This window comes from Natrix helvetica, assembly GCF_964273705.1.
Source record: "Natrix helvetica genome assembly, chromosome: 13".
Taxonomy (NCBI): domain Eukaryota; kingdom Metazoa; phylum Chordata; class Lepidosauria; order Squamata; family Natricidae; genus Natrix; species Natrix helvetica.
Window position 1 is genome coordinate 9,748,471 of NC_138557.1, and position 142,434 is coordinate 9,890,904.

General features: G+C 44.8%; 4 protein-coding genes across 8 annotated transcripts in view; 2 read left to right on the forward strand and 2 right to left on the reverse strand.

Moving 5' to 3' along the window:
• Positions 1–33,119: 33,119 nt before the first annotated feature.
• DNAAF8 (dynein axonemal assembly factor 8) lies at positions 33,120–48,843 on the reverse strand. Of its 3 annotated transcripts, none has more exons than XM_081966095.1 (9): positions 48,625–48,843; positions 47,603–47,758; positions 45,955–46,068; positions 45,116–45,535; positions 41,480–41,582; positions 40,015–40,156; positions 37,959–38,102; positions 34,920–35,021; positions 33,120–33,532 (listed from the first exon to the last, which is right to left on the reverse strand). In XM_081966095.1, the coding sequence occupies exons 2-9, from the start codon at positions 47,708–47,710 to the stop codon at positions 33,301–33,303; spliced, it is 1,365 nt and encodes a 454-aa protein (XP_081822221.1). In that variant the 5' UTR covers positions 47,711–47,758; positions 48,625–48,843; the 3' UTR covers positions 33,120–33,300. The 3 variants fall into 3 exon arrangements, with proteins under 3 accessions (XP_081822221.1, XP_081822223.1, XP_081822222.1); XM_081966097.1 differs by lacking the exon at positions 48,625–48,843 and adding an exon at positions 48,417–48,607; XM_081966096.1 differs by lacking the exon at positions 48,625–48,843 and adding an exon at positions 48,398–48,607.
• Positions 48,844–49,036: 193 nt separating this feature from the next.
• On the forward strand, positions 49,037–69,406 carry ANKS3 (ankyrin repeat and sterile alpha motif domain containing 3). Of its 2 annotated transcripts, XM_081965337.1 has the most exons (17): positions 49,037–49,103; positions 50,973–51,232; positions 51,846–52,044; positions 52,986–53,107; positions 54,680–54,761; positions 55,863–55,998; positions 56,790–56,948; positions 57,168–57,296; positions 58,158–58,270; positions 60,116–60,283; positions 60,851–60,975; positions 61,403–61,544; positions 62,345–62,517; positions 63,530–63,615; positions 65,452–65,535; positions 67,077–67,171; positions 68,445–69,406. In XM_081965337.1, the coding sequence occupies exons 2-16, from the start codon at positions 51,063–51,065 to the stop codon at positions 67,157–67,159; spliced, it is 1,971 nt and encodes a 656-aa protein (XP_081821463.1). In that variant the 5' UTR covers positions 49,037–49,103; positions 50,973–51,062; the 3' UTR covers positions 67,160–67,171; positions 68,445–69,406. The 2 variants fall into 2 exon arrangements, with proteins under 2 accessions (XP_081821463.1, XP_081821464.1); XM_081965338.1 differs by lacking the exons at positions 49,037–49,103; positions 50,973–51,232 and having other exon boundaries at positions 51,898–52,044; positions 52,990–53,107.
• A 6,898-nt stretch (positions 69,407–76,304) lies between these two features.
• Positions 76,305–90,430, reverse strand: LOC309398493 (glucagon receptor-like). Its single transcript, XM_081965437.1, has 12 exons — positions 90,300–90,430; positions 88,131–88,238; positions 86,567–86,688; positions 85,460–85,566; positions 82,886–83,042; positions 82,023–82,182; positions 80,578–80,638; positions 79,714–79,783; positions 78,879–78,967; positions 78,624–78,762; positions 77,685–77,726; positions 76,305–76,427 (listed from the first exon to the last, which is right to left on the reverse strand). The coding sequence occupies exons 1-12, from the start codon at positions 90,400–90,402 to the stop codon at positions 76,356–76,358; spliced, it is 1,230 nt and encodes a 409-aa protein (XP_081821563.1). The 5' UTR covers positions 90,403–90,430; the 3' UTR covers positions 76,305–76,355.
• A 30,410-nt stretch (positions 90,431–120,840) lies between these two features.
• Positions 120,841–142,434, forward strand: part of CLUAP1 (clusterin associated protein 1) — a 53,574-nt gene continuing 31,980 nt past the window's right edge. For both annotated transcript variants that reach the window (XM_081966104.1, XM_081966105.1), the window contains exons 1-6: positions 120,841–120,979; positions 125,007–125,118; positions 126,671–126,755; positions 132,707–132,886; positions 133,548–133,643; positions 142,266–142,349. In XM_081966104.1, the coding sequence (XP_081822230.1) occupies positions 120,958–120,979; positions 125,007–125,118; positions 126,671–126,755; positions 132,707–132,886; positions 133,548–133,643; positions 142,266–142,349 (579 nt within the window). In that variant the 5' untranslated portion in view covers positions 120,841–120,957. The remainder of the gene's footprint in view (positions 120,980–125,006; positions 125,119–126,670; positions 126,756–132,706; positions 132,887–133,547; positions 133,644–142,265; positions 142,350–142,434) is intronic.

Genomic DNA, 142,434 nt, shown 5'->3' on the forward strand with positions numbered 1-142,434 from the left:
TGCAGTCCACAGGTCGTAAAGTTGCTAAGTTTGAAAAGCCCTGTACTAGACCAAATGACATCCCGTAATTCCTCCCTCCCTCCTCTCCTCTTTTCCTTCCCTTCCCTTCCCTTTCCTCCCTCCTTCTTCTCTTTCTATCCCCTATTCCTTTCCTTCCTCTTCCTTCCTTCCTTTCCTCTCTCTCCCTTCCTTCTCTCCCCTTTTCCTTCCCTTTCTTTCTTTCTTTCTTTCTTTCTTTCTTTCTTTCTTTCTTTCTTTCTTTCTTCCTTCCTTCCTTCCATATCCCCCTCCCTCCTTCCTTCTGCTCTTATTTCTCTTCCCTCTCCTCTTCTTCCTTTCTCCCTCCTCTCCCTTCCCCTTAATAAACCCCAGATTTGGTCAGTAGGCGTTATCTTTAAAAAATACCTTAAGCCTTTTTTTTGTGAGGGTTTTTTTTTTTAACCTGCTTGCATGAAGACGAAGAGGGAGTAGGCATGATTTCTTTGAATATATGTCCACCTGTACAATGAAAGGCGGGTGGGATTTTAGCATTGTATGAAAGGTACAATCCGCAAAGAAATTAAGCAAACAAAGAAGAGCGAGTTAGGTACGTGGGATTGAATAAGCCTCATTGGCTTGGCAATGCCAAGCTATAAACCATGATTTACGAACTGCACCGGGTAGGTTGGCACAATAAAAATGCTGTGTCCTTATTACACACTTAATCAAATGTATTAGTAAAGACATGCCAAGCTTGGTTAGTTTTAAGCTTGGGTAGCTTTTTGTGTTTTAATCTGATGCACAAGCCAGTTTTCTCAGACCATGGCTTCACGCAGCCCACAAATGCAGAAAAATGGGTTAACTTAGTGGATACATTAATTCCCAGAATGAATGAACGAATGAAGGGGAAAGAGGACATGGCAAAATTGACTGTTTTAATTTAAGAGAAGAATTAATCTAGCTTTGTTTCCATTTGGAAACCCCTTCTGGATTTTGTACTCTAAACTGGGCGGGCGGGGGGGAGAAACTCTAATTTTAAGTTTCGAGGGTTAGAATGACTGTTGTTATAGAAATATCTCAAAACCTTTAGACATGAAGAGCAAAAGGTTGAGGCTGTAGCATTTATGTATTCTACTGCAATGGAAAAAGTTGGGTGTCACCATTTTTCCTTTTTCACTTCTTCCTGCCCTTCCCCAACTTTCTGAACTATCCTCCCCATTTCATCTCGTAATAATTTTTAAAAATTTTCAAAAAGAAGGAAAAGTACTGCAATCAGATTACGTTTCTTGTGTAAATAATGAAACCAAACTAACTGCTTAACGATATACAAAAATATCCAGCTCCAATTCAGATTCTTAAAGGTAACAGAATTACAGTGTTGGAAGGGACCTTGGAGGTCTTCTAGTCCAACCCCCCTGCTCAAGCAGGAGACCCTGTACCCGTGATGGCGAACCTAGGGCACGCAGAGCCCTCTCTGTGGCCACGCACGTGTTCGCCAGCTGCTCTTGTGGTTTTTGGCACACGCCAGCTGATCTTCAGGGCAACGATAAACACCTCAAAAATAGGCTGTTTTCCGGGCAATTTTCAGGTCGTTTTTTGGGTCAAAACCAGCAGGACAATGGCCTAGAAAATGGCCCAAAAACAGGCATGCACACACCAGCCAGCTGGTCTTCAGATTTTTGGTGCTCTGGTGCCAAAAAGGTTCACCATCAGTGCCCAATACCATTCCTGATCAGCGGCTCCTCCAGTCTCTTCTTGAAAGCCCCCAGCAATGGAGCACCCACAATTTCTGAAGGCAACTTCTGTTCCCCTATTCTCACTGTCAGGAAATTTCTCCTTAGTGCTTGGTTGGGTCTCTCCTTGATTCTGTTCCACAATGAAGGAAAGATCAACATGTTACCTGTTGGTGGGACATATTGTGTAGGAGGTGGCAAAGCAGGGCGGCGCTTGAAATCTGCAACAGAGTAATTGGATTTTTTTAAGGGCAAGAATGAGCGTTGTACTCTGACCGAGGCTTCCCCAGCAGCACGAAGCGAAGTCCTCGTCCCAATAAACCCCTTTTATTTAACTTACATTGAATTCCTCTCTAGCAAAGTCCTTTCTTCTCCCACAGTCTTTCAAGGTAGTTCACAATTACTGACCTTTATCAGGCTTGGAGAGTGGCCAGGCCGATATCTTTCAGATGCCTGCAATACTTGGCAAGAATGTAGGAATGAACTAATTATCTCCTGCAAACTCCACTCCCCTGGCGCTCCTCTTTTATTCCCTCTGGGAGGGGCCATTCTACCTCTGGCCTTACTCCCAAGTCGACCCTTGTACTTGACTCAAAGTCAGCCAGCAAAAGATTGCTGGCGCAATCAGGAGATTGTGCCAGCTAGGTTTACTGCTGGGGGACTTCAGAATCTCAGAAAGGCTGACAAAGGCTGACAAAGGCCATCGCAAAGCACAAATGAGGGCAGGGCGGGACGTCAGCGCCTTGACACTCTCTTGCCAGGATTTATCTCCCACTTCGAAAGGGGTGTGTTCCTTCGCCTGAAACCTTGTCAGGTGGGGCAACCACTTGAGGCTGAGGACCAAACACAAATTATGATCAGCTTATGATCACAGGGGAGTTCCAAAACTTCAATGGTGAAAAGAGTAAGATTTTACAATTAGGCAAGAAAAACAAAATGCCCTAGATATAGTATATTACATCTTGTAGAAAGTGTGTCAATTGGTTACAATTAGCTTTCGTGCATCTCTTCCACAGTCATTGCTTATATTCATATCAGATATCAAAAATTCTTTATGAATCTTACTGTCAACAATAGCATAATTCTCATTTGACTGAAGTTGTTTTAACCTCCTTTTGCCTAAAATAATCCATAGTTAAAAACACAACCACCTGATGGCATTTCATTAGTTATTACAAAAATCATCCAATAATCTTAAGCCTTTACAACATATTCTAAATAAAGATTAGTTGACAAAGTTTCTAAGCCTTTTTTTCCCAAGTCACTGTTTATAATTTGTGTCCAAGTTCCTTTTGTTATGGTAGTATATATATATAATTAACTATATCCCTTATCATTATCATTCCATTATTTATTGTTATAGTTAATGTTGGTTAACAGAAAATCCTTTACTGTTTATATCCAATTTCTTCCCATCAAGCCAACACATATGTGTACCTTATTACCATTATCAATTATTTATTTAACATAACAATCTAAAAGTTACTCAATTATTACTTAATAATTGTAAAACTTCGTTAATTTTTTGTTATCAACTTTCATACATCCAGTCTAGTCTCTTCTTGAAAGCCTCCTGTAATGAAGCCCCCACCACTTCTGAAGGTCTCAAAGAAATTTCTCCTCAAATTTCTTCACTGTGATATAATAACACCGTGAGATACTGTGATATAATAATCACAGGGAGGTTATAAAGACCTAGTCTTTTTAAAAAGAAGGTCAGAAATTTCTTTTTGGAGATGTGCAATAGGTTGTCCCATATTACTCAAGAGGAGAAAAAAATAAGTCTGATTCAAAGGAGTCTGATAAAACAGCCCTCTTGGGGCTTAGAAGATTTCTGCGGAGAGAGTACAATTGAAGTTAAGTGCTCTTACACTGAAGAGTACATAATTATGGGTTTTTAGGCCATCCCTGATAAAGCTTTCCTTGAAAGGAGATTAATTATAGATGGAGAGAAAATTTTACTCTCAACCTGACGCGCCTAGGAACTTACTCACGATTTCTGTTTGCAAACTGGGATCCTTTTGTGTTGTGCCAGAAATTGGAGGCACCCAATGTTGTTCTGCTGTGTGAGTTTGCACATTTGCACCTTGTACACGATGGAATGAAACCTAGCAACAGGCTTGTGTTCTGTGCGAGGCTTCCCGAGAGCATGAAGCAAATTCCTGGTCCCGACAAAAAACCCTTTTATTAATTGACGGTGAATTCTGCTCATTCACATCCAGCAAAATCTTTCAAGGGAGGATTTACGGTCACAGACCTTCTCGGGCTTGGAGATCTGACAGGCCGATCTCTGCAAATCTTGGCCAGGAGTCTGGGAGAGTCACGAGCCAATTAAGCGAACTAATTGTCTTCTGCAAACTCCACTCCCCTGTCGCTCCTCTTTTCTTTCCCCTGGGAGGAGCCATTCATCGTCCACCTGTGGCCTTACTCCCAAGTCGACCCCTGTTCTTTAGCTGTTCCCTTCATCTGGCCACTCTACGCATGCGCACACTGGGAACAGGCTCCAGCTGTTCCTCTGCCTCACTGATGTCTGACTCCGAAGGCAGCTGATAACTGTCGGACGGCTCTGGCCCCCTCTCTGCCTCCAACACAGAGCCCTCATCAGAGCCTTCCCCAGACTCCAGGACTGGCCCAGGTTCCTCCCCAACCTCCTCACTGTCCGAATCTGCTGCCAGCTCTGCTGGCCATTGGCGGGCCACAACACTTTGCTCATTATCTTGGAGTTAGTCAAGAACAAGGCACTGTTCCAACTTGGGAGTTGCTGTTCAACAATCAATTAAACTAAGAACTTTGAAGAAAGGATGCTGGCTGCGTTTGCACCCTGAATGAAACCATAATGCGTTTTGTTTGGCTTTTGGCTAACTGCGACGCAGGATCTGGCCAATGTGGTTTGTAAACACTGACTTACGGTTGGCCATGTTGTGTGTCTACAGACAATGGATGTGCATTAATAAATATGAACAAACCATGGCTTAGATTCCAGAATCTAGAGCTTTTGCAAAATCGGCAGATCAAATAAGTCAGGAAAAGGAAAGTTAAGATTGGGAAAAAAGGGAAAGCAGCTGCAGCATCTGTGGTGTTTTCTGATTGTGGTTGTTTTCTTGCAGACTTCCCAGAAATATAAGGCCTCTTCGTCGTGTCTTCTGACTTCTGGTTTGTGTTCAGAAGACTTGCAGAGTGCATCCATGAACACCAACTAACAATTGGAAGATGTGATGAAAACCATAGAATAGAATAGAATAGAATAGAATAGAATAGAATAGAATAGAATAGAATAGAATAACAGAGCAGAGAAGAGCAGAGAAGAGAAGAGAAGAGGAGAATAGATATAGATAGATAGATAGATAGATAGATAGATAGATAGATAGATAGATAGATAGATAGATAGATAGATAGATATAGAATAGAATAGAATAGAATAGAATGGATTAGAATAGAATAACAGAGCAGAGGAGAGGAGAGGAGAATAGAAATAGATATAGGTATAGATATAGATTTAGATTTAGATTTAGATATAGATATAGATATAGATATAGATATAGATATAAAATAGAATGGATTAAAATAGAATAACAGAGCAGAGCAGAGCAGAGGAGAAGGAGGAAAATAGAGAAGAGGAGAATAGAAATAGATATGATATAGAATAGAATAGAATAGAATAGAATAACAGAGCAGAGCAGAGAAGAGGAGAGGAGAGGAGAATAGAAATAGAAATAGAAATAGAAATAGATATAGAAATAGATATAGAATAGAATAGAATAGAATAGAATAGAATAACAGAGTCGGAAGGGACTTTGGAGGTCTTCTTAGGCAGGAATCGGGTAACTTCAAAATTGGGACTGTGAGGTGGCTCAGAATGAATCAGCTTAGAAGGAGAATTTTGCTTGCGTGCAACCCTTTTTTTTTTATTCCCAGGGATCCAGTCATTGACTGAAAATTCATATCTGGTTGGCAATTATGAATCGGGATTTATTTCAGCCTTTATGACTTATTGATGCTCTGCAGTGCGCTCCAGACATTGCTCTGAGCCGGGCATGACTTGTTGGCACAGGCCCAGAAATAATGACTTTTAACTATCGATTTTCATCTGAAATGTAAGTTGCAAAGACCAAAGCAGGAAACATTTCAAAAGAACGGTATGCCTCCAGAAGTTGTGAATGCTCCAACACTGGAAATTTTTAAGATGATGTTGGATATCCATTTGTCTGAAGCAGTGTAGGGTTTCCTGCCTAAACAGGGGGTTAGATTAGAAGACATCCAAGGTCCCTTCCAACTCGGTCTTTCTATTCTATTCTATTCTATTCTATTCTATTCTATTCTATTCTATTCTATTCTATTCTATAATATTCTATATTTTCTATTCTATTCTATTCTACATTTTCTTTTCTTTTCTATTCTATTCAATTCTACTCTATTCGATTCTTTCTATTCCATATTTTCTATTCTATTCTATTCTATTCTATTCTACTCTACTCTACTCTACTCTACTCTACTCTACTCTATTCATTAATCCCTTGCCACTGGCACAATTAAGCGGCTCACATATGCCCCATTCTAACAGCATAGAATGCAGGGTTTTGGGGGGTTTAAGGCTTGGGGCAAGGTGTGAACCCATTCAACTGTGTCAGGAAACCATGGTGAACAAAATCACAGCCAGTCTTAGTAGCAATCATTTAGGTATTGGATCCCATTGCTGATAATTTTAATACTTTAACTTTTAATGCTTAATGTTGTCATGCTTTTGACATTCTCATCATTTTATATTGCATGTTATGACACTGTAAGCCGCCCAGAGTCACTTGATAATGAGTTGAGCAGCATATTAACAGATTGACAGAGTTGGAAGGGACCTTGTAGGTTATCTAGTCCAACCCCTCCCAAGCGGGAGACTCTACACCATTTCTGACAGATGACAGTTCAATCTCTTCTTGAAAACTTCCAGGGATGAAGCTCCCACAACTTCTGAAGGCAACTTCAGTTCCATGGTTTGATTGCTCTCACTGTCAGAAAATTTATCCTTATTTCCAAGTTGAATCTCTCCTTGTTCAGTTTCCAACCATTGTTCCTTCTCTGGTCTTCAGGTGCTTTGGAAAATAGCTTGACCCCCTCCTCTCTGTGGCAGCCCCTCAAATATTGGAAGACTCCTCTCATGTCTCCCCTGGTCCTTCTCTTCACTAGACTAGCCATGCCCAGTTCCTGCAGCCGTTCTTCATATGTTTTAGCCTCCAGTCCCCTCATCATCCTAGTTGCTCTTCTCTGCACTCTTTCTAGAGTCTCAACATCCTTTTTTATAGTGTGGCGACCAAAACTGGATGCAGGATTCTAGGTGTGGTCTTACTAGGTCTTTATAGAGTGGTATTACTACCTCACATGATCTTGATTGTACATTTATAGTATATAGATTGTACGTAGATTTAATGAATAAGTAAAATGATTGCTCAATTTACAATTATTCATTGATTGGCCATTCAAAGTTACAAAAGCACTGAAAAAAGTGACTTAAGACCATTCTTCACACTTACAACCGTTGCAACATCCCCATGGTCCTGTGATCAAAATTCAGACACTTGGCAACTGACTCATACTTATGACAGTTGCACCATACCAGGGATATGCCATCCCAATTTGCGACCTTGTCAGCCAGCTTCCAACAAGCAACGTCAGTGGGAGAAACAGCATTCGCTTTTAATGATACGATTCGCTTAACAACGGTGGCCAAAACAATCTTGTAAAATGGAGCGCAGCTCACTTAACAAATTGCCTTGCTTAGCCATGGAAATGCTGGGCTCAACTGTGGTTGTAAGTCGAGGACCAACTGTAAAAAAAAATCACCCTCCAATGTTGAGTTTGTTGAGTACGTTTCCCGAGTAAGCGTCTAGCTGGCCATGAGTGATCGTTACGTGCTTTTTTGAAATAATAATTGTATTAAGTTTATGGAGATATAAATGTGTTAGTCGTTCATGACTCTAGGGGGCAGCGCTCATCTCCGTTTCAAAGCCAAAGAGCCAGCGCTGTCCGAAGATCTCTCCGTGGTCGGCATGATTAAATGCTGAAGGCGCACGGAACGCTGTTACCTTCCCACCAAAGGTGGTTCCTATTTTCCTACTTGCATTTTTTACGTGCTTTCGAACTGCTAGGTTGGCAGAAGCTGGGATGAGTCACGGGAGCTCACTCCGTTATGCGGCACTAGGGATTTGAACCTACAAACTGCCGACCTTTCTCATCGACAAGCTCAGCACCTTAGCCACTGAGCCCCCGCATCCCTAATCCTAACCCACTTTTCTGGATTAGGAACATGCTAAGCCACCACCTACCTACACCGGGACATAGTGCAATGTGTGAACTTGGCTATTCTTGAAGACTCTTCACCTTTTTGTAACGTTGGGGCATGATGGCTTGCATTTTCCTTCCTCAGTAGCAAAGCTGGACAGTGCAGGTAGGCTTGGGTGAGGAGATGGTCATTTGAACATCTGTTTTCTGAAGGCTTGCCAGGACAAAACACCCTTGTTTTTAAAGACACAAACCAGTGACTTCGCAACGCTTAATTCATTCAAGTTCATCTAAGTGAGCAAGAAGAAAGGGTTATGAAAAAGGGAGAAGGGATTGAATATTATACCAGATAATGGCTCCTTTGAATATATACATGGTCAGGCAATTGTCCAACGTGAGAGGGAAGGGGGGAGCGGGGTGGATAAGCAGAAATCCAGCCATCCAGCAAAAAGCTTAGAATTGGTCTCTAATGGCCTATTGGCTTCATAAAAGTTAAATGCACCATCAATCATTAAGTTGGATAGTCAGGGCTGTTACAGAAGCCAATGGCTGCAGAAAAGGGGGGATTTGCCTGCTTTAATAGCATAACAAGATGTCCTGCTGGTATTGCATAAATATTGATGGAAGCTGTTAATTATATGGGGGAGGGGGCAGGGAAAGGCTCCAGGACTGTACCATTTCATAATTCATGGAGCTAAAAGCACAACTGGATTTTTCCAGAAATTTCTCTATCAAGAAATTTGTTCTGGGAAGGAAGGAAGGAGGAGAGAGGGAGGTGGCAAAAGAAGGAAGGAAGGAAGGAAGGAAGGAAAGAAGGAGGTGGGGAGGGGAGGGAGGGAGGGAGGAAAGAGGTAAGAGGGAGATGGCAAAGGAAGGGAGGGAGGGGAGAGGGAGGTGGGGAAGGAACGAAGGAGGAGAGAGGGAGGTGGCAAAGGGAGGGAGGGAGGGGAGAGGGAGGTGGGGAAGGAAGGGAGGAACGGGGAGAGGGAGGTGGGGAAGGAAGGAAAGAAGGAAGGGATGAGGAGAGAGAGAGGTGGCAAACGAAGGAAGAAAGGAAAAAAGAAAAGAAGGATGGATGGATGGATGGAAGGAAGGAAGGAAGGAAGGAAGAAGGAAGGATCTTGTTCATCTGAACTATTTGGCCTTTGATGGTCCTCTAAAAAATAAAGGCAAGCAAATGTTTTTTTTAAAAAAAAGAGATGAAAAGAGAAAAATGCATCCAATGCGTTTTATACAATTGCATTCCCACGTCGTTGATAAATTTCCCTTCTTGCACCCATGAAAAAATATAATTTGGGGGCCGCATTGGGATTAGAGCAGGACACCGTCTCCGAGGTCCAGGTTTCTGAATGCCATTCCCAGAACCGGGGACCACCGACACCAAACCGTTGGGTTTTCAGAGATGTCCAGGCTCCATCCTTGCCCAAATGAATCCCAGCCTGGGATCAGCGAAGATTCAATCTTGAGATCAGCGCCTGAATTTGGCATCAAGGCAAGGCTGCATTTTTTCTGAAGGAGATTCCATCCTGTCGATTGGAAAGATTTTCGTGGGATGGAAAAGGCAAACATCGGAGGGTTGGGGGGTGGGGGGGGTCTTGCATCACCAAGTGGCAACTTCTTGACAAACCAACGTCAACACTGCCGTGACTCATGATGGTGAATCATTCGCCTTTAAGGAATTTTTTTTTCTGGAAACCTTTCCGGAATATAAAAACTAATGGGCTTATTATAGACTTCCCCAATCTGGCGCCCTCCAATTGTTTCTGATGACATATTTCGTCATCAACCCCAAACGATACGGCTCATTAGCCTGGAAGAGGCCGAGCAGAATTTCCAATGTACTGGAAAAAACCCTGGAGCCTGGAAAAGACAGAATGTGACACGTTTGGTCCACGTTTAATAGAGACAGTGGCCATCTCTGGTCCTCCAGATGTTGCCAAGTTACAATTCCCACCATTGACACTACTGACCTACTTCCAAGAGACACTAACAGTTGTGGTTCACCCCAGTGGTGAAATCTAATTTTTTTACTACTGCTTCTGTGGGCGTGGCTTGGTGGGCGTGGCTTGGTTACATGTAGTCATGTGACTGGGGGATCGAAAGACAGAAACTCACTTTCACAATGTCCTGCTGGAGTAGGGTTGGACTAGATGACCTCCAGGTCCCTTCCAGGCCTGGATTATCCTCTGAAGCTGCGTCTAGTGACAGGTTTGCAGTCCTTCCTTCCTTTCCTCCCTCCCTCCCTCCCTCCCTTTCTTTTTCTTTCTTTCTCCCTTCTTTCTTTCTCTCTCTGTCTCTCTGTTTGTCTGTCTCTCTCTCTCTTTCTTTCTTCCTCAGGACCCTGCACCCCCTGTTTTTGGCCCCACCCCACAGCTGTTTTTGGCCCCACCCCACCCCCCATTTTTGGCCCCACCCCACCCCCCGTTTTTGGCTGTGTGAGGTGCAATCATCGGAACAAAGTCCAACAAAACATTTGCCATGGTTTTTTTGTCCCCCGCTGAGAAAGAGAGAAAGCTTAGGAGATGATAGCTTTTGTTAGCCATCCCCCTGTGCAAACTTTTCAAAACAAATTCTTCCTCTGGTGTGGGACATCCCAATGAGACAGCCCATCAGAAACGAAGTCTCGAATTGGTGAATTAAAACTTCCTAACATCATTCAAGAGATGCGGTGGCTCAGTGGCTAAGACGCTGAGCTTGTCGATCAGAAAGGTCAGCAGTTCAGCAGTTCGAATACCTTGCGCCGCGTAACGGAGTGAGCTCCCGTGACTTGTCCCAGCTTCTGCCAACCTAGCAGTTCGAAAGTATGTAAAAAATGCAAGTAGAAAAATAGGAACCACCTTTGGTGGGAAGGTAACAGCGTTCCGCGCGCCTTCGGCATTTAGTCATGTTGGCCACATGACCACGGAAACGTGTTTGTACAGCGCTGGCTCTTTGGCTTTGAAACGGAGATGAGCACTGCCCCCTAGAGTCAGGAACGACTAGCACATGTGCGCGAGGGGAACCTTTACCTTTACTTTGATGTCATTCAGGGCATAATTTCTTAGAAGTACATGCCCGCATGATCGATCAGAGGCCGCCTCTAATAAAATAGTTTTAGGATCATTCTGTTGAGTGCTTAATTAATTATCGGTAATTTCAATTCCTTTTTTTCCCCATTGCCTTTTTTCATCTTGTTTTAGACTATTTTGATTCTGGTATATTGATGGCATGATAGAACAGGGGGAAAAACCCAGATCTTGATAGATTTTCTTTCTCCAAGAGTGACTGATTTTGTTTCTTGACTATTATCTCAGCCTTATGCTTCCTTCAGGTTCCCCGCAGGTCACCTGCGTTTCAACAAAATGCGGATTGATCTACATTTAATTGATTGATCCACCCAAAAAGCTTATGATTCAGCAATGAAATGAATTTGCAGGCATGCACACAGGGCTGCTGGGGATTCAATTCCACTCTCAGAAGTGAAAGAGGCTGTTGACCCCCCACTTCCCTATCAGGGCAGGAACCCAAATTAAAGGCTCCAGCCCCCAAGAAATAGCTTCAGTTTGAAGACTTCCACTGGAAGCTTCAATTCCAATGAAGACTTGGTATAGAGTCTCTTATAGTCACAAACAGAACTTTCCACTCTTGAAATGACCGAAGGAACGAATTGTTTCCTGCAAAAGCCCACTCCCCATTCACTCCTCTTTTGTTTCCTATGTGGGGGTGGGGGTGGGCAATCACCTCCAAGGTGTGGCTTTACTCCTAAGTCTACCCTGCTTTCTTAGTTGTTCTTGTCTTCTGGCAGCTCTGCGCATGCGCACACTGGGAACAGGCTGCAGCTGTTCCTCTGCCTCACTGCTGTCTGACTCTGAAGGTAGCTGATAACTGGCATACGGCTCTGGCCCCCTCTCTGCCTCCGACACAGAGCCCTCAACAGAGCCTTCCCCAGACTCCAGGACTGGCCCAGGTTCCTCCCCAACCTCCTCACTGTCCGAATCTGCTGGTCACTGGCTGGCCACAACAATGACCTCTGTAGCTGCCCTACGCTAAATAAAACAAATAAATTGGGTGGGCTAACAATTTTGACAGATTTCTACCAAAGCCCACTTAACCACTGTCTTTTTAGAGCCATCCATCCACTTAAGGAGCTGTTTCGTTTCCTCTTCTCCTTCCCACCCTCCAAACTCTTTGTGTCTCCTTCTTCCAAATGGACCCCAGAACAGGACTGATAAATTCAAATCTATTAGCGCCCATTACCGGGATAATGTGAAGATTTGCTGGTGGAGGGCGGGGGGGGGGGAAGCATGTGCCATCTCGTAATGGCATAATCACTTTGCATTGATTTTTAGCTGAGGTTTATTGGCTCCATTATCCTCCATAACGTCTATTGCTCTGCTGCAGCCAGAGAAATATGGACGTCAGTAAGGACTCTCTGTTCTTAGTTCCTGCTGCAAAATTAGCAGGGCAGTTTCTCTGGCATAACCGTCTGGATGCCAGAGGTGAAAGAAAGTGACAAGAAAGGTAAAAAAAAAATAAGTGGAAAAAAGGTCGACTAGGGGTGACATGATAGCAGGGTTACAATATTTGAGGGGCTGCCACAAAGGAGAGGGGATCAACCTGTTCTCCAAAGCACCTGAAGGCAGGACAAGAAGCAATGTAGATTTAAACCTGAGTTGTTTTTATTAGGTACTAGCCCATAACACAGCATTGCCCGGGTATTTATTTATAAGGGGGAGGAAATGTCCGGACCAAACGTAAATTGTAATGTTGGATTTTCCCCCTTACCAGAGGAAGCCCCCTTACCAGTGGAGTACTGTAAAGCTGCTACCCTACAACTCCACTGTGCTGTACAGTAGAAGCCATTTTATGGCAGTAGAGTAGAAGCCATTTCAAGGCACAACAGGCTGTATCTTAACAGAATACACACCCCGAGGGGGTGTTAGGGGTGTCTTACCCCCACAGTATTTGTTTCCAGAGAGTAAGTCATCTCTGTACCAAGTTTGGTTGAAATTGCTGGAGGCATTTCAGAGTTATGCTGGAACATACATACATACAAACAGCCATTTTTATATAGATAGATAGAAGAAAGAAGAATATAGGAGGAGGAGGAGGAGGAGGAGGAGGAGGAGGAGGAGGAGGAGGAGGAGGAGGAGGAGGAGGAGGAGGAGGAGGAGGAGGAGGAGGAGGAGGAGGAGGAGGAGGAGGAGGTGGTGGTGGTGGAGGAGGAGGAGGAGGAGGAGGAGGAGAAGAAGAAGAAGAAGAAGAAGAAGAAGAAGAAGAAGAAGAAGAAGAAGAAGAAGAAGAAGAAGAAGAAGAAGAAGAAAAAAAATAGATAGATAATATAAGAAAAACTTGATAAGAAAAGTATGCATTTAATATTACATGTCTTAACAGCAGGAAGGATTATTTTCGCACAACACTGGAAAAATGAAGACATACCACGAGATGAAGAAATAGCCAAGAAGGTGCTAGATTGTGCAGAAATGGATAGACTGACATTGAAAACTGAGCAGAAAGAGGATGTAGAATATTATCAAACATGGAATTTATTTTACCAGTGGTTACGAAAAAAAAGGACTGGAGATTAACATGTATTGTTTAGCAAATTTAATGCCCAGACAACACAAGTGCTTTCTTAAGCACTAAGAAATGTATTTAATAGAACATCCATAACATAAAATACAAAAAGAAGCAATGGGTGGAAACTAATCAAGGAGAGAAACAACCTGGAACTAAAGAGAAACTTCCTAACGGTGAGAACAACTAACCAGTGGAACAACTTGCCTCCAGAAGTTGTGAGTGCTTCATCGCTGGAGGCTTTCAAGAAGAGATTGGACAACCGCTCGTCAGAAATCATACATAAGGTTTGCTGCTTGACCAGGGGGTTGGACTAGAAGCCCTCCAAAGTTCCTTCCAGCTCTGACATTCTGTTATAAATCACCCTGGGTTCAAAGGCAGAAACCTGGCCAACATTTTGATCTTGGGTTTTGTGGATGGGCATATTGCTCAAAATTGGTGCATGTCTCCTCTGAGTCTGAATCTACTTCTTTGTGTGTGTGGGGGTTAATTTGTGAACGAAAATAAAAGGTATCACGCTTTTTCCCAAACTCCAGGTATCCTCGACTTACGTCCATTTGTTTAGTGGTGAAAAAAGTGACTTCTGACTGCTTTTCAGCATCCCCATGACCAACACACGACCAACATCCAGATGGCATGTATTTATGACGGTTGTCCTGTCACGGGGTCACGGGATCACCCTACGTAACCTTCCCAGCCGCCTTTCTGACAAGCCAAGTCGATTAGGGGGCAAGGAGAGAGAGAGTTTCATGTAACGGCCACGTAATTCATTTAACAATTGCAACTGCTTGACAGTTGTGCCCAAAAGGTCTCAAATGAAATGACTCCCAGTTCATTGTCTGGCTTAGCAAATTGAAATGGGGAGTTCAACTGTGGCCATAAGTCGAAGGCTAGAGTCATGCCCACTGAGACCTGGTGGCTCATTGGTTAAGACTCTGAGCTTGTCGATCAGAAAGGTCGGCAATTCGGCGGTTCGAATCCCTAGCGCCGCATAACGGAGTGAGCTCCCGTGACTTGTCCCAGCTTCTGCCAACCTAGCAGTTCGAAAGCATGTCAAAAAATGCAAGTAGAAAAATAGGAACCACCTTTGGTGGGAAGGTAACAGCGTTCCATGTACCTTTGGCATTGAGTCCTGCTGGCCACATGACCACGTAGACGTCTTTGGCTTTGAAACGGAGATGAGCACCACTTCCTAGAGTTGGGAATGACTAGCACATATGTGCGAGGGGAACCTTTACCTTTAGTCATGCCAAACAAAGGCAAATCCCACCACATCAGAAAGTTTCTACAATTATTTTCAGCAAATTCTTCTCCCAAAAGCTGAATGAGACCTGTCAGGGGGGAATGAACGGTCTTAAGCTGTGTGTGTGTGTGTGTGTGTGTGTGTGTGTGTGTGTTATTAGATGGATTATTGGGACCTGGTTTGTTAAGGTATGTTGCCTTAAAAGTTAGCCGTGTCCTATTTATGGAACAAAATCCTCCAAGACCCTTTGCACTTCCACTGAAATTTGAATTATTGGTACTCAATCCCCGTTGTTCTTTCAAGGTCTCCAGCCTGAAAGGATGAGAAGCTCCCCCCACCCACCCAGCTCCATTCCAAGCCTTAGTTGCTGCAACAAACTCGGGGGGGGGGGGAGAGAGAATGCTCTGGCCCTGCGTGTCTGCATAGTGCCAGCCGATCGGTCACTGACGCAGAGCAGCTCCAGCGTCATAAAGCAGAACGTAAGTTATGGCACTGCAGTGTTCTTTTATTCCGCTCTTGAGTAAGTTGGGGCATGACACTGAAGGAGCTGGATTAAAAGGCTTCTTAATTTGACTGGGTGGCTCTAAAAAAGAAGTGGTTAAGTGGACTTTGGAAGAAATCTGTCAAAATTACTAGCCCACCCAATTTATTAGTTTTGTTTCGTGTAGGGCAGCTACAGAGCTCATCCGATCACTGATATACAAACTGAGCCCAGCAAATGGACACGGAAAAGACCCATGACTTGGATTAGATTAGATTAACAGAATTGGAAGGGACCTTGTAGGTCATCTAGTCCAACCCCCCCCTCCTAAGCAGGAGACCCTACACCATTTCTGACCGATGGCAGTCCAGTCTCTTCTTGAAAGCTTCCAGTGATGAAGCTCCCACAACTTCCAAAGGCAGCTTCTGTTCCATGGATTGGTTGTTCTCCATGTCAGCAAATTTCTCCTTCTTTGCTGATTTGGGGAAATTTGCTGGTTTGGGAATGGGGGCAGCTATGAAATAAAATTGTGTTTAATTTTTATAGGTATAGGACTATCTTTAGAGGGGAAAAAGAATCTTTCCAGCACACCCTGCGCAAGAGAAAATCCCAAAGAGATGGATGGGCCTCTTAAGGTTGCAGTTCTCTACAGAGGAATTGTTGAGTCTCTCATCTGCACCTCCATAACTGTCTGGTTTGGCTCTGCAACCCAACAAGACAGACACGGACTTCGGAGGATAATCAGAACGGCAGAAAAAACAATGGCTACCAACCTGCCTTCCATGGAGGACCTGGACACTGCACGAGTCAAAAAGAGGGCTGTGAAAATATTTACTCACCCCTCGCATCCTGGACATAAATTGTTTCAACTCCTACCCTCAAAACCACACCATAGAGCACTCCACACCAAGACTAGACACAAGGACAGTTTTCCCCCAAATGCCATCACTCTGCTAAACAAATAATTCCCTCAGTACTGTCAAACTATTTACTAAGTCTGCATTACTGTTACTATTAATCTTCTCATCGTTCCTGTCACCCATCTCCTCCCACCTATGACTGCAAGACTGTAACTTCATTGTTTGTATCCTTATGATTTATATTGATATTGTTTCCTAGTATGATTTGATTGCTTATTTGTACCCTCTATCATTACGGGTTGTACCTTATGATTCGTGAAAAATGTATTTTGTCTTTTTATGTACACTGAGAGTATATGCAAAGACAAATTCCTTGTGTGTCCAATCACACTTGGCCAATAAAGAATTCTATTCTATTCTGTTCTGTTCTGTTCTGTTCTCATTCCATTATTCTATTCTATTCTATTCTCATTCAATTATTCTATTCTATTCTATTCTATTCAATCAAATTGTCAGGAAATAAATAGCGACTTTGAAGTAAACAGGAAGTTGTTCCATTGATGCATTTTACAGGTTTCGTGTATTCTGGATCGACTTGAAACGTAAATTAAATCCAATAAATTTGAGATTCAGTTCCCCTCCCATCTTTCACCATGGATTTATTTGCGTTCTAGGCTCTGTCACCCCTATCTTTTAAAGGGTGATGTGGAAGGGGTTTTGTTGTTGTTGTTGTTTAAAAAAAACTTCTTTTCCTAGATTTGAACTGCTGGATTGGATGATTTTAGTCGATAAGCAAACTGGAGGCCTGAGCGTTACCCAGCCACCTGGACAAGCTTCGTGAATTCTGCTTGGGTCATTCCCAACAGATCATAAATCAAAAGGTATTTATAGAAGGAAGGGCCATATTTAAAAGCCACCCATCAGGAAAGCCTTAAATTAGCAGGTGATTAAATTCTCCACGGAAGCTTCCTTTGGAGTTCTGATAAATCTTTCAGGCGTGCTTTAGTTTCAGGTCAGCAATTTCCAGGTTGGAGTTGCATTGTCTGAAATTTGCTGGATGCTGTCTTTGGAAAACCACCTGTGCACAGGTAGTACTTGACTTGGGACAACGGATCCAATCCAGCAAATAGAATGGAATGAGAATAGAATAGAATATGAATTAAGGATAGGATAGGATAGAATAGAAATAGAAATAGAAATAGAAATAGAAATAGAAACGGAAACGGAATGGAATGGAATGGAATAGAATAGAATAGAAAATGGAATGGGAAAGGATAGGATAGGATAGAATAGAATAGAATTGAATATGAATTAAGGATAGGATAGGATAGAAATGGAATGGAATGGAATGGAATGGAATGGAATAGAATAGAATAGAATAGAATAGAATAGAATAGAATAGAATAGAGAATGGAATGGAACAGAATGGAATAGAATGGAATGGAATAATGGAATGAGAACAGAACAGAGCAGCTGGAAGGAACTTTGGAGGTCTTCTAGTCCAGCCCCCTGCTCAAGCAGGAGAACCTATATTATTTCAGATAAGTGGCTGTCCAGTTTCTTTAAAACCTTGATTTCCAAAGGCAAGCTGTTCCACTGGTTAATTGTAATCACTGTTAAGAAGTTTCTTCTTGATTCTGGGTTGTTTCTCTATTTGGTTAGTTTCCATCGATTGCTTCTTGTCCTGTCCTTTTGGTGCTTTGGAAAATAATTTGGCCCCCTCTTCTTTGTGGCAGCCCCTCCAATGCTGGAATCCTGCTATCCTTTCACCCCTAGTCTTCCTTTTCGCCAGACTAGCCAAATCCCAAATCTTGCAGCCGGTCTTCATACGTTTTAGTCTCCAGGCCTTTGATCATCTTAGTTGCTCTTCTCTGAACTTTTTCCAAGGTCTCAACATCTTGTTTAGTAGTAGGGTGACCAAAATTGTTTGCAGTATTCCAGGTGTGGTTTTACTAGGGCTTTTAAAAAGTGGTACCTAGTACTTGACGTGATCTTGATTCTATGCCTCTGTTCATACATCCCAGGATTACATTAGGTTTTTTGGCCTTTATTTAAAGGCAAGGTAAATATTCCCCTCACACATATGTGCTAGTCGTTCCTGACTCTAGGGGGCGGTGCTCATCTCCGTTTCAAAGCCCAAGAGCCAGCGCTGTCCGAAGACGTCTCTGTGGTCATGTGGCCGGCATGACTAAATGCCAAAGGCGCACGAAATGCTGTTACCTTCCCACCAAAGGTGGTTCCTATTTTTCTACTTGCCCTTTTACATGCTTTCGAACTGCTAGGTTGGCAGAAGCTGGGACAAGTCACGGGAGCTCACTCTGTTACGTGGCGCTAGGGATTCGAACTGCTGAACTGCCGACCTTTCTGATCGACAAGCTCAGCGTCTTAGCCACTGAGCCACCCTGTCCCATGGCCTTTAGTTAGAAGAGAAGTAATAAGTGATGGGGAAAGGTCCTCTTCTCTTGGATAAGCTTTGTCCAATTCGGACCATGTTTAGCGGTGCAGACGGGACAGAATCTGACTTGATGTCACCTTCTGTTGTTAACCCATCTGATGCTCCAAATAGCAAAACGTTTGAGGCCAGCTTACGGCATCCTGAGGATGTATCCTAAGTGCGATGAATGTCAGCCTGCAGGCATATTCCTTTTGGATCTTTGGACTGCCACAGTTTCTATTATTTTACTATGCCTTTTCTGTTGTGGGAAAATGGGAGGGGGGATTGTACGGAGTTAGATGAGATGTAGCCAAAACAAAATTCCTTTTAGAAAACCAAGGTCATCCTTTGTCTTTGCACCTCTGCACCTGACCGAAACTGGATGAGTGGAACTGCCAGCATGGCAGTGGAGGATTGGACCATGGGATGGGACTTGTGGGTGTGGGGAGGGCAAGATCTTGAACTTTCAACTGGGTGTGGAAAACCGGGAAGCTTTCAGGTTCGGGTTTTCCCAGATGTGCCAACATGGCTCTCTTAATAAATGGGAACTTTGAGCAATACTTTGCCTTGGACTCTGATTTAATTTTGGATGCTATTTGGACCCCTGACATCGAGTTACAATGTCCTAAATTCATACCATATTTCCCCCACCATGCGTTTCTCAGCTAAAAAGGAACATCTTCATGAAATAATGTGCAATCCTTCTGCTGATCGTCTCGGGAGTCCCTCGACGTGCTTCCCACTCCTGCCGTCAAGGATGCCGAAGCCAGTCACACCCCAGGGTTCCACACAAAGCTATTATTATACAATCACCCGGCCTTGTTTACAGTGGGTTTCCCCCCTCCCCATTTGCAACCCTCCTGAGTTATCCCGCTGCTAATTCCACCTCTTTCTTTTCAACCAGCAGCTGCAGCCACCAAATCTCATTAAGCCTGCGAAAGCTGGAATATGGGGCTTTTTTTTTTATGGGTGGCGTGAGGCAGCTTCCTCTGGAAGTCCTGCGAAGGCTTTGAAGTCGACTAGCCTAATGTGGGGGCCTTGAAAACAAGCCAGAAGAGGTGTCCAAACATTATTTGATGCTTCGTCCGTCCGCGTCCTCAGCAAAGAAGATCCTACCATTGCCTTTGAGCGTTCTTCTTGGGTGGAGAATAAAATACTAGAGATTTGGGGCTAATTCTCGTTTGCTTGCAGGAAGGCAAACCAGATTCATTTCTTCCCTAATATCTGTGCGTTAGAGACTGAGGGGGAGAATAGGAAAGAGTATCCAGATCACATATATTTGGATAATCCTCCATCCATTGCTTCTCTTCCTTGTTTCCTTTTTTTCCTTCCTTCCCTCCCTCTCCTTCCTTCCCAACCTCCCTCTCTCCTCCCTCCCTTCTTTGCTCCCTCTCTCCCCTTCCTTCCTTCCTTCCTTCCTTCGCCACCTCTTTCTCTCCCTCCTTCCTTGCTTCCTTTTCTTCCTTCCTTCCTTCCCCATCTCCATCTCTCCCTCCTTCCTTCATTCCTCCCTCCCTTCCTTGCTTCTTTCCTTCCCTTCGTTCCCTCCCTTCCTTCGCCACCTCTCTCTCCCTCCTCCCTCCCTCCCCTTTTCCTTCCTTCCCCCTCCCTCCCTTTCCTTCCTTCCTTTGCCACCTCCCTCTCTACCTCCCTCTCTCCTCCCTCCCTTCTTTGCTCCCTCCCTCCCCTTCCTTCCTTCCTTCGCCATCTTTCTCTCCCTCCTTCCTTGCTTCCTTTTCTTCCTTCCTTCCTTCCCCATCTCCCTCTCTCCTTCCTTCCTCCCTTCCTCCCCACCCTTGCTTCCTTCTTTCCTCCCTCCCTTCCTTGCTTCTTTCCTTCCTTTCCTTCCCTCCCTTCCTTCGCTACCTCTCTCCCTCCTCCCTCCCTCCCCTTCCTTCCTTTCCTTCCTTCCTTCCCCCTCCCTCCCTTTCCTTCTTTCCTTTGCTACCTCCCTCTCTACCTCCCTCCCTCCTCCCTCCCTTCTCTTGCTTCCTTCCTCCCTTCCTTCACCACTTCCTCCCTCCTTTCTCCCTCCCTCCCTCTCCTAGGGGAGTTAGGAAAGTGAAGAAATCCACATAATATGAGTGCTTAAAACCGCAGCGATAATTTCCTCCTAAACAAGAGAGGCTCCCTTTCTTTATATTTGCTTTTGTGTCTTGTCCATTACATCCTACATTCTAAAAAGCAACATAACGAAGATGGAGCCTGTTTATTGCTAGGGATGAGTGCTTCTGCCAGAAATAGCTTTCACGTTGGGCAATTCAAAGATTAACCCTTGATGAGCTTTGCAAAGGGTGCCTAAATCAAACCTGCTGTTATGATAGCAGCCTCTCTTGATAATAATGTATTTTACAGAGGTATACAACCTGACACAATTTCCCTCTCCCAGCAAACCCCTTTCCATCACACTGAATTACCATCATCTGGTTTCTTCTCTTTGCTGTTTCTTTCCCTAATATGATTTGAAAACCAGGAACCCAATTTATTCCAGCACCACTTTAGAAGCAGCCACAGAAGAGAGAAAGACTTCATTTATTTAAATAAGCATCCAGGGCTAGGGCTAGGGCTAGCAAGGGGAAGGGGAGGAGGAGAAAGGAAGGAAGGATGGGAGGGAAGGAAAGGGAAGGAAAAGGGGAGAGGAGGGAGGGAGGGGAGAAGGGAAGGAAAAGTAGCTAGAAGGGAGGTAAGAAGGCAGCCAGGAGGGAAGGAAAGGGAAGGAAAAGGGGAGAGGAGGGAGGGAAGGGAGAAGGGAAGGAAAAGTAGCTAGAAGGGAGCTTTAAAAAACCGCATATTACAAAAGTTAAAAAGAAAATTAGATAAGAGTATCCAAAAAACAAACCCAATTAATATTAACAATAACATTTTAAAAATTAGATTAACATGATAACCAGACCTTCCAATTGAGAGGCCAAAAAGCACCGGGGATGGGGAAAAAAATTATTGGGGGGAAAAAACACCTTGTGAGATTTGGCCATTTCTGGAAACCCGCTCAGAGGCGAAGCTGGGGTCAATTCCTGCTGATGATTTTCATTGCTGCCTAAGTCAAGGCAATCAAGCACCATCGCGGCTGAGGGCCAAACCGGGGAGTGCCTGTCAAATGTTTCACTGCCTCGTGCAATGCAAGCTGACTTTTCTAGATCCTTCCACGGCCTCGGATCCGGCAGGCGGTCCGCTTGGCTTTGCGTCAAATTGGGCCCAACCTCCACACTGGCACTGCAGGCCAATGGGTCACAGACTGAGGGGAAGAGGGGTAGGTAGAAGGTAATGAAAACTTGCAGGGTTTTAAGCCAGTTGTGGATTATTTGGGGCCAATAATCCACATTTTTTAAAAAAATATCTTCTTCATTCCAATGGGGCGGCGGAGATGCATCTCCAACCTCTGACATATGCTGTATGCCCATCAACGTGGCACAATTGCATCATTCTCGCAGGATTGCATTTTTTACTACCGAAGAAAGTCATTTTAGAAATGTCAACCGTTTCTTTCTTTCCATTCTTCAGGAAAGGCTAAAATCATGACAGTGCCATCTGTTAGCAGATCTTGAGTTCCCCCTTAGGTTGTAAAATAAATCCCATTGTGACTGGGGGGGGGGGAACAAAAAAGAAGAGGGGGAGGGGGAGAAAGAGTTGGAGGTAAAGTGGAAGAAGAAGAGGAGGTGGGCAGAGGAGAAGGAGGGCAGGAGGGGGAGATGGAGGGAGGAGGAGGAAGTAGTAGAGGAGGAGGAGGAGAAGGAAGGGGGAGGACAGGAGGAGGGGGAGTTGGAGGAAGAGGAGGAGGAGGAAGAAGAGGAAGAAGAGGAGGAGAGCAGGAGGGGGAGATGGAGGGAGGAAGAGGAAGTAGAAAAAGAGGAGGAGGACAGGGAAGGGGGAGGACAGGAGGAGGGGGAGTTGGAGGAAGAGGAGGAGGAGGAAGAAGAGGAAGAAGAAGAGGAGAGCAGGAGGAGGAGATGGAGGGAGGAAGAAGAAGTAGAAGAAGAGGAGGAGGACAGGGGAGGGGGAGGAGGGGGAGGGGGAGTTGGAGGTAGAGGAGAAAAGAGGAAGAAGAGGAGGTGGGTGGAGGAGGAGAGGAGGGGAAGATGGAAGAAGGGAGAGGAGGAGGAGAACAGGAGGAGGGGGAGAAAGAATTGAAGATAGAGGAAAAAGAAGAAGAGGAGGAAGTGTGAGGAGTAGGAGGACAGGGGGAGAATGAGGAGAGGAGGAGGGGGAGAGGAAGAGGGGGGACAGGAGGATGGGAGAAGGAGTTGAAGGTAGAGGAGGAAGAGGAAGTAGAAGAAGAAGAGGAGGAAGTGGGAGGAGGGAGAGGACGAGGGGGAGGACAGGAAGAGGGAGAAGAGGAGTGTTCCTCATAAATCTACTTTCAATGGGCTCCCTTTATTAGAGAAAACATCTGCCTATAGAAGAGTGAGTAATGCTAACATTAATGGACTTTAATACTTTCAGTTAGCCCACTTTAAGTACTAAATTTGTATTTCATAAAATTAGCACTTTCCGGGGTATTAAGCATCCCAAAGTCACCCGTCTGGAAAATATGAATCTGTCAGGATGGCACCAACGCTTCTGGCCTTTGGCTGCTTCTGCAATATTTTTTGAAGTGCAAAGCACTCGCCGTGCCAGAAGTGACTGAAATATCTCGAAAAAGCCCAGGCACAAACATGCACCAGTTCAATAAGCCCCTGGATTGCTGTTGTGGTGGTTGTTTTTTGGCTGCCTTTTTTGTTTGGTCTCTATTTTGTTTGTTTGTTTTACATTTCAGCAGGGGTGTGTGTGTGTGTGTGTGTGTGTGTGTTAGGATGCCAGGGAACCACAAGGAAGTTCTGGATCAATGTGGATTTAAGATTCCTAGCTGCTGTGACCCACCAGTGGAGCTGGCAGAAGATTTGGAGAGTGAGGAGGTTGGGGAGGAACATGGATTCTGGGGAAGGCTCGGATGAAGGCTCTGTGTCGGAGGCAGAGAGGGGGCCAGAGCCGTATGCCAGTTATCAGCTGCCTTCATAGACAGACATCTGTGAGGCAGAACAGCTGGAGCCTGTTCCCAGTGTGCACACGCACAGAGTTGCCAGACGAAGGGAACATCTAAAGAACAGGGGTCGACTTGGGAGTAAGGCCACAGGTGGATAGTGAATGGCCCCTCCCAGAGGAAATAAAAGAGGAGCAACAGGGGAGTGGAGTTTGCAGGAGACCATTAGTTCATTCCTGCACTCTTGCCAAGTATTACAGCGTCTGAAAGATATCGGCCTGGCCGCTCTCCAAGCCTGATAAAGGTTGGTAATTGTGGACTATCTTGAAAGACTGTGGGAGAGGAAAGACTTTGCTGGAGAGGAATTCACTGTAAATTAAATTAAAAGGGGTTTATCGGGATGAGGACTCGGCTTCCTGCTGCTGTGGAAGCCTAAGTCAGAACAGTAGCAATGCATATGTTTCTAAAGCTTCTTGTCCCTTGTAATGATGATGCTACAGTTGAAAAATGATTAAATTGCAAGAGTCAGAGTGAACCTAAAATAATCCTTCCCTTGAGTCAGGTTCAACTCCAGGTGACCGCCTTCATACATAACCATTTAATTTACTTAATAACAATAGGGAAATTTTTTCCCAGCCCAGTTTACAACCTCGGACTCTCCTGGTAGTCTCCCATAAATATTAATCCAGTCTAATCCTTAGCCGCTTTCCGTATCAGCTAAGGTCAGCTAAGCATTGCTGTCTGCTGGGAGACAGTAAGAAAAGCAGAATAAATTATGCTAAAGAAAGAAGATCGCAGAACAAACGATGGGGAAGTGGGTGAACCAGCTGGACGGTGTTTGATGGGCATGATGGTACCAAGGGTGAAACAAAATGCCATTCTGGGCTCAGAATCTGTCTGGTCAGAATAGAAACCTTGTCTCTGCTTCCTTAAGCTTCTTACGAATATGAACAGCCATACAGAATATGCCAGGAAATAATCAGCATCCCTCAATTTGGAGGAATAGATCCTTCTACCTCTGTGAATCGACTCTTGTGGGTCAAAGTATTCGGTTCCAGAGGGGGGGCTGGCTGCAGATCCAGAGAGCTCCAAGCAGGGGTGAAATCCAGCAGGTTCTGGAGAACCGGTAGGGGATATTTTGAGTAGTTCAGAGAACCGGTAGGGGAAATTTTGAATAGTTCAGAGAACCGGTAGGGGAAATTTTGAGTAGTTCAGAGAAGCAGTAGGGGAAATTTTGAGTAGTCCAGAGAACCGGTAGGGGAAATTTTGAGTAGTTCAGAGAACCGGTAGGGGAAATTTTGAGTAGTCCAGAGAACCGGTAGGGGAAATTTTGAGTAGTTCAGAGAAGCAGTAGGGGAAATTTTGAGTAGTCCAGAGAACGGATAGGGGAAATTTTGAGTAGTCCAGAGAACCGATAGAGGATATTTTGAGTAGTCCAGAGAACCGGTAGGGGAAATTTTGAGTACTCCAGAGAACCGGTAGGGGAAATTTTGAATAGTTCAGAGAACTGGTAGGGGAAATTTTGAATAGTTCAGAGAACCGGTAGGGGAAATTTTGAGTAGTCCGGAGAACCGGTAGGGGAAATTTTGAATAGTTCAGAGAACCGGTAGGGGAAATTTTGAATAGTTCAGAGAACCGGTAGGGGAAATTTTGAATAGTTCAGAGAACCGGTAGGGGAAATTTTGAATAGTTCAGAGAACCGGTAGGGGAAATTTTGAGTAGTCCGGAGAACCGGTAGGGGAAATTTTGAATAGTTCAGAGAACCGGTAGGGGAAATTTTGAATAGTTCAGAGAACCGGTAGGGGAAATTTTGAGTAGTCCAGAGAACCGATAGAGGATATTTTGAGTAGTTCAGAGAACCGGTAGGGGAAATTTTGAATAGTTCAGAGAACCAGTAGGGGAAATTTTGAATAGTTCAGAGAACAGGTAGGATGAAATTTTGAGTAGTCCAGAGAACCGGTAGGATGAAATTTTGAGTAGTCCAGAGAACCGGTAGGATGAAATTTTGAGTAGTCCAGAGAACCGGTAGGATGAAATTTTGAGTAGTTCAGAGAACAGGTAGGGGAATTTTTGAGTAGTCCAGAGAACTGGCAAATGCCACCTCTGGCTGGCCGCAGAGTGGGGAGGGAATGGAGATTCTGCAGTATCCTTCCCCTGCCACGCCCACCAAGCCACGCCCACCATGCCACACCCACAGAACCGGAAGTTAAAAATTTTGAATTTCACCACTTGCACCAAGGATCCCTCCAATATCTCTCGGCAGCACACGCCAGCAAAGATAACAGCTCCTTCATTTCTCCCTTCCCAGCTGAAACGAAACCTGGCCGCGGAAAATAATAATAATAACTGCACGTCTTTTGCTTCCTCGGGATGTTAGGAGGGAGAGAGATCACAGAGCAGGAGGTCAGGCACAGTGGGCGTAGCCGGAGACGAGCGGAAGCTTTCAGCGGCTGATGAGCGGTTGCTAGATCCCACTTATAATAGGGAAGGGAGCCCCGTTGCAGCTCAGCCCAGCGTGAGCGTCTTCCAGTCCCTTTTCTCTAATTATAAAAACGTTAATGGTCTTGTAGAAATATGAAATAAATTAGTCTCCTGTAAACCTCGCGTTCTTTGGGGGTTTGGGCGAAATGCTTGACTAGACTGATTAAACGCACACTTTGAAAAGCCAGTTTTGGTGGGAATGAAACATGGATATACCACCTTGCCCGTACAGCTCCCCTTCTTGTCCAACCGCAGGATGGCCTAGTCCGTTTCTACATTTAGCTTCTAAGGTGAAAAGAATATGGGCTGGGCTAACATACAGTCTCTAAGTATGTTTCTTTTACTGCAGTAAAATAATATCCTTTTCAGGGAGCAATGCCAATCCAGGTCTGTGATTTACACATCTTGATTCAGAAATTGGTTCCGATGGTTTTAATGGAAGTGACCCCTCCCTCCAAGCAAGGGGACTTCGGGTAGCAGCGTCCCTGTCCGTATTTATTATGCTGGATTGCAAAAGTCTTATTGAATTCACAGTGTTATGATGGATCATTTACAGCTTGCTTCTGGAATTATGGGTGCTCCATCGCTGGAGGTCTTCAAAAAAAAGAATGGGCAGCCATTTGTCCAGTCTGGAATAAGGTCTCCTGCCTTGAGAAGTGGGGTTGGACTAGAAGACCTCTGAGGTCACTTCCAGCTCAAGGAGTCTATTCATTTTGTTGTTGTTGTTAGTTGCAAAATCGGGTCCGATCCATTGTGACCCCATGGACAACGTTCCTCCAGGCCTTCCTGTCCTTTACCATCCTCTGGAGTCCATTTAAGCTCACGCCTACTGCTTCTGTGACTCCATCCAGCCCCCTCATTCTCTGTGTCCCCTTCTTCTTTTGCCCTCCGTCTTTCCCAGCATGAGGCTCTTCTCCAGGGAGTCCTTCTTTCTCATCAGGTGGCCAAAGTCTTTGAGTTTCCTCTTCAGGATCTGGCCTTCTAAAGAGCAGTCAGGGTTGATCTCCTCTAGGACGGACCGGTTGGATCACCTTGCAGTCCAAGGGACTCGCAGGAGTCTTCTCCAGCACCAGAGTTCAAAGGCCTCCGTTCTTTGGCGCTCAGCCTTCCTTATGGTCCAACCTTCACAGCCACACATTGCAACTGGGAAAACCAAAGCCTTGATTACACACACTTTTGTTGGCAGGGTGATGTCTCTGCTTTTTAGTACGCTGTCTAGATTTGCCATAGCTTTCCTCCCCAGGAGCAAGCGTCTTTTAATTTCTTGCCCCCATCTGCAATGATCTTGGAGCCCAGTAAAATAAAATCTGTCCCTACCTCCATTTCTTCCCCATCTATTTGCCAGGAATTGAGGGGGCCGGATACCATGAACTTAGTTTTCTTAATGTTGAATTCCAAGCCAACTTTTGCACTCCCCTCCTTCACCCGCATCAAGAGGCTCTTTAGTTCCTCTTCACTTTCTGCCATTAGAGTGGCATCATCTGCATATCTGAGGTTGTTGATATTTCTCCCGGCAATCTTAATTCCAACTTTTGATTCGTTTAGCTCCGCCTTTCTCATGATGTGCTCTGCATTTAAGTCAAATAGGCAGGGCGACAGTATACAGTCTTGCCGGACTCCTTTCCCAATTTTGAACCCATCAGTGGTTCCGTATCCCATTCTCACTGTTGCTTCTTGACCCGCATATCGGTTTCTCAAAAGACGAATAAGATGGTGTGGTACTCCCATCTCTTTAAGAACTTGCCACAATTTGTTGTGATCCACACAATCAAAGGCTTTAGCATAGTGAGTGAAGCAGAAGTAGATGTTTTTCTGGAACTCCCTCGCTTTCTCCATCCTCCAGTCTATTCATTAGGTCTGCAATATTCCCTTTGTTAATAGGATTCTGGAGCCACCTGCTGGCTCGTTGAGGAACTGCTGGCTAGCAAGTTGCTACAAGACAGGGAAAAATGGACTTTCCAATAGGTCAGCGATGGCGAACCTTTTTTGGCTCGCGTGCCACAAGTGGGGGGAAGCGCAGGAGGGTCGTGTGCGGTGGTGCCGCAACCATAATGCAATGCGTGACCCCCCCCAGTGCGCATGCACACACAACAGGCACTACCCATTTTACATGCTTTTTTCGCCCTCCCCAGGTTCCAGAGGCTTTATAGGAGCCTGGGGAGGGCGAAAAGAGCCTCCCCCGCCCCCCCAGAGGCCCCCCAGAGGATTCAGGGATCATCCGGAGGCTTTCCTGAAGCCTTCGGAATGCTTAAAATGACCCTTTAAGCGTTCCGAAGGCTTCAGGGAAGCCTCCGGATGATCCCTGAAGCCTCTGGGGGGCCTCTGGGGGGGCGGGGGAGGCTCTTTTCGCCCTCCCCAGGCTCCTATAAAGCCTCTGGAACCTGGGGAGGGCGAAAAATGGCTTTTAAAAACGGTGAACTCAGCTGGCCAACGCACGCATGCAAAAGAATGGAGCAAATCCTTCATCAAGATTAAAACTAGCCAGGTTTAGGGTATTGTGTGAATGCAGGGGATCAGAGTTTGATCTGATTAATGTTGTGAAAATCCAGGTAGGTTGGTTAGCAATATTTATTTATTATGCATTTATTTTATTTGGGGGGGGGGGATTTTATGTTGCGACAATGATGACACTTGAAGTGGTGTTCCAACATCATCAGACAATATACATAATTTAGCAAAAAATCAATACAGGAACTTTGCAAAGAACATCAGATCATCAAATTACTAAAGCTTATCCTAAACATAGAAGGGACGTTTGCCTAATAAGCTTATTGTCAAGTTGTGAAGCGTACACCAGCGGTTCAATTCAGTCAACAAATAGCCCCCAACTTATGACCATCGTTGGGATCAGAATTTCTGTTGCTAAGCAAGTTAGGTTAGTCATGCCCGATTGTACGACTTTTTTTTTGCCACGGTTGTTGAGTGAATCACTACAGTTGCTCAGGGATAGTTGTGCGATTGTGGCGCGATTTGTTAACCATCACTTGCCCGGTGATTGTTAAGCGACGTGAAGTCAACAACATCTGAAAACGGCTAAGGTTGGAAAAATATTGGGATAAACTAAGGAGAGGATGTTATTTTGAGGTTACCCTTTTAACTTTAGATAAGGTAAAAACTATTAATATAATTAGAGTCCTCAACGTACGGCCACAACTGAGCCCAACATTTATGTGGCTAAGTGAGACACTTGTTCAGTGAGCTTTGTCCCATTTTACGACTTTTCTCGCCACGTTGGTTAAGTGAATCACTGCGGTTTCTTAAATTACCGACACGGTCATTAAGTGAATCTGGTTTTCCCGTGGACGCTGCTCGTCAGAAGGTTGCAGAAGGGGATCCCGTGACCCCGGGATGCTGCAACCGTCATGAGTCAGAGGTCAAGCAACCAAATGTAAATCCTGTGACTGTGGGAATGCTGCAATGTTTGTTAAGCGTGAAAAACGGTCCTTTGCAACTTCTTTCAGTGCCGTTTGAACAGTCACTAAATGAACCGCTATAAATCAAGGACAACCTGTGTTGTACAAGATGGATGGATGGATGGATGGAACAACATTGGAAAGACAAATTTACAGTCCAATTACTCAGTGGATTGACGAGCTGATGTCACCTGTAATTTAGGATTGAGTGGCCTACAAATGTAAATTACCATGAAAGATACTCATTGATTACTAATGTTGTATTTTTAATATACATATTGAAGAAGCTTTGGATATGTAACTGTTGTTGTTTTGCTACATTTCTTTCTTTCTTTCTTTCCTTTCTCTCTCTTCTTTCCTTCTTTTTTCCTGTCTTCCTTTCTTCCATCCAGCCTTCCATCCGAAACATTTTTAATTAAGACATGTGAACTTGGCAATTCCTGTCATTTTTCCTCTTCTCTCAACATTCTATCAGGTAAGATGCTTATAAAATACAAAATATATAGTGTGTTTCAGATTTAAGAAAACTTGGCATAGATGAAGCTTTGGGTCAACTTGTTATTATAATCTTCTCTCTCTCTCTTTCTAAAAAAAAGCCAAAATAAGATACATTAAGCCAATGCCCATTTTGACCACTGCATAGGAATTGATCCACTGCTCTTATATGAGATGGGGGGCACATAAATGGAAGAGATGGAGGGAGGAAGAAAGGAAGGATGTGAAGGAGGGAAGGAGTGGAGGAGGAGAGGGGGGAGGGAAACAGAAAAGGAAGCGAGGGAGGGAGGAAGAAAAGGAAGGATGGGAGGGAAGAAGGAAAGGAGGAAGGAAATAGGGAGGGAGGAAATAGAAATGGAAGGGAGAGAGGGAGGAAGGAAAGAAGGAAGGAAGGAAAGAAGGAAGGAAGGAAGGAAGGGAGAGAGGGCAGGAAGAAGGTAGGAAGGCTAGTAATTTAGCACATTAACAAGGGGGGAAGGAATGTCAAAGCATAACATTTATGAAATCCAAATGGAGGTTTTACAGATACATTTCTGTATTTCATGTATTCTGCGCATTTTATACGAGCACAGGATGGAATGGCAACTCACACGCAAGGACTTTATGCGTTTTCCGCAGATGCAAAATGGCAGGTGCGAATTTGCACACGCGCAAGAAGCATAAAGTATTCCAATTTCATCCAGGCATCTGTAATCTGCTAAACCAAGGTCCATTGAACTGACAATTTATAGCGCATTCTAAGCATCGGGGTAATTACTGTTCCACTCAGTTATTGAGATGCATTATGGGTGGCCTGAAAAATCGTCATGCTCGAAGTAGAGAACACACTAGTGTTTGTCACCATTAAAAAATGCTGCTTGTGCCATGGGAGCCAAGGGCATGAAGAATTCGAGTACAAAGACTACGTCTGGCCCATGGTGGAACCTGCCTGTGGCATCTCTGCACGATTTATCGCAGGTGGCGCTTTCTCAGTTGAGAATCCCACGGCCTGGCGTGAAATTGGTCCATCCAAACTGGTTCCTGGATCTTTCTGGATGGGAAGAAACATGAGGATGTAAGCTTGACTCTGCTGCCTTCCTTTATGTGGGAGCCCTAATGGCAGCACAGTGGTTAAACTGGAGTAAAGGTAAAGGTTCCCCTCGCACATATGCGCTAGTCAGTCCCGACACTAATGGGCGGTGCTCTTCTCCGTTTCAAAGCCCAAGAGCCAGCACTGTCTGAAGATGTCTCCCTGGTCATGTGGCTTCATGACTAAATGCCGAAGGCGCACGGAGCGCTGTTACCTTCCCACCAAAGGTGGTTCCTATTTTTCTACTTGCATTTTTTATGTGCTTTTGAGCTGCTAGGTTGGTAGAAGCTGGGACAAGTAACGGGAGCTCACTCCGTTATGTGGTGCTAGGGAGTCAAACCGCCAAACTGCCAATCTTACTGATTGACAAGCTCAGCATCTTAGCCACTGAGCCACCACGTCCCACAACCCAATAATCAGGTTATATCTGCCCAGAGTCTGGAGTTCGATCCTGATGGGGTTCTATTCCTTCCTTCCTTCCTTCCTTCCTACCTTCCTTCCCTCTGTTCCTCCCTCCTCCCCTCCCTTCTGCAGTGGTTAGAATGCAGCATTGTAGGCTGACTCTGCCCACATCCAGGAGTTTGATCCCGACCAGGCTCCAGGTTGACTCAGCCTTCCATCTTTCTGAGGTCGGTAAAAAGAGGACCCAGATTGTTGGGGACAAGAGGCTGATTCTGAAAAACCGCTTAGAGAGGGATGTAAAACATTGTAAAGTGGTATATAAGTCTAAGTGCTATTGTTGTTACTAACTTATCAAACCACAGGGATTGACTGTGGCAAGAAAGATCATAAGATGGGGCAAAATGCACATAACAAATGTCTCGCTTAACAACAGAAACGTTGGGCTCAACTGCGGTCGTAAGTCGAGGACTACTGGCATATTAGTCTATCATATTAGGCTTCCCAAGAGCATGAAGCAAACTCCTTGTCCCGACAAAAACCCCTTTAATTTGCTGTGAATTCTGCTCATTCACATCCAGCAAAGTCTTTCAAGGGAGGATTTACGGTTACAGACCTTCTCTGGCTTGGAGAGCTGCCAGGGCGATATCTGCAGAACTCGGCAAGGAGTCTCGGAGAGTCACGAACCAATTAAGTGAACTAATTGTCTCCTGCAAACTCCACTCCCCTTTTGCTCCTCTTTTATTTCCTCTGGGAGGGGCCATTCATCGTCCACCTGTGGCCTTACTCCCAAGTTGACCCCTGTTCTTTAGCTGTTCCCTTCGTCTGGCAACTCTGCGCATGCGCACACTGGGAACAGGCTCCAGCTGTTCTTCTGCCTCACTGATGTCTGACTCTGAAGGCAGCTGATAACTGCCGGACAGCCCTGACCCCCCTCTCTGCCTCCAACACGGAGCCCTCATCAGAGCCTTCCCCAGACTCCAGGACTGGCCCAGGTTCCTCCCCAACCTCCTCACTGTCCGAATCTGCTGCCAGTTCTGGCTGCTGGTGGGTCAGAACAACAGATGGAAACTAATCAAGGAGAGAAACACCCTAGAACTAAGGAGAAATTTCCTGACAGTGAGGGCAGTTAACCAGTGGAACTGGCTTGTCTTCAGAAATTGTGGGTGCTCCATCAGGCTTTTAAGAAGAGGCTGGACAACCACTTGTCTGAAATGGTGTAGTTTCCTTCTTGAGCTGGGAGCTGGACTAGAAGACCTCCAAGGTCCCTTCCAACTGCTATTCCATGACCCAAATTTTTTTTTCAAGATTTTTTTCTGGTTTTTCTTTGAAGACGTTTCACTTCTCATCCAAGAAGCTTCTTCAGCTCTGACTGGATGGTGGGGAATGGAAGGACATCAAGTGCAAGGCAGGGATTTTTCCAATCTGAGTTTTCTCAATGGTTTCCTTCAGGCAAGCGCTGGGCTGGTTTGTTCATTCAGCTTTGTTACATTTTACGAGCTGTTAAGTACTTTTGGCTGAATGCCCAGACATTTAGTTAAGATTTTCCCGGACTGCTGGAAAGAAAAAAAGTGGCAAAAAGTGTCATTTTATTATACTATTGTGTTTGCTTGCTTTTCTGGTGCTATGGGAATAAAAATGAATACCTGTTAGGCAGAATCCCCCCCCCCTATTTTCCTCCCCAAAAACTAAGGTGCGTCTTATACTCTGAAAAATACGGTATATGGCAAATAAATTGTATTTCAAGCTTTTTATTTTATTAATATTTCATGTTTCTAGATCGCCGGTCTCCCCCAAGGAATTTTTCATGCAATACCTTGACTCTTTGGCATCTTTCTTTGGAAAAGCATCCAGAGGCAGTTCTGAAAAGGTCTCTTCCTTGGTTTCTTTCTGGAATTCTCCAGAAGGTTTAGCTGCTCCCTTAGCGCAGTCACTGAGGAGGGGATCCCCCTCCGTCAGACTCCATTTTTTCTGTCGTCATGGAAGGTGGAGCTCTGTTTTTCAGACTCCGCCTTGTTGTTCTGACATTCAGCTGATTGGTTCTGTTGGGTTGCTGGAGATTTTGGCTTCTTTTGTTTGGTTCATTAGCCGGCGACTGAGACGTCTGTTTTCGAAACTTTCGGAGCTGTTGCAGGAGAGAACATTTCCCAGTGCAATTTTTGCTAGAAGAAGAAGAAGAAGAGAGAGAATGATTTGGTTCATATAGCCCACGGGTGTCAAACTCAAGGCCTGGGGGCCGGATCTGGCCCAAGGGGCTGCCCTGAAAATAGCAAAATGGCAACCAGGAAAAATGTAGCCACAGCTGCGGGGTATGTGTATGTGTCTGTAAAGTCAAAGGACGGGTAATCCTTGACATACAACCACAATTGAACCAAAGCTTCTGTTGCCAAGCAAGGCAGTTTTGTTAAGTGAGTTGTGCCCCGTTTTACAACTTTTTTGCCCTGGTTGTTAAGCGAATCACTGCCCTTATTAAGTACATAATGTGGCCATTGACTTTCCTTGTCAGAAGCCAGCTGGGAAGGTTACAGAACCATGGTGGCGCAGTGGTTAGAATGCAGCGTTGCAGGCTCATTCTGCCAACTGCCAAGAGTTCGATCCTGACCGCCTTCCGACCTTCTGAGGCAGTAAAATGAGGACCCAGATTGTGGGGGCAATATGATGGCTCTGTAAGCTGCTTAGAGAGGTCTGGAAAACACTGCGAAGCGGTATATAAGTCTTCAAATGGTTATCACATGACCTCAAGTCCGTGCAACGGTCATAAACACATACCTGTGGCCAAGCATCCCAATTTTGTTCATGTGGCGATGGGGATGCTGCAACGGATTGTAAGTATGAAAACCAGCCACTGGTAACTTTCTAGCGCCGTTGCGACTTCGAACAGTCACTAAACAAATGACTGTAAGTCGAGAACTATCTGTATCCGTTGGGTACAGAATCAACTACTGTGTTTTCCTGAAAATAAGACAGGGTCTTATGTTCTTTTGACCCCTGAAATAAGCGTTTGGCCTTATTTTCGGGGAGGTCTTATTATTTTTGAGGTGCAGCAGGCGGTGAGCATGGTCACCTCACGGCTGCTGCTGTGTTGCCATAGTTCCAGGGAGGGCTTATTTTCGGGGGAGGGATTATTTTAGCGCATGCGCTCAAAAGCCCGATTGGGCTTATTATCCGGGAATGTCCTATTTTCGGAGAAACAGGGTAGTTTCCCAAACAAATGCAGAATGGGATTTGTGACGTAGTGGTGGGTTGCAGGCGGTACGCCTCGATACGGGTGTACCGGAGCCTGCCCGGCGCATCGGATATTGTTCCGGTACGGTGCTCCGGAGAGCCCACCTGCCCGCCCAAGCTCCTTACCTGTCCTTTAAACCTTTGGCGCTCCCCCCAAACGCACATGCGCATACGGTGCCTGCGCGATGCTCCACCAAGCAGCTGCAGCGTTGTGGAGGCTTGTCGAGGAGTCGCAGGCATGTACTGGTTTGAACGGGATCCGGAACCCACCACTGCTGTGACGATAGCCTCATTTAGGTGTATGAAACAATGACCATCGCTCACCTATACCGTGATGGCAAAAACAACTCCTCCATCCTCCCTTCTTCTTCATTTTGGGTTGTCCCTTTTACATCTTCCTCGTCGTCAGAGGAGCTGTCGCTCAAGCTGAAAAAAATGAGGGGGAAACCTCACCGCTGTGTACCCCTACCGATGGCCACCCAGGAGAAGAACAGCTACGGACCTGGTAGGAGTAAGCTTTGAGAAAGCTATCTGTCAGGCCTGCAGCCATCTTTTCTTTTGGATCTTTGGCCTGCCACACTTTCCATTATTCTACTATGCAATTTCTATTGTGGGAAAATGAGAGGGGGGATTGTACAGAGTTAGATGCTATGTAGCCATAACAATATTCTTTCTAGAAAGCCAAGGTCATCCTTTGTCTCTGCACCTCTGCACCTGACCGGAACTGGATGGGTGGGACTGCCAGCATGGCAGTGGGAGATTGGACCATGTGATGGGACTTGTGGGTGTGGGGGCAAGATCTTGAACTTTCAATTGGGTGGGGAAAACCGGGAAGCTTTCAAATTCGAGTTTTCCCAGATGTGCCAACATGGCTCTCTTAATAAATTGAGACTTTGAGCAATACTTTGCCTTGGACTCTGATTTAATTTTGGATGCCATTTGGAACCCTGACATTCAGGGTTTGGCATTGAGGGAGTGTCTGCTCTCAAGTACAAAGTACAGAATCCATTTCTCAAGAGCTTTCATCAGAACGGAGCTCAGCAAAAAGCAGCTATTTTCAGAATTCAAAGGAGCTCCTTTTTAAGTCTTATCTCAAAGACTCTACCCTATCGTTCGGATTTATTTATTTTTGAGTGTTTCATCTGACAAGGAGCCTCGGCGAGATGGGCATAGTAGGCACGCCTGCTCTCACGTTGCGCTTTTAAGTTCCTCAAAAAGAAAAGAGGAAATTGTAGCCCATTATTGATCCATTTAAAAAAAATATATCAAAATTCACAGTTCGGACGGCACCTTTATTAGAATCAGCAAAACGGACTCAAAAATGTGCTAACGTTCAGGTTCTCCAGTACTTTGTATTAGAACGGATATTACAAAAAGGAGGGGTTGGGAAGAAAGGACATGATCTCCAAATTAGGCCAGATGTTACAGGCAATTCTTGTACTGCTCAGATTTAAACTGGTGCCTGAATACATGTTTCAGTAACAGGCACGATCAATTCTGGTTTTGCCCAACATTTAGGGATAAAAACAAAAGTTAGATTTGATACCCCGTTCCTTTCAATCACTGGGTGGTACTATATAATTTGGTCTCATTCTTTCTACTTGTACCTTGATTATGGGAGATTATGCAACCTAGCATGGACGCATTCTGTGTTATTGGAATACGAGACAATTTGGTCTGGTGGGGAAGGCAGCAGGCTAGAAACCAGGAGATTGGGAGTTCTAGTCCCGCCTTAGGTCTGAAAGCCAGCTGAGTGACTTTGGGCCAGTCACCAGGAGATTAGGAGTTCTAGTCCTGCCTTAGGTCTGAAAGCCAGCTGAGTGACTTTGGGCCAGTCACCAGGAGACTGGGAGTTCTAGTCCCGTCTTAGGTATAAAAGCCAGCTGAGTGATTTTTGGCCAGTCACCAGGAGATTGGGAGTTCTAGTCCCGCCTTAGGCATGAAAGCCAGCTGAGTGACTTTGGGCCAGTCACCAGGAGACTGGGAGTTCTAGTCCCGCCTTAGGCATGAAAGCCAGCTGGGTGACTTTGGGCTGATCACTCTCAGCCCCACCCGTCTCACAGGGTGGTTATTGTGGGCAAAATAGGAAGAGGATGCAAGGTTGGATATTTTTGCTGCCTTATTTGTAAAAAATATAAAGGTGGATACAAACAAATAAACAAAAGATGCACCTCATACTTTTAAATAATAAGTAATTGCGGTATCAATATAGTCTATAAATCTTCTGTCTTCTAATTTCAGGCTATGGTTTAGCCCTAGGATTTATGAAAAAAAAACCCAACATACACCTGGCAGGAGTTTAAATTAGATCATTTCAGAGATTTCCCCCCAAATCTTTGAATCAGTTATTTAAGGCTATGAACACAGCAGTGGCATTCCCACTTTTTAATGTTTCATGTTCATATCTTCGATATGGGTTTGTTCCCTGTGGCCCTCTGTTGCACCTGTTCTCCCTTCTAAATCTGAGCGGTATCTGCTACATCAAAGCCTACCGTATTTTTCAGAGTATAAGACGCACCTTAGTTTTTCGGGAGGAAAATAGGGGGAAAATTCTGCCTACCAAATATTCATCTGGCTAGTCCTTAGCCTGGTCAGCTTCAGCACATTAGTTCGCTCGCTGGTTTTGAGGTTGGGGATGATGGGGGCTGTGCTTCTAAAGCCCAGCTGATTGTCGGAGGGAGCAGCAATTAAAAAAAGCAGGCAAGATCCGTGTTTGGGCTGAAAAACAGCTTCAAAAGCACAGCTGATCCTCTGTGGGAGCTCCCGGGACTAAAGCAGGCAAAGCGGGGAAGGGGTAAGAGAAGGCAGCAGCTGTTCGGGGTAGCCATTTTGGAGAATGAAAACGCAGCACGCGGGGACGCAAAACACAAGCCACGGTCGGTGGCAATCTCTGCAGCCAGGAGACTGGGAGTTCGAGTCCCGTCTTAGGTATAAAAGCCAGCTGAGTGATTTTTGGCCAGTCACCAGGAGATTGGGAGTTCTAGTCCCGCCTAGATGCCGAAGGGGAGGGGCCCGCAAGTGGGCGGGGCTACATTTGGAGTATAAGACCCACCCAAATTTTCAGCCTCTTTTAGGAAGGAAAAAAAGTGTGTCTTATACTCTGAAAAATACAGTTGACTTCCTATATTTTTCTTTTTAATCAATTGAAAAGCAAAGGGATCAAAACTTAGGGTTTTATCCTGGCCAGCTTTGTTTTGAGGCAGAGGACCTGTCCTCCCCCTCCCCTCCCCACCCACCCACCCCCTCCCCGGCACCCACACTATGTCACTCGTGGCCAAATACTTTTCCTGCAGCTCGGATCTTAGAGGAAACAAACACATCTTCGGGTCCCAGAATTACAGGAAAACGACACACTGCTAATACCTTTCCGTTTCACCGGTCCAAGATTCAACCTTTTGAGATAGGGTGCCCCTTAAATCAATATATACAGTTGGAGGTTCTGGAACGGATAAAGCTGCTGGAATCCAACTCTGACCATTTTTTATGAGTGCCGGAAGAGAAAGGTCTCTGAAAGCAAAAAATAACAGTCCCTTTTGGCAGTATCTATTGTGCACTGCTTTTACAATCGTTATTTCAATGTTATTTCAATGACTGAGTGGCCCAGTGGTTAGAGTGCAGTACTGCAGGCTGCTTCTGCTGACTGCCGGCTGCCTGCAATTTGGTAGTTTGAATCTCACCAGGCTCAAGGTTGACTCAGCCTTCCATCCATCCGAGGTGGGTAAAAAGAGGACCCAGATTGTTGGGGACAAGAGGCTGACTCTGTAAACTGCTTAAAGAGGGCTGTGAAGCGGTATATGTCTAAGTGCTACTGCTATTGTTCTTCCTTTTTTCCTTCCTTCCTTCCTTCCTTCCTTCCTTCCTTCCTTCCTTCCTTCCTTCCTTCCTTCCCTCCCCGTGGTTAGAATGCAGTATTGCAGGCTAACTCTGCCAATTGCCAGCAGTTTGATCCTGACTGGCTCCAGGTTGACTCAGCCTTCCATCCTTCTGAAGTGGGTAAAACGAGGACCCAGATTGTTGGGGGCAAGAGGCTGACTCTGTAAACCGTTTAGAGGGCTGTAAAGCATTGTAAAGCGGTATATAAGTGCTATTGCTATTGGTGCTAATATCATTTAGCGCACAAGCCAAAATAGCCACTTTCTATACAATTTGTTCAGAATTGACTCAGCATAAGCTAGGTTGAAACCTGGATTGAGGTCCTCATTTCCAAATCTTTGGAGTGATGCTGCCAAACCATCACTTAAGGTATTGCTCATAACCTGGAAAAAAAACATATGCTCGCTTCTCACAGTATAGGTAGTCAACCGGTCAATCCTAGAGGAGATCAACCCTGACTGCTCTTTAGAAGGCCAGATCCTGAAGAGGAAACTCAAATACTTTGGCCACCTAAGGAGAAGGAAGGACTCCCTGGAGAAGAGTCTCATGTTGGGAGAGTTTGAGGGCAAAAGAAGAAGGGGACGACAGAGAATGAGGTGGCTGGATGGAGTCACCAAAGCAGTCGGCGTGAGCTTAAATGGACTCCAGAGGATGGTAGAGGACAGGAAGGCCTGGAGGAACGTCGTCCATGGGGTCTCAATGGGTCGGACACGATTTTGCAACTAACAACAACAACAAAATGAATAGACTCCTTGAGCTGGAAGGGACCTCAGAGGTCTTCTAGTCCAACCCCGCTGCTCAAGGCAGGAGACCTTATTCCAGACTGGACAAATGGCTGCCCACTCTTTTTTTGAAGGCCTCCAGAGATGGAACATCCACAACTGTACAGTCTTTGGCAGGTTTGATCCAGTTCTTATCAGACTCGGAATTCCTCACGGAGACTTCCTCACTTTGTTACTTCAAAGAAGAACCATTAGACCAGTGTTTCTCAACCTTGGCGACTTTAAGTCCCGTGGACTTCAACTCCCAGAATTCCCGTGGGCTGGGGGGATTCTGGGAGTTGAAGTCCACAGGACTTAAAGTCGACAAGGTTGAGAAACACTGCGTTAGGCCAACGGTGTCAAACGCAGTTTCAATGAGGGCCGCGTCAGGGTTGTGTTTGACTTGGGAGGGGTGTTAGGGTTAGGGGGCAGGGTGTGTGTGTGTGAGACCAACTCAATGTCACACGTGTTGGGGACGCCTGTGGTGGCTCGAGCATTCTGCCAGCAAAAACAGGCTCCTGAGCTCCGTTTTTGGCTGTGATGTCCTCCTGCAACACTTCGGCAGCAGACCTCCCGAGCTCTGTTTTCATGGGCACCATGGGGCAGTCCTTCGCTGTTTCCAGGGCGGTCCTACAGGCGAGATTTAAGCACCCCACAAGCTGGATGAGGCCCACAGGCCTTGAGTCTGACACTCCTGCATTAGTCAAAGCAATTCTCTGTTCCTGAAAACATTCCTCAGAGAGACTCCCCTCTCCTGCTCCATCAAGGCAACAGAAGTGACCTACCTCGCATCTCCCTGGCACTTGTCAAGGCAGGGGGATTTGGGAGGGCGCTTCTGCCAGGGGGAGAGAAACGCCTTCGACTGCTTGCGAGACAATTCTTCCAGCTTTGCCATCAGCTTTGATTGGGTCACAGCCTTGAAATGTTCTGGAGGTGGGAAAGAAGAACTACTTCATCTTGGCTGGGAAAAGAAAGGCCAATATCTTTCGTCTAGCCCATCAGGAAAGCAGTATGGATTATTCACTCATTTACGGAGCATTTTGATATCCTCATTTACAGGAAGGCATTACGACAACCCCATCTCATTCAAATGAAAAAAGAAAGTTACTTTGGAAGAGTCAGACTTCCTACGATAGTTGAGAACCGGGGAGAAAAACTATGCAAGTGTTCATAACGTTCAGCCATTTTGTTTTGCTCGTAGAGCAGGGGTGTCCAAACTTGGCAACTTTAAGACTTGTGGACTTCAACTGGGAGTTGAAGTCCACAAGTCTTAAAGTTGCCAAGTTTGGACACCCCTGCTGTAGAGCCATAGGTAAAATTATATTGCAGAAGTTAGGTTTCCAAAATCTTTATACATTTGCAAAATACATAACACCGGGAATTGCTTCCGCTAAACAGTTGTACTAACAACGGCTTCAGTTCCCATAATCCCTCTCCAGTAAAGTCAGTGTTGTAGCCCACCAGCAGCCAGCACAGCTGGCATCTGATTCGGACAGTGAGGAGGTTGGGGAGGAAGATGGGCCAGTCCTGGAGTCTGGGGAAGGCTCTGATGAGGGCTCTGTGTCAGAGGCAGAGATGGGGCCAGAGCCATATGCCAGTTATCAGCTGCCTTCGGAGTCAGACATCAGTCAGACAGACGAACAGCTGGAGCCTGTTCCCAGTGTGCGCATGCGCAGAGTTGCCAGACGAAGGGAACAGCTAAAGAACAGGGGGCGACTTGGGAGTTAAGGCCACAGGTGGATGATGAATGCCCCCTCCCAGAGGGAATAAAAGAGGAGCGAAAGGGGAGTGGAGTTTGCAGGAGACAATTAGTTCGCTTAATTAATTCGTGACTCTCTGAGACTCCTTGCCCAGTTTTGCAGATCTCAGCCTGGCAGCTCTCCAAGCCAGATAAGGTCGGTGACTGTAAATCCTCCCTTGAAAGACTTTGCCGGCTGTGAATGAGCAGAATTCACAGTCAATTAATAAAAGGGTTTTTTGTCGGGACAAGGAGTTTGCTTCATGCTCTTGGGAAGCCTCGGTCAGAACAGTCAAGTTAGCTAAGATTATGGGAGCTGAAGTTGAATTTCATCTTCAGGGCATCAGATTGGGGAAGATCAAATGATCAGGAAGAATCGGGGTACATTACAGGAGGAATAACTATTCAAGCATTACTGGGACATCTGAACATTATGCCCCTATGGATATTCAGTTGCATTTCCACCACTTGTTGCAGATTGAGTTGTGTTCTGATGTTTTTTGGGAACTCACCACGGCTCAAAGAAGGAGATTCAGCTTCCCCTGGCCAGCTTGTAGCCTTGTTTTGCTTCTCCAGCTTCTGGAGAAGTTTGTCCAGATCCCATTTCTCAATATCCTGGAAGGAGAACCGTTTGTGAATGAATAAAAATGATGGATTCAATCATCCAAAAGTTTCTTTGGAGTATAAATTTGTAATGTTTTGTGACTTTAAACCAAATGTGTCTTTCCCCCAGAAAATGCCCCTATGTTATCCAAACTACCTTTCGGAAGACAAATGCAAAGTACTCTGTTTCCCCGAAAATATGACCTCCCTGGATAATAAGCCCAATCAGGCTTTTGAGCGAATGAGCTAAAAATAAGCCCCCCTCTGAAAATATTGCAACACAGCAGCAGCCATGAGGAGACCACGCTCGCCGCCTCCTGCACCTCAAAAATAATAAGACCTCCCTGAAAATAAGGCCAAGCGCTTATTTCGGGGGGGGGGGGGGGGTGTCAAAAGAAAATAAGACCCTGTCCTATTTTTGGGGAAAGATAGTACTGCAAAGCCCTGATCACGGCCACTTAAAACTTAACTTTGCAAAATTGTACTGTACACTTGTGGCAAAGAGCTCCTGCGATGGAAGGAAGTATACTGTTTCAACCCGAGACACATAATCAATGATAAAAAAGATTTAACTGCGCGATCTGTAAGTCATTTCTATCTGTAAACCATTATAACTCTTTTTCGTTTTTATTGAGCTTTATAACAGCATCCCTCTGGGCCACTGCAAGTTGTCCTCGTATCTTCATCCATCCCGTTTTATTTTCTGCAATTGTGATGTTAAGAATTTAGCTGTTTTTGCCATCCATATGACACTTTTTATACCAGCAACATGTTCTGGTATATGGCCCACTTTGACTGCAGTATAAAACGCGTATGGATTCCATCCAAGCTATCAGGCTATTCAAGGCGGCACCGTGTGTATTTCCAAACATTTGCTCCCAAACCATATATTGAGAAAGACAATATAATGGGCCAAGTTTCAAAACGCCAACACTTAGAAATGCGTGTTGATGTTTCTTTCATATCAGAGCCCCGAGCTTTGCATTATCAACTGACAGCTTCAGGACCACAATAGCAATTGTGCATCATTCTGAAGACATAAACTGCCAATTACCACTGAATAGCAACCCAGTGGCAACAAATATGTAAATTTAAGCCTTTCATTCCGATTCAGACACTGTTGGTGATCAAAGCTAATGTTGTTTCCATTGTAAACTCCCATCTATTTGTTGCCTCTTAAAAGCAGAAACAAAAAAAGGGTCATTCTTGGCGGCTAAACCTCCCAAAAATGGAAGGCCGCCCTATCCCCACCCCTGCCCCTAAATGAGCTCTGTTCTAAAACAGCAAAAGTTTGCTTTGGCCCTTAATCAGATGCTCCGGCTTAATCTGTCACATCAGGCTGGAGCTAATGGTGACTTGGCAAGGACCCCAGAGATTGTGGGGTAGGGAGGAGGTAAAGATGGCAAATCCATAGCAATTACATTTAAAGCATCTTTCCAAAGAAGCATGACAAATTATGCCTAAATCCACTTTGGCTACAGGGTGGTGCTAGTAAAAGTAAAGGTTCCCCTCGCACATATGTGCTACTTGTTCCCGACTCTAGGGGGCGGTGCTCATCTCTGTTTCAAAGCCGAAGAGCCAGCGCTGTCCGAAGACGTCTCCGTGGTCATGTGGCCGGCAGGATTCAACGCTGAAGGCACACGGAACGCTGTTCCCTTCCCACCAAAGGTGGTTCCTATTTTTCTACTTGCACTTTTACATGATTTCAAACTGCTAGGTTGGCAGAAGCTGGGACAAGTCATGGAACCTAACTCTGTTACGTGGCACTAGGGATTCGAACCGCCCAACTGCCCACCTTTCTGATCGACCAGTTCAGCGTCTTAGCCACTGAGCCATCGTGTCCCTATACAAGGTGCTACAACCCTTCAATAAATGTATTAGGTGTAAGAAATGTTCAGGAAATGGGGTAAGCTCTGAAACAGGACTGTTTATAGTTCAAAAGTAGAACATAGCTTTGCCAAACTTAGGTCAAAGGAAAGTTCCAGCTTTGGGTGGTCTTTGGAGCTTTTGATAACCTGGCTTGGTCACTCACAATTCTTCTCGTGCATAAAGAAATATTACATTGCTCTGCTAGTACACAGGTACATTCATGCCTTGTAATTAATCAGCACCTCGGCCATTGTGCCATCACCCTCCCAACTTCAACTGCCAAAGGCTTACAAAACTAAACCAGCAATGGGCATGTCAGGTTTCCGAAAGATGCCCAAATTAATTCGTGAGCCTCGAGCCAAGTTTCAAAAGAAAGCCAGTCATTTCTTAGGAACACCATTTCGGCAATACCCCATTGCAGTCAGATCTGACGTCACTTAAATTATGGCTGAAGTTTGCCCCCATTTCTCCCCTCCCCTCGGTCTGTGTCATAAATCACATTCACCAATGAGGTGCACGCCTCACAAGCCTGCTGTAGTTATCTGAAATCCGGCTCTAGCCGAAGGTGTGCGTGGAATGTGCTCCCCCCTCCGTTTCCTTACCATGGCAACTTGATAACAGACATGCAAATGCTTTATAAGTTGACAGGGCAACTATGGTCCCTTATGACTTTGTGGACTTCAACTAGGACTGAGCATGGCTGGTTCAGGAATTCTGGGAGTTGAAGTCCACAGATCATAAAGGAGCCATAGTTGCCCATCCCTAGACTAGACCATCTAGCCTGGTCTTGTTGTTCCTGGTTAGTGAGCCGTGGTGGTGCAGTGGTTAGAATGCAGTATTGCAGGCTAACTCACTGCCCACTCCAGCAGTTCGATCCTGACTGGCTGAAGGTTGACTCAGCCTTCCATCCTTCTGAGGTGGGTAAAATGAGGACCTAGAATGGTTGGGGGCAAATAGGCTGATTCTGTAAACTGCTTAGAGAGGCTGTAAAGCACTACGAAGCGGTATATAAATCTAAGTGCTATTGCTAGTGCCATTCCTTAGTATTTCTACAAAGAACTTTTCTAGTCCTCCCTAAATATGCTGGGAACGTAACTAACACATTAACTAGCACATAACTGCAGAAGTGGTGCCACAGTCATAACTTTGAGGATGAGTCACTTTTTTCAGCACCATGATACCAAACAAGCAACAAAGATGATTAGGGGACTGGAGGCTAAAATATATAAAAAACGGCTGCTGGAACTGAATATATCTAGTTTAATGAAAAGAAGGACTAGGGGAGACATGATAGCAGTCTTCCAGTATCTCAGGGGCTGCCCCAAAGAAGAGGGAGTCAAGCTATTCTCCAAAGCACCTGAAGGCAGGAAAAGAAGCAATGGATGGAAACTAATCAAGGAGAGAAGCAACTTAGAACTGAGGAGAAATTTCCTGACAGTGAGAACAATTCATCAGTGGAACGACTTGCTTCCAGAAGCTGTGAATGCTCCAACACTGGAAGTTTTTAAGAAGAGAGTGGACAACCGTTTGTCTGAAGTGGTGTGGCCTAGGCAGGGGGTTGGACTAGAAGACCCCCAAGGTCCCTTCCAACTCTGTTATTCTATTCTAAACTATTGTTGAACAAATGGTCATAAATCAAGGACCACCTGTACACAGCCAGGTATTCCGAACCATACCTTGAAGCGAAACAGTGTCAGTTCCTGAGGATGTTCAGCTGCCTCCTCCTTTTTGACCTCTGCCGTTCTTCCTTTGTCGTTTTTATTTTGGGATTCTGGAGAGCCTGAACCAGAAAGAGGTCTCAACAGTGCTTTGGAAAGGATCTTGGTTTCTATGAGTTTCCTCCGCTCTTCCTCACTACCACCCCACACTTTTCCGGTGATGGCTCTGGAAATAGCCTCATCCAACTGTTGCTCGTTGATCGAGAATTCCAAAGAACTAATGGCCTCTTGGCTTGGCTCGTCTTCATTTTGAGATCGGAGGTCAAGCAAGAGGCCCCCCCCAGGTTCGGACGGAGGGATCCCCTCATTCTGAAAAACCGAACTTCTCGGATCTTCGTTCCAGGTCTCCTGGGGATGTCTCATAAAGGAGAACGTTTCCTGAAAGTTCAGAAGAAACATCAGTTACCTTGCCATAAACAGTATGGGTACTCCTCGATTTATGGGATTAAGTTGGAATTAAGATTAAGAATTTCCTTTGCTGAGCAAGGCAATTAAGCGAATCATGCCCAATTGCACAACGAATTGTGCAGTTGTTAAGCCAATCCGGCTTCCCATTGTGCCTCGGTGTTCTGTGCTTATCTAGAAAATGGTCAAACATGGTAAGCCGAGCAAGTTTTGCAACTGCAGCCAAGGAATTTTGTACAAAACTTCAGTCAGGGGAGCTCTTCAAGTAAACTTTAAAAAAAAGCTCTATTATTTAAGGCGTTAACAACTTCCTAATTTGGCCCAACTAAGCCTTATTCATTCTAGGTTTAAATGCAACCAGGCAGAATCATTAGATAATTAGAAACAATGACCTGCAAGTATGATTCTTCCAGTGGCAGATCTTCTAATTCTTCCGTCAGGTCAGGAATCAAGTTGGACTGGTCTCGTTGGAAGAGAAAAAGCTCCCCGTCTTCATCGCTATCACCCTGTCACGTAAGAAGTAAAAACTGGATGAAATGTGTTAAAAGGCAACAACAGAAAATGACATTGTGACAGCTGCCTATTGTTTCTTTCGGGGATATCATAATTCTCAGCATAACGTAACATAAACTCATTTACTTGGAAGAAGTAATACAATACAATACAATACAATACAATACAATAGTAGAGTTGGAAGGGACCTTGGAGGTCTTCTAGTCCAACCCCCTGCCTAGGCAGGAAACCCTATACCGTTTCAGACAGATGCCTATCCAACATCTTCTTAAAGACTTCCAGTGTAAACAACATAAACATAAAACCATAGAGTTGGATGGGAACTTGGAGGTCTTCTAGTCCAACAGTCTACTCAGCAGGAGACCATACAGCACAGTGTCCAACCTTGGCAACTTTTAAGAGCTGTGGATTTCAACTCCCAGAATTCCCCAGCCAGCCATGGGAAATTGTGGGCTTCGAAGTCCACAAGTCTTAAAAGTTGCTATTGTAGGAGATTGTTGTCCTATAGCATTCCAGACAAATGGCTATCTAGTCTCTTCTTGAAAACTTCCAAGGATGGACCACCCACAATTTCTGGAGTTAAACCAGAATCTTAGCATCTATAGTATTTCACTAGAAAAGTGTCAGGTTTCCAAAAAACACCCCCAATGAAATAAAACTGCGAGGCTGATGTTTCCCCAAAGTTCCACTTTATTAGAAGTGTCGTGTTGGCGCATCTGGGAAAACCCGAATCTGAAAACTTCCAGGTTTTCCCACCCAGTTGAAAGTTCAAGAGCCTGCCCCAACCCCCACAAGTCCATCACATGGTCCAATCTTTTACTGCCACAAAGACAGATTCCTCCCATCCATATCCGGCCAGGTGCAGGAACAAAAGCGACCTTGACTTTCTGAGAAAGAATGTTATTATGGCTACACATCACCCAACTCGGTATAAATCCCCCTTTCCCATTTTCCCACAGTAGAAAGTGTGTGGCAGGCCTGAAATCCAAAAAAGAAAATATGGCTTGCAGGTCTGACAAAAGGACCTTTAAAAATAAAATAGGACTGTACAAATCCCATCAAACAATAGTATAATTTAACACTAGATTTTTAAAAATCTGTTGAGGAATGTATGCTCCTCGGACAAAACATTATACTTAACTTTTACAATACATGGTCTCAACTTGAGTTTCTATAACTATTATAGCCTGCATTGCAGAGAAAGACTGCTGCTTTATCAATGAATGAATGAATGAATGAGCTGGAAGGGACCTTGAAGGTCTTCTAGTCGATCTCCCCGCTCAAGCAGGAGAACCTATACTATTTCAGGTAAGTGACTGTCCACTCTCTTCTTAGAAACATCTAATCCCCTTCACTTTTGTCTTGGAACGGGAAACACCATCCTTCGCTAATCATTCTGCAAAACTTCACCTCTTGGGTGAATAAATTCCTCCGACTTGATCAGAGTCACTTAAGTGAGATGAAAGGTGTAGAAATTTGATAAATGCATAAATAAAAACAAGTGAAATCAAACAGAAGTGAGATTACCAGGGATACATCAGAGTCCATCGAAGGAATCTGATCTCTTACTGCAGATAGGAGGGATCCCCAACGGAAAGGATTGCCCGTTTCCTGGTTTCCGTCCCCCGATGCCATCTGAAGGGGACCTGGGCTACTTGTTGAGAAAGGATTCAGTGCATGGCACTATAAGGCACAAAGCAAAAATTGCAAAAAAATAAAATAAAAAAACCAACATCCATCCAAATGGAGAATTGCTATTTTTGATACAGGAGACTCAATAAGGTTGGTTCTCTTGGGGTCTCCCTGGGGGGCTTTGGCCTTGACCCTTGACTCTCAAAGACCACAAGAGGACCAGACGGGCAATCTGTTTCAGTTCCACGAATTAAGTATTTTCTTCAATTACATCATTAAAATATTTCTTTCAGTTACGTGAATTAAATATTTCTTTCAGTTCCATCAATTAAATATTTTTCAGTTATGCGAATTAAATATTTCTTTCAATTCCATCAATTAAATATTTTTCAGTTACGCAAATTAAATATTCTTTCAATTCTATCGTTTAAATATTTCTTTCAGTTACGCGAATTAAATATTTCTTTCAATTCCATCATTTAAATATTTCTTTCAATTCCATCATTTAAATATTTCTTTCAGTTACGTGAATTAAACATTTCTTTCAATTCCATCATTTAAATATTTCTTTCAATTACATCATTTAAAAGGGGAAGAAAACACCTTGGAGGCAATGGACCAAGAATGAGATACAGGGAGGGAGGAAAGGGAGGTTGGTCACTATGGCAACTGTCTATCAATTAGCCCCGCCTCCTAGCAATAGGGCCACCTTTCGGCGCGTCCGTAGCAACCGGAGGCGGAAGTCTTTGTCCGGTTGAATACCGCCTCGCTGTTAGGCCACCGGCGTAGCTCAGCCGCCCTCACGACCCCTTCCTCGCCACAAGGGAGGAACCGCACAACGTCCGCGAGCCGCAACGGCCGTTAACTCCGAACTGCATTTCAAACGGCGTGCGTTTCCCGGCTTTGGCTCCACCTACCGGGAGGTCCTGGCAGGACAGCAACCTTCGTTTCGGGTGGCCTCCCTTCTCTGCTTGGAAATGACCAGCCAATAAAAAATTAAATGCTTTTGACAGGGGTCTATCCAGGCGAGGAACGACACCCCGCTGTTCTTTCTTTCTCCTCCTCCTCTTTTCTTTAAACGGTCGTTCCTCCTGTCATCTTCGCGGACCTGGCGAGACTCAAGACAAGAGGTTCTTTTCTCTGCCACCGCTCTGCTTTTGCAGGGCGTTCATTGGCTGACCGTCTCGGGAGGCTGGGAGATAGCGCGAGACCATCTTCTCATTGGTTGGTTGGGCCCCGGCGATGGTTGACGGACGTAACGGAGGAACGAGTAGCCAGAAGGAGGAGGCGGGAGAAGAGTGGGGTCACGAGGGCGGGGGCGCGAGCGAGGCCTGTAGACTCGGCTGACAGCCTCCCTCTCTCTCTCTCTCCTTACTTTCGTTCGCCGGAGCGCCGGGTAGGTGAAGCGCGTACGGTGGCCGCGAGGGGAAAAACTTATGGAGATTCTCAGTCCTCCAGGTCATAGTTGTCCCAAAGGTGCTCTTTTTTTTTCCAAGAGGCGACTGGACTTTCTGAATTTACTCTGAAGACCTTTCGCTTCCCATCCAAGAAGCTTCTTCGGTTCTGACCGGATCTCCTTCCGTTCTCCACCTTCGAGTCGGAGCCGGAGAAGCTCCTTGGATGAGAAGCGAAAGGTCTTCAAAGAAAAGCCAGCAAGTCCAGTCGCCTCTTGAAAAAAAAAAAAGCACCTTTGGGATATGCACTTCCTGCTCCCAAAAGTATGAAGGGGCTAAGTCAGGGGTGTCCAAACTTGGGAACTTTAAGACTTGTGGACTTCAATTCTGGGAGTTGAAGTCCACAAGTCTTAAAGTTCCCAAGTTTGGACACCCCTGGGCTAAGTAGCAGCTCTTGATCAATTGAATGAATGGTTGTAAATGGAGGGCTACCTGTGCTGATGTTTCTGCTGGGCAGCTGCTCAAGAGTTTTATGAGATGGACGGCTATATTAAAATAGAATAAAATATGGATTAAAATATAAGAATGAAGACGTGGCATAAAAGGGTCAGTTGGAAGCTTGCTTAAAGGGACAGGGAAATGTCATCAGCCTTCAACCACAACATGTTCCAGCAAACGTCCCTATGTCAAAAGTCCAAAACCACAAGGTTCAATTAAAGTTCGTTAATGGCACCTAGTCCATACCTGTAACAAAAGGAGAAGTAAGACCCCCCATCTCCTTATAAGGCTTTTTCCTCAAGGTAACCAATAAGAAATGAGTTAAGTGTTTCACGCTGTCTTTGAGAATGTATAAGAATGCGTGCTTCGATAATGAAGGTCGTTCAGAAATTCGCAACGTTAGCCATGGGCTAACTTTTCTCAACCTGGCTGCCAAATAAACTCCTCCTGTATCCTGAGAAGTCTAAAGCCTGTCAATTTCTGCAACATTATTGCACGTTGTATATAAATGCATGATCTGAAAAGTTTGAATAAGGGTGTACAAATTCAGGAACTATTGTCATTGCGCTCCTTCCCACCATTGCCTCTGAGCACAGATCTGCTTTCAGCCCAAAGAAGTGAATGAATCAAAGGAGAGCAAAATCCCTTATGTAGTTGATAGAAGGCTAAGTACTCCTAACATGATAATAAATGCCGTATTTTTCGGAGTATAAGATGCTCCAAAGTATAAGACGCACCCAGCTTTTGGGGAGGAAAACGAGAGGGGAAAAAAATCTGCCTCTGCCTCCCAGCAATTTGCCTCCTTGCAGCAAAAAGCAAACAGCGCAGAAGATATACACTGTTTGTGGTGTTACATTTCAGGCTATTCTTGTACAGATGCTGTTAAAATTGATGGGGCTTTCTGGAAGTATACGTTATTCTCTGCTATTTAAAAGGAGATACAAGAGCATGGGGCCTCTTCAGATCAAGCATTTATTTTAAAAAGCTTCTTCATTCTGTTAAGTTGCCTAGAACAATAATAAAGCAGGCTTTAAAAAATAAGTGTAATAATTTGAACATTCTGTAGGCATTTATAGTTATTGACTTACCTCCTTGCAGCAAACAGCCTGTTTCAGTTTAGCCTGATTAGAAGAAGGAAAAAATCTGCCTCTGCCTCCCAGCAATTTGCCTCCTTACAGCAAACAGCAAGTTTCAATTTCAGTTTAATCCCAGGCCTCCATCAGCTGTTTCAGGCTGCGGGAATGGGCATAGCCTATTGCCACCTCTGCAAGTCCCATTTTCCCTGTTTGTTGCAAGGAGGAAAAATACTCCGAAAAATATGGTACATTGAATGTGGAATAACAGTACTACTGTTTTGTCTGGATTAATTTCAGCCCCGCAATCATTAGCGCTCTGCTGTCGCCTTAGATTGGCAAAATTGAAGAATTCAAGGAACTTTCTTTCTTTTGGCTTCTGAAGGCAGAATGTCGGAACTGAGCGACGAAGCCAGCGAGACAGAGCTCTTGAACCGCAGCCTAACCATGTGGCACGGAGAGGGCCAGGCGGCCAGCTGCCAAGAATTAGACATACCTTTGGACCTTCACACAGCCGCTTCCATAGGCCAGTATGAGGTGGTGAAGGACAGTATTGAACGGTAAGTGGGATGGAACGTCATCTGGATTCCCAGGAGGGAGAGGCGGCATTCCAGAGGAGCAAGAGACAACTCTGTGCAAAGAGTTGGTGTGAGAGAAAGAGGGTGGAGGCAGCTCCTCCCTAACAGTTCCCAGTGTATATGCTTGATGTGGATGGTAGCTTGCTTTAGTTTGGCAAGATTCAATCTATCGGTGAGAAACAATAAAGAAATCTACTTGGAAGCATCACAGCTTGTCTGTCTTGGTTTTTGGAGCCTGACAGTAAGAGAATAGCTAACAGGAACTTCCCACTGTCAGTAATTTCATGAAAGTCGATAATAAGGATGGGATTTTTTTTTAACATTCCAAAATGTTTCACAGAGTGAAAGTGTGCAGAGTGCAAAAACTTTTTTTTTCCATTTGCCTCTTCAAAATCTTAGTGCGTCTTATACCCCGAAAAATACTTTAGGTTCTCTTTATATGACGTGGCCAGAGTTAATTTCCTATTAGATTAAAAGGATTTTTGAAAACACTGGTTTTTAGACCAGAGGAACCATTCTGACATTCTGGCCCTGAATAGCAATGGCTTGCAGTTTTCTACCTTTGGGGAAATCTCACATGCTGTGTCCCTTCCAGAGGGGAGAAGGACTTGGATCAGAAGAACTGCGGCGGTTGGACTCCACTGATGTACGCCTCCTACATCGGTTACGACACCGTTGTGCACCTGCTGCTACAAGCCGGAGCAAACGTGAATATGTCCACTCCAGAAGGCCAGACCCCGCTGATGTTGGCAGCCAGCTGTGGGAATGAATGTGTGGCCGCCTTTTTGCTCCAGGTGGGTGAGCTTTAGAACGGCTGTCAAAATATGAAATCGCTCACGCTGTTTCAATAGGGCAAGGGGCCACTACTGGTTTAGCTTTTCGTCTTGATAATAGCCCGCCTCAGTTTTAAGAATCAAGGTCGAATGCATTGCACACCAGAACAACTAGACACAAGGACAGTTTCCCCCCCGCGTGCCATCACTCTGCTAAACCATTAATTCCCGCGACACTGTCAAACTATTTACTAAGATAGCAGCCCGTGGTTCTGGAGCCACATGTGGCTCTTTCATCCCTCTGCTGCGGCTCCCTGTTGCTCAAAATATGTGTCACATCCGCCAGTACGCAATTTATTTAGCTTTTCGACCCCTGGTAGGTTTTGTGCCCCCCCCCCGGTGTTTTCTTTGGGAAACTGATCCAAATGGCTCTTTGAGTGTTTAAGGTTGCCAACCCCTGACTAAGACTGTATTACTATGCTTCTCATCTTTCCTATTATCTGTCTCTTCCCACTTATGACTATAACCTTGTTGCTTGTATCTTTATGATTATATTGTTTTATTTAGTTTCCTAGCATGATTTTGATTGCTTATTTAGTATCCTCTGACTATCTAGCTAAGCGTTGCGTCTTACGATTCTTGATGAATGTATTTTTTTATGTACACCGAGAGCTTCTGCACCAAAGACAAATTCCTTGTGTGTCCAATCAGACTTTTTTGGCCGATAAAGAATTCTATTTCTATTGATAACAGCAAAGTATGAGCTCAAAATAACTAAGCAAATAGAATGAGATTTGTGTATTAAAGAAATTGGCGTAGATGCCCAGGTCACACATAGGTGACTCTGGGCAACTTACAATTAAAAAAAAAAATTCTTGCGCTCCACCAGTGGTCCACAGACCACCAGTTGGCGACCGCTGATCCTGGGGATGTGTAATAACGAATGTTCCATTTCTGTGAAGCAAGGTGCGGAGTTGGAGATGACGGACATCCATGGTTGGACTGCCCTCTTTCATTGCACCAGCGCTGGCCATCAGCAGATGGTGAAGTTCTTACTGGACAGTGGAGCCAATGCCAACTGCAGGTAGGAGAACATGGCCAAATATAACACAGCTCATCCTCAATTTACAACAGTTTATTTATTTATTATATTTTTTTGGGGGGGGGGGAACTTTATTGAGAATTTAAAACATTAAATACAAATACCTTTAAAAATAGTTTTGTACACGTAACAATCCTTTTTGACAGTACTAACTTAACCATTTACTACTCAAATACATTTTTATATAGTCCTAATGATTCCTATATCTATTACATCTACCGTATTTCTTCAGAGTATAAGGCGTACCAGATTATAAGACGCACCAAGGTTTTGAAGAGGCAAATTAAAAAAAAAAAGTAGGTAGGTAGATAGAGGGATAGAGAGGGAGAGAAAGAGAGAGAAATACAGTAGGTAGGTAGGTAGGGAGAGAGAGAGAGAGAGGCTTCTACTGTACAGCGCAGTGGAGTTGCCATGGTAACGGCTTCACAGTAACTCCACAAGGGAGCTCCCTCTGGTAAGGGGGAAAATCCAATATTAGAAATGATGTTTCGTCCGGACATTTCACCCCTATAAATAAATACCCAGGCAATGCCCAGTTATCGGCTAGTCTAATAATAAACAAATCCAGTCCCATAGTTAGTGGCCCAGAAAGACTTAGTAAACTGGGACTATGCCTCCTGTTTTTCATGGAGGCTGTTAGATTGGGTCATGGATAGGCACACACAGGCTTAACGGTAACAACAGCTCTTTATTCAGTACAAGAAATGAGAACAATCCAGCGTAGGTTGAGTCTGACAGCAGCTCTTTTATAGGGAGCTATCAGACCCTTCGACCAATGGGATTAAACCTCTGTTCCCGCCGGAAGAGAGGACCTTGGTGGAAACCACTGTAGTTAGAACAGGTATCTAACAGAGGCCATTAGATAACGCTATGAGGAAGAGTCCATTTTCATGGTTGTCAACTCTTTAGCTAAGTTACTGTTCCAAAGTCACCCAGATTGGCTTTATGTCAAGTTACTTTGGGACAGTGCTTCTCAATTATTTTCTGTCATGCCCCCCCTAGGAAGAAGAAAACATTTCGCACGCCCCGCGTGACTGTAAATAGTATCATTTGTCTATAAAATTGTTATAAGTACACCTCTGCATAACACTGTATCCTTATTAACGTATAAGAGAATAAAAAAAGAAAGAAATGTGGATCAATTTACAACAAAGAATAGCTTTATTAACTGTAGCAGAAAAGATTTAAAGGAGCACAGGATTTAAAGGAACACAATATTAAAAAAAACTTTAACCTGCAAAACAAAAATATATAAAATAATTTGAGCTGAGCCCCCCTTTACGGAGCCTCGCGCCCCCCCTGGGGGGCCCGCCCCACTATTTGAGAAGCACTGCTTTGGGAGCACGTGTGAAATCAAAAGCAGGATCCAGATCCTTAAATCAACACGGCTTACCTTGGAATGTGAGATTAATCTGAAATTAATCTGTGCTTTGGGGACAATTCCCTGTTCTCTTTCATACTATGCATTTGTAACTAGCCTTCGTTTTGCCCCATTGTTAATCACGCCAATATTGACTTGAGCCTTCCGTACGTTTTAATTTTCTCTCGGGCCAGGGAACCCCTTTGCGGATACTCGGCTCTGATGGAAGCAGCGGCTTCTGGTCATGAGATCATCGTCCAGTATCTTCTCAGCCATGTGAGTGACCCTTGATTTCCAGGAAGATCAAAAAGCACCATGCCTGTTTGTTAAACTATATCCTGCCCAGCCGTAATATTCTGTTCTGGTTTTGGCCGAGCACAAAGTGTGTCTGAATAAAGGTGGTATAACGTAGGTTAATTTTCACAAGCTTTTCACCACGAATCCTCTGATGACTGCATTAGGAGTATGGGCCCACAAAAGATTTTCATTAGGAGTTTGTTCGAACCTAGGCTTCCCAAGGTCATGAAGCCAACTCCTCATCCCGATAAAACCTCTTTTATTTAGGTTAAAGGGAATTCCTCTCCAGCAAAGTCCTGGCCAACAGTCTCTCAAGAGATTTCACAACTACAGACCTTGATCAGGCTTGGAGAGCTGCCAGGCCGATATCTTCCAAACTCCAAGCTGTAGCAGCAATTACTTGGCAAGAAGTCAGGAACAGATCTTCACCCTAATGAATTGAACGAATTGCCTCCTGCAAACTCCACTCCCCTTTTGCTCCTCTTTATTCACTATGGGAGGGGCCATTCACCGTCCACCTGTAGCTTTACTCCCGAGTTGGCCCTTGTTCCTTAGCTTTTCCCTTCTCCTGGCAGCTCTGCACATGCACACATTGGGAACAGGCTCCAGCTGTTCTTCTGCCCCACTGATGTCCGACTCCAAAGGCAGCTGATAACTGTTGGACGGCCCTGGCCCTGTCTCTGCCTCTGACACAGATCCCTCATCAGAGACTTCTCCAGACCCCAGGACCAGCCCGTGCCCCCCCCAACCTCCTCACTATCATCTGTGTGCCACATTAGGAACAGGCTCCAGCTGTTCTTCTGCCCCACTGATGTCCGACTCCGAAGGCAGCTGATAACTGTTGGATGGCCCTGGCCCTATCTCTGCCTCTGACACAGATCCCTCATCAGAGGCTTCCCCGGACCCCAGGACCAGCCCGTGCCCCCCCCCCCCCCAACCTCCTCACTATCAGAGTGTGCCACCAGCTCCGCTGGCCACTGGCAGGCCACGACACAGTTCCCCGGTTACTGCAAATGTTTCTAATTGCTACCAGTTCATTTTTACTGGACCGATTGAGTGAAGGTTGGTGCCTTCCCACAGGGCGTGAAAGTGGACGTACGGGACAGCACGGGGGCCACAGCACGGACCTTGGCCATGAAATACGGACACATGAAGATTGTGGGGCTGATAGACTTGCATACGGCTCCTGTGCCCAAAGTCTTGCGGAGAGGCACAGGTGAGTCAAAGGCTATAACCTCGTGGAAAAAGGATCTGATTGAATCGGAAGCCCTAGGTGGATGCGGCCGATGGAAATCTACCCTTTGAGCTCGGCCCAACAGGAAACAGATTCAAGAATGATTAGAATGCTAATCAAAGCTTTGATTAGAGATAATGGACTAGGCCAGTGTTTCTCAAACTTGGCGACTTTAAGTCCTGTGGACTTCAACTCCCAGGATTCTGGGAGTTGAAGTCCACAGGACTTAAAGTCGCCAAGTTTGAGAAACACTGGACTAGGCAGCTTTATAAGAGACTGGAAACCATTTGTGGACTCTCTGCGCGCTGAGTATAACAACAGAGGGTTAACAGAAGGATTTGAAGATTAGTGTAATGTTTAGCTCAACCTGTTGGCTTCTCTTTCTTCTTTCTTCTTTTATATTTAGATAGAGAGACATAATTATAAAATCTGTTATATTTAGCGCATAGAAAGTCCACAAACGGTTTCCCGTCTCTAGACAGTATATATTTGTAAAAGAGGAGAATTTACTGCTTTTTCTTTTGTTTCAGCACCCAGCCAGGATGGATCCTACGTGTTAAATGTTAAATTTAATTGATCACTTTTACCTCTCTCTCTCTTTTTTTTCCCCGGCACAATTTTTTCTCCTTTTTGTTGTAGTTAGGATGGAATGTATGCTTTCGTTTCGTTTCATTTTCTTTGTTGGTTTTACTGTTTCGTGTTTTGACTTATATAATAAAATGATAAATAATGGACATTTTAAAAAATGACTGCTTGCACTTTTGGACCTTCAGGGAAGTACGAAGATCTGAGCTCCTCTGATGAGTCTTACTGCGCTCCGCAAAGACAAAGGCCTGCCCGCAAATCCAGGGGCCCCAGTATTCACGAAGGGCCTCACGCTCTGGCCAAGATCACAGCGGTCAGAACTGGTGGGAAGAGCCGGCTTCATCATGGTGAGTTCAGGTCTTACCTCCTCTGCTTCAGAATCTGCCTAGATGGCCGTGGTGGCAGCGTTCCAAATATCATCCAGAATTAAATCAGAGTTCAAGGCATAGCTTTCATCAAAGTTACGATTTAATAAGAGCGACGTGTTGCAAATCGCTAAACTTTGAAGAATTCCCATTCCTTTGTTCACCTCCCTTCCTTTTACCGTCCCTTCCTTTTACACACAGAGCAGGTCCCGCCAGAAGGCTACGTCACCTTTAAAGACGATGGAAGCGGCTTGGAGGGAGGGGGCCTTCGGTACCGAGATGTCATCTCCCCCATCAATGACCGCGATGTGGAGAGCAGTAGCAGCCGAGGTACCCTGTCTTTTCTTTGGCCGGATAGACTGATCCTGCTGCTGTTGTGGCCTGCCAGTGGTCAGCAGAGCTGGCAGCAGATTTGGACATTGAAGAGGTTGGGGAGGAACATGGGCCAGTCCTGGAGTCTGGGGAAGGCTCTGATGAGGGCTCTGTGTTGGAGGCAGAGAGGGGGCCAGGGCCGTATGCCAGTTATCAGCTGCCTTCAGAGTCAGACATCAGAGGGGCAGAAGAACAGCTCTGAGCTGAAGGAATATAATCATTTCCCTGGTTCTTGGAATTAGATTGTGATCTGTTACCAGCAGAGTCCAAGGCAAAGGATTCCACATGCGCACGCTGGCCAGCTGACAGGGCTGCGCCTCACGTGCCCTGACAAATGGCTCCGCGTGCCACCTGTGGCACGCATGCCATAGGTTCACCATCACTGCACTAGAGGGTCAACACCCACAATTTTTCAGAATACTGAAGTTCATAGTGAAAAAATTCATCATCATCATCATCATCTTTTAATGACCCCATAATCCCTTGCATCGGGGTGGAGTCTAGGCAACTGAATGGAGCTGAATGTTTACTGGCCAGATGCCGTTCCCGTCACCAATGCGGAGTTATATTCAGCAGATATATTCCCGTCGTGCCCAGAGAGAGAAATATCTGTCTCTACCTAGGATCGAACTCACAGCCTGCTGATTAGGAGGCGAGAGCTCCACCTCTAGGCCACCGCACCACCACTCCTCGGTGAAAGATATAATACTGACCTAAAATTGTGAGATTTGCTCCTTGTTTTGTCCGTATCTGACTATATAAAGGTGGCCCCTCCGTTGGGTCTGAAACGGTCTCTTCTGTCACTCCTCGCTATTTCAGAAGAGAATTCCTTCTTCCCAAATGACGGGGGCGTCATCCAGACCAGCAGCAGCAGTGAAGGCCTGGCCAGAACGGTGGGGATCAGCAGCGAGGGCTCCTTAGAGAGCAATGAGGTAGAGAACTTGCAACACATGGGGCGATCTTGGGTGGACTCAGGAGCTAAGTGTCCGGGTTCCAGATAGCATCCAAAAGTAAATCAAAGTCCGAGGCAAAGTATTGCTCAAAGTTCCAATTGATGAAGAGAGCCAGGTTGGCACATCTGGGAAAACCCGAATCTGAAACCTTCCCGGTTTTCCCCCACCCAGTTGAAAGTTCAAGATCTTGCCCCCCACACCCACAAGTCCCATCCCATAGTCCAATCTCTTACTGCCATGTTGGCAGTTCCACCCATCCAGTTCCGGTCAGGTGCAGAGGTTCAAAGACAAAGGATGACCTTGGCTTTCTAGAAAGAATATTGTTATGGCTACATAGCATCTAACTCCGTACAATCCCCCCCTCCCATTTTCCCACAATAGAAAATGCTTAGTAAAATAATAGAAAATATGGCAGGCCAGAGATCCAAAAGAAAAGATGGTTGCAGGTCTGACACAAAGCAGAATTGAGCCTCTGGTGAGGGGACACCCTCCCCCCCAGACGAGGACAGCACTAGATTTTATCTTAGTTGCCAAGGAAACGTCATGTGTCTTCATGGAGTTACTGGGAATTCAACTTGACTCAAAGGTGTCTTAAGTGGAAAACAAATACATATTCTTGGTGGGGGGAAAAGAGCTATAGTGGCACAGTAGTTAGAATGCAGTACTGGAGGTTAACTCACTGCCCACTGCCAGGAGTTCGATCCTGACCGGATCAAGATTGACTCAGCCTTCCACCCTTCCGAGGTTGGTAAAATGAGGACCCCGATTGTTGGGGGCCAAGAGACTGACTCTGTAACCTGCTTAGAGAGGGATGTAAAGCACTGTAACGTGGTATATAAGTCCAAGCGCCATTGTTAATACTTGGAACAGACCTTGGTGGTCTTCTAGTCCAACGCCCTGCTCAAGCAGGAGACCCTATACCATTCCAAACAAATGGATGTCCAGTCTCTTCTTAAAAACCTCCAATGTTGGAGTACCCACAGCTTCTGAAGACAAGCCGTTCCACTGATTAATTGTTCTGGGGATTTCGTCTCAGTTCTAGGTTGGTCCTCTCCTTCATTAATTTCCATCAGCTACTTCTTGTCTGACCTAACAATAGGTTGACCTCTTCCTCTTTGTGACAGCTCCTCAAATATTGGAACACTGCTACCATGTCACCTCTAGCCCTTTTTCATGAAACTAGAAGTACACTGAGGCTGAAATTGCTCCTTGAGAAGGAACCTAATTCTTTTTCTACTCGTGATAATAAAAAAGTGATGATGTGTGGAAGCTTCTGAAGTCTTTAACAATTGACCTTTGGTCATGGAAGAGGTCCTGTGTCATATTTATCTAACCTGTGTTTTGAAGAAGACTGCTTTCGCTGGGCTTATCCTCTGTCTGTAAGGCCTGCAACCATATTTTCTTGTGGATCTTTGGCCTGCCACACTTTCTATTATTCTACTATGCATTTTCAATTGTGGGAAAATGGGAGGAGGGATTGTACAGAGCTAGATGCTATGTAGCCATAACAATATTCTTTCTAGAAAGCCAAGGTCATCCTTTGTCTCTGCACCTTTGCACCTGACCGGAATTGGATGGGTGGAAGCTGCCAGCATGGCAGTGGGAGATTGGACCACGTGATGGACTTGTGGGTGTGGGGGAAAGATCTTGAACTTTCAACTGGGTGGGGAAAAGCGGGAAGCTTTCAAATTCGTGTTTTCCCAGATGTGCCAACATGGCTCTCTTAATAAATTGGAACTTTGAGCAATACTTTGCCTCGGACTCTGGTTTACTTTTGGATGCTATTTGGAACCCTGACATTATCCTTCTTCTCACTGTGTGCAGGATTCTGACTCGGCAGCCAAATCCTCCAGCCGAAAACATGCCAAGAGTTCCATGAAGGCCAAGAATCGCTATGGCAACAGTGACACTCACTGGCCTTGGAAAGCCAAGGCCTCAGCTCAACACCACATCCCATCTAATGATGAGACCCCCTCCTGCACTGGAGCACAGGTAACCCTCAAGCCCAGCAAAGCTAGCCAATACAGGGGAGAAGTACCATTTTGGATTTCTGGGTGGTTTCTATTGGTAGTTGGTTATCATAGGAGAATTTTGAGAATCTGCCAAAACAATTCTCCATGTCCAAGTATACCTAGAACAGTGTTTCTCAACCTTGGCGTCTTTAAGTTGTGGGCTTTGACTCCCAGAATTTCCCAACTATTATGCTGACTGGAGAATTCTGAGAGTTGGGTGTTGTAAGAGAATCTTGAGAATCTTTCCAATCCGTTCTAGAGATACCTAGAACAGTGTTTCTCAACCGTGGCAATTTTAAGGTATATGGACTTCAACTCCCAGAATTCTCATGCCGACTGGGGAATTCAGGGAGTTGGGTGTTATAAGAAAACCTTGAGAACTTTCCCAAATAATTATCTATTCTAGATATACCTAGAACGGTGTTTGTCAACCTTGGCAATTTTAAGGTATATGGACTTCAGTATATGGCCCCAACCAGTACTAAAAAGATTAGCAACCCACCAGCGCTCCTGACAGTCTGTTCTGTTTGCTTCTCCTGGGCTGTAGGATCTGGCCACCTTCCTAGACCAGATTGGCTGCCTGAAGTACTTGCAAATCTTTGAGGAGCAAGATATTGACCTCCGCATCTTCTTGACTTTAACGGAGAGTGACCTAAAAGAGATAGGCATCACGTAAGTGGATTTTTATGCTGAGGATTGGACCCAGAACCATGCAGCTTTCCTGCCAGAGCGCCTATCCCTCAATGCTTCCCATCTTCAGTTTTGGCCCTTATTATTTCAATCATTATCATTAATATCAGAATTATTACCATTATTTTGTAAACCTAAAGTGACGCAGGCAATATACTGTTCATTAAGCACCTATGTATACTTAAGGGGAGAAAATGGATAAATAAACTTTATAAATGAATGAATGGATGAATGTAGTGTATTTGACTAAAGGCGTCACTGTATGCAGCAACCTTCTGGGCACGCGTGGTGCCAAGTGGGTCTGTGTGGGAGAAGAGCCCAGTCCAACCCACAAGACGCTGCTTCGTTGGGCCTGCAAAGAATTCTGGTGGGAGCTTTCCTGCTGATTCCTGCTTATTTTCCCCTGTAGGCTCTTTGGACCAAAAAGGAAGATGACCTCCGCCATTGCCCGATGGCACAGCAGTGCCCGGCCCCTGAATGATGCCCTTGAGCTGGCCTATTCCGACCGCCTGGAAGCCGAAATGCAAGAATTGGCCATCCAGCTTCACAAGGTGAAGCACCCCACTTCTCTAACGCGTTTGGAAGGAGATGAAGGATGCTTGGTTGGCATCCCAGGGGTGATGTGTACATGTCGGTTGGGTGCCTCCTTGGTTTAAGCCCACCCCACCCACCACCCACCCCGCCAAAGTACTAAGAGAGTGAGGTTGAAATGCTGGTCCTTCAAGTCAGAGGAAATCCGGCAGGTGAAAAGATGGTGGGAGTGGATTTAGTGTGAAGAGTTAAAAGCTTCAACAGATTTTGACTTGACAGAGAACAAACTCAAGGCCCAGGGGCCGAATCTGGTTTGCGGGCTGCTGAGATCTTAGCCTGCCCTGGAAACAACTAAAGTCCGCGGCCCTCCGGGCTCCGTTTTCAGCTGGGACAGCCTCCTGCAGCCCTCTGCCAGGGAAAGTGGAGCTTGAGGGGGGATCGGGTTTTGCTGGCAGAGGGCTACAGGAGACCGTCCTGGCCAAAAACAGATCTTGCCAGGGCTGCGCATGGCCCCCCCTTGAGCTCTGTTTTTGCTGGTAGAGGGGCTGCAGGAGGCCATCCCAGCTGAAAACTGAGCTAGGGAGAAGAGCACTGACGCAAGTGATGTCATGCTGGCCATGCTCCCCCCCTCCCCCGAGGTCAAACATAACCCCTCAGTGAAATCGAGTTTGACACCCCTGACATTGAACATTGTCAGAGTTGGAAGGAACCTGCTCTGGTTGCACACAAAGCACTGGACTCTCTCTCTCTCTCTCTCTCTCTCTCTCTCTCTCTCTCTCTCTCTCTCTCTTTCTTTCTTTCTTTCTTTCTTTCCTTGCAGAGGTGTGAGGAAGTCAAAGGGCTGAAAGGACAGGTGAGCCAAGAGCAGGAGCTGCGAGCGGTGGTGGAGAGCTGCCTCATGGAGCAGGACGTGGCCTGGAGCAATGCCCAGGCTCAACTCCAAGAAGTCCAGGGCATCACCAGAAGTGCTGGGCTCCTCCTGGAACAGATGCGGTGAGCGAGCCTTTAAGGGGGTGCCATTTTGGGAGCCAGGATTCCCAGGGCCAAACAAGATGGTTGTTAAATGAATTGCACCTGATTTTACAACCTTCTTCTGCCATGGGTATCAAGCCAATCTCTGCAGTTGGTAAGTGAATCCTGTGGTTGTTAAGCAAATCCATCTCTCCCCCTCCCCCCCCCATTGACTTTACTTATCAGAAGGTGTCTGGGAAAGTCATAAATGACGATCACATGATCCCAGGATTCTACAACTGTTGTCAATACATGTTGGTTACCTGGATTTTGATCACATCACTGATGCTGCGACAGTCATAAATGCAAGGAACAGTCCTAAGGCACTTTTTTTCAGTACCCTTGTAATATCAAACAATTGCTAAATGAATGGTTGAAAGCGTTGTAGCTCGCCAGTGGCCAGTGAAATCCTGGAGTCTGGGGAAGGCTCTGATGAGGGCTCTGTCTCGGAGGCAGAGAGGGGGCCAGGGCCGTATGCCAGTTATCAGCTGCCTTCAGAGTCGGAGATCAGTGAGGCAGAAGAACAGCTGGAGCCTGTTCTCAGTGCGCAGAGTTGCCAGATGAAGGGAACAGTTAAGGAACAAGGGCTGACTCAGGAGTAAAGCCACAGGTGGATGATGAATGGCCCCTCCCAGAGGAAATAAAAGAGGAGCAAAAGGGGAGTGGAGCTTGCAGGAGGCAATTAGTTTGCTTAATTGGTTTGTGACTCGGCCTGGCAGCTCTCCAAGCCAGAGAAGGTCTGTGACTCTAAATCCTCCCTTGAAAGACTTTGCTGGATGTGAAGGAGCAGAATTCACAGGAAATTAATAAAAGGGTTTTTTTTGTCGGGACAAGGAGTTGGCTTCAGGCTCTTGGGAAGCCTCAGTCAGAACAGTAAGTCGAGGACTATCTATAATCCTCCTGTGAGAATAATACGGTTTCTTCTGCTTCTCTGCCTCTGTGTATGATTTTCTTTCATAGAAATCTCTTGATATCCTTCTGGTTTCTTTTTAAGGGCCTGTCAGGCAGAGCTGGCTTCCCGGATCAACCAGGAGCAGGCAGCCAGCCAGGGATCGGAAATCAGAGCAAACTTAGGAGCCAGTAAGTAGGGGCTGCACTGTTGATGACCAAGAGGCTGTCTTCCCCGTCTTCCTCCCACACATTGTATCTGAGCTAAGTTTCCTCTTACTCCTGTGGAACCCATCCCTCCCCTCTTCAGAACCCACTTCCTGCCTATCTTCTTCACACATCTTTCAACCAGCTCTCCTTTCCCCCCTATTCATCCTGGGCGCCATGGTAGCGCAGTATTGCAGGCTAATTATGCTGACTGCCAGCTGTAATTCAGTTCTCGCTGACTCAAGGTTGACTCAGCCTTCCCTCCTTCCGAGGTGGGTAAAATGAGGACCCTGATTGTTGGGGGTCAAGAGGCTGATTCTGTAAACCACTTAGAGAGGGCTGTAAAAGCACTGTGAAGCGGTATATAAGTCTAAGTGATAGCTAGATAAATCTTATCTATCATATTGATCTATCATTGTCTGTCTGTCTGTCTGTCTATCTATCTATCTATCTATCTATCTATCTATCTATCATCTATCTATCATCTATCTATCTATCTGTCTATCTATCTATCTATCTATCTATCATCTATCTATCCTATCTGTCACTTTATCCATCTACATCTGTCTATCTATCTATCTATCTATCTATCTATCTATCATCTATCTATCTATCTATCTATCTATCTATCTATCTATCTATCATCTATCTATCCTATCTGTCACTTTATCCATCTACATCTGTCTGTCTATCTATCTATCTATCGATCCTATCTGTCACTTTATCCATCTATCTCCGTCCGTCCGTCCGTCCGTCCGTCCGTCCGTCCGTCCGTCTGCCTGCCTGCCTGCCTGCCTGCTTATCTATCTATCTATCTATCTATCTATCTATCTATCTATCTATCTATCTATCTATCTATCTATCTATCCATCCATCCATCCATCCATCCATCCATCCATCCATCTATCCTGTCAATCTTTATCCATCTCCATCTGTCTGTCTGTCTGTCTATCTATGTATCTTATCTGTCATTCTTTATCCATCTGTCTGTCTGTCTGTCTGTCTGTCTGTCTGTCTGTCTGTCTATGTATCATCTATCTAGCCGCGGTGGCGCAGTGGTTAGAGTGCAGTACTGCAGGCTACTTCTGCTGTCTGCTGACTGCCTGTTTTTTGGCAGTTCGAATCTCCCCAGGCTCCAGGTCGACTCGGCTTTCAATCCTTCCGAGGTGGGTAAAACGAGGGCTCAGATTGTTGGGGGCAAGAGGCTGACTCTGTAACCCACTTAGAGAGGGCAGTAAAAGCACTGTGAAGTGGTATATACTGTAAGTCTAAGTATTCTGGCTACTGCTATCCTAATATTTTCCTACTTTTCTTAGGCAAACCAGCTGAATTGTCCCGCCCCCCACTCCTAAAAATAAAGACGTACTCTGTTTCCTCTATATCTCTTAGTTACTACAAGATATGGAGCAGCTGGTATAAGTGGCTTGAAAAGAGTTGTAAAATCAATGCATAAGGAACACATAGAAACACAATGAAAAGAGATGGCATGTGTTTAGAAAGCAATAGAGATGGAAATATTGTATATAGATGCATATATTGTAAAAATGAGAAACTTTGAAACAAAGAAGAATATGTATAAGATAATAGAATGGAAAATGGAAAACCCAAAATCAGAAAAAAGAAATACCGATAACAGAAAGCTGTAAAAGCCTAACTGTGATTTTGATGTTTGGCAAATGTCAAGCCTGAAGATTTAATTACAAAATAATAAAAATAAAAATAAAGATGTGGCTCTTCTTTGCCCGAAATTGGGAAAGGGATTTCTTTCATGTCCGTCTCATCTACTTGAATTAATGCTGCCGATTTCTTTCTCGATCTTAGGCCCCGAAGGATGGTCACCTACCTTGAAGGCCCTTAGCCTGCCTGAGCTGGCAGCTCTTCTGGAGGAATGCGTGGGGGAAATGGGTAAGGTTAATACAGGCGGTTGAGCAGTTGTCTTCTCCTTGATCTGATCAGCATGACCAGAGCAGCATGACACGCCCAATGGTTGCTATCAAAGGGAAATAGATGTAGGACAGGGGTGTCAAACTCAAGGCCCGGGGGCTACGTCCGGCCCACGGGTTGCTTAGTTATGCAGGGCCGCCCTGAAAGCAGAAAAGGGCCAGTCTGCGGGGCCTCTGCCAGCAAAAACAGAGCTCAGGTGGGCCACGCCCACCCACCCCATCCCCGCCCGTCCCCGTGAGCTCCCATTTTCACTGGCAGAAGGCTGCAGGAGGCCGTTGCAGCCGAAAACGGAACTCGGGAGCCCGTTTTCTCTGGCAGAGAGTTCAGGCTACCACAGGCACCCCGGCACGAGTGATGTTGATCTGGCCACGCCCACCTTGTCACCCTGAGGTCAAAGGCAACCCTGATGCAGCCCTCAATGAAATCGAGATTGACACCCCTGGTGTAGGAGAAGAGCAGGCAAGAGCTAAGGGAGGCAGAGTTAAATGCGTCATCAGCTTAGAATCCTTGCCTTGCCGCGAACGATCCGAGCTCAGTCCTGCTTGAATGCTGTTGATCCTTATCTGCCACCGGTTCAGATTTGAACTTTAGTTGACTAGTATCTAGGCTTGAGCAATAAATCCTTCTGCATTGCCACTTCACCTATGGTGCTGATCAGTGGTGAAATTCAAAAAAAAATTCCCTACCCATTCTGTGGGCGTGGCTTGGTGGCCATATGACCGAGTAGGCTTGGCTGCCAAAGCTCAGAGATCCATACTATCAGGCTTTACACAAAAATAGCACAAAAGCTGCACAACTGACGGACACACACAATACAAAAGCAGCTGGGCTTCACACAAAATGCCCCCTGCCACAAGCAGGAACCTCACAGACAATCAAGGACAGCTGATTGTCGGAAGTTTTGGTGTTTTTTTTTAAAGCATTTTTTACTACTAATTCAGACGAACAGTAGCATTTTTTTACTACCAGTTCGGGTGAACCTGTCAGGGGAAGATTTCACCCTGAACTAAATGAGGCTTAGACCGCGGCTTTTCCAAACAGGCATTATTCTTCAAGAAAGCGAAAGTGAAGTCCAATAACAAGTTCTAATTAAAAAAACAAGCTTTAATACAAAAATAAGAAAATAGAAATAAAACAAATCTATCTAATTGTTACATTTTGGCAGAAACGGTTTGTCTCCCAGCTTCCTGGCAGACGAACAAAGATCAAAAGGGAAGAAGTCTCTGGAATGTGTGATGTACATAAACATGTTAAGCATGCGCAATAAATCATTGTCAGATAAGGCTTATGACCTGCGCAGTAACTCTTTCAGTAACTATTCAGTTCAGTTCGACTAGCAAACATTTAACGCAGTGACAGAACCGGTAGCATTTCACTCCTGATGCTGATCCTTTGCACCTGGCAATAATGGAACAAGACAAGTTCCCTGAGCGAGCTTGCTTGCCTGCCATAGTGGAGGTTTCCCCAACACTTGCGGTAACTGAGCTGTTTTGCCTCTCTAGGGACAACTCTCTCTTCTGTCAACCGTAGCCTTGAGAGGCTACAACGTCCAGAGAAGGGGAAGGCTCCCCGCAAACAGCCCTAGCAGTAGAGGAAGGTAAGTGAGGAGCAAATAGCCCCCAAGATTGAGAGTGGATGTTGGGGTGTAAAAAACATTGCGGTCTTCAAGGCCAAGAGAACGCCTTTGGAAGAGACATTGGGTTGACCATTCTGGGAAACGAGAAGCTTCCCAGATACAGCAGGCAGTCCTCAACGTACGACCAAAGTTTCTGTGGTTTGCCTGGCTCCTGCCCACTTAGAAGTTTGAAAGCATGCAAATGCGAGTAGAAAAAGTGGTACCACTTCGGTGGGGAGGAAACAGAACACCGTGACGTCATTCTGGTCGCATGACTGTGGAAATGTCTTCAGACAGCGCTGGCTCATGGCCTCGAAATGGAGATGAGCGCCACCCATGACCAATAGCAATAGCACTTAGACTTATATCCCGCTTCAGAGCTTTACAGACCTCTCTAAGCGGTTTACAGAGTCAGCCTCCTGTCCCCAACAATCTGGGCTCCTCATTTTACCCACCTTAGAAGGATGGAATGAGTCAACCTTGAGCCAGTCAGAATCGAACTGCTGGCAGTCAGCAGAGTTAGCCTGCAATACTGCATTCTAACCAGTGCGCACCATGGAAGGAAGGAAGGAAGGAAGGAAGGAAGGAAGGAAGGAAGGAAGGAAGGAAGGAAGGAAGGAGGGAGTTCCGGCCACTTGACCCACCCACCCAATTTAAATGTTTCTCCCTCCATTCACAGAAAAGCTTCTGCAGCCTGTCCCTTTAAGATAGTCCCCAAGAGGGAGGGGGCTGGGGGGGGGACGGGACAATAAAGGGAGCAGCAGTTTTGCTGTGAACGGAGAGAGAAACGTTCGGGTTCTCTCTGCCACGGAATTCAATGTTAAATGCAGCAGAGAGAATCCAAACGTTTCTCCCTCCATTCACAGCAAAACTGCTGCTCCCTTTATGGTATCCCCCGACCTCCTCTCATGTTCATACACATATTTTTTTCCTACCGGGTTCTGTGGGCATGGCTTGTGGGGGGGTGGGCATGACTGAGTGGGCATGAGCGACATCGAATTGACCATGCCCCCTCATTCACAGAACCCACCCACCCCCAGCAAGCCATGCCCACAGAGCTGGTAGGGGGGCAAAAAATTGAATGTCACCCCTGGTTCAGCCCAATGCGTGAATCCCCGTTTATGCCTCGGAGAACTTCGGTCTCGATGTGATGTGAGATGTGCCCAGCTCCAAAGGCTGCCTCAAATAGCAGGGGTAGATGTTTGCTGGGGCAGATGTTTGCTCCTGTCCTGAAGCCATGCCTCTCCTCTTGCAGACACGCTGACGTTGGGTGACTGTTCCACCCTGAAGCTGTGATTGCCTGCAAGAGTGAAGCGAGCGCAAGTGGTGGATCGGCGGCAGAGGCCCTCTCCGGTTAAGGGCCTTGGAATACGCCGCTGCCATTGGTGGCGACGGAGGGCAGAACCGCTGGACGGCACGCCTGCGGTGCTGAAGGAGGGACGCGGCTCTGATGATTCTGCAAAGCCAGGAGAACGTTGAACCCAGGAGCTCTCTAAAGCTTGGAAGTGCCACGCAAGCAAGTTCAAGTGCGCCCAGTTGTGGAAGACATGCTTTGCTGTCTCTTAATAAGCAAGCAAGTCTCATTGATACCAATATCTGAGGTTCTTTCTTCCTCCACCTCTGGGAGCACGACGGGAAACATCATGGCAACAAAACTCTCAGCCTAAGGACTTCATCCTCTCTTGACCTCGAGGCCGAAAGAGTTTGCAATTCTCCCCTCTCCCAATTTTATCCTTTCTTTTCTCTTTCCAATCAAATGTGATATATTTTTTTTTTAAAAAAAAGTGGAAATGCTTATTTTTCCCAGGAACAAAATGTACCCCTTGGGGTCCTTTTAGCCCACAATTTGAGATGATAGTCTCACACTTGACAATGATGAGGTGGCTCCCCTTAGCAAAACTGGAGTTGTAAAATCTTCAGGCAGAACCAGGACCTCTGGATTAGTCCCCGAAGAGCCAAAGATAACACCCAGGTCATAAAGAGTAGTAAACCTAGTGTAGGTAAGGCCGGGGTTTCAAACTCGATTTCATTGAGGGCTGCATCGGGGTTGTGTTTGATCTCGCTCTCTGCAACTGAGTTAAATCCACGAGCTGCAGAGTCCCCGGAAACGCAAACGACCATCTGGCCACGACTCACAAAGGTTGCTTCCAGCAACGCCTCCCTCCGCCTGCTGTGCTAAATCTCCCCTCCCGGTCCCATTAAGAGGGGCGGGGTCTTTCCCCCCCGTAGTGAAATCAACTTAGCTTTGCTACTGGTTTTGGAAATGTGAGATATGCGCCAGCTCCGTGCATGCACAGGACTTTCCGCGCATGTGCAGAGCGTCAAAAAATGGGCCGTGATGATGTCCAGGGCGGAGCCTGCTACCGAGCGGACCTGCAAAGGTAAGTAGAACAGCAAGGGCGATTTAGATTAGCTAGAAAGCAAGACATCCAACGATTCTAGTTAATATAAATCATACGTCACCATTGATCATCGGAAATACTGGTTCGCCCGAACTGGTCACATTTTTTTACTATCAGTTAAGGCGAACCGGTAACATTTTTTACTACTGGTTCGCCCAAACCGGTAGCATTGCACCCCTGCTTTCCCCCATCAATCTGGCAGATCTCCGCTTCTCTGCCCTGCTCTGGCATCTACCAAGGCTGACAGCTCCTCCCACTCTTCCTCCTTGGCCTGCGAGCTCTCCCCAGCTGAGGCATATTCAGCTGACAGCTCAGGGTCAGCAATGCCAGGCGTGCCAGGAATGCTCTCATTCTCCCCTGAGGCCTCTGAGGAAGACATGGAGGAGCCATCATCCACAGAAGACATCACAGGAGATTGGGGTCCCCTGTTCTAGAGGCTGTCTGGGATCATGGAAGCACTGATGGGAGGGCGTGAAGTGCCTTTTCATTGCAGATACGAACATCTCACTAGACCTTGTATTTGCCAGAGATTTCAAAACGGTAGTGTCAGGCTTCCAAGTAGGATCCCCAATGAAAGAAGACTCCGAGGCTTGAGTTTCCTCAAAGTTCCACTTTATGAGAGATGTCCTATTGGCACATCTGGGAAAACCCAAATCTGAAAGCTTCCAGGCTTTCCCCGCCCAAACGAAAGTCCAAGCCCCTGCCTAGCTCCCACATGTCCATCACATGGCCCAATCAAAGCACCGTCCCAACTGGAGATGCCTCCCAGCCACACCACTCTGGGTGCAGGGCAAGACGTCCTTGACTCTCTGAGAAAGGAGTGTTACTGTGACTATATCTCTCCCCGTACTCCATATAATCCCCCCCCTCATGTTTTCCCACAGCAATAAATGCGGCAGGCCTGAAGCCCCAAAGCAAAAGATGGCTTTTAGTCCTGACATGTAGATTACAAAATTCAATGAACTTGGTTCCCTTCCTACAAATTAAATCGCCCAGAACTGGCTTGGCTGCCATCAGCAGCAAGCTTTTGGGTGCTTCTCCTTGACATGTTCAACTAGTGCAGAAAGATTAGCTGAACTTTAGAAAGATTCTCTGTTCGATCAGAAGGCTGATGCAGCCAAAGAGTGCCTTGGTTCATTGATTGGACTTCCCTCTCCCTTTCACCCCATTTCTGAAGTTTGGGGGGGACTCCTCCAGAGCAGAGGTGGCATTCAGCAGGTTCTGACCAGTTCTGGAATACCCGTAGCAGAAATTTTGAGTAGTTCGGAGAACCGGTAAATACCACCACTGGCTGGCCCTGCCCCTTCTATTCTCTGCCTCCCGAGTCACAGCTGATCAGGAGGGAATGAGGATTTTGCAGTATCCTTCCCCTGGAGTGGGGAGGGAATGGGGATTTTGCAGTATCCTTCCCCCTGGAGTGGGGAGGGAATGGGGATTTTGCAGTATCCTTCCCCTGGAGTGGGGAGGGAATGGGGATTTTGCAGTATCCTTCTCCTGGAGTGGAGAGGGAATGGGGATTTTGCAGTATCCTTCCCCTGGAGTAGGGAGGGAATGGGGATTTTGCAGTATCCTTCCCCTGGAGTGGGGAGGGAATGGGGATTTTGCAGTATCCTTCCCCTGGAGTGGGGAGGGAATGGGGATTTTGCAGTATCCTTCCCCTGGAGTGGGGAGGGAATGGGGATTTTGCAGTATCCTTCCCCTGGAGTGGGGAGGGAATGGGGATTTTGCAGTATCCTTCCCCTGGAGTGGGGAGGGAATGGGGATTTTGCAGTATCCTTCCCCTGGAGTGGGGAGGAAATGGGGATTTTGCAGTATCCTTCCCCTGGAGTGGGGAGGGAATGGGGATTTTGCAGTATCCTTCCCCAGGAGTGGGTAGGGAATGGGGATTTTGCAGTATCCTTCCCCTGGAGTGGGCAGGGAATGGAGATTTTACAGTATCCTTCCCCAGCCATGCCCACGAAGCCACGTCCACAGAACCAGTAGTAAAAAATTTTGAATCCCACCACTGCTCCAGAGTTCACAGCTGCTAACACTCCAGGGTTCATGGCTGCTAACCCTCATAGCTAAAGGGAGTTGGGTGTATTTTTTTTCAATGCATGTCCTAAGCCTATTCCTCAGAAGCGGTACAATATTTTAAAGAATGTACTTCGATTTTTTAAATAATTGTTATAGTCAGGTTTCTCTACGGATTATATATACTGTACAACTTTTGTCTTTTATATTAAAGATTGTGATTTTTTAAAAAATTATATCTGGCGAGATAGATCTTTATGGAACAGAAAACAATTTAAACCACTGTGCATGGCTATACTACTTCCAACTGGAGGAGAAACTCAAAAGGACACAACTTCCTTGTGTCCGGGTTCCAAATAACATCCAAAATTAAATCAGAGTCCAAGGCAAAGTATTTCTCAAAGTTCCAATTGATTGAGAAAGTCATGTTGGCACATCTGGAAAAACCCGAATCTGAAAGCTTCCCGGTTTTCCCCACCCAGTTGAAAGTTCAAGATCTTGCCCCCACACCCACAAGTCCATCACATGGTCCAATGCTCCCACTGCTATGCTGGCAGTTTCACTCATCCAGTTCCAGTCAGGTGCAGAGATGCAAAGACAAAGGATGACCTTGTCTTTCTAGAAAGAATATTGTTATGGCTACATATCATCTAACTCCGTACAATCCCCCCTCCCATTTCCCCACTATAGAAACAGCATAGTAGTTCCTTCCCAAAAGAAATCTGGCTGCAGGCCTGACACCTTGCCCATCTGGAGGTTTCAAAATGATCTCGGAGCCAAGGTAGACGGTAATCATGATGTACAGGTCACGAGGTTAGAGAAAAGTGGAAGCAGAGCTTCTAGCTTAGGATAGAGGTCTACAACCTTGACAACTTTAAAACTTGTTGACGTCCATTCCCAGAATGCCTCAGCCTGTGTAAAAGCCCTATGAAGTGGTATATAAGTCAAAGTTGAAGCTCGCAGGTCGTAAAGTTGACAAGATTGGAGATGCCTGGACTAGAATGTGTGTTTTTTTCCTGTTACGCCAGCTACTCTTAAATATGCAGGGACTGTTTTGCAAAGAAGATGGTTGAGTCATAAAATGCTCAATTACCGACTGATGTGGTACAGTTCAGGTAGGTCTTCATACCTGAGCCTTTTTTTTAAAATTGTGAAAACCAGACTTTTGGCTATTTATAGCATTGTAGGGATGCAGTGGCTCAGTGGCTAAGACACTGAGCTTGTCAATCAGAAAGGTCGGCAGTTCCGCAGTTCGAATCCCTAGCGCCACGTAACGGAGTGAGCTCCCGTGACTTGTCCCGGCTTCTGCCAACCTAGCAGTTCGAAAGCACGTAAAAAATGCAAGTAGTAAAACAGGAACCACCTTTGGTGGGAAGGTAACAGCGTTCCGTGCGCCTTTGGCGTTGAGTCGTGCCGGCCACATGAACACGGAGACGTCTTCGGACAGCACTGGCTCTTCAGCTTAGAAACGGAGATGAGCACCGCCCCCTAGAGTCAGGAACGACTAGCACATATATGTGAGGGGAACTTTTACTCTTACCGAGAATAAAAATTGCAATCTATTTTTTGATATACTGAAGTAGATGCTTTTCAAATAAAACAATGATATTGTAAAGACCAAAAACGTGTGACTTAAAACAATCTTACCCTGTTTGTTAACCAGTGGTGGGTTCCGGATCCCGGTACTGTGCAACGGGGCCCGGCAGCCACTACATGAACCCCCGCAGCGCATGCGCAATGCGTCCTTACCTCCTGTGATGCTCCGTTGCCTCTGCGATGGTCCAGCTGCTCAGCAGAGCCTTGCACAGGCACTGATGGCCTATTTCCTTCAAATACAGGTAAGGAACGAGGGCAGGCGAGTGGGCCCTCCAGAGCACCGTACCGAATGGTACCCAGTACTCCCGGCAGGCACTGCCTGCAACCCACCACTATGGTTAACCATGCTTAAGGGGAAATTTATCCTCTCTTCAAGAACATCTGGAAGGAGCCATATACAGAAACTTCAGCGGCCTATTATTGTAGTGAAACCAAACTGCACTGGAAGGTATTTATCAGACCTAATGACCCAGCTGAAATAATAGGAGTTGCAAAGTAATAAATCAACAGGACACCAAATTTGGAGAGAGTGCCATGCGTCGCACAGAGAGGTCTGGGAGAGAGGCTTTGAATTGCCGGATGCCTTTGTGTTAAGTATTGGTTGTGGGAAAGGGATTTCCTTTTTTGTAGATCCAATATTCATCATCATCTGTGAATAAGTCACAACAAGGCTGAAATGATTGAAGATGCTGCTCAGTTATGGACAATTTTGCAAGTTTGCATCCAAGCCCAGGAAGGGATTTTGTTCTGACCTAACCTAGGCTTTCCCAAACCACAAAGCAAACTCCTGGTCTTAATTAAAAATCATTTTAATTAAGTGACTGTGAATTCTGTTCATTCACATCCAGCAAAGTCTTTCAAGGGAGGATTTACAGTCACAGACCTTCTCTGGCTTGGAGAGCTGCCAGGCTGATCTCTGCAAAACTTGGCAAGGAGTCTCGGAGAATCACGAACCAATTAAGTGAACCAATTGTCTCCTGCAAACTCCACTCCCCTTTCGCTCCTCTTTTATTTCCTCTGGGAGGGGCCACTCATCGTCCACCTGTGGCCTTACTCCCAACTTGACCATGGTTCCTTAACTGTTCCCTTCTCCTGGCAGCCCAGCACATGCACACATCAGGAACAGGCTCCAGCTGTTCGTCTGCCTCACTGATGTCTGACTCCGAAGGCAGCTGATAACTGTCATATGGCCCTGGCCTCCTCTCTGCCTCCGATACAGAACCCTCATCAGAGCCTTCCCCAGACTCCAGGACTGGCCCAGGTTCCTCCCCAACCTCCTCACCGTCCGAATCTGCTGCCAGCTCTGCTGGCCACTGGTGGCCCACAACAGATTTCACACAATATATTTCATTGACCAATCTGACCAGTTGATGACCCCATGATGCATCTCTTCTGCTGGAAAAATATTTATTTACACTCTTTTTAATACATGTGCAGTACAAATGACTGTAAGCACCAACATCTTTTAAATCCAAAGGAGCGTGCCAGGCTCAAATGAAGTGCCCTTTTCCTAACATTTGTCAGGTTTCAATATCAGCAGGGATGCTTTTTTGAAATTCCAAAGTAATTTCATTCATATTGGCCGTCCTCTTTTCCCAGCATCTAGATCAGTGTTTCTCAAACTTGACAACTTGAAGATGTCCGGACTTCAACTCCCAGAATTCCCCAGCCAGCATTCGCTGGCTGGGGAATTCTGGGAGTTGAAGTCCAGACATCTTCAAGTTGCCAAGTTTGAGAAACACTGATCTAGATTGAGGCTGTTTTTTGGGGGGAAGGCATGCATTGCAAATTATAAATGATTTAGATATGCCTTTCTTTTTTAACACGAACTAGTGAGTATGGTTCTTTCTTTCTATGCTGGCTTAAAACACTACAATTTCATCCTCTTGCACAGCTGGGCATCATGGTTGTCCAATACCAGTATCCTTTTTAAATGAAAAGATGGGGATTTTTAAACTCTGAACCCCTCTGTACACTGTTCCTTCATAAAGCATCCTTTTTTGCAGTTTAGCCAGTGGTGGGATTCAGCCAATTTGCACCTATTTGGGAGAACTGGTTGTTAACTTTCTAAGCAATTCAGAGAACTGGTTGTTGGAAGAAATTTCTTTTTGTTTTTTTCCTTCTTTACAGGGCTAATCCTGTAAGGAAGGCAGGAAGGAAACATTCTGGTGTTGTTTCCAGCCTCATCTTTATTGCCCTGCTTACAGAAACTGCCTCTCCGCGTAATCTTTATGGCATCGTCACGCCCATCGACCTGAGTGACGTTGAGTTGGCCATGCCCACCCAGTCACATGACCACCAAGCCACGCCTACCCAGCTGGTCATTAGGGCAGAGAACCGGTTGTTAAATTATTTTAATCCCACCACTGAGGTTAGCCAAGGCTAAACGTGCTTCTTTCAGCAATCATGATTCCACTTATCTATATAAAAAGAAGAAGAAAATGGAGATAAATCCTGAGCCTGCGAATCGCAAAAAAAGTCCTTAACGTTCTTCAAACCATTTCCCAGTTATGTGATATCGGCACTGAACCTCATTGTAGATATTAGGGAAGTTCCCAAGATAGAGCTAAGTTGGCTGTTGCTTGAGTTGGCCATTGCTAAGTTGGCCATTGCTTGAGTAGGGAGCAAGATGTGTCATCAGTTGATGAAAAGCTGTTCTGGTTTTCTTCCCCTTAGGTCCAGGATGTTCGGAAGTGAAAATGAAGATCTGTCCTTTCGCCTCCTAGCTGCCACATCTTGTATATGAAAGGCATAAGAGCAGAACGCAATACGTTTGTGCCTGGAGAGCATTAAGGCCCTCGCCTGTTGTGAAAGTCAAGTGTCTGACCAATAAAAGTTGAATCCTGAGCAAATTAAGGCCCATGATACATGCATGCAATGCTGTTTGAAGAGCTTCCAGGGTTCCTTTTGCTGTTGGTTCCCCACAGTTCTCCCATCATGTTCTTCAGAACTTCCTCCTCATCTTCAAGCATCTTTCCCCAGGCTTTGGCCTCAAGGGAGTAAAGATAGCAATCCATCAATCAGTGTCATTCCAGAATAGATCATTGTTTCCTTAAACAGCAGCAACAACCCAATCGGAGCAGTTCCAAGGTCTATCTGAACAGCTTCTGCACATTCCTGCTGTATGATATATACCAAATCCCATATCATCCCCTTCACTGACTGCAGCTGACCGCTGGATGGTCCAGTTTCCACAACTGCCATTTCTTCTTCATTTCAGATTTCACCTGGAACAACAAGAATGTTTGAGAGTCCATGTTTCTTCCTGGACCTCACAGCATTTAGCTCAGGAATATTGGAATTTTTGGAGACCAAAACTTGTAGAAGATTAATTGGTGACTCGGGTATACGAGAATAGCAGAAAAGATGGATGCATGTTTTTTTTTAAAAAAAATATATGTTTACATCCTGCCTTTTCTCTGAGCATATGTTTTATATGTGACTAGCTGATAACCCGGGGTTGCCCAGGTATTTATTTATAGGGGTAAAATGTCCGGATAAAACGTAATTTCTAATGTTGGATTTTCCCTTTTACCAGAGGGAGCCCCCTTGTGGAGTACTGTGAAGCTGTTACCATGGCAACTCCACTGTGCTGTACAGTAGAAGCCATTTTACGGCAGTATGGTAGAAGCCATTTAAAGGCACAACAGGCTGTATCTTAACAGAACACCACCACCCCCGAGGAGTATTAGGGGTATCTTACCCCCACAGTGTTTTTTTTCCAGAGAGTAAGTCATCTGTGTACTGAGTTTCCAAAGTTGTCATCTGCTTGTTTGAGTGGGCACCTGAACCTGGGCCTCTCTAATCCTAGCCCACTACGTGAACCTTAATATTTTCTGAAAACTTAGATCTGAAATGATGTAGAATTTTATTAATATCTAGGCTTCCTCTTGTAAGCTTACAGTAACTCTGTAAAGCCGAAATCCTACACTGCCGATTCCTTTAAAAACACCGTCAATTAAGATGCTCTTAATTGCTCTCAGTCTAGAGCAGCCAAACTGGCCAGGAATACTGGAAGTTGAAATCAGCATTCCGGTATTCAGCCAAATCTGACCAGTTCTAGCAAACCGGTAGCAGAATTTTTTAGTAGTTCGGAGAATTGGCAAATACCACCTCTGACTGCCCCACCCCACCCCCATCTATTCTCTGCCTCCCAAGTCCCAGCTGATCGGCTGGGTCTTCTTTTGTTGCCCTGCATATAGGAGAATGGAGGTGGAAAGCAGGTTAGTGGGGTGGGGAGGAAATGGGGATTTTTGCAGTACCCTTCCACTGCCACGCTGACCAAGCCACGGCCACAGAAACGGTAGTTAAACATTTTGAAATCCCACCACTGGCTCTTAAAGTTGCCACGGTTGACAAACACCGGTGCAGAGGTCTCCTGCAAGTGCTCTTTTAATCCAAAGTGGGAGATAGCCTGAAGGGACCCTCTGAAGCTGTTCAGAATTAGTGATGGGTCAAGAGAGGGGGGGGGGGGAAATACTCACCTCCTTATTGGCAAAGCAGTAGAGAACAGCCACCAGGAACCCCTGTAGTAGATAGAACATGTTAGCTATTACACACCTCTGTCACGATACTTAAAATTGTGGTGATTGGGCAATGCATTGGATCTGGCCTAAGGTAGATATCAGAATTGGGTATAAGCTGGTATCCTGTTAAAAAGGGAAAGGTTCCCCTCGCATGTATGTGCTAGTCATTCCCGACTCCAGGGGACAGTGCTCATCTCAGTTTCAAAGCCAAAGAGCCAGCGCTGTCCGAAGACGTCTCTGTGGTCATGTGGCCGGCATGACTAAATGCCAATGGCGCACGGAATGCTGTTACCTTCCCACCAAAGGTAGTTCCTGTTTTTCTACATGCATTTTACATGTTTTTGAATTGATAGGTCGGCAGAAGCTGGGACAAGTAAGGGGAGCTCACTCCTTTAAGCAGCCTTTCTGATAAGCTCAGCATCCTAGCCACTACGCCACTGCGTCCAACAATATGTGTAGGCTCGAATAAATCTTCTATAGTGCAACCAAACACAGGCTTGCTGTTTGCCACTGTTTAATTGCAAGATAACAAACCTTTTGGCCAAAGGCCCAGATAACTCAGAATACAACAAAACAAACCAGATATTCAAACACGGCTTTAAGACAGCGACTTTCTTCACTGCTAATTTTGAATGGTTGTTTCCTGCAAATGTCCCCTCCCAACGCCTCACCTATAAGCGCACGGAACTCTGTTACCTTCCCACCAAAGGTGGTTCCTATTTTTCTACTTGCATTTTTTATGTGCTTTTGAACTGCTAGGTTGGCAGAAGCTGGGACAAAACAGTTCTTGTTCTGTTTTGCGTGCCGAACCAACAATAATGCCGGCAGCAACCCACCCCCGGATCCAACCGTAAATATCTGAAAGATGAATCGGAATGGCGTTGAGGTGAAAGGTACCTGAAAGGAGTTAAGGAAAAGTGTGAAGAAAACTTTGATGTAGCGCAGGATTCCCGTGGTTTGCTCATCTGTGGCAAAGATGAAGACCACTTCATGGATCCCAAAGAGAGGGATGAGGGTGAGGGTAGCCTTGGCTAACCTGCAAGAGAGCATAGAGATGTCAGAACGAATAGGGCAGAATCAGCCTAGATAAACAACCTTCTGTTAGGAAGCCACAATCAAACCACCATTGCCTGCCTGGGGATCTCAACTCACCGCAATTTATAATCCGCGTAGTCCTTCTGACTAGCCCGTAACTTAGCCAAGATCACTTTGAGAATTTGCATGAAAATCAACAGATTAATCTGGGAAGGAAAAGGAAGCCTGCATTAGAAGATGGCTGAGATTTCCGAACAAATATTTTCATTACAGAATAAGGTTAAAAAGATGAAATCAGCGATGATTTTTATATCTGTTATGGGCTGAAATCTTGAGAAAGCAATTTTAAAAACTAATTTTAGGCATTGAAGTAGCATTAACTCTTATCGATTAGATTATTCAAACTTCCACAAGGTAAAAATAAAGGTTCCCCTTGCACGTATGTGCTAGTCATTCCCGACTCTAGGGGGCGGTGCTTATCTCCGTTTCAAAGCCGAAGAGCCAGCGCTGTCTGAAGACGTCTCCGTGGTCATGTGGCCGGCATGACTAAATGCCGAAGGCGCACAGAATTTTCTATTCTATTCTATTTTCTATTCTATTTTCTATTCTATTCTATTTTCTATTCTATTCTATTTTCTATACTATTCTATTCTATTCTATTCTATTCTATATTCTATTCTATTTTCTGTTCTATTCTCTATTCTATTCTCTATTCTATTCTATTCTCTATTCTATTCTATTCTCTATTCTATTCTATTCTCTATTCTATTCTATTCTATTCTATTCTATTCTAAATCAATTCAACATTACATAATAAAATGATGGGGACTGCAGTCTTTTTTTCAAAGTTTAATGTCAATGTTCTTCTCAGACCCTAAGGTAGACTTTCAAAAACAGAAGACTTCACCTCATCCTGTCATCTCCCTCCCATTCCAACTGGAGTCGTGCTTACCATAGATGCCAGCAGGATAGGGATACGAATAATCCACCAGTAAGCCATGTTCTCATTAACTCCCCAGCACCTGCAGGATACAAAATGAGGCAGCCATTGGACATAAATAAGACCATATTCTGATCATCCATAGCACCGATAAATGTTCTAACAGACTGTTGATAGTATTCTGACCTAGGCTTCCTCAAAAAGCAGATTCCTGGGCCTGACAAAACCCCTTTTATTAAACGAACGTGAGTTCCCCTCATTCACATTCAGCAAAGGCCTGGCAAACAGCCTTTCAAAGGTGAATTTATGACCACAGACCTTATCTAGCTTGGAAAGCTGCCATGTAAATATTTTCCAAATGCAGTAGTGTGCAAGAAAAGTCTCTGGGATTCATGGACAGATCTTCACACTCCTGAAACAAATCTAACGACCGAATGAATTGATTGTCTCCTGCAAACTCCACTCCCCTTTCGCTCCTCTTTTATTTCCTCTGGGAGGGGCCATTCATCATCCACCTGTGGCCTTCCTCCCAAGTCGACCCCTGTTCTTTAGTTGTTCCCTTCGTCTGGCAACTCTGTGCATGCTCACACTGGGAACAGGCTCTAGCTGTTCCTCTGCCTCACTGATGTCTGACTCTGAAGGCAGCTGATAACTGGCATACAGCCCTGACCCCTTCTCTGCCTCCGACACAGAGCCCTCCTCAGAGCCTTCCCCAGACTCCAGCACTGCCCCATCTTCCTCCCCAACCTCCTCACTGCCCAACTCTGCTGGCCGCTGGCGGGCCGCAACAGTGACATTGTGTATTGTCATCTACATGAGCTTCTGTCAAAAAAAAATGGCTGAACATTGGTTCCCATCCAGCATCCCCAGACTCACTCTGTGTTTTCCTTCAAGTATTTGGCAGCCATCCAGGGTACCACAAAGGCCACAGGGGTCCCTATTTTTTTTTAAAAAGACAAAACAATCATGAGAATAAGCCAGCAAGTTGTGCTAGACATCAACAACCAGATCCACATGTGAAGAATTCCACTACCGTATTTTTCGGAGTATAAGATGCACCAGAATATAAGACGCACCAAGATTTTGATGAGGCAAAAAAAAAAGTTTTTGCAATCTGCGGGCCTGTTTTTTTTTAAAAAAGGCATGCAGAGCCTTTAGGAGGCTTATAGAGGGCTTCTGGAGGCGGGGGGGGTGGGGCCAAAAACGAGCAAAAAAATGGACCATTTTTTGCTCGTTTTTGCCCTCAGTCCCCAGAAGCACTCTAGAAGCCTCCTAAAGGCTCTGCATGGCCATTTTTGCAAAGGGGGTGGGGTTTTGGGAGGCCACAATTGCTGTATTCAGTGTATAAGACGCACCCAGATTTTCACCCTCTGTTTTGAGGGGAAAAGGTGTGTCTTATACTCCAAAAAATACGGTAGCTACTTTATTGCTTATGGCTATTTCACAGGAACCTTCTCAGACTGGCAGTTTGACTCTGAGCTAGAAAAGGTAAAATTAAATGGCGTTTAAAGGGAAGGTCTTGCCTTGCCCTTTTGTGCCTATGTGAAGATTCCAGGCTAATTCCCCGCTTGACTCCTCCCTCCAGCTTGGCCAGTCTCTCTCCAACAAGTTGGTTCCTGGCTGTTGTTTTATTTTACTGGTTTTTCTTAGGCGCCGAAAGCATTGCACCCAAGAAGTCAGTCTCGGGTTCCGTAAGCCATTGAATGGATCCAATTGAAGAGGGGATATTGCCCAGGGAACGCAAATTTTGCCACTGGAATCAGTTCTGCAGATTTTAAAATGCCACAGTAAAGCGCTTTCTATTATTCTGACTCAAGGAAGGAGAAAAAAAAACTAAAAATAAAATAAAAGAAGGATGGAGGAGGGAACAGGTAGTCTTCCACTTCTATAATCATTTGTTTAGCGACTTTTTGAAGTTACGATGGCACTGAAAAAAAGTGACCTGCAGCCAGTCCTTACAACCAGTGGCAGCATCCCTATTTACATAGAGAGTCGAACTATTAGCTGCAAACACTTCATTCCTGTGCTTGAAGACAAAGGTTGGTAAGGGTGATCGCATCTTGTCTCCATGTACCTCCCCAAGAGTATCCTGAGTGTAATGAGGGTTTCTCTACCATGATGTAAGGTGTAAGGTTTCCTGCCTAGGCAGGGGGTTGGACTAGAAGACCTCCAAGGTCCCTTCCAACTCTGTTATTCTATTCTAAATTCTATTCATGTTCTCCAAATACGTTCTGCATAATGGGGAAGACTGAAATCATTTGAATCCTGGCCCCCAACATTAAAGGAACAAACCACCTTCTCCTTCCCTCATTTCATCTCACCCCAGCCAAGGTAGAGGTACAGTGTGTAGTAATTCTTCTCTGAAAACACGTCGCCAATCAGCAGTTTGTATAAGTAGACGGCCTCCACCAGAAACCAATAGTGATTGGCTAGAATGCAGTATTGCATCAAGACCTGAGCCACCCGGCAACCAATGGCAGCCTTAAGAGAAAGGAAGCAGAGAAAACAGCCGTTGAAAGAGTGGCACTGATGATGTTACCTGGTTTGGTAATTAAACATCTGCAAGAAAGCCACCAAGTTCAGAGAGCTCTGTGTCGGAGGCAGAGATAGGGCCGTGGCCGTCTGACAGTTATCAGCTGCCTTCATAGTCAGATATCAGTGGGGCAGAAGAACAGCTGGAGCCTGTTCCTGATATGCGCATGAGCAGAGCTGCCAGGAGAAGGGAGCAGCTAAGGAACAAGGGCCCGACTCAGGAGTAAAGGCACAGGTGGATGGTGAATGGCCCCTCCCAGAGGAAATAAAAGAGGAGCGAAAGGGGCGTGGAGTTTGCAGGAGACAATTAGTTCAATTCATGAGAGTGAAGATCTGTTCCTGACTTTTTGCCAAGTAATTGCTGCTACAGCATGGAGTTTGGAAGATATCGGTCTGGCAGCTCTCCAAGCCTGATCAAGGTCTGTAGTTGTGAAATCTCTTGAAAGAAAAAGCACCTTTGGGATGACAGGAACTTAACTCCCACTGGAGGGTAAGGAAGAAGCTTCTGATCTCCTGGGCAATGATTTCTACAATGACTGCCAGACAATCCTCGTGATCTCCTGGCTTAAAACATACGAGATCTCGGGGAAAAGTCCTTCTAGGGTCATTAACCTCCACTATCTGAAACTACCCTTGGGAAAATGGTACGTACCTCGTGACTCAATAAGTCTTCCCAGTCAGACATCTGGAAGGTCTCCCTTCCCCACATCTTCTCCAGCAACGCATCCTTCACAATCACCGATATGGCCCGTAGACCAAAGGAAGCAAAAAGATTGGCATGAATATAATTCCGAGTGCAGCGAAGCCTCCTGAAAGACCAAGGCAGAATTGTCATAATAACATCAGCTTAATAGTGTGCAGAGTGCAGAGAAGAGCAACAAAGAGGATTAGGGGACTGGAGACTAAAACATATGAAGAACGGTTGCAGGAACTGGGTATGTTTAGCTTAAGAGAAAGAAGGACTAGGGGAGACATGATAGCAGAGTTCCAACATCTCAGGGGCTGCCACAAAGAAGAGGGAGTCAAACTATTCTCCAAATCACCTGAGGGTAGAACAAGAAGCAATGGGTGGAAACTTATCAAGGAGAGAAGCAACTTAGAACTGAGGAGAAGTTTCCTGACAGTTAGAACAATTAATCAGTGGAACAGAAGTTGCCTCCAGAAGTTGTGAATGCCCCAACACTGGAAGTCTTTAAGAAGATGTTGGATAGCCATTTGTCTGAAATGGTATAGGGTTTCCTGCCTAGGCAGGGGGTTGGACTAGAAGACCTCCAAGGTCCCTTCCAACTCTGCTATTGTATTGTATTGTATTGTATTAATAGACAACATTTTTTGTGACAGCCTTCATGATAGGGTGGAATCAATTGGAGGAAGAGTTTCCTCTTTTGGGGGGCTTTCAAGGAGAATTGAGCAGTCATGTGTTTGGAACAATCAACAACAATCAACAGCAAAGCTGGCTGGGGAATTTTGGGAGTTGAAGTCCACAAGTCTTAAAGTTGCCAAGATTGGACACCCCTGGTCTAGAACAGGGATCACCAACCTTTCGGACCTCAAGGACCACTACATTCATAATTTTAATCTCATGGACCACTAATATGATTTTTTTTAAAAGATAAGAAGTATTTAGTACAATATAAAAAATGCCAATAATTTTTCTGTGGACCACCAAAATGTTCTCACGGACTACCAGTGGTCCACAAACCACCAGTTGGTGACCGCTGGTCTTGAAGAACCTTAACATTTCTATGAAAGATTCTCAACAGAAACCCAAAGGATCAACTCTAAAAAGATTTGACAAGAGGATGATTCCGTCAACATTTAAATCAAGAGAAGGAACTCTTCCATGTTATTTTCCATGAGCATGTAGTCCTGGTGCCATATTTTAAGAAGAATTCAGAGAAACTGGAGTGGATTGAGACAACGGCAACAAGAATAGAGGAAGATCAAAAAGTGAACGCTACAAAGAAAGGCAGAAAGAAATGGATATATTTAGCCCTGAGAAAAATGGCTGAATGAAAAAAGGCCAGCTAAATCTTTTCCACTCTTGAAAAGATATCACAAAGAGGAAGGTCAAGCTTTGGTCTCCATTATTTCAGAGTGTAGGAGACTGAATAATGGATTTAAGATAAAGGTAAAGGTTCCCATCGCACAAGCGTGCTAGTCGTTCCCGACTCTAGGGGGCGGTGCTCATCTCCGTTTTAAAGCCAAAGAGCCAGCTCTGTCCGAAGACGTCTCCGTGGTCATGTGGCTGACATGACTAAACGCCAAAGGCGCACGGAACACTGTTTCCTTCCCACCAAAGGTGGTCCCTATTTTTCTACTTGTATTTTATATGGTTTTGAACTGCTAGGTTGGCAGAAGCTGGGACAGGTAATGGGAGCTCACTCCGTTATGCGGTGCTAGGGATTCGAACCGCCGAACTGCCGACCTTTCTGATCAACAAGCTCAACATCTTAGTCACTGAAAGGCAAACCTCAGTTTAATTTTAGGAAAAAAGTTGAAATAATCCCTGTATTAAGTACCGATAGAAGAGAATATTGGTAACTGTGGGGTCCCTGATGCTCTCTGAGTTTAGTTCTTTCTTGCAGATCTTTCATGACCAAACTAGGTAACATCATCACAATTGCACAGTTGAAGGAAGGACCCCACTCCGTATCAGCGTTTCACCAGCTTGGCAAATTTTAAGTTGTGTGGAGTTCAACTCCCAGACATTTCCAGACAACTCTCTCCTGGCTGGGGAATTCTGGGAGTTGAAATCCACACATTTTAAAGTTCCTAGGGACATGGTGGCTCAGGGGGTAAGATGCTGAGCTTGTCGAACAGAAAGGTCAGCAGTTCAGCAGTTCGAATCCCTAGCGCCGCGTAACGGAGTGAGCTCCCGTGACTTGTCCCAGCTTCTGCCAACCTAGCAGTTCAAAAGCACGTAAAAATGCAAGTATAAAAATAGGAACCACCTTTGGTGGGAAGGTAACAGCGTTCCGTGCGCCTTCGGTGTTTAGTCATGCCGGCCACATGACCATGGAGACATCGTCGGACAGCGCTGGCTCTTCGGCTTTGAGACGGAGATGAGCACCGCCCTCTAGAGTCAGGAACAACTATCACATACAGCAGGTGCGAGGGGAACCTTAACATTTAGGTGGAGAAACACGACACTATATTATTGGGGTCTGAATCTTCTCTAAATGTGGTGCTTGGAAGCTTCCTCAGCTCTCAAGGGCAGCATTACCTGAAGATAGTCAAGATGAACAGAGCCAAGATCAGGGCCAGGAGCGAGAGGGAGTAGCCCACGGTGTAGAGGACTTTGAAGCTGACCATAAGGCGATGAGCTGCTTCCTACAGGAGAAAGAAGGAGGTCTCTCAAGCAGGAGAAAAGGAGTGTAGGGCAAATCAATGTATGGTTTGCACCATGAAGTACAACAAAGGAGAGCACTCATTGTAAAGCGGGGGGTGGGGACTTCCTATTTTACCAATTTACCATTTTACCAATGTAAAATTGAAACTGCTAACCTGAAAACAAACCCTATCCATTGTACATCAGTTGTATATGTTATCCAAAGCAGACTTCCTTCCTTCCTTCCCTATCTCCCTCTTTCTCCCTTCCCTCTCCGCCTCCCTTATTTCCCTCCCTCCCCTTTTTCTTCCTCCTCTCCCTCCCTCCCTTCCCTTTTCCTTCCTTCCTTCCTCCTTCCCTATCTTCCTCCCTTCCCTCTCCCCCTCCCTTATTTCCCTCCCTCCCTTTTTCTTCCTCCTCTCCCTCCCTCCCTTCTCTTTCCTTCCTTCCTTCCTTCCCTATCTCCCTCTTCCTCCCTTCCCTCTCCACCTCCCTTATTTCCCTCCCTCCCTTTTTTTCCTCCTCTCCCTCCCTCCCTTCCCTTTTCCTTCCTTCCTTCCTTCCTTTCTTCCTTCCTCCTTCCCTCCCTCCTTCCCTATCTCCCTCTTCCTCCCTTCCCTCTCCCCCTCCCTTCTTTCCCTCCCTCCCTTCCCTTTTCCTTCCTTCCTTCCTTCTTTCCTTCCTTCCTTCTTCCTTCCCTATCTCCCTCTTCCTCCCTTCCCTCTCCCCCTCCCTTCTTTCCCTCCCTCCCTTTTTCTTCCTTCTCTCCCTCCCTCCCTTCCCTTCTCCTTCCTTCCTGTCTTCCATACTCGCTTACTGACTTATCTTTGTATCATGGTGAGCAGAATTGGATGCAGTATTCCAAGTGGGGCCTCACCAACACAGTTTGATGCGGTATGATCACCTCTCGTAACCTTGAAGCTACTCCTTTCTCGATTGCTGAAGAGCAGCCCTCATAAATCATTATCCTGACTCTCAGTTCTAAGTGACTTTGTTCCTCACCTCTTTCGTGGTGGTTTCCATCTCTTCGATACACTGGATGTGGTCCCGCCAAAACGCCGTCCCATTCAGCAGCACCCAATTCCCGTCAAGCCCACATTGGCGGGTCACGACCCCATGCTTAACTGCAAGCACAAAGAGTGAGAATCAGCAAGGACTCTACATCTGTCTGCTTGATTTTTCACCCCTTGTTCTATAGGCAGAAAAGAAGGAGTCAAATACAGGGATGATGAGGGGACTGGAGGCTAAAACATACAATGAACAGTTGCAGGAACTGGGCCTGGCTAGTCTAGGGAAGAGAAGGACCAGGGGAGACAGGATAGCAGTCTTCCAGTATTTGAGGGGCTGCCACAGAGAGGAGGGGGGTCAAACTGTTTTCCAAAGCACCCGAAGGCTAGACAAGGGACAACGGATGGAAACTGAGCAAGGAGAGATTCAACCTAGAAACAAGGAGGAACTTTCTGACAGTGAAAACAATCAACTCAGACTCCCAGGAGGCGGGGGTCTTAGCTAACTTTGTAGGCTGTCTGTCTTTTGAGTCCCAAGGTTGGTTGAGCTATTGCTGGGTGATGATGTAATGAAATGGTTTTGGGATTCCTATTATGGCTCTGCCTGAAGGAGGTAGATCTTTGTTATGTCGAATAGTCTGGCTCAGGCCTTAATGGCCCATTGACAAAGATGGGTGTGTGTGAGAGAGAGTTCCTGCCTCCCTTTTAGGGGGAAATATTCCGTCCTTTTAATATTTCCTAAAATATTTCATTTTTCTAGGAGAGGGGTGGGTGATAACTTCCTACACTTTGTACCATCTTTTATATTTCTGAGGGGGGCCCAAAAACGGGCACAGTTAGAATCTTTTAAGAGATCCAAACTGCTCTACTTGGTGGCTTGATTGACAGGTAATACGCAAGAAGGTTTTCCCACAACGTAAGCGCTGCATTCTGTTAAAAGCCTACGACCATCTGCTTTTCCTCTTATAATCGCCAGATGGAGCAGTTATCAAAGAAAGCCTTATTGAGTAGCCCAGAAAGAGTGGGAGGAATATCCATCATTCTTTCTGTGATATCAGTGGGGGATTCTGGGAGTTGATATCCAGTATATATATATTTTAAAAAAACTATTGTTTGTTTATTTATTTAGTTCAATTTGGAGCGCTGCCCAGCTCCAACCAAGTCTTTCAAAAGACACCAGGGGAAGCAGAAGATGGTTTAGTATCAGGGGCGGCATTACTGCCAGTCCAACGCGCAAAACGTTTTGTGCACGCTTGCTCGCTTCGTTCGCACACCAAACGCATGCTCCACGCAAGGGGCACATTTCCAACTAAAAAGGTTTGCCCATGCGCAAAACGTTAGAAAAGGGGGGAAAATCCTACATTTCTGCAGTGAAAATTGTTCTGGGCAGGCGCAGAACTGAAAATCAAGATGGCGCCGACAGAGGAGGAGGAGAAGAACCAGTTTGGGGGCGTGGCAGGCCTGGGTCTCCGCCAGTTCCAGCAACCTAGGCTGCCGAGTTACTACTGGTGCTTTGCTGATCCCTTTCCAAGTACTCCACAAATCCCAACCTTGCTTACCTTTCTCGTACCAGGGTAGATAGAAAGGACAAGATACGTTGACAGTAGCTCCTGGATTCCCATCTGGCCAGCATGCATACATATCGAATGTTCGGTTGCAAAAGAGGCCTGCAAGACACAGAGGCGAGACTGGTTGGGTAGGATGACCGTGATTTAACTGGGGAGAGGACTAGAATACCCACAGGCTTCTAAGCGTTCACAGTCAACAGTATTGATACCAAGAAACTCTCTACCTTTGCTCATTTGACTATTCATTCATTCCTGGATTAAATTGTTGCGTATATCATGGACAGCCTGTTGCAGCCCGTCAGTGGAGCTGGCAGCAGAGTCAGACAGTGAGGAGGTAGGGGAGGAGCATGGGCCAGTCCTGGAGGCTGGGGAAGGCTCGGACGAGGGCTCTGCGTCAGAGGCAGAGAGGGAGCCGAGGCCGTCTGGCAGTGATCAGGTGCCTACAGAGCTAGACAGCAGTGAGGCAGAGGAACAGCTGGAGCCTGTTCCCAAAGTGCACCTGCGCAGAGCTGACAGAAGAAAAGAACCACTCAGAAATCAGGGTTGACTTGGGAGTAAAGTCACAGGTGGATGGTGAATGGCTTCTCCCATAGGAAATAAAAGAGGAGCGAAAGGGGAGGGGGCTTTTGCAGGAAACAATTCGGTCAGTCATTAGATTCGTTTCAAGAGTGTGAAGATCTGTCCGTGAATCTCAGAGACTCTGTGCCCAGTCTTTCCTTGCACAGCACCTCATTTGGAAACTATTGACATGGCAGCTTTCCAAGATAGATAAGGTCTGTGGTCATAAATATTCCTTTGAAAGACTGTTTACAGGGGCCTTGCTGAATGTGAATGGGAGGAACTCACATTCATTTAATAAAAGGGGTTTTGTCGGGACCAGGACTCTGCCTCGTGCTTTTGGGGGAAGCCTAGCTCAGAACACAGCCAGATCAACCAACAGAGAGGTGCTGAATTGTATAAAACCAGATGCATCACTGGTAGCTAAAACCACAAGACTATGTCTGATTCACTTTAGCCATGCCGTGCAGGCAAATTTATTGCAGAAGTCAAGGATGCTAGGAGTGGTTAGTTGAACAAGAAGAAGGGTGCAAGCAAAGTTGGCTTGATAACATCAAAACTGATACAAAGATGAACATCCAACCATTGAAAGAAGCTGCATTTTACAGGGTAGCATGAGAGCATTTGTCTATAAAGTTGTGAAGAGTCAGACACGACTGAATGGTTAAAACAACAACATTCATTCATTCATCCATCCATCCATCCATCTAGGTGTGTCTAGTCCTGTGATGGCGAACCTATGGTAAGTGTGCCAGAGGTGGCATGCCCTCTCTGTAGGCATGTGCGCCGTTGCCAACTGCTCTTCTGGTTTCCAGCACACATGCACATTGGCCAACGTCTTTGCGGGCACCGGAGCGCTGGAAAACAGCCAAAAACCAGGCTGTTTTTCAGTGCTTTTTCAGGCCTTTTGGGGCCTTTTGGGGGCTTTTTCAGTCCATTTTTGACCAATTTTCCAGCCCATTTTCCAGGCAGTCAAAAAACGGCCTGAAAACAGCCCCCCCCCCAAAACCGGCTTGAAAATGCCCCGAAAAATGTCCAAAACCAGCAAAAAAAACAGGCATGTGCACGCCAGCCAGCCAGTCTCCAGGTTTCTGGTGATCCAGCGCACACACATTCATGCATGTTCTGGTTTGGGCACTTGATGCCGAAAAGGTTCGCCATCACTGGTCTAGGGTAATGAAGAGACGGACTAAGGTTGATATGATAGCAACTTTCTTGAAGTCCTTGAGTGGCTATCACAGAGAGGAAGGGGTCAAGCTATTCTCCAAGGCACCTGAGGGCAGGACAAGAAGCAATGGGTGGAAACGAATCATGGAGAGAAACAACTTAGAACTAAGGAGAAGTTTCCAGACAGTGAGAAGAATTAATCATTGCAATGGCTCCCAGACTTATGGGTGCCCCATCATTGAAGGTTTTCAAGGTGTGATTCGAGAGCCATTTGTCTAAAATACAGGATCTCCTGTATTTGGCCGGGGAGTTTGGTCAGGGGGTTGAACTAGAAGGCCTCCAAGGTCCCTTCCAACTCTTGTTATTCTGTAATTTTACCTGCAAGACACCATTTTTTTCTATGACTGACAGTCCACCGAAGACACAGATGCTCACCTGAAGGATAAGGATCGTTTGCCATCTTCTCCATGCATTCATCTTTATATCTCAACCACTGGTCAAATGTCTTCTCTAGAATCTTTGCACTGCAACTCTGCATAAAATCACACCTTTATTAGACTTGTCAGAAGCCCAATATTCAGAGCATGCTATCTCTATCTGGATTTCCTCCACTCTGCTTCCCTGGTGCTGTCTAAGGCCATGTGGTTGTGGTGTTCTGGAGCAACATTATAAGATCTAGTGCAGTGATGGTGAACCTATGGCATGCGTGTCACAGGTGGCACGCGGAGCCATTTGTCAGGGCACGCGAGGCGCTGCCTTGTCAGCTGGCCAGCGTGCATGCGTGTGCTGGCCAGCTGCGTTCACCCTTTTTTAAAGCCATTTTTCACCCTCCCCAGGCTCCAGAGGCTTTATAGGAGCCGCGGGAGGGTGAAAAGAGCCTCCCCTCCCCGGAGGTCCTCTGGAGGCTTCATGAGCTTCCCTGAAGCCTCCGGAGAGCAAAAAACTGGCCCTATGGGCAAAACGTAAGTTTGGGAACGGACTTCCGGTTTGCTCGGAGGGTCATTTTGACTGCTCCAGAGGCTTCAGGGAAGCCTCTTGAAGGTCCCTGAAGCCTTCAGAGTGCTTAAAACGACCCTCCGAGCAAACTGGAAGTGACTTCTGGTTTGCTTGGAGGGTCATTTTGACTGCTTTGGAGGCTTCAGGGAAGCCTCCTGAAGGCCCCTGAAGCCTCCGGAGGGCTTCGGGAGGGGGGCAGGGGAGGCTGTTTTCACCCTCCCCAGGCTCCTATAAAGCCTCTGGAGCCTGGGGAGGGTGAGAAAAGCATGCAAAAATGGGGGGGTCGCACCCGTAGTGCATGCATGCGCACTGGGGAGGTCGCGCATTGCATTATGGGTGCGGAACGCCTGCACACGATCCCCTTGCGTTCCCCCCACTTATGGCACACAAAAAAGGTTCACCATCGCTGATCTAGAAACTGGCATTTTTGCCCTAAAGCAGGGGTGTCCAAACCTTGACAACTTAAAGTCCAGGGGACGTCAACTCCTAATCAGTCCAAATCCATTCAATGGATTTCAATTCCTCTGAGCGAGGACAGGTCACATCGCATAATGTACTGCGTTCATTTTATTCATGTCCATAATATGCCTCCAGCCTGATTTCTGTCCTGATAGATAAGACGGTCTTTCCTGGACAAGGGGGAAGAGGTGCCTACTCAATACTCTTTGATTTGTAACCAAAGATAAACAATTTTATGAAACATGGGACTTGTCTTATCAATGGTTAGACAAAAAAGAATAGGGAAGTGAAATATGCTAGAGAATTTTATAAAGATGTATTACTCCTGGATGGATTTAGGATGATGTAATGAAATGCCATAATATAAATTTTTCTCCAAATTTAGAATATCCCGCATAAAACGAAGTCATGATAGTTATAGTCCAATAAAGGTCCAACAATGATAATAATTGTATACATATATATCAGATTGACAATACGAGATTCGATATAAATTGTAAGTGGAGACTATGGTGAAAATGTACAAAGGTTTTGTAACCAATCGACACACTGTACGATACTGGAAGACGGTTTTATGTTTTATGTTTGTCTGTGCTTGTTTGTTTAAAAATAAAATGTTTTTAAAAAACCATTCAGATTTGATCATGTCCCCAACTCTCTCCCCCCCCCCCACATCTGTGACTTGATGCTGGTCCAACAGCCAGCTGCCGAAATGGTGAGCCACAGTCTACACGTGCGTAAGAAATTGCATTTGTGAAATCATTTGTGATGTAATGTCTGATGCCAGTACCAAAGACTTGTAATTATTGAGATGCTCTTCGTTACTTAATGGGGGCAATTTTCAACTCCATGCAATAACACGGAGAGAATCCTCCCATTAAATACTTGGATTTTTGAAGATTACGGAGTGTGATCGAAGCAAAATAAGCACCTTTTAAAAGAAAATCTGCCATAGCTTTTAATGCAGATTTACTTGGAAGGGAGCCCTAATGGCTCAGTTGGGATTCGCCCATTTCTCTTTAAAATCAGTGGAATTAAGCCTCCTTTACAATCACTGGCTGAAGCCAGAAATAACTAGAATGGAGACCAACGTTTTTTCTTCTTTTGGGGAAAAGACTAAAGTCTTCAGCCGGGATTTAGAATTAAAGAGGAAGATCTTTGCTTCTAAAATGGTTCCTATTCACTGGCTTGTCTCCATTCCGTCTCTTTTGTTTTAATCCGTTGGCTAAGATCCTAGCCCTGATGAAGTTTAGACACTTGCTGTTTTCCATTAAAGACGTACTATTGAGCAACTTATTTTCCTTCAATGAAAAACAGTCCAGTTGGAAAAATCATCCAGAAACTCCTTCTAACCAGGAGTGGGATCTTACCAGTTTAACAACCGGTTTGCTGAGCGTGCCCGAACCGGTCCAAACTGGTAAAATACCACCCCTGCTTCCAACCCACCAGGGACGCTTTCTGCCCAATAGATACCGTTAAATTTCACTTCTCCCCAGCTGAATTCTACCTCCTTTCACAACACATTCCAGGAGGCTAAAGAGCTCAGTCAATTGTGGGCAGGAAGTCCTGGTGCATCCAGGAGAATTCTGTAGGAGAAGAGTAGGCAGAGCTGGAAGGGCAGAGTTAAATGTGTCATCAGTTTGCAATCTTTGCGTTGCCACAAGAGATCCAAATCCAAGCTTTCCTGAATTCTTTTGAGCCTTACCCTGTGCCAATTTAGTGTTGAACTTTGATCAACCAGATTCTTGTGTGTAAAGATAAAGGTAAGATAAAAGTTCCCTTCTCACATATGTGCTAGTCATTCCCGACTCTAGGGGGAGGTGTTCATCTCTGTTTCAAAGCCGAAGAGCCAGCGCTGTCCGAAGACATCTCCGTGGTCATGTGGCCGGCATGACTAAACACCGAAGGCGCACAGAACGCTGTTACCTTCCCACCGAAGGTGGTTCCTGTTTTTCTACTTGCATTTTTTACGTGCTTTTGAACTGCTAGGTTGGCAGAAGCTGGGACAAGTAACGGGGGCTCACTTCTTTATGCAGCCTTTCTGACAAGCTCAGCATCTTAGTCACTAAGACAACAATATGTGTAGGCTCGAATAAATCTTCTATAGTGCAGCCTAACTGGTGATCCCAATTCTTTGCGCTTGACACATTCCCCGGGAACAAGGCAAATTCTTGCTGTTTGCTGATCTGACTTTCTTACCTCCATAAAGATAGAGCTCATCAAGAGGAAACCAATCCGTTTTGCTATATGATGGCAGGAAAGCACATCCTTCATCTTGAGCCCACAGCCTCGGCGCATGAATCACTCACCCAACTATGCTCCTGAGCACTCTCTAAAATAATAAAAAAATAGAAGAAAAACATTTTTAAAAGGCCGTATTGGCTTTAAAAAGTTTCAAAGCTGCCCCACGAGAGCTGGGGTATCCAAGCTTGGCATGTGTTATGGCCTGCCAGCGGCCAGTGGAGCTGGCAGCAGATTCGGATCAGTGAGGAGGTTGGGGAGGAACATGGGCCATTCTTGGAGTCTGGGGAAGGCTCTGATGAGGGCTTTGTGTTGGAGGCAGAGCGGGGGCCAGAGCCGTCCGACAGTTATCAGCTGCCTTCGGAGTCAGACGTCAGTGAGGCAGAGGAACAGCTGGAGCCTGTTCCCAGTGTGCACATGCGCAGAGCTGCCAGGAGAAGGGAACAGCTAAAGAACAAGGGTCGACTTGGGAATAAGGCCACAGGTGATATATATAAGATATATGATATAGATTATAGAGATAGATAGATGAAACAGATAGATAGATAGATAGATAGATAGATAGATAGATAGATAGATAGATAGATAGATGATAGATAGATGGATAGATGATAGATAGATAGATGATAGATAGATGATAGATGATAGATAGATAGATAGATAGATAGATAGATAGATAGATAGATAGATAGATAGATAGAGCTAGAGAGCTAGATAGATAGTTATAGAGAAAATTGATAGATAGATAGATAGATAGATAGATAGATAGATAGATAGATGGATGGATGGATGGATGGATGGATGGATGGATGGATGGATGGATAGATAATGAATGGAGAGAGATGGAGATGATAGATGATAGATAGATAGATAGATAGATAGATAGACAGATAGATATTTAGAGAGAGAGAGAAATAGATAGATAGAAAGAGAGAGATGGATAGATAGTTATAGAGAAAATTGATATAGATAGAGATTTTGTTAGCAATAGAGAGAGAGACAGAGATGGTAGATAGATAGATGGATAGAGAGAGAGAGAGAGAGATACAGAAATATATATATATATATATATATATATATATATATATATATATATATATATATATATATATAGAGAGAGAGAGAGAGAGAGAGAGAGAGAGAGAGAGAGAGAGAGTTGATAGATAGTTATAGAGAAAATAGATAGATAGATAGTTAGATGATAGATAGATAGATAGATAGATAGATAGATAGATGATAGATAGATAGGTATGTAGCTAGGTAGGTAGGTAAGTAGGTAGGTAGGTAGGAAGGTAGGAAGGTAGGTAGTAGATAGATGGATGATAGATAGCAGATAGCAGTTAGATAGATGTAGATGTAGATGTAGATACAGATAGCAGATACAGAGAGAGTTAGATGATAGAAAAGATGATAGATAAAATAGGGGAGAGACAGAGATAGAGACAGAGAGAAACGTTTTTAAAAAATAACACCAACTTGCATGAGGAGCCTGGCAGAGTATCAAGGGCCTTTCCAGTATTGTTGTTCCGCATACCCACAACCCAGCTTCCTTGTGAGTCAAAGTCACCCCGACCTGCCCACCAAATGGCAATCTGAGAAGAAACCCAAAGTGGCACCCAAATAAAGCGTCTCTGTTCCCGATTCCTGGAAACATCACATTGGCATTTTGTGAAAAGGTTGCCCGGCACCGATTTGCATGTTGGAAGCCGCCAATAAAGCTGCCAGCATAATGGAAAAAGGCTTTCTGTTTGAAATCAAACAATATATATTTTTTGGCATCCATTGAGTCAAGAGGATAGAAAATAAAGGGAACTGCAATTGGCGGTAGATGCAGAAATTACTGTTTCTGAAGGAGTGGGAGAGAAATACGAGGGGCTCAGGTATCTGAGGGGGCTTTGGAGGGAGGGAGAGGCAGGAGAGCATCACACCCAAAGGTGAGCTGTTGCCGATTCGGACCACCGGCTGGGCCTGCCCTCTTGCCCCGGCGCTATTTTCCTGACCTAGGCTTCCCCAAAAAGCACGAGGCAGAGTCCTGGTCCCGACAAAACCCGTTTTATTAAACGAATGTGAATTCCTCTCATTCACATACAGCCAAGGCCTGGCAAACAGTCCTTTAAAGGAATATTTATGACCACAGACTTTATCTATCTTGGAAAGCTGCCATGTAACTATTTTCCCAAATGAGGTGCTGTGCAAGGAAAGGCTGGGCACAGAGTCTCTGAGATTCACGGACAGATCTTCACACTCCTGAAACGAATCTAATGAACGAAGGAACGAATTGTTTCCTGCAAAAGCCCCCTCCCCTTTCGCTCCTCTTTTATTTCCTATGGGAGGGGCCAATCACCTTCCACCTGTGACTTTACTCCCAAGTCGACCCTGATTTCTGAGTTGTTCTTTTCTTCTGGCAGCTCTGCGCATGCGCACACTGGGAACAGGCTCCAGCTGTTCCTCTGCCTCACTGCTGTCTGACTCTGAAGGCAGCTGATAACTGGCATACGGCTCTGGCCCCCTCTCTGCCTCCGACACAAAGCCCTCATCAGAGCCTTCCCCAGACTCCAGGACTGGCCCAGGCTCCTCCCCAACCTCCTCACTGTCCGACTCTGCTCCCAGCTCCACTGGCCACTGGCGGGCCACAGCAGCTATCCCTTCCTATATATCTCACTCTCTGGCTTGCTCGCCCAGCCTACGCAGGCCACTTGATTTCCACACCTCACCCTTTCTACTCACCGCAGCTTCCCGAGAAGGTGTGCTGGAAGCAGCGGGCAGGAAATCCCCTGCGTGAGGTGTTTGAAGCTGCATGCAAGACACGCACGCACACATTTTCGGCTCCGCACTAAGTGAATCAGTTGTTAAATTATATGAAGCCCACCTCCGATCACACCCCATATCTCGGGTTCAGCAAGACATTGCCGCAAAAGCTTCCATTCAAAGAACAGTGAAACAACACAATGTGGATTTTAGGAGCCAATGCAGACACATTGTACATAATTTTAATTTAATTATGGAACTCTTCAATTTTATATAGACACCCATCTCACAAAAAAAGGAGGGGGGAATCTTACACCTTTATTATACCAATAGTGAGTTTGTATTTCAGATGCCCCAATAATCTTTGGGCTAAGTTCATACATTGCACCAAGAAATGCATTGTTTTATTTTCTTGAATAAACTATAATGCCAGTCCACTAAACCAAAATAAACCAAACTAGATATGTGATTCCAGATCATCTGTGATAGCGGCGATCGCGAAACCCTGCAGGTTTAATTCATTGCTTATTAATAAGCATGATTAATAGTTGCAGAATTGGTCTCCCCAGCCATTCGGTGTCACAAGCCTACCAGTTCCCTTAACCCATTAAGGTATAACACGGATCCTTTAAGTCTGATCTAAGAAGTTATGAAAACCCTCTTAGTTGAAAACCATAACCATGGTGGTCTCCTCTGTCGAATGGATGCAGCTGGCCACAACTGCATCATTAACCATGGCTAAATTTTAAAAAAATTGTTTCTAGCAAATTGTGTGAATACAGACATAGCCACAACTGTTCAAGTCAACTTATGGCTCTTAATGGGGTCTGATTAATCATTCTCATTGCAGAAATTATGTCCTTCCTTCTATTCTTTTTAACAAGCTTCCACCCATTACTTTTTTATTTTCCGAAGCACCTGAGGGTAGGATAAGTCAACCCACCTTCTTTGCAACAGTCCAAGTGCTAGAAGATTGCTATCATGTCACCGCAACCTTCTCTCCCCTGAGATCTTCCTTTCACTGCTAGCTTGAACTTCTTCTCTTGATGTTTAACCCATCTTTGGATTTGGCTGGGTCAGGCTATAAACCTCTGGGGCTTCCTTGTGTCTTCAAAGCAGGACAGGTTTACATGAATCCAGGGACGATTCTGGATCTGATTTCTGAAGTAGGCTGGGCTCCTTCTTCCTGCTCAAACATGTTCCTCACTTGCAGATAACCTTAAAACGCTTTGAGCATTGCGCTCTTCCCTTCAATTTCTTCAAGACACTTTGACCCATAATGTTGTGTAGGAATTGTCCATCGCTGAGCTGCTTGGGTCTACTCCCTCCCCCAACCCCCCCCCCCCAATGCAAAACCTTCCGGGAGTCAAATCCCCGCTTAGTCCAGACTTCAATGAACCCTTAGCAACTCTCCATGAGCGCGTACATTCCAAACTTGCGCGTTCGGGATAGGTGATGCATACACACGACGCGTGTTGTGGAGGTTGTTGCCGTGCCCCTGGGGCTCTACCTCACAATCTCCCCCTCCCCACAAGCTTTCCCGGCCTCGGGGGCGTCTCCCTGCCCCTTACCTCCTTGGTGTTGCAAGCCTGCTTCCCACCTCCGGATTGATGGAGAGCTTTCTGGCGACCCACAGATACCGCGCAGGTGGGGGGGGGGGGAAGCCCGGCACGGCACGGCACGGCACGGCACACCACCAGTAGCTCCAGATCGCCCGGTCGAAGAGGCGAAGAAGCTGGCGCCTCCGCAGAAGATCCTGGAGAGGTTTGGCGCGCCCTCGCCTGCCCAGCCGCCGTCCCTCCCTCCCTGCTCCACGTGGCGTCCTGCTCGGGGGCGGCACTTTAAAGAAACCTGGCTTGGGGGTGGGGTGGAAAACGCCCCCCCCCCACGCGTGGCAAGTTTCTCCTTCTGCGAGCGCTGCGTCTGATTTTCTCTTTTTCCTGCGCAAAGTTGGGAAGCCCAGCCAGCCAGGCGTGGAGCTGGCACAGATCGCCCTGGGCTCGGTTCCGAGGGATGGGTAACCCGCCTGTGGGTGCGTTCACACGAGCCTCCAGACGGGAGATGGACTCCCCAGAGTTACAAAGCCAAGAGAATGGCTGAGAGAGAGTGTGTGTGTGTGTGTGCATTTTTTATTTTTTATTTGGCAACCGTTTACAAGATCATAGATATAAGAATCAATCTGAGTACGAATGAAATGGGGACCAATAAATGGGGACAGCAGGACAGCCCCTTACAGACCTCTTAGGAATGGGGTGAGATCCACGGTAGACAGCTTAAGGATGAAGTTTTGGGGATTTGAAGATTTAATAACAGAATCAGGTAATGCATTCCAGGCGTTGACCACTCTGTTGCTGTTTTTACTGAAGTCGTATTTTCTGCAATCGAGTTTGGACCAGTTTACCTTGAGTTTGTATCTGTTGTGTGCTCTTGTATTATTGCGGTTGAAGCTGAAGTCGTCATTGACCCGGTAGGACGTTGTAGCAGATAATTTTGTGTAATACGCTTAAGTCTGACCATAGGCGTAGTTCTCGGTTGTCCAAGGCCAACGTTTCAAGCCTGGTGGTGTAGGGTGCTCTGTTGCGAGCAGAGGAGTGGAGGACTCTTCTCGTGAAATACTTCTGGACTCGCTCAAGTGTATTCATGTCCGATATACAGTGCGGATTCCAGACAGATGAGGTGTATTCGAGAATTGGTCTGGCAAAGGCTTTGTATGCCCTACTTAGCAATACGATATTACCGAAGGAGAAGCTTTGTAAGATTAGGTTAACAACTCTTAATATATTTTTGGCGATGCTGTTACAGTGAGCTCCAGCACTTAAATTGTTTGATATGAGTACTCCGAAGTCTTGACAGAGTGAGGGTCGTCTATGAGGTCATATCCGCCTAGCTTGTATTTGGCAGCTTCTTGACTCTTAGGCTTTGTTTCCGATGTGCTAAGTTAAGTTCACAGGGATAAATTGTGCACATGGGAACATAACCATAAAATGGTTGGCTTGGTTCTGGCTCAGTATGTTTCTATACCCTTTGATGAGTCCATAATGTCCCATTAAATTAAAGCTTCATCCCTGGAAGCTTCCAAGAAGAGACTGGACTGCCATCCGTCAGAAATGGTGTAGGGTCTCCTGCTTGGGCGGGGGTTAGACTAGATGACCTCCAAGGTCCCTTCCAAGTCTGTTAATCCGTTAAATAATAGAAAGCAACCAATTGCTATTTAATAGCGATCACTTATTTCATTTATTCTTTGACTCTCGTCCAAATGAAGAGGGAGATTTTGGCTTTAGCTGCTGAACCCTCAGAACAGGTTTCAATTTGGAATTAGTGTGTCGTTTTGGCAGGTTATAAGGATATAAACCGTGACCGATGCAAACTATAATACAATAATAATACAATAGTAGAGTTGGAAGGGACCTTGGAGGTCTTCTAGTCCAACCCCCTGCCTAGGCAGGAAACCCTATACCATTTCAGACAAATAGCTATCCAACATCTTCTTAAAGACTTCCAGTGTTGGGGCATTTACAACTTCTGGAGGCAAGCTGTTCCACTCATTAATTGTCCTAACTGTCAGGAAATTTCTCCTCAGTTCTAAGTTGCTTCTCTCCTTGATTAGTTTCCACCCATTGCTTCTTGTTCTACCCTCAGGTGCCTTGGAGAATAGTTTGACTCCCTCTTCTTTGTGGCAACCCCTGAGATATTGGAACAATGCTATCATGTCTCCCCTAGTCCTTTTTTCTCTTAAGCTAAACATACCCAGTTCCTGCAACCGTTCTGCAACCATCCTATGAAATAAGTGGCTACATCACACTTTTTAAACCACTCTGCATGGGTTGGGTTGGCAACACAATCGTCAGACTACAATAGCAGCTCATTTTTCCAAACCTCTATTATTCTCTTTTTAATTTTAATCAGTGTTTCCTAGTCTCAACAACATTAAGAAGTATGGACTTATACTCCAAGAATCCATCCATCCATCCACCCACTAACTCCAATTCTTGGAGTAGTAAGCCTTACAACTTAAAGTTACTGAGATTGTACCTCAAGGTACAAATATCCTATCAGTATCATTCTACCAAAAAAAGGACCATAACGGATACCTAATTTATTTTTTTTACTTTATTTTCTTATCATTCCTTGTAGCTATAAAAAAAAGATTTGTAAGAACTAGATAATGATTTAAAAGGTAAAGGTTCCCCTCGCACATATGTACTAGTCGTTCCCAACTCTAGGGGGCGGTGCTCATCTCCGTTTCAAAGCCGAAGAGCCAGCGCTGTCCGAAGACGTCTCTGTGGTCATGTGGCCAGCATGATTAAACAACAAAGGAGCACGGAGCGCTCTTACTTTCCCGCCAAAGGTGGTGCCTATTTTTCTACTTGAATTTTTTACATGTTTTCAAACTGCTAGATTGGCAGAAGCTGGGACAAGTAACTGAAGCTCGCTCTGTTACGCAGTGCTAGGGATTCGAACCTCTGACCTTTCTGATCGACAAGCTCAGCCACTGAGCCACCGCATCCGTAGATAACGATTAAAACATCCCAACTTTAGACATTTTGTTTGGGGGGGGGGGTTTCCAGAAAGACCAAACTACCCTCTTTTTCTGAAGAAAGTTTAAATCACCAGCGTGTCAATTTTGCCAAAATTCACCCAGTGGTCTCTCCAATTCTATTCACAACACTTTGAGTGGCAAGAGATCCCTTGGGAAGAAAAACATTCTGCCTTGTTCATTTATTCCCAAGCACTTCTACATCAAACCAATTAATTTTAAACATCCCGTTTCCAGTAGCAGCCAGAAATTTCTTGCCTCTTGCTAGGATGGACTTGGCTTGCCAACTTTTTAGTTTTTGGCTTAATATTAGACAATCCTTGACTCACAAGCGCAATTCAGCCCAACATTTCTGTTGTTAAGGGAGACATTTGCGAAGCGAGTTTTGCCCCATTTGGGTTGGTTATCAAAGACTCGCGCCGGATTTATGCAAACTCGCTCGGGCTGTGTGATTCCTCCCACAGTCTTCGCTGCAGGTTCAATAATTTTCCTCCACTGATTGGTTTAAAGATAATTCATTATGTACATTACAACCCGATCGTTCGTTTTCACATCGCAAATCCTCGCGGGAGTCCTTGGAGCTGAAAATGAGATGGAGAAAATTATTTTAATAAGATTCTTTAAAAAAAAAAATAAGACGGCAAAGCCACATTTTAAGGGCAATTAAAAAAAAAAACTTCTAAGATAGCCGAGGGCAATCAAACATAAAAAAACTGGCATGAGCCCAAGTTGTGTGCTGAGAACAAAATTGTACACTTGTATGCTGTAGTGCAGTCCTCCTCCAACTTTTTAAACAAGGTTGATTCACGGACCCTCACACTGTTGGGGGCTGGACCGGCTGGGTGGGCGTGGCTAGGTGGCCATGTGGCTGGGTGGGCGTGGCCAATTAACAGTCCATTTTGCCTTTGTCCTTGCTATACCCCTCACCAACTCATCCACTGGCCCCGGATCATATCGCTGTGAAAAAACATCCTGAAAGGCTGTTTTTAAAGACTTTTAAAGCACTACTTTACAAGCTGGCAGCTGCTTTTCAAGCCAGCAGCAGCCCCTCCCCTTCTCACCCACCGGCGCTGGATCACGTGGCTGCACTGGTGAGATCCCCCCTCAGTCAGCTGGCCATCCCTCGCGCCCTACGGCCTTACCTTCAGCAGCAGCGGTGTGATCAGAAGTGCAGCTCAAGCGGTTGAGATGACTAACCAGAAGCGCAGCTGGAGTGGATGCTCGCTGGAAGATAAGGCCAACAATGAGGGGCAAGCGAGGGGCGTGGCTGAATCCCACCAGTCCGCGGGCTGGATACTTTTCATTGGTGGGCCGTATCCAACCCGTGGGCCGTATGCGACCCGCGGGCCGTAGTTTGAGGATCAGTAGTGTGAAGATTGCTCAGCTGCACAGAAACAGCAGTTCATTTTTCACTTGATGTCTGTTCTTTTGTATTTCCTTTGCTGGTTCTTTGCATTCGCTCAAAGCTTCTTCAGTTGCAGGAGATGTGGACATTAGAGGCTGGGGGGGGGGGGCTGGGGCACAGCTGGGAAAGGGAAAGGTTGCTTCATATTGTTAAGCCACTTCTTGGTGTCTCTGGTCAATATTTATTGACTGCAGAGAAATGAAAACATAAAAAAAAGAGAGCAAAAATGTCTTTCTCAGCTCTCTCAAAAAATTCAGGGGCGCTTTACCGGAAGGAGGTACAATAACAACAGAACAACAGAGTTGGAAGGGACGTTGTAGGTCATCTAGTCCAACCCCCTGCCCAAGCAGGAGGCCCTCCACCATTTCTGGCAGATTTCTGGCTTCTTGCAAGCCTCTAGTGAGGACCCTCCCACAAATTCACTCCATTGTTAATGAGTTTCTATTCCTAAAACCTGGAATAGGTTTTCAACTAGGAAACCTTTTTTTTTTAACTTAACAGGTTCCAGGGTCTGAAAACTTTGAGAACTCCAGATTCAGAAAACCAACGTTTCCCGGTGGATGATCTGGAAGTTTGCACGATGAGTTTCAATTTTGGAAGGAGTTGTAATATCTAATGCCTAAGCAGGAGATTGAACAAGAAGACCTCCAAGGTCCCTTGCAACTCTGCTATTGTATTGTATTGTATTCTATGTTCTGTTCTATGTTCTGTTCTGTTCTATGTTCTGTTCTGTTCTATTCTATTCTAATCTCTGTTCTCCTCTCTTCTGCACTCTTTCAGGCAGAGAGCTCTAATATTGTCCCTAGAGAGCTCTAATATAAGCCCCTCTCCCAGTTTAGGAGTTACCCTCAAGGGGTCCTACCACCACTGGGAACATTTTAATTTTTACTTTCCATAAGTATTTGTGTCTCTAATGACTCCCAGTGGCTGCCTTAACAAGTCCATGCAATTTTCTTGGCAAGATTTCAGCAGTGGTTTTGCCGTTGACTCCTTCCCAGGACTATGAGAGAAGGCCCAGCTTAAGGTCACCCAGCTGCCTTCATGCCTAAGGCAGGACTAGAACTCACAGTCTCCTGGTTTCTAGTTGGTTCCCAACCCACTACACCAAACTGGCTCTTGAATCTTAATCATGACCCTGAATTCAAGATTGGACAGGCACTTCTAGGCGAGGCATAAGAAGGAAGTCCCCCCCAAAAAAACGAAGAACCTTGTCTCAGGTTACCACAATATGGAATTTGAAACTGAACTTAATAACTGGTTGCTCATTCAAGTTTATGGAAACTGAAATTTACAATGCCACATTATGTTTTAATTTACCAAAATCTACAGCAGAGAAGTGGAGAAATGGCTGGGACAGCCAGATTCAGGACCCTGGAGAGATCTTAAGGGAGGGCATTACGGTTGTTTCAGGACCATGGAGAGCAACACCAAAGCTAAAGACCAACTGCCCTACCTCTGATTTGGCCCAAGTGCTGTATTCATACAAGACCCACCAGCTAAAGTCTTTGGTTAGGAAACAGGCCTCTGGTGATACTTTACCAGACCTGCAAATGGCTCTTCACAAAAATTACAGGCTTACCCTAAATCCTTGACTCTCCCACCTTGGATCTACAGCCGAAGTGCTGTAGCTTTCTTGTAGCTATACATCCTTCTGATCATGGCAATCCAAAAATGACAGTCTTTGAGGTCAGGATTCAAGCCAAACTGAGGTAGAGGCAGGTAGCACCCCAACCTTATTAAACAGCTTTCTAGTTGAGCTAAATATGATATCTATGGCATAAATATAGTGAAGATGGGCAAGGCTGTTGACTTGGCACTGAGGCCCATTGGAAGCCCTTGACCACTAGGCTTCACCCCATGTCTTCAACAACCTGATTTCAGGGGGATATGAATAGCACTTAGCCTTAGACTTATATACCGCTTCATAGTGCTTTACAGCCCTCTCTAAGCGGTTTATAGAGTCAGCCTCTTGCCCCCAACAAGGGGAAAGGGAAGGGAAGGGAAGGGAAGGGAAGGGAAGGGAAGGGAAGGGAAAGGAAAGGAAAGAAAGAAAGAAAGAAAGAAAGAAAGAAAGAAAGAAAGAAAGAAAGAAAAGGAAGGGAAAGGAAAGGAAAAAGGAAAGGAAAGAAAGGAGAAAGGGAAGGGAACAAAAAAGGGAAGGGAAGGGAAAGGAAAGAAAGGAAAGAAAGGAGAAAAGGAAGGGAAGGGAAGAAAAAAGGAAAAGGAAGGAAAAAGGAAAGGAAAGGAAGGGAATAAGGAAGTGAAAGGAAAGGAAAAAGGAAAGGAAATAAAGGAAAGAAGAAAAAGAAGGGAAGGAAAAGGGAAAGGAAAGAAAAGGGAAGAGAAAGAAGGAAAGGAAAAGAGAAAGGAAAAGGGGAAGGGAAGGGAAGGGAAAGAAGGCAAAGAAAGGAAAAGCCAGCAGATGAACCTGTTTCAGAAACTGAGCACCAAACTCAATTCCAGCCGAGAAAGAACAGACACAGCTATCCCCAATTTTGTGAGGATCACTTCAGGGTTGTGTTTGACCTTGGGAGGCCCAGGGCGGGCATGGCCAGTTCGACGTCACTCCTGTTGGGGACACCTGTTGGTGCCCTGAGCGCTCTGCCAGCGAAACCAGGCTCACGGGCTCTGACAGGAGTGATGTTAAGCTGGCCACGCCCACCCTGGACATGCCCCTCCCCCCCAGCCACCCAAGGTCAAACACAACCCAGATGCGGTCCTCAGTGAAATTGAGTTTGACACCCCTGCTCTGGGTGGTCTTTCCCCATCTGTCTTACTCCACCAGAAAGCAAAGATGACGCTGGGGAGCCCATTTCCACTGGCAGAGGCACCGTGGGCCAGTCCTTCGCTGTTTCCAGGAGGGCTCCGTGGGCCAGATCTAAGCACCCTGTGGGCCGGATCCAGCCCCCGGGCCTTGAGTTGGACACCCCTGATGTGTCACATCAGGTTGGGAAACCGCTTTGTTTTTCATGCCGACGTTCCTCTGTTAAAAGGAGTTCGAATTGCTGCAATTGAGCAATGGCTCTTTTAACAATAGGTATCGATGGAGGTTTGGTTGTTTTTCCTTTAAAAAGAAAAAAGAAAGGACTCTCCTGGCTAAAGAATAGTTCTGTCTGTAAATAGAGTCCTCTGGGTCTCCAGGGAGTCTCCTCTTCTGAGCTGTGCACCAAAATGGCCGCAAAGAGATGCAGGAAGCTCTAGACTTTTGACGGCCGTTGTGCAGTGGGGATTTTTGCAGCCAAAAGACGGTGTTTCCTCTTCTCTCTCCCTTCTTTCCTTCGCAAGCAGGAAGGAGGAAGAGGAGAGCAAGAAGAAAAGGTCACCGGCCCGAGAAAGCCTCTGAGGACTCCTGTTCCAGGACAAGTTGCTGAGGCAATGGCTGACTCAGAAGGGATAGAGCAAGGAGAAGACAACGATAACAGCGGTTCTTACATTGTCTGTTGCCTGCTTCCTTCTGAGATCTACTTCAGCTACAGCTCTTAGTGGGGCCTGAGATGTAGGCTTACAAGCCTATTCTGCAAATGTCAGGATGGCCTCTTTGCTGGGCTCCCTTAGATGAAACTTTGATTTTCGGTATTGCTGACTGGATAGGTTTTGTTGTTTAGAGAAATGGCTAACACCTATGATGTAAAAGTAAAAAAAATGGGATTGTGTGTTATTACCTTAATTCTATAGCACCAAAATGAGTTAGAAGTCAATAGTTTTCTTTTTCTTTTCTCCTTTCTCCTGCACTTTCTCCCCTTCCCCCTTTCCCTCCCCTGTTTTCCTATTACTTTCAATCCTCTGTGTTTCTCTATTTTATACTTTGCTAAACTACTAAATATGAATGCAGAAAAATTTAATGGGCCTCATGAATACTCATTGGGGATATTCTAAACTAGGGGCATCCACAGATGAGTCAAAAAAAGGCAAGATGACCAGTGGTAGGATTCAAATTTTTTTTACTACCAGTTCTGTGGGCATGGCTTTGTGAGTGTAGTGTGGCTTGGTGGGCATGGCAGGGGAAGGATACTGCAAAATCCCCATTCCCTCCCCACTCCAGGGGAAGGATACTGCAAAATCCCCATTCCCTCCCCACTCCAGGGGAAGGATACTGTAAAATCCCCATTCCCTCCCCACTCCAGGGGAAGGATACTGCAAAATCCCCATTCCCTCTCCACTCCAGGGGAAGGATACTGCAAAATCCCCATTCCCTCCCCACTCCAGGGGAATGATACTGCAAAAGCCCCATTCCCTCCCCACTCCAGGGGAAGGATACTGCAAAATCCCCATTCCCTCCCCACTCCAGGGGAAGGATACTGTAAAATCCCCATTCCCTCCCCACTCCAGGGGAAGGATATTATAAAATATCCATTCCCTCCCCACTCCAGTGGAAGGATACTGCAAAATCCCCATTTCCTCCTGATTAGCTGGGGCTCGGGAGGCAGAGAATAGATGGGGGCAGGACCAATCAGAGGTGGCATTTACCGGTTCTCCGAACTACTCAACATTTCCACTACTGCTTTTCCAGAACTGGTCAGAACCTGCTGAGTACCACCTCTGAAGATGATCAAAGCCCGGTCCATTTTGGGAGGGCTTCAATTGCATCAATTGATTGTGGTTGCTGTGGTTTTTTTTTAAAGCTCCCTTCTTGCGGGTATCCATGTTTGGAGCTGAGGATGGGCGGAGATGTCATTTTTAACCGCAACAGAACATTTGCGACGCATTCTAATGAAAAATGACATTTTTCATTAGGGAGGAGCTACTGAGCTCCATTAATTACTTCAAAGCACATGAATACATTTCAAGTTTTTCAAAGCAACACAGTGAGTAAAAAAATAATAATTGGGGAGGAAAATTGCTATGAACACCCTATGAGTTACATGACTTAAGTGGCAAAACCGCAGTGTTCCAATATCTCAGGGGCTGCCACATAGAAGAGGGGGTCAGAGTCCTCTGCTTTATAAATGTCACTGCACCGTTTATTGGAAGGCACCTGGGAGTGAGGACAGGCTAAATTGTTATCCCCACATGTCACATTCCAGGAAGAAATGATGGATCCCCAAGGCAACAATTAGCAATTAGGAAAGCAAGACACCCACATAACCAAGTGATAGATTTACGACAGGTTCAGCATCAAAGTTCATTCCAAACAGTGGCAATAATAATGGTTTGTGTGTGTGTGTTTTTTTCTCTCTCTCTCTCCTTCAGCTGTTCGTTTTTGCTGTCCGCTGCCTACCTCATTGACTTTTGTTTGCCTTGTCTTTCGTTACAGCAGGACTGAGCACCCCTACCTTAGCAAAGGAGGCAAATTCTGGGCAACCATTTTGATGAGAAACTGCCCTTCTCTCTCTCTCTCTCTCTCTCTCCCTCTCCCTCTCCCTCTCCCTCTCCCTCTCTCTCTCTTTATTTCTCTCCAAAATTTAGCCTTGATCAGAAGTCTGATTGTCCAAGGAAGTTTGAAGCTAAGCTAAGGCCCTGGCTTGATTCTCCAAAGCAATGGAGGGCAAGATAAGAAATACGGATGGAAGATCATTAAAGACAGATCCAACCTAGAACGAAAGAGAAATATCCTGACAGTGAGAACAATTAACCAGGAAAACAACCTACTTCCAGAAATTGTGGGTGCTCCATCCATGGAGGTTTTTAAAAAGAGACTGAACAGCCATTTGTCAAGAATGATATAAGGTCTCCTGCCTGAGCAGGGGGTTGGACTAGAAGACCTCCAAGGTCCTTTCCAATTCTATCATTCGATGTTCTATGTCCCTTTTTGGACTCCCGCAAGAATTTGCTGCGGTGAACTTTTATGAGCCATGCACTCATGTTAGGCAATGCTTTAGGAAGCAAATGGGCCCCCTGCCAATCCTTGAGAAAAATGCAGGAGAAGATGCCTACAATGTTCATATTGTACAAGGAGCATCCCACCCTATGATCCATATCTCCTTCATTGAATGCTTGGTTCGACCAAGTGGGATTAAACACACAAGGGAATTTGTGTCTCGTGCAGAAGTTCCCAGCATACATGCAGAATAACAGAGTGATAATAATCATAACAATTATACCAATAAGACGGGGTAGTAGTAGAGAAGATGAGGATAATAATTGTTCTGACCTAGGCTTCCCCAGAAGCCGAGTCCTCATCCTGATAAACCCCTTTTATTTAATTTACAGTGAATTCCTCTCCAGCAAAATCTTTCCTCTCCCACAGTCTTTCAAGATAGGTCACAATTATCGGCCTTTATCAGGCTTGGAGATTGGCCTGACCGATATTTTTCAGACGCCTGCAATATTTGGCAAGAATGAACTAATTGTTTCCTGCAAACACTCCTCCCCTTTTGCTCCTTTTTTATTCCCTATGGGAGGGGACATTCACTGTCCACCTGTGGCTTTACTCCCAAGTCGACCTCTGTTCTTTAGCTGTTCCCTTCGTCTGGCAACTCTGCGCATGTGCACACTGGGAACAGGCTCCAGCTGTTCTTCTGCCCCACTGATCTCCGACTGAAGGCAGCTGATAACTGGCATACGGCCCTGGCCCCCTCTCTGCCTCCGACACAGAGCCCTCATCAGAGCCTTCCCCAGACTCCAGGACTGGCCCAGGTTCCTCCCCAACCTCCTCACTGTCCGAATCTGCTGCCAGCTCTGCTGGCCACTGGCGGGCCACACTAATAATACTGCAGCCATACAACAGGGTAAATGTACTTAGCCCTGTGGGAATTAGGTGTTAGGTGATGGCAGGAGGGAAAAAAAACTGTCTTTGTGTCTAGTTGTTTTGGCATGCCATGCTCTATAGCGCCATCCGGAGGTGAGGAGTTGAAACAGTTTACGTCCAAGTTGTTAGTGGTCTGCAGGTATCCTCTCAGCCTTGCTTCTGACCCATGCAATACCGAGCTTCCTTCCCCTTGAATATAGTTGTTTGGTTACTCGATCAACCCCAATGGCTTTCATTGACATCAGAGGAATGCGTTATTATCTCTCTTATTCTGAAAGCTCTGCAGGATCCGGGGGACCCAACGGAAGCTAAGGGAGGAACACTTCCAATAAAAGGGGCAACAACCTATATATTATATTAGCAAAACTGCCATGAGGTAAAATTGCTTCATCCATCACAGTTCCTTAGCTGGCCAAAGGTTGAGTAAATAGAGATGGTCAGGGGAATCTGCCAATGCTTTCGGCTTTGTGTGTGTGTGTGTGAAACAATCACCGCAGCAGCAGAGGTGTAGTAGAGTCGAAGGATAACCGTGAGCATGGATTCCCTAGAATGATGTTTCTAAAAACTCGGCAACTTAAAAACATCTGGACTTCAACTCTCAGAATTCCCCAGCCTGTTATCTCGTACATGGTTGACAAACCAAAGAAATAAAAACAAAATAATAATAATAATAATAATAATAATAATAATAATAATAATAAGTCCTTGTATCTAGTTGTTCTAGTGTGCAATGTTCTATAGCAGTGAGGGTCAACCTTTTTGGCACCGAGTTCCCAAACCAGAACATGCGTGTTTGCGTGCAGGCTAGCTGGTCTTCGTGGGTGCTGAAGCGCTAGAAAACAGCCCGAAAAACTGCCAAAAAACTGGTCTTTTTTGGGACCATTTTCAGGCTGTTTTTCAGGACAGAAATGGCCAACAAAACAGCCCCCAAATGGCCCCCAAAACAGGCTGTTTAATGGCCATTTTTGAAGCCATTTTCAGGTTGCTGTTTTTAGGCCATTTTCTGGTCTGAAAATCAGCCTAAAAATGGCCCAGAAAACACCCTGGTTTTTTGGGCCGTTTTCCAGGCCATTTTCCGGCACTCCAGTGCCCGCAAACACCAACTGGCACATGCGCGCCAGAAACCAGAAGAGCAGCTGGAGGCACCGCGTGTGTCCACAGAGAGGGCGGTGCATGCACCTCTGGCACCCGCACCATAGGTTTGCCAACATGGTGTCAGGCCTGCAGTCATATTCCTTTTGGGATCTTTGGCCTGCCACACTCTCTCTTATTTTTCTATGCTGTTTCATTAGTAGGGTAATTGGGAGGGGGAATAGTAAGCAGTAGAATGTGTTGTTGTCAAAATAAAACATTCCTTTCTAGAAGCCCAAGGTCATTCTTTGTCTCTGCACCTCTGCACATGTCCGGAAGTGGATTTGGTGGAGATGCCAGCGTGGCAGAGGAAGATTGGACTTGTGGGTGTGGGGGCAAGATCATGAACTTTCAACTGGGTGGAAAACCCAGGAAGCTTTCAGATTCAGGTTTTCCACAGTTTGTACCAACATGTCTCTCTTATTAAATTAGAACTTAGAGCAATTCTTTGCCTCGGACTCTGATTTAATTTTGGATGATATTTGGAGCGCTGACACAAGGCCCTATAGCGTCGTTTTGAGGGTAGAAGTTGAAACAATTTATGTCCAGGATGCGAGGGGACTGTAAGTATTGTCACAGCTCTCTTTTTGACTCGTGCAGGTCCTCAATGGAAGGCAGGTTATTATTTATGTTGATTTTTACAGGATGCTGCAGAATGCTTGGCATTTTAGGAAGGGGTGCCAAGGGGAAAAAGGGCCCACCTCATCTCCACCCCTTCATCATCTAAAAGTTCTAGGACTGGCATCTAATTAATATCTTATACCCAAAGTTGCAGCTTGATCATTACTTTGCTTGCTGCTTGATGAATTGACGTCCTCGTCTGATTAAGAAATAATTGAACTGAAACATTTAATCACGGAAACCTCTATTGAATGTTTCTTGCCTAAGTGGGCCTGCCTGGATCAATGAGATGACCATGAGTCTCCTTCGTTCTACCTCCACGAGTCTCCTTTGTTCTACCTCCACTCTTCCCTTGCACTTCCCTTGCACTCTTCCCTTGCACTTTCTTTTCACAAACCATCTTTGAGGAAGACTGAAACATTTATCTGCCAAATAACTTGTTTTATTTTCTGGCAAAAATGGCATCACTCGTGATCACTCTATGATTCTAGATGAAGACGCCAAAGACGCAGAGAGTTTGAGAGTAGATTAAAACCCGTCGATTTTGATTGCCCATTGAGACCTGCAGATGGAGCAGCCATCGGACAATTGGGGGGACGTAGACAATGGTGGAGATGTGACATAGCTTTCCAGTTCATCTCCACCCAGGTGTGTTGTTTTCGGGATGGCTCCTCAATGATCTATTTTGATCGGAGAGGCTGCTGGCACAAAAGTGTAGGAAGTTAGTACCCACCCCTCTCCTAGGAAAATGAGATATTTTAGACAATATTAAAAGGGTAGAATATTTTCTCTAAAAGGGAGGCAGTGACTCACACACCCCCTTTGTCAATGGGCCATTAAGGCCTGAGCCAATCTATTCCACATAACAAAGATCTACCTCCTTCAGGCAGAGCCATCATAGGAATCCCAAGGCCCTTTTATTACATCGTCACCCAGCAAGAGTCAACCAAGCTTGGGACTCAGGACAGCCTACAGAGTTGCCCCTGCATGGCCCCATGGGAGTCTGACAACCAATCAGAACACAAGCTCAAATTTAAAAGCCCAGAGAGGGCATAAAACCCAGGCACTCTCAACCTCTCTTCCTCTTTTTTGCCCAGGATCTCAAACCACGTGATCCTGTCCACCATTAAAAAACATCTTTTCAAACAGCCACCACGTTTCCAGTCTCTTTATCCCCCCTTGGAACTGAATCCAGATGGACGTTTCTTCCAACAAAAGGAAACTAAATTCTGCTTGGCAGGGAACAAACCTTCACACAGCACTATCTTTGTTCTGCTAGAGATCTTTCTTCTAAAATAGCTTATAAACCACCACTACCCCACTTGCAGAAAGCTACTGTTATTGAATATTTGCTTCTTCCGCCAATTTCCCTCTTTCAAAATGTCCAAGCCACCTACCCATCCTCGTGTCTGGGGGCAGTGCAGTCTACCAGCTACCCATGTTTTTTTGGAAAAAAATATTTTCTGTCCATTGTCTGTTTGTTGTTTTGACAGCTGGACTCTGTGCTGTAAACTAAGAGATGTTCCAAATGCATTATTTAACTGACTAGAATCTGTATTTTTGCTCTCCTGTTACTGAAGTTTCCTGGGCACCGTCGAAAAGTTTTGAGCATTTTCTTTTGCAAGTTTTTTGTACCTTTTACTCTCTTTATGACAACTGTATTTTTCGAACCATAAGATGCACCAGAGTATAAGACACACCTTAGTTTTTTGGGAGGAAAATAAGAAAAGAAATATTCTGCTTCTGCCTATGAGCATCCATGGTATTTATCTAGCTAGCATCCTGTCAGTGTGTGAGAGAGTTGAGGGCTGTTTGGAAACAAACAGCATTTGCTGTGGGAGCAACAAGGAAGGAGACAGCAAGGAGCCTGGGCGTGGCTTCTTCTGTACTAAAAGCTGCATGCTGTGCTGATATCTAAAACTAAAAGTGAAACTTCTCTCCTCTGCTGAACTACCACGTTGGAAAACCTGCTTTTGGTATTGTATATTTACTTAATGTGTTATATTATATATAAAGAGAAGGTATTGAATCCTGCTGCATCAGTTACTGGTGTGTGCTTTCTGGATGTGATTGCTGCTGCAAACTCTGACACGTCCTTGTAGCAAATAGCAAACAGCCAAGTCAGCTTCAGCAGCCTGATTCAACATGAGCAGCTGATTGGCGGGTGAATCGACCTCCCGGAATACCCCCAATCCGCTCTTCCAGGCTCCAGGAATTGCCACAGACCATCGCCTTCTCTGTGCCTTGCGCTTTTGGCTACATTCGGTCAGGGGTGGGTTCCTGCCAGTTCTAACCTCTTCTGTAGAAGAGGTTCCACAAATCTGCAGTGCCGTTTAGAACCGGTTCCAGCTCCCCCCCCCCCCCCGCCCGTCCGCACATCATCAAGATAAAGAGCGAGAGGAGGAATTCTGGGAGTTGAAGTCCACAAGTCTTAAAGCTGTCAAGTTTGAACACCCCTGGGTTTTTTTTCTAAAGGGTTAGGGGTGCAAGGGTCTTGTAACTTGACAGCTTTAAGACTTGCGTGCTTCAAATGCCAGTTTTTGAGCCAACATTTTGGCTGCTAAGCAAGAGCGTTGTTAAGTGAGTTTCACCACATTTTACAAGTTGGCCACACCCACCCAGTCACATGGCCGGTAAGCCACTCCCACCCAGTCACATGGCTGGCAAGCCACTCCCACCCAGTCACATGGCTGGCAAGCCACTCCCACCCAGTCACATGGCCGGAAATCCGCTTCCACAAAGCAGGCCACACCTACAGAAGAGGTTCTAAAAAATTTTGAAACCCACCACTGCATTTGAGGTATAAGACACACCCAAATTTTCACCCTCTTTTAGGGGTATATTGACGACCCATAGATATGGCTGTCGAATATTCTAATTAATTTGTGATGCTTGCTTTGTTGGCAATAAACTTTGTCTGGAGCAAAAGAAAAAAACAAACCCCCTACTTTGGAGGATTGTAAAACCTTTGGAGAAGTCTAAAGCTGTACTTCCTCCTCCTGTTTCATTCTTCTGTTGCTTTTATTTTTAAATGAAAGGGACACGCATGTTCTATCTATTTCCCATAGGGAAAGCAATCTACCACCTGCCCTTTTCTGCCTCAGGATATTAACAGCTTGAAGGTGGAGAAAATGTGCTTTCTCTTGGTTTAATTTACCCTATGCCTTTGAGTGGCTGTTTCCCCCCCAGAGGTTATTATTTCCTCCGTATTAATCTATTCTGGATTTTGCATTTCCAATGATTTCTGTCCTAGCTGGTTCCTTAGCGTGCACAAATTCGATTAGTTAAAACTGCCCTTGGTGAATTTGTAAGTATTAGAAATGATTTCCAAGGTTTGGGGAGCTTAAGTCAAGTCTCCAGTGGTCTGTCCTGTTGGGCTCACTTACTTTTCATTACTTGCAACAGTAATGAAAAATGAAGGGATTTGGAGAGGTTGCTCTCAAACCTAAGCTAGGACTAGAATTCACCGTCTCCTAGTGATTGGTCACCCAGCCAGCTTCCATGCCTAAGGTGGAACTAGAACTCACCATCTCCTTGTGATTGGCTCAAAGTCATCCAGTTAGCTTTTATGTCTAAGGCAGGACTAGAATTCACCATCTCCTGGTGATTGACCCAAAAATCACCCAGTTAGCTTTTATGCCTAAAGTAGGACTAGAACTCACCATCTCCTGGTGATTGGCCAAAAGTCACCCAGCCAGTTTTCATGCCTAAGGCGGGACTAGAACTCACCATCTCCTGGTGATTGGTCCAAAATCACCCAGTTAGCTTTTATGCCTACAGTAGGACTAGAACTCACCGTCTCCTGGTGATTGGCCGAAAGTCACCCAGCCAGTTTTCATGCCTAAGACGGGACTAGAACTCATCATCTCCTGGTGATTGGTCCAAAATCACCCAGTTAGCTTTTATGCCTACAGTAGGACTAGAACTCACCGTCTCCTGGTGATTGGCCGAAAGTCACCCAGCCAGTTTTCATGCCTAAGGCGGGACTAGAACTCACCATCTCCTGGTGATTGGTCCAAAATCACCCAGTTAGCTTTTATGCCTACAGTAGGACTAGAACTCACCGTCTCCTGGTGATTGGCCGAAAGTCACCCAGCCAGTTTTCATGCCTAAGGCGGGACTAGAACTCATCATCTCCTGGTGATGGCCCAAAATCACCCAGCCAGTTTTCATGGCTAAGGTGGGACTAGAACTCACCCTCCCCTGACGATTGGCCCAACTGGCTTTTAGGCATAAAGCAAGCAGCTCTTTTTCCTGTCTCCCAAGCCCATTTCTACACACACCACTTCAGAGGTATTCGCCACCGAGATCTTTGCATCCGATTTCTGGTTGCGCCTACGTGTATACTTCATCAGCCTCCTGTTTACAGTTGGAGCAGATGGTGTGTCATTATAATGCAATCTAATGCAATCATAAGCCTGAAAGAGAGAAGATTTGACATTCCACAATTGAATCCTAGTTGGGAGAAAATGCTGCTTCTTTGTCATGCAAATCCACAGAAATATGATAGGGATGCTTGCTATTTAAGAAAGTTGCTTCAGTAGTACTAAAGAGGAGATGTATAAATAATATAATGAGGCTTATGTAAGCTTGATGAATGTGATAGGGATTATTAACAATGTCAGTGGAAATTGGATGAATATATATATAATATGAAATTTGTTCATATATAATAGAGAAATGTTTAGATAGAACAAGAAAGATATAGATGAAGGTAGAGATAAAGATGAGGAATTAGGCATTTTTTGAATATATATGTTTAACAATATAATGATTATTAAACTTGAGAAATGTGATAGAGATTATTAATATCGTTATTGTGAATTGGATTAATATAAATGATACCTAGAACCAACTCTGTTCGCATACAATATAAATGTATAACTTAAAAATTATATATATATATATATATATATATATATATATATATATATATATATATATATATATATATATATATATATATATATATATATATATATATATATATATATATATATATATATATATATATATATGTTGTATTTGTGCTGATAAAATAAAGGGAGACTTTGGTCATACCAGGGGTTGTAACACAAACATATATATTTGTACTGATTTGTACTGATAAATAAATAAAGGGATACCAGGGATACCAATATTTAGGCATACCAGGGGTTGTAACACAAATACATATACATACACACACACACACACACACACACACACACACATATATATATACATACACACACACATATACATATACATACATACATGCATACATACATATATATCAGCATTTTTGCTGATAAATAAATAAAGAGAGATTAGTATAGATCTATTTCAAGCTATTTAGCTCTCATCAGCTAGCCATACCCTAACTGGGATTCCAACTTGGGTTGTTTTTACATGTTAGGCGGTTATATTAACCTCTAAGCCACATGTTCTCCTCCCTTACCAGCTGAGCCAGGAAGCAGTATGCTCCCTCCCATATTTGGGTATACCAGGCGCTTTGACAAAACACACACAGACACAACACACACACCGGTATATTAAAAAAAGGTTGCTTCAGCAAGTGCATCTATCCCAGGGATGAGTAATTCTGTACAGCATGAGCCATTCTGTATATTATTAATTATAGGACAGCAGGGCTGTCTTAACGCATGGGCCTGAAGGGCACTTGCCCATGGGGCCCACAAGCATAGGGGCCCCACACTAATCAGTGTATATTAACCCTTCAGTGCACCTTGTATCATATAAATACAGCAACGCATTTATTTCATTTTACTGCATTTTTAAATTAATACTAACATGCCAATAAAATGTTATTCAGAGGTATTTCCCGAGAAGAGTCCTCCACTCCTCCACTCACAATAGAATCCCTTCTGCCACCAGGCTCGAAATTTTGGGCTTGGATAATCTGGAACTACGCTGCCTGCGGTCCGATCTAAGCATAGTACGCAAAATTGTCTGCAACAACATCCTACCTGCCAACGACTATTTCAGCTTCAATAATACACGGGCAAACCATCGATACAAACTCGAGGTAAACTGCTCCAAACTCGATTGCAGAAAATGTGACTTCAGCAACAGAGTGGTCAACGCCTGGAATGCTCTACCGGACTCCGTTGTTACAACCTTAAACCCCCACAACTTCAACCTTAAACTGTCTACCGTGGACCTTGCCCCATTCCTAAGAGGTCCGTAAAGGGGGCGTGCATAAGCGCATCAGCATCTTAGCATGCCTGTCCTACTGTCCTCATTTATCTTTATTTACTTCCTTTGTTCATGTTTATGTTCATACCTATACTTGTTATCTTGTACATGTTTGACAAACAAACGAACACATAAATAAATAAGTTGTTGTCGTAGGGGCCACAGTACACTGCTTTTGCCGGGGCCCATAATGCTGTTAAGACAGCCCTGTAGGCCAGGAATGTGGACCACACTTTCTCTAACGGAGGGGAGGAAGAAGGAAAGAAAGGACCATCTCTGTAATTTATATACGATGTTGCCAACGTTCAACATCTAGGAAAGGAAGTGAAATTGTTGCACGGCAATTCGGCACTTTTGTATTGGCGCAAACAAGCTTTTCCTTCTCATTCAAGTGGTGATTACACTTAATGATACAAAAAAATAAAATAAAATAACACAGCAACCAGTGGGCTCTTGAAACCTTCTTATCTCCTCCTCCCACTCAAAAGCCTTACCGGTGCTCTTTTGTGTTGGGAAAATGTGTCGTTGAAGCCCCAAAAGGGGAAAAAAAAACATTGGCTGCTGTGAAGAATCACAGAAAGAGCTAGATTGGGGTGGAAAAAGCACTTTTGAAGTCTGAAGGATGAGATGGGTGATTTGTCACTGCTGGAGCTGGAAAGATTTGGTTTGATGGTGGAAAGAAATAGAGAATAGAATGGAATAAGAGAGTTTAGAAAGGAAAGGAATAGAATAGAATAGAATAGAGTAGAGTAGAGTAGAGTAGAGTAGAGTAGAGTAGAATAGAATAGAATAGAATAGGAGTTAGAGTTTAGAATGGAAAGGAAAGGAATGTAATGGAACAGAACAAAACAGAACAGGACAGGACAGGACAAGAGTTAGAGTTTGGAATGGAATGGAATGGAATGGAATAGAATAGAATAGAATAGAACAGAATAGGAGTTAGAGTTTAGAATGGAAAGGAAAGGAATGGAACGGAACAGAACAAAACAGAACAGAACAGAATAGGAGTTGGAACGGAATGGAATAGAATAGAATAGAATGGAGCCTATCCATTCTTGTCATAACTCATGATCATTGTAAAATGGGTCACCCATGTGACCGACCCAATTTTGTAAGCTTTTTGCAGCAGTCATTAAGTGAATACCCTGCTTATTAAGCAAACCAATGGCTTGCTATGGGTTGATTTTGCCTAAAACCAGGTGGTAAATGCTACTTTGGGGCAAAAATGTCATAGAGTACAGTTACGTGACCGTGAGATGTGCAAATGTGATATGTGTGGGCCAGTTGCCAAATGACCAACATGCGGGGCATGGAGATGTAAGGAAATGACCAGGCTGAGCTGGAGGGAGGGTCAAACACATCATCAGTTTGGAATTGCTCAGCTTCCACAAGAGACCTAGATCCAGCTCTCCCTTGAGTTTCATTGACCCTCTAGCATCAATTTGCCTTGACCATTAACAGAGCAGATCCTTGGGTATATGTAGCAGTCAGCAGAATTAGCATGCAATACTGCATTCTAACCACTGCACCACCAAGGCTCTTATATAGCAGCACAGAAGATTTGTTCAGGTCTGCATACAAGAATATAGTCAACTAAAGTTCAGTGCTAAATTGTCACCAGATAACAGTCAACAGATTCAAGGATGGATTGGACTTGGATCATTTGTGGCAATGTAATGATTCTAAACTGATGATGCACATAACTCCACATACCAGTTCCACTTGCTCTTTTCCTATGTACAGCAAGAATTCCTTAACTAAGGTGGAAATTGACCCTGGTTGAGATAATTACAAATTGCTGGAAGAAGAAAAAGTGATCTCAAGCAAGAAGGAGGAACTTTGAGAAATATGACCGGATTTCAATTTTCTATATGGAAAGGTTTAATTTAGTTTCACGGTTGCAGTGTTAATAGCTTCCAGTTCCTATTGTATAAATACCATTGCACTTGCCTATTGTTTGCATTCTAAATGTAATAAAGCATTGAAAAACAGAAAAGATGACAGCATTTGAAATACTTATACAAAATCCAGATCACTTATTCAGAAATACATACAAACTGTTATTGAAGGAGAACAATGAAGTGGAATAAATTTAAAAAAACGTCATGATAAAGTGGATGTAAAACAAAAATAATTGCAGTACAGTAGTGGAAACCAATTATAGAAAAATCATTAAAATGCAGTATATTTTAATGATTTTTCTATAGTTTTTTTTCCCCACTGCTATACTGTAATTACTTTTGTTTTACAACCACTTTATCATAACGTTTTTAATTTATTCCACTTTATTGTTCTTCTTCAATAGCCATTTGAATGAATGTCCCAGTAGATAAGCTGGATTTTGTATAAGCATTTCAAATCCTTATACAAAAAATATGTTAAAGCAATTGTCTTTGACTTATAGGTTGCAGTACAATTCAGAGACAATTGCTATATTTTTTTTTCAAATGGTATATACCTCTGACAATAATTACTAGAGTAGACCAATCATACAACAATAAATGTTGGAAACTTTTGACTGTAATATATTGTATGAACTATAACCCACCCAGAGTCATTGATTGGGTGGCCATAGATATTGAACAAATGAATAAATAATAAATGTTAAGACTGGTTCTAGAATTGGGCAGAATCCAGATGTTGACTCTAGGGGCTGACCTTGGTCACTGGGAACCTTCTGGAGGAAGTAGAAAATGAATGTCTATGGAGATTCTCCAACATCCAGATCATGGTTGTCCCAAAGGGACTTTTTCAACAGGCAACTGAACTTTCTGGGTTTTTTTTTCCTTTGAAGATGTTTCGCTTCTCATCTGAAGAAGCTTCTTGGATGAAAATCAAAATGTCTTCAGAGACAAACCAGAAAGTCCAGTTGCCTCTTGAAAAAAAAACCTTTAGAAAATGGATGGCCAGAAGTGGAATTGGCGCTGTCCACTTGCCAGTGCTGAAATGAAAGGAGGGACATTTTCTGGGCTCAGAAACTAACCAGGGTTGGGGCTATTGATCTATTCATTCGATCTATAAAGCAAGAGCAACTCTGGGGGAATAACTGCCTTTAAAATCACAATACAAACAACCTCAATCTGTGTGTGAGCAACCCAACTAATTTCAATATTATCTTAATATTCCTATTCTATTCTATTCTATTCTACTCTATTCTTTCCTGTTCTGTTATATTCTATTTTGTTCTGTTCTCCTCTGCTCTGCTCTATTCTATTCTACTTTACTCTATTCCTATTCTCTGTTTCCATATTCTATTATATTCTATTCCTGTTCTTTCCGGTTTTATTCTATTCCTGTTTTATTCCGGTTTTATTCTATTCCTGTTCTTTCCTGCTCTGTTTTATTCTCCTCTGCTCTATTCTATTCTATTTTACTCTACTATTTTCCTATTCTCTTCCAAATTCTATTCTATTCTATATTCTATTTCCATAGTCTATTCTATTCTACTCTACTCTATTCCTATTCTGTTTCCATATTCTATTCTATTCCTATTCTATATTGTTTCCATGTTCTATTCTATTCTGTTCTATTCTATATTCTATATTTTATATTCTATTTCCATATTCTATTCTATTCTATATTCTATTTCCCTACTCTATTCTACTCTATTCTACTCTACTCTACTCTATTCTCAAGTCAACCAAATGGACTTCAACAAATCACGTACCCAGTGACACGCTCAGATCAAGCTGGGGCAGGATCAGAGCCACCCTAATCTCAGGAATAATGCTGTTTCAGATGACTGTCTTCATATTCCAAACTCTTTTCCATTTTGTTTAGTTGTATTGCCTCTTTGCTTTCGGCGCATCTTTAAAAACACTCCCATTAAACGCCTGGGCAGCACAGACCCAACTCCAGCCAGCCCCGCCTTCTTCTTCGCCTCCCATTCGCTTCCCTGCCCGCGGGGCGTTCGACGCCGCGGCTCCGCCTTCCGCGCCGCTTGAGCCCCGCCGCTCACCGTCGCCCCCGTTGCTATGGCTACGTAAGCGCCGCGGCCTACTCCGCCGCGAAGCCTGGTTGAAGTTTACCCGACGATCCGAATCGGCCGACGGACTTGCAGCACGTCGTTATGTCTTTCCGCGATCTCCGGAGTGAGTCGAACGGGGCGATGGGGGTGGGACGCTCCGATGTAGAATCCCAAGCGAGCCCCCTCTAATTTATTCCATTATTTAATCACCCGAGCCATGATCCCCACCCCCCACCCCATTACCAAATACCTGAGGGCAGCGTATATGACGGCCCCTCCCTCCGTTTTGATCCACACAACAACCCTGGCAGGTGGGAGTCCCAGGAGGGCTAGCTAACACAACTGGCCTGCAAGAATCATACCCACCACAGATGGCAGCAAAGAAACGCCAGGCAAATCCCGGCTCACTGCTGACATCTAGAGGTCGCCTTCAGGCATCCAGAATAACAAACGCTGTTTTTTTCCTTGAAGCTTAAAGATAATGTCGAGTCCCATAGTCCCCAGTCAGCATGGTGTATGTGTGTGTGAGAGAGAGAGAGAGAAAGAAAGAAAGAAAGAAAGAAAGAGAGAAAAAGACAGAGAGAAAGAGACAGAGAGAAAGAAGCAGGGAGAGAGAGAAAGAGACAGAGAGAAAGAGGCAGAGAGAGAGAGAGAGAGAGAGAGAGGAGAGAGAAAGAGACAGATAGACAGAGAGAAAGAGAGAGAAAAAGAGACAGAGAGAAAGAGAGAGAAAGAGGCAGAGAGAGAGAGAAAAGAGAGAGAAAGAAAGAGAGGAGAGAGAAAGAGAGAGAGAGAAAAAGACACAGAGAGAAAGAGGCAGAGAGAGGGAGAGGGGGAGAGAAAGAGAGAGAAAGAGAAAAAGAAAAGAGAGAGAGAGAGAGAAAGAGAAATATATATAACATATGAAGGGCATCAGGTTTGCAGAAACTGCTCAATTCCTAAATTAAAATAACGCTAATACCAATAACCGTATTAAACTTGCATGCCACCCAACTCTCAACACTGAAAATGATGAAAATCTCTGCTTTCTATTGCTTTCTCCCATGTTTAATTGTCATCCGTCCCCAGATGTCATTGGGAGTCTCTCAATTTAATGAAATTGTGATCAATGATGTGTAAGGATGCCTTTTGCCCCTGGTACACTTTTGGCCTCCCTCTAAGGACCCATCTGATGAAAAGAGTCAGAAAATGAACTCTCCTGGATTTTAGTTTGTGTCTGAAATTTTATCTATTTTGAAGAAGCGAGTCAGTCTGTCTTCCTGTATTAGAGGCCAAAGAAGAAGAGACTCTCATTTTGGAGGTGGGTGGTGGGTGGGATGCAATGATCAGATCAATGCTGGTGCCACATGAAGCTAATATGTTGAAGGTTGGACCTATTTCTCACAACACATGTTTAACCAAGTCAAATAAAAAATAGAGTAGAATAGAGAGTAGAGTAGAGTAGAGTAGAGTAGAGTAGAGTAGAGTAGAGTAGAGTACTTCTAGTGTTGGAACAGTCACAACTTCTGGAGGAAAGTTGTTCCACTGGTTGATTGTCCTCACTGTCAGGAAATTTCTCCTCAGTTCTAAGTTGCTTCTCTCCTTGATTAGTTTCCACCCATTGCTTCTTGTTCTACCCTCAGGTGCCCTAGAGAATAGCTTGACTCCCTCTTCTTTGTGGCAACCCCTGAGATATTGGAAGACTGCTATCATGTCTCCCATAGTCCTTCTTTCTCTTAAGCTAAACACACCCAGTTCCTGCAACCGTTCTTCATATGTTTTAGCCTCCAGTCCCCTAATCCTCTTTGTTGCTCTTCTCTGCACTCTTCCCAGGGTCTCAACATCTTTTTTACATTGTGGCAACCAAAAATAAAGCTACTATATAAATTAATTGAATAAAAAATAAACTGCGGAAAAAGTAGCGAATTGAAGTAAAACGGGGTCTCAATAAAGAACAAAGTTGGATTAGTTTAGTTTTGTAAAGGTAGTCCTCAACTTACGGCCACAATTGAGCCCAACATTTATGTGGCTAGGTGAACCATTGCATTTGTTAAGTTAGTAATATGGTTGTTAAACGAATCCAGATTCTCCATTGACTTTGCTTGCCAGAAGGGTGCAAAAGTGGATCACATGACCCCAGGATTTGCTTAATGACCTGATGATTCACTTAACAACCATGGCAAAAACAAGTGCAGATCACTTAACAGCCTTCCTTAGCAACGGAGATTCTGGTCCCAAATGCCATTGTAAGCTGAGGACTACTTGCATATGGAAGTAGGCAACCGCAGGGTATGGTCTCTAAAAGTATCCATAATAATTTATAGAGTAGAGTAGAGTAGAGTAGAGTAGAGTAGAGTAGAGTAGAATAGAATTAATTGAATTCTTAATTGGCCAAGTGTGATTGGACACACAAGGAATTTGTCTTATACTCAGTGTACATAAGGAGAATAAGCTACATTCATCAAGAATAAAAAGATACAACACTTAGTGATTGTCAAGGTTACTAATAAGCTATCAAATCGTACTAGGAAAAAATATAAACAATATAAATTGAAAGATACAAGCAACATGGTTATATAGTCATAATTGGGTAGAGTTAGATACTAGGAAGGAAGAGAATAATAGTAATACAGTCTTAGTAAATTATTGACAGTGTTGTGGGAATTAGTTGTTTAGCAGAGTGATGGCATTCGGGAAAAACCTGTCCTTGTGTCTAGTTGTTCTGGTGCGCAGTGCTCTATAGCGTCGTTTTGAGGGTAGGAGTTGAAACAATTTATGTCCAGGATGTGAGGGGTCTGTAGATGTTTTCACAGCCCACATTTTATGACCCACACCTTAAGACAACGTAACAAAAGGCTGACATAATTCTGCTTTTCATAAATGGGCAAAAACTGCCCACAGCCCATCGCAATGTCTTATTTTTCATACTCACGGTACTCATGCTGAAGCTTATGACCAATTCTGAGTCACCTTTTCTAACAAACTCTATTTTCATTGCACAGAATTCAGCCCCCAGCCTGCCGCTTGCTTCACTTCGTTTTCATGTGTTGGCATGCTGCGCTTCAAAGCATAGCATGAAGACTGATTTATGCTGTGAAGCCTCTGCCGCTGCCCTCATTTAGTGCCCTCGTCTTTTGCTCTTTCCTTGGGGGAAAATCCCTTTAAAGGCTCATTGCTTCCCGTTCTGCCTTCCCGGAGTTCACGCACTGCCCTAATCCATAATGTGGTTTGTTTCCTTTTTGCCTTAGCTGCGTTGCTCGTTTCCAGCTTTGGTTAACCCCAGTTAGGGAATTCATGTTGTGGTTTGTCATTTTATTCGAAACACCAAGATCTGACATGCACTGCCGCACTACCGGTTCGCCTAATCTGGCTGGAACTGGCAGAAATCCACCTCTGTGCAGGCGGTGGCGAGCGTGGTCACCCCATGGCTGCTGCTGTGTTGCAATATTTGGGGGGAGGGCTTATTTTTTGGGGGGGGAGGGCTTATTTTAGCACATGCACTCAAAAGTCTAATTGGGCTTATTATCCGGGGAGGTCTTATTTTCAGGGAAACAGGGTAGTTGGCAGTCTCCAAGCATTTTTAGAGCATACGTGTGAATTTATGTATAGGTTTGTAGTCCATCTTTTTGTGTACAGAGAGTCCTTGACTTCAACCATTTGTTCAGGGACCACTTGAAGTTACAACAGCACTGAAAAAAGTGACCTAGGGCTCTTTTGCACAGTTGTGACTGTTGCAGCATCTCCCTAGTCGCATAATCAAAATTTGGATGCTTGGTAATTGGCTCATATTTATGAGAATCGCAGCATCCTGGGGTCACGCAAAGGATCGTTATTTGCAACCTTCTGACAAGCAAAATCATGGGGAAGCCAGATTCACTTAACAACTGTGTTACTATGTTACTAACTTACAAACTGAAGTGACTCACTTAACAACTCTGGCCAGAAAGGACGTAAAATGGGGCAAAACTCACTCAACAACAGTCTTGCTTTGCAATGGAAATTTTGGCCTCAGTTGTGGTGGTAAGTCAAGGACTGTCTGTACTCTTCCTGAATATCTCTTAGCAGAATATCGAATGCAATTTTCCCATTCCAGCATAGAAGAAAGTTAAGATGCAATGTACTTGGATTTATTAAAGGTTTCCTATTTGTTTTATTTTTTATTTTTGCCAAAGATTTTACTGAGATGATGAGGGCACTGGGCTATCCCCGGCTTATCTCAATGGAGAATTTTCGGACTCCAAATTTCATGCTGGTTTCAGAAATACTCCTTTGGCTGGTGAAAAGGTTGGTACTTAGCTTTAATTTGAAAATAAATATCAGCAACTGCACTCACAGTTCTCGTGAAATGCTTGCAGCTTTCTGAAAGAGCTTAAAATGGAAATTGAAGTATTCTGGAAGGTTTCCAGTTGGGGGGGAAAAAAGGTTGCGAACAAAATATATTCAACGCTTTAAAAAATATTGATGCTTGATTGTCAGTTTAAACTCTCTGTTGTTTCTCTGTGGCAGTTCAAACATATTTTTGAGAATAAAATATCTTTCAGCTTGTTTTGCATTTGAAATTAAACATCAGAACAATTTTCCTCTAATAGATTTCGGTAAGGTATATTGGGGGGGGGGGGGAAATCAGCGGGTCCTCAAACTACGCCCCTTGGCCGGATACATGCAATGAACACTTGTGTTGCTGCAGAGAGTCTTCCCCTTTGGGGTCTTTTTGTGGGTCGGAGGGGGAGCAGAGATTCCAACTTGATGTCTGCTTCGGCCTCGTGATACGGGGATTTGGGCGAAGGCTGGAGGGAAGCGCTGCTGGTGGCAAAGAGCCGGAGGGCCTCGTTCCAGTGGGACTGCATCATGGCCTGGAACTGGCTGACCATCTCAGCCCACTGAGCCTCCAGGTACCGGTACCTGGCCTTGCACTCCTGCAGGTCTTCCCTCTGCTTGGAAAGCCTATGCTCGTAGTCCTCATTGAGGTGCTTCTGCTGAGCCTCCTTCTCGGTCAGATCCAATTTGAACTGAGCTAGAGTTGGGAATGACTAGCACATATGTGCAAGGGGAACCTTTACATTTACCTATATGTTCAAATGATTCTGTGATTGATATTAGAATTGTATATTGAAACACTGAACAATGAAAGAATGAAGGATGAAACTCTATACAGATGTGAAGAATTAAATAAGGCAAATCTGAATAATAAAGCAGGTGAAAGAGTGAAAACAGAAATGAAACGTCTTTGAATACAATGGTGACATGAATAAAAGTTAGAATAGAAATAGAAACAAGAGGGGAACAACAATATATATATTCTAACATAACAAGATATGTATAATAATAAGAGGGAGGTTCAGAAATGGAATGGTGGTAGTATTAGATATGTTTAAACAATATGAAATGAAAATGAAATGTAATAACTATGAATAATAATATTATGCTTACGAGTACTAAAATGTATGATACCCCAACAATCTGGGTCCTCATTTTACCCACCTCTGTCAATCAGAATCGAACTCCTGGAGTGAGCAGTGAGTTAGGATGCAGTACTGCATTCTAACTACTGGGCCATCTTATATAGCATACAAAGAAAATGCAAACGTAAATAGCAGGGAAGGGAAAAGAGAAGGAAAGAGTGGGGGGAAGCAAGGGGAAAACAGAAAAAAGAAAAGAAAAGAAATTGACTTCCAATGCAGCAAATTGACTTTGGTGCGGCTGAATGTGGCATTAACATCCAATCTCAACTTTTTACTTTTACATAATGTTATAAACTAGCCACTTCTGTAACAACAAATCTACCTAATTGGTAAAACCCCAAATGCTGAATTCTGTATCTTATTTCCTTTTGCAGATACGAGCCTCAGACTGATATCCCTTCCGATGTTGAAACAGAACAGGACCGAGTTTTTTTCATTAAGGCTGTTGCTCAGTTTATGGTGAGTTTTATTTATTTAATGTCCCTGAAGGGTCAAATACAGAATGTGAAATTTAGTACCAGAGTGCTCTCCAGTTAATTTTTGAATGAAAACACTTCAGATACACACGCACAAGCACACCCACACACATACGCGGGAGGAGGGAGGGAATTAAAATAGCCCTGTGGTTTGAAAATTGGATCTCAATTCTCTGGCTGAGACGGAAGCTGATGATAAGTCCTGGGACTAATAATGCTGAAGTGTCTCTTAGTATAAGATGAGTTACATGGAAAGAGATGCAACGGATGTGTTGAATCTCTCATGACTGTCTGCCTGGGGTAGAGATTGCATTCATCATCACTCAGATAGGTAGGCTGGTAAATAGTACTGGGGAGAAGGAACATTTTCTCCTCCTTCCCTGTTGGCTTTTCCCAGGGATGCACATTCCTCGTTTAATTTCCAAAATATATTAGAAGTTTTAGTAATATATATATATATGCCTTCACAGTCAGACATCAGCAAGGCAGACGAACAGCTGGAGCCTGTCCCCAGTGTGCACACGCACAGAGTTGCCAGACAAAGGCAACAACGGGCTAAAGAACAGGGGTCGGTGGACGATGAATGGCCCCTCCCAGAGGAAATAAAAGAGGAGCGAGAGGGGATTGGAGTTTGCAGGAGACAATTAGTTCGCTTATATATACTAGCTGATAAGTCAGCATTGTCTGGGTTATTTATTTATAGGGGAGAAATATCCAGACCAAACATAATTTGTAATGTTGGATTTTCCCCCTCCCCAGGGGGAGCCCCCTTGTGGAGTACTGTGGAGCCGTTACCATGGCAACTCCACTGCGCTGAACAGTAGAAGCCATTTTACGGTAGCACAGATGAAGCCATTTGAAGGCACAACAGGTTGTAACAGAACTCACACACCCGAAGGATGTTAGGGGTGGTCATACTCCCACAGTATTTGTTTCCAGAGAACAAGTCATCTGTGTACCAGGTTTTGTTGAAATTGCTCGAGGCGTTCCAGAGTTATGCTGGAACATACATGTAGCTGTAGCTGTAGCTGTAGATATAGATATATAGATGGTATAGAGATAGAGATAGAGATAGTGATGATATAGGTATAGATATACAGTAGATATAGATATAGATGATATAGATATAGGTATAGGTATAGATATAGATATAGATATAGATGATATAGATATAGATATAGATGATATAGATATAGATATAGATGATATAGATATAAAAGAACCAGACATTACGATCTCCGGAACTTTTAAATATATTGATCACTGAGCTTTTGTTAGCCACTGCTAACATCGTCAGAGTGCTAAAAACCATTAAAGAGATACCTGCCTTTATACAATGTTAATCAATTGGACCATTGCACGCGTGATAGGCCCATCCACCCACCTCCCACCTGTAATTAGCTTTGTTGTTTTTACATCAGGCATTTTAATCGATGATCCTATACCTTCTTCCCTTATCAAACACAGCTTGGGCTCCTCATCCCCATACATATAGATATAGATATAGATACACACACACGGGAGCGGGGGGATGTTTGATTGGATTGACCTATGCCTTATAAACCAGGGAGTAAAACCCAAATAGAATAATCGCACTTTAATGGATCTGGGTTGCATTGAGGATCTTGCAAGAGCTTTTGAAAAAGCAAGGTCCTTTTCAAACAAGTGATCCCATTAACAGCAAGAGTGCTGCAGCCTCTGCCAAAAAGAAAAAAAGAAAAAAGGAAGCCATGTGGTATGGGCAAAATTGATGTGCCAATTAACTGAAGATCTGATCAGCCATAAATTTCACCCTCGTTGAACTAGATTCTAGTTACTAGAGCAATACAGTTCCTGTGCAGAATTTCTCTTCTGGTTAATTAGGAACTGGCTGGTGGAGACGGCGTTTGCTACGGGATGGGATGAATCATTGCTCAAGCATTCTTTTTCTTGCCTGTGTTACTCTATTCGAATTATAGGATCTCGCTGAAATCTACTTCCGTTTTGGGATAAAACATATTTGATGTATTATTAGGGTATAGGATTGGAATCAGAGAAGCTGGATTCAGCCACGGAAAATTAAGATTACGATTTCCAAAGCTGCTATGATAGGATGGAAATTATGATTTCCAAAGCTGCTATGATAGGATAGCTTACCTATAGGCCATATCAAAGCACAGGGTTCAAACACATATCTCCAATAAAATCTTATGCAAACAATTTAAGAGTAAGGTAAAATAAAAATAGTTATAGGATAAGATACAATACAATTTAATACATAAATATATAAAATAGGTGTCAGCGTTCCAAATATCATCCAAAATTAAATCAGAGTCCAAGGCAAAGCATTGCTCTAAGTTCCAATTTATTAAGAGCGACATGTTGGCACATCTGTGGAAACCTGAATCTGAAAACTTCCTGGGGTGTCCACCCAGTTGAAAGTTCATGATCTTGCCCCCCACACCCACAAGTCCCATTGCATGGTCCAATCATCCATTGCCACGCTGGCATCTCCACCAAATCCACTTCCGGACAGGTGCAGAGACAAAGAATGACCTTGGGTTTCTAGAAAGGAATGTTTTATTTTGACAACAACACATTCTTCAATTCTACTCCTTACTATTCCCCCTCCCAATTACCCCACTAATGAAACAGCATTAGTTTATTAGCAAAATAATAGAGAATGTGGCAGGCCAAAGATCCTAGAAGGAATATGACACTGTAGGAAGTTATCACCCAGCCCTCTCCCAGAAAAAAATGAAATATCCCAGGAAATACAGAAAAGGCAGAAATTTTCTCTGGATGTAAAAAAAGGAAGAAACATATTATAAAGACAGAATAACTCCCTGTAGCTTCCTGCCCATCCCCCTTTGTCAATGAGCCATTAAATCCTGAGCTAGTTCACTTTACATAATAAAGAGTTCTCCCCTTCAGCTCCAGAGTGATGGGATTAAGGCATGATAATATTGGCCCTTTACCCAACTCGCCACATGGCATCTGAGAACTCAACCAAACCTGGATTCAAAACGCAGCCTAGAAAGTTTCCCCTGCATGGCTCCATGGGAGTCTGACAACCGATCAGAATACAAGATGAAGATCAAAGGCCAGAGAGGGCATAAAACCAGGGACTCAGCATCTCAGTCCTTCCTTCTCTTCTTCACCCAACATCTGGAAGCTGTGATTTCCCTCTTTTCTGTTCAGGAGTTCAAGCCATGCGATCCTGTCCACCATTAAACCATCTGTTAGGGTTCTAAATACCATGCAGAAATAAATCATTGTCCAAGGCAAAACATCCTTAAAGGTCCAATTTATTCTACAGGCAAGTTAGCACCTCTATGGAAAAATTCCAACTCTCATTTACATCCTGGAATTCCACCCAGTTGAAAGTTCATGATCTATCCCCACACCCACAAATCCATCACATGTTCCAATCATCATCTTCCATGCTGGCATCTACACCCCTCTACATCCGGTCAGGTGTCGAGGTGCGGAGACAAAAGATGACCTTGGCTTCTATAAAAGAATGTCAACAATACATTCCACAATCCTACTCCTTTCTATTCCCCCCTCCCAACTACTACACTAGTGAAACAGCATAGAAAATTATAAGAAAGTGTGGCAGGCCAAAGATCCTAAAAAGAACATAACTACAGGCCTGACACCATCTTTCCAAGCAACCTCCATGTCTCCAGTGTCATTTTTCCCACTTGGAGCCGAACCCAGAAGGACATTTCTTTCAACAACACAATATGACTGCAGATCTGACAATAGGATCAAAGGACATAAAATTATATTTCAGTGCCACCCTTACAATCCTACCCCAATCAGTCTCGCGTATGCAGATCTCAACCGAACCATTTTGCTGTGTTAAAATGTTATTTTCAGGTTCCGGCTGCGCATAAAGTAAGTTGTTTGGATGTGGGGATACCAGTGGGTCCTTCGTTTGATATATGGACCAAGGTACCTGCCTCTCACTCTCTTATACAAGGCACAATCCAATAGGATGTGAGCCTGGTCTTCTACCTATGCCGCTTTGCAAATGCAGAGATGCTCATTGGAGGGTACAGAATGGTATCTCCCATATCTGACCGTTGTGTCAAGAGGTTAGAATCTCACTCGCATAAATATCTCCCTAAGATGCTTTGGCCGTTGTAACTTCAAATAGCAGTCCACTTGAAAAGTACGTTTGTATTTGCTCAGCTCCGGGATGGCAAACCTATGGCACACGTGCCAGGGGTGACACGCAGAGCCCTCTCTGTGGGCACGTCTGCCGTCACCAGCTGCTCATCTGGATAGCTATATCATTTTGTGCTTCTATATCCTTAATTCTTTGGGCAGCTCTTTTTTTTTTTTTTGAATTGTTCTCCTGTTACGCAAGAGACAGGAAGGCCACAGCTTCTGTATGATTTCAGCTCAACCTATTTCACAGGTTGGCTCATGCAGGAATAACATTGGAGAAAAGGTTGCCATGGATACTACCTCAAATTGTCTGGGGAAAAGAAATAAATACATCAAGTGAAAATTGGCTCTTGCAAAAAAAAATGTTTGAAAGCAGGCTATAGATCCCAGCAATTGTGGCACCTAGTCAGAAGGCACGTAGGGAATAGAAAAATAGAGTTGGAAGAGGGATCTTCTTGTCCAACCTCATGCCCAGGCAGGAGACTTGTCAGAATTTGTTGCAAAAATCAAATCCAGAAAGCATACACAGAGAACTGATTCAGCAGGATTCATTAACTTCTTTATATACGTAATAATACATGATGTACAATGCCAAAAGTAGATTCTTCCAACATGGTAGAGAGGAGAGACTGGTTTCCAGTTTCAATTCAGAGAGCAGACAAGTCCAGACTAATTTCATTTCAGAGCTTAAGCCACGCCCAGACTTCTTACTTAGGTTTAGGTTTATTGGACTTAGATGCCGTTTCTCCCAAAGGACTCAGGGCGGCGTACAACATAAAAACACATATTACAAAAGTAAAAAAAAAGATTAAATAGAATATCCAAAAAACCCAATAGACATTTACAATGAGATTTAGAAATTAAATTAACAATTAACAATTAAAATTAATAATTTAATTTATTCAGGCCAGGCCGGCTTGCTGGAAAAGCCAACGTTTTAGAGCGCGCCGGAAGGACTGGAGGTCGGGAATTATGCGAAGCTCCAGGGGCAGCTCATTCTAAAGGGAAGGCGCTCTCACAGGGAAGGCGCTGGGGGGTCGCCAGCCGACACTGCCTGGCCGACGGCACCCTGAGGAAGCCAACTCTGTGGGATCGTACTGGATGGTGGGAGGCTACCGGTGGGCATGCGCAAGTAGGAGTCTAAGTTTCTGTTTCCAAATAAGCCTCATTGACTGACCTTGTTACCATGTCTCTGCCAGTTCATGAATATTCTGGCAAGATCCTATACCAGGGCTGTCAAACTTGATTTCATTGAGGTCCGTATCAGGTTTGTGTTTGACTTTGGGGGGCTGGGGTGGGCGTGGCCAGGGTGGGCATGGCCAGCTTGATGTCACTCATGTCAGGGATGCCTATGGTGACCCTAGCGCTCTGTCAGCGAAAATGGACTCCCGAGTTCCATTTTGGGCTGCGACAGCCTCCGCCAACCCTCTACCAGCGAAAACATAAACTCGGGATGCAGCCCTTCTGCGCTCAGTTTTCACTGGCAGAGGCACTGTGAGCTGGTCCTTCGCTGTTTCCAGGATGGCCTCGCGGGCCAGATCTAAGCATCCCACGGGTCACATCCCCCCCCCACCAGGTCTTGAGTTTGACATCCCTACCCTATACCATTCCAGACAAGTGACCGTCTTCCAGTGATTGAGTACCTGCAATGTCATATTTTAATTTCCTGAGTCGGAAATCATTTGGGAAATAAATAGCTATGAACTGCTTCAACCTGAGATAGAAACATATGTGGAGAGAGAGAGAGAGATGAGCATTCCTTCCTTCTTCCAACAGGCCACCAAAGCTCACATAAAACTCAACACCAAGAAGCTTTACCAAGCCGATGGCTACGCTGTGAAGGAGCTGCTGAAGATCACCACGGTGCTTTACAACGCCATGAAGAGCAAAGGGATGGAGACCACCGCTACGGGTGAAGAAGACGTCGGCAAATTCAAATTTGATCTGGGTTCCAGAGTAAGGAACTTTGAATTTCTTCTTTTATGCGCTGAGTCTTGCCTTTCCTCTTGAGGCTCAAAGCGTCATTTAAGGGATATGTACCGTATTTTTTGGAGTATAAGACGCACCTTTCCCCCCCCCCCTTAAAAGAGGGTGAAAATTTGGGTGCATCTTATATACCGAATGTAGCCCCACCCGCCCACCAGCCCCCCATCCTTTGGCCTCTGCCTCCCAGCAGTTTTCCTCCTTGCAGCAAACGGGGAAAATGGGGCTTGCGGAGGCAGCAATAGGCTATGGCAGTGATGGCGAACCTATGGCACGCGGAGCCATTTGTCAGGGCACGCGAGGCGCTGCCCTGTCAGCTGGCCAGCACGCATGCGCACGCTGGCCAGCTGATTTCACCCTTTTTTAAAGCCATTTTTCGCCCTCCCCAGGCTCCAGAGGCTTTATAGGAGCCTGGGGAGGGGGAAAACAGCCCCCCGGACGCCCTCCGGAGGCGTCAGGGAAGCCTCCGGACAGTCCCTGAAGCCTTCGGAGCGCTCAAAACAATCCTCGGAGCAAACCGGAAGTGACTGCCCCCCTCAGTATACGGCTTTAGTTAGAAGCATTCCCTCTCCACTCCTCCCTATTAACCCCTTTTTGGAAAGGCAAACTCTGATTTCTCCCAATGTCCGTTTAGATCAGCGATTTGAAGACAGCCAGGCAGCTCGCTTCCGAAATCACTTCGAAAGGAGCGTCTCTGTATGACTTATTGGGCAAAGAAGTGATGCTGAGGGTAAGTCTACAAAGGAACATTTGAACTGTCCCTTAAAGGTAAAGGTTCCACCCCACATGCGTGCTAATCGTTCCCGACTCTAGGGGGCGGTGCTCATCTCCGTTTCAAAGCCAAAGAGCCAGCGCTGTCCGGAGACGTCTCCGTGGTCATGTGGCCGGCATGATTCAACACCAAAGGCGCACGGAACGGCTGTTACCTTCCCACCAAAGATGTCTCTATTTTTCTACTTGCATTTTTACATGCTTTTGAACTGCTAGGCTGGCAGAAACTGGGACAAGTAACGGGAGCTCACCCCGTTACGCAGCGCTAGGGATTCGAACTGCTGAACTGCCTCCCTTCTGATCGACAAGCTCAGCGTCTTAGCCACCGAGCCACCGTATCCCTTAATCTGTCCCTTAAACTGCCCCTAAAGGAACTGTCCCTTACTTGCACACAAAAACTGTTTTCTATTTTTAATATCTGTTTAGGCACGCAATGCCCAAAACGCGGCTACTTTTCAGTAACAAATCTGGAAACATCAATTGTCCTTATGATTGTCCCCAAGGTGCTTTTTCCAAAAGGCATTTTGGATTTTCTTGGTGTTTTCCTTTGAAAATGTTTCGCTTCTCATCCAAGAAGCTTCTTCAATTCTTCAGAAGGACTAGGGGTGACATGATAGCAGTGTTCCAATATTTAAGAAGCTGCCACAAAGAACAGGGGGGTGAACCTATTTTCAGAAGTACCAGAGGGCAGGACAAGAAGCCATGGATGGAAACCAATGAAAAAGAGAAGCAATCTAGAATGAAGGAGAAATTTCCAGACAGTTAGAACAATTAATCAGTGGAACAGAAGTTGCCTCCAGGAGTTGTGAATGCTCCAACACTGGAAGTTTTTAAGAAGAGGTTGGACAACCATCTCTCTGAAATGGTATAGGGTTTCCTGCTTAAGCTGGGAGTTGGACTAGAAGACCTCCAAGGTCCCTTCCAACTCTGTTATTCTGTTCAAGAAAAAGAACCAAGAAAATCCAGCTGACTTTTGGAAAAAGCAGCTTTGGGACAACCATGAACTGGATGATTGAGACTCTCCATTGTTGTTAGTTGTGAAGTTGTGTCCAACCCCTCACAACCCCATGGACGACGTCCCTCTAGGCCTTCCTGTCCTCTTCCAACCTCTGGAGTCCATTGAAGCTCACGCCGACTGCTTCGGTGACTCCATCCAGCCCCCTCATTCTCTGTCGTCCCCTTCGTCTTCTTTTGCCCTCCATCTTTCCCAGCATGAGGCTCTTCTCCAGGGAGTCCTTCCTTCTCATTAGGTGGCCAAAGTATTTGAGTTTCCTCTTCAGGATCTGGGCCTTCTAAAGAGCAGTCAGGGTTGATCTCCTCCAGGACGGACCGATTGGATTGTCTTGCAGTCCAAGGGACTCACAGGAATCTACTCCAGCTCCAGAGTTCAAAGGCCTCCATTCTTTGGCGCTCTGCCTTTCTTATAGTCCAACTATCACAGCCGTCCATTGCAATTGAGAAAACCATAGCCTTGACTAGACACACTTTAGTTGGCAGGGTGATGTCTCTCCATAAACTCTCCTTATTCTGTGGCTGTCCACCTTTCTAGCTCTGTCCATTTTCATACAATACGAGGTCCCTTCTGCCTCTCCTAAATTTCATCCTTCTCTCAATCACGTGCTGAAGAGTAGAGATGTAATGGCTGGGGAATTCTGGGAGTTGTAGTCCATGCCTCTTGAAAGCTGTCAAGGCTGAGGAAATACTGCTCTGGCGGGAGAAGATCCTCTTCTGTCTCAAGAAAGCCAGATGTTCCTTCTGCCTCATTAGGGTCAACAGGAACATTTTGAAAAGAAAAAAAGCCCACAGATCTGTGGTGTGAAAAACGCTGAGGAGGATTAAACGAGCTTTTTTTTTTTTTTAAAGTTCTCTTCCTAATGATCAGTGCCGTCCCTCACCCCTCCTTCTGGGTTCTGGGCAATTAATTAAAATGAAGACGTGGGGCTCCTACCAAGGCAGGGAATGTTCAAGCAGAGCTATTACTGCTCTCTGCTGAGCTTCTTTTACTGATCTAGTCTGCAGCAGCCTCAGGCATGGTTCTAGGAAGAAAAAATCCATGGGATGCACCTTGGGGATAATCCTGTAAATATTAAAGACTTCCGACACATATACCCGTCTCATCATCCTTGTCAGGCAGTTCAAGAGGAGTTTTCCTACATTTTGCATTTCCTTGAGGAATAAATAACTTTCTTTCTCTTCTGGGGGAACAAAATTGATGTAATTGGGGATAGTTCGCATTTTATATGCAATCAACCTTGTCTTCCATCGGCGCTCCTAAATCATTAAAGTCTGGGGCTCTTATTTTTGTCTCCGTCCGATGCCTTTGCATGTGAATTGATTTCCCGCAACAAGAGACATTATGGAATAATAATAGTAATTAAATTGTCATTTTTCATCTTGAGACAGTGCAAAGGTAGAATATTCAATGCCCTGGTTTCAGATGTTTTGAAATCCACGGAGGACAGTTTGTTTCACACCAAGGTTTGATTGATTCTTGGAAGACCTTAAAAGATAAAGGTTCCCCTCGCACATAAGTGCTAGTTGTTCCTGACTCTAGGGGGCGGTGCTCATCTCTGTTTCAAAGCCGAAGAGCCAACGCTATCCGAAGACGTCTCCTTGGTCATGTGGCCGGCGAAGGCGCACGGAGCGCTGTTACCTTCCCACCAAAGGTGGTACTTCTTTGCTCCTCCTTTATGTCCTATGGGAAGGGCCAATATTGCTCTTCCTTTTCTCCTTCCTTCCTTCCGTCCATCCGTCCATCCACCGTGCGCAGTGGTTAGAAAGCAATATTGCAGGCTAATTCTGCCGACTGTCCGCAGTTTGATCCTGGCCAGCTCAAGGTTGACTCAGCCTTCCACCCTTCCGAGGGCAGTAAAAGGAGAAGCCAGATTGTTGGGGGAGATATGCTGACTCTGTAAACTGCTTAGAGAGGGGCTGTAAAGTACCGTGAAGCCTAAGTGTTCTTGCTATTACTATTATGACCGTTCAGTATTCCTTGGTTTTAAAACAAACAGCCATTTAATTGGCCATTTAGGACATCAAACCTAAAACCGCTGCTCTACAGAAGCATGAAATCTGGAAGACCTTGAAAGAGGTGAATGAAATGTCAGATTCGGTTCTTAGGACGCACCGACAAGCCTTGAAATCCCATCAATCTTCCCTCCCAGGTGTTGTTTTCCACTCCGATGATCAATTTTATTTTTTCTCCTCCAAATTGGTCCCACGTTCCCCATATCGTTACCTTCAAACCTGGTGGGCTCCAGATGTGCTGGGAGTAGGAATTCCCTGTGGCCATGCTGGGTATCGATTCTGCTTCATTTGCTGTTAGCTTTCTTTCCCGAATGCGCAAAGGCCAATGGCATCTCTGAGGAATATTTTGAATTTATGTTAATTGCTTTAAAATGACTTTCTGCTTTCGCTCATCAGCATTAATGCTACTTCGATGCTCTCCTGGTTTCTAATGAGTGGATGTGGCAGAATAACGCAAACAGAAAGGAGCACTAAGCCTCCTTGACAAAATACTGTTCTACATTTAGGCAAGAAAAACAAAATGCACAGGTACAGTATAGGTGGTGCCTCTCTCAATAGTAGTAACTGTGAGAGGGATCTTGGAGTCCTAGTGGACAATCATTTAAATATGAGCCAGCTGGGTGCAGCAGCTGCCCAAAAAGCCAACACAGTTCTAGGCTACATCAATAGAGGGATAGAATCAAGATCACGTGAAGTGTTAATACCACTTTATTATGCCTTGGTAAGGCCACACTTGGAATCCTGCATCCAGTTTTGGTCGCCACAGTGTAAAAAAGATGTGGAGACTCTAGAAAGAGTGCAGAGATGAGCAACAAAGACAATTAGGGGACTGGAGGCTAACACATCCTATGAACGGTTGCAGGAACTGGGTATGTCTAGTTTAATGGAAAGAAGGACCAGGGGAGACATGATAGCAGTCTTCCAATATCTCAGGGGCTGCCACAAAGAAGAGGGAGTCAAGCTGTTCTCCAAAGCACCTGAAGGCAGGACAAGAAGCAATGGGTGGAAACTAATCAAGGAGAGAAGTAACTTAGAACTAAGGAGAACTTTCCTGACAGTTAGAACAATTAATCAGTGGAACAACTTGCCTCCAGAAGTTGTGAATGCTCCAACACTAGAAGTTTTTAAGAAGATGTTGGATAGCCATTTGTCTGAAGTGGTGTAGGGTTTCCTGTCTAGGCAGGGGGTTGGACTAGAAGACCTCCATGGTCCCTTTCAATTCTGCTATTCTATTCTAGTCTATTTATTAATAGTAATAATCTACTCATTTTTGAGCATGGCTAATCCTCGATTCGTTTAATGAATATTTTTGCTTAACTCTTAAACTTCAGAAATGAATGCTACTGGCAGGGTAGAGCTGAATAAGACTGCTATTCCCAACCATGGATCTGTCAGGATTTTTAGTATAATTCTAATAACGCTCCCCCAACTTGCTTGCAATAGGCATTTCCTGCGGATAAAAATGTTTTTTTCCTTGCATCTGTGATACGCTAAGAAAGTATAGAAGATTTTGCATGTTCAAAGAGTGCCCTCTGCCCACTTGTGATTTGGCCAATCAAATTAAGATTCAGAAGCTGTAATCCTCCATTTATTATTCCAAATTTCTTGCTGCCTGTTGCTTTGGGCTCACTTGTCAGCTAGTGTTGCTCTGCAGCGACTTTCAAAGAGAAAAATCCCTGCAGATGTAAACGGAGTTCATGACGAGTAAAATGAAATGCACTAACAAATCATGCCTCTTTACAGCCAATACAAGCAACACAAAATTCACCAGTCGTTACACTCGAAGCAATGAGAGGCAGGATTTGGTTGTGCCTTCTGCACTTCATTGATATAAGTATTCATTCATCCGCTTACTGATTTCTCTTTTCGTTTTTTCCAAGTTTTTTTTTTACAAATATATCAAATCATGCGCGAACAGTGTGGCACCTGGGTGTCATAGCCTCCTACAAATAAAACTTAATAAAAGTTAATGATAATTGTTACATGCCATCAACTTATATATTTCTAATAATGATACATATATTAGGTTGCAATCTTATCATTATTCAATTATTCCATGTTTTCTCTTATTATTACTTTTATTTTATTATATGAAGATGTGTACACTAATATTCCCCCTTCTCTCATTTCTGTCCCTTATTCTAGCTTTTAACTGCATCACCCTTTACTAAAAGACTTTTCCTTTCTATCTTAGCTAACTTCTAATCATGTCACCTACCAAGAAAAAGAAAAGAGAGAGAAAAGGAAAAGCAAATCAGAACAACAACAAAAAACAGAAATCATCTATCCATTGTCTCTTGCCCGCTTCAATACTTTAATTGCTATGCTTTTTTTTTTGACTTGCCTCCCAGATTTCTCTCTTGAATCTTTATCTCTGTCTACATCTGTTTCTTGGCAGTTCAGGCTCGATATTTCTTCCACCTCTACCCTCTTCCACTGCCTAGTTTCCAAGATTTCTGGCCAGATCCCTCTGGTGCTTTCACTTAATTGATTTTTCCTGTGGCCATCAATTCTCAGCATCCAAACGAGAACAATCGCCAAAGTAATAGATATAAAAACAAACAAAGCAAATTGGCAACCAAGGATGCTAATTCTGGACCGTACTCCAGAATCTAGTGCAAACTGTCTGTGGGGAACGGCCAGGTTTTTGAGCCTTAAAAAAGGGCCAATAGGATTGGGGCCATCCAAACCACATCAGGATGGGGACCAAGCTGTTCCACAACCACAACAGCGCAAACGTTTGACAAAGCCTTGAGATACACGTGTTTCACTTCACATCTAAGCTATGATCAACCGTGTGTCAGTACCAATACCACACTGAGAAAGTGGCTTCTGGCAGTCCTTCCCTTATCCTCTTCTAGCTGGATTGCCTCTGTTTATCATTTTTAATAGAGGCAACACGATCACATAGGCCAAAAGGAAATCTCTGGGCTACATTTAGGATTAAAATTGGCAACTTCCTCCTTTAAGCAGAAATTCCCTTTTCCTTCTTCATTTCTGTCTCCAGTAGCAAGTTGGTGGGAAGGAGGCAGTTACCATATTTTTCAGAGTATAAGACACACCTTTCCCCCCCAAAAAAGGGTGGAAATCTGAGTGTGTCTTATACACTGAATACAGCATTTTGGGTCTCCTGAAACCCTGCCCCATGCATCCCGGTTTTCGTAAAAATGGATGCGCAGAGGGTTTGGGAGGCCTTTAGAGTGCTCCTGGAGGCCGAGGAGGGCAAAAACATTTTTTATATTTTAATTTACCGTATTTTTCGCCCTATAAGACACACTTTTTTACTCCCAAAAAGAGGGTGAAAATCTGGGTGCGTCTTATACGCCGAATGTTTAATGTTTCCATTAACAAACCGTTCAAAGTTCTGATGCGAGAGGAGTGGAACACCTGGATGGCAGCTGGGAACCATGATCTGATCTGACGTCTACTGGGCGGATGAAGAGGCCCACTATCACACAAGTGTGTGAATGGGTTAAAAGGTCATGGGACTCCGTGAAGGAGGACATTGTTGTAAAATCCTTCAAGAAGTGTGGCATTAGTAATGCCTTGGATGGAACAGAAGACGACGTCTTATTTGACACCAGTGAGGAAGAAAGTGATGACAATGACTGCGTGGATCTGTCCTTCCTCATTTCTGATAGCAGCGAAGAAGAGGAAATCTTGGGGTTCGAATAAAAACATTACAGCCTTATTTTTGTTACTTTCACTGTTTACTGACTTTACTGACTGTTAATGAGAGTAAAGATAGTTCTTAATATGTTACATGGTTGACATAAAATTGTTCTTAAACTGCTGTTAACTTTATACAGTTGATATAAAATATTTTACTACAGTATTTGGTTCAGAATCTTTTTTTTCTAGATTTTCCTCCTTTAAAATTGGGTGTGTCTTATATTCCGGAGCGTCTTATAGGGCAAAAAATACGGTACCTCTTCAAAATCTTGGTGCTTCTTATACTCTGAAAAATACTATAGATTTAATCAGAAGTCTGATTTCAAAGGAAGTTTGAATTTAAGCCAAGGCTCTGGATTGTCCGCTTCTGATTCTCCAAAGCACCAGAGAACAGCACAAGAAGCAACGGGGAGAAGATGATTAAAGTAGACTCAATCTAGAACTAAGGAGAAATTTCCTGACAGTGAGAACAATTACCGTATTTTTCAGAGTATAAGACGCACCAGAGTATAAGACGCACCAAAGTTTTGAAGAGGCAAATTTTTAAAAAAAGTTTTCGCACTCTGCAAACCTCCCCAAAACGACCCGTTTTTCATGAAAAAAAGGGCATGAATAGCCTTTAGGAGGCTTGGATAGAGTGCTCCTGGGGGGGGGGGGCGAGCCCCCCCCAAACTGTGTCTTTGCTTTTAAAACTGTTGCAAACAAAGAGGTTTTCCCTTTCTCACCTGTTTTCTACATCATGCTATATTAGAATAGAATAAAATAGAATAGAATAGAATAGGAGTTAGAGAATACAATACAATGCAATGCAATACAATACAATACAATACAATACAATACAATACAATACAATACAATAACAGAATTGGAAGGGACTTTAGAGATCTTCTAGTCCAACCTCCTGCTTAGGCAGGAAACCCTACCCCAGACAAATGGTTATCCAACGTCTTCTTAAAAACTTCCAGTGTTGGAGCATTCACAACTTCTGGAGGCAAGTTGTTCAGGTAGTCCTCGACTTAGGACCACAATTGAACTCCAATTTTTTATTGCTAAGCAAGACAGTTGTTAAGTTAATTTTGCCCCATTTTACGACCTTGCTTGCCACCGCCGTTAAGCGAGTCACTTCAGTTTGCAAGTTAGTCGCACGGTTGTGAAGGGAATCTGGCCTCCCCCTTGACTGTGCTTGTCAGTAGGTCGCAAAAGGGGATCGCGTGACGCCAGGGCGCTTCAACCGTCATAAATATGAAACCAGTGGCCAAGCGTGTGAATTTTGATCATGTGACGCTGCAACGGTCACAAGTGTGAATAAATCACTTTCTTCAGTGCCATCGTGACTTCGAACGTTCATGAAATGAACTGTCGTAAGTCGAGGACTACCTGCAATGCTCCTTATAATGATGGAATCGCAGCAATAATTGCTTTGTTCAGTAAACTACGATTGCTAAACTCTGGCTTAATTAAGATGCATTCCCAACCGGTGACTTCTAAAACAATTCTCGACGTGATACATGAGCCTCCTCTGAAAGCCAGGGGAGGGTACATGTTACGCGTCGGTCTTTTGGCCCATCTTATTTTAATAAAGCATCCTTTAAATCGATGTCGGATTTTTATCTGTTAACAGAGAGATTACACCAAAGAGGATTGCCAGCTTGGAAGATGTACGATAGCAATTAAAGCAAATTCTCGGCCCTTCACCGTACGTTTCCTCCTCGCAAGGCTTCCTACTTTTGGGGATCGATTCTCCTCCTAAATCCATAGTGGCTGCCAAGAAAGGGGGAAAAAAACACAACATATTTAACGTCCGTAACAATATCTTTCGGGGTTTTGTCCTTGTTTGCGCTTTTGTTTCATTTTGTTTCTTTTTCTCGTTTTCCCCTTTCAGGAACTGAGGACAGAAGCAATTGGAAGACCTCTTGAGATCAACGAAACTGAGAAAGTGATGAGCGTTGCCATCAAAGATATTTTGGTAAGGATGGAGGGGAGGTTTCAGCGCAAGGGCTTTGTTAGTGTCTCCTGCCAGTGGCCAAAACGGTTGTGGCCCACTTACAATG

What these genes read in the sequence shown, in the direction of transcription:
- ANKS3 (XM_081965337.1), top strand. Translation starts at nt 51,063, where the DNA reads ATGTCGGAACTGAGCGACGAAGCCAGCGAGACAGAGCTCTTGAACCGC. An exon ending in CCTCCTGCACTGGAGCACAG is followed by an intron (nt 60,284 to 60,850) that starts GTAACCCTCAAG and finishes CCTGGGCTGTAG; the next exon opens with GATCTGGCCACCTTCCTAGA. An exon ending in CTCCTCCTGGAACAGATGCG is followed by an intron (nt 62,518 to 63,529) that starts GTGAGCGAGCCT and finishes TTTCTTTTTAAG; the next exon opens with GGCCTGTCAGGCAGAGCTGG.
- DNAAF8 (XM_081966095.1), bottom strand. Translation starts at nt 47,710, where the DNA reads ATGGCATCGGGGGACGGAAACCAGGAAACGGGCAATCCTTTCCGTTGG. An exon ending in TGACACTGTTTCGCTTCAAG is followed by an intron (nt 41,583 to 45,115) that starts GTATGGTTCGGA and finishes TTCTCCTTCCAG; the next exon opens with GATATTGAGAAATGGGATCT. An exon ending in TGGACCGGTGAAACGGAAAG is followed by an intron (nt 35,022 to 37,958) that starts GTATTAGCAGTG and finishes CATTTTTTTCAG; the next exon opens with CTTGAGCGACAGCTCCTCTG.
- LOC309398493 (XM_081965437.1), bottom strand. Translation starts at nt 90,402, where the DNA reads ATGCAGAGTTGCAGTGCAAAGATTCTAGAGAAGACATTTGACCAGTGG. An exon ending in GTACCTCTACCTTGGCTGGG is followed by an intron (nt 80,639 to 82,022) that starts GTGAGATGAAAT and finishes AAAAAAAAATAG; the next exon opens with GGACCCCTGTGGCCTTTGTG. An exon ending in TACTTGAAGGAAAACACAGA is followed by an intron (nt 79,784 to 80,577) that starts GTGAGTCTGGGG and finishes TGTATCCTGCAG; the next exon opens with GTGCTGGGGAGTTAATGAGA.